At 42.2% G+C, this 112488-nt stretch overlaps 3 protein-coding genes across 5 annotated transcripts in view; all 3 read left to right on the forward strand.

Annotated features, from left to right (window-relative positions):
* ncstn (nicastrin) overlaps window positions 1-139 on the forward strand; it is a 73273-nt gene extending 73134 nt beyond the window's left edge. The window contains exon 17 of the mRNA XM_084326915.1: window positions 1-139. This exon is cut by the window's left edge and continues 893 nt beyond it. The gene's annotated coding sequence lies outside the window, so the exon portion shown is untranslated.
* A 47669-nt stretch (window positions 140-47808) lies between these two features.
* On the forward strand, window positions 47809-89458 carry LOC311239156 (vang-like protein 2). 2 transcript variants are annotated; one of them, XM_084327412.1, is made up of 8 exons: window positions 47809-48372; window positions 51576-51699; window positions 52173-52780; window positions 59745-59878; window positions 60535-60673; window positions 82853-83096; window positions 86293-86316; window positions 88475-89458. In XM_084327412.1, exons 1-8 carry the CDS (start codon window positions 48302-48304, stop codon window positions 88733-88735), a joined length of 1605 nt encoding a protein of 534 aa, XP_084183538.1. In that variant the 5' UTR covers window positions 47809-48301; the 3' UTR covers window positions 88736-89458. The 2 variants fall into 2 exon arrangements, with proteins under 2 accessions (XP_084183538.1, XP_084183539.1); XM_084327413.1 differs by lacking the exon at window positions 86293-86316.
* A 1963-nt stretch (window positions 89459-91421) lies between these two features.
* On the forward strand, window positions 91422-104293 carry LOC311239008 (high affinity immunoglobulin epsilon receptor subunit gamma-like). 2 transcript variants are annotated; one of them, XM_084327230.1, is made up of 5 exons: window positions 91422-91573; window positions 92992-93083; window positions 93431-93469; window positions 101603-101632; window positions 103872-104293. In XM_084327230.1, the coding sequence occupies exons 1-5, from the start codon at window positions 91519-91521 to the stop codon at window positions 103935-103937; spliced, it is 282 nt and encodes a 93-aa protein (XP_084183356.1). In that variant the 5' UTR covers window positions 91422-91518; the 3' UTR covers window positions 103938-104293. The 2 variants fall into 2 exon arrangements, with proteins under 2 accessions (XP_084183356.1, XP_084183357.1); XM_084327231.1 differs by having other exon boundaries at window positions 93434-93469.
* Window positions 104294-112488: the final 8195 nt, after the last annotated feature.

Raw genomic sequence — 112488 nt, forward strand, 5'->3', positions numbered from 1 at the left:
AATTTGATGACATCGCACCAGAGGATTTACGTGTCTGTCGACGGATATTAGTTTAATGACGGGGACTTTATGACCAACCGGGGGAACAATTGTGTGTTGATTTAATGCCTTGATAACGAAATAAACACATGGCTTCTTATCCAGTTTTTCTCGTTTTGTGATCAAAGGAAATGCCAAGTTGAACCAGACTTCAAACAAAATGCCGAAATAACCACCAGGTTAACATGTTGGTTCCAAGTATTTTTCTATTTGCAGTTAATTGCTTTGTGCTAAAAATAGTTTTTAATACTGTATAGTATGGAGTGTGAACGGTCTCGTGCCCTTTTGGAAATCCACTCCTCCACAGAGTAGGGTCCAGCTGCAGCGCCGGAGAATCCTCTCACTGGGCAAGCCTGTGGCAGCCACGAATCTGCGCTGTTTTAAGTGAGCGTGTGTTATTGGATTGATTGATTGATTGAAAATGTTATTAATGTCCGCCTTGTTTCGAACTGGTTATGCTTAGGCCCTCTTTCGAAGTCGGTTATGCTTAGAGTTTATCTTTAGAGCAGGGCGATAGACCACCAGCCCTGATTCGGGGCAGCGCGCCTCATGCTGCTTTCACTTTCTGTTTTGCGTAATGTAGTGCTGTCATCATCAGAGAGTGAAAGCCTCGTGTCTGAGGAGTCAAGATGTATAAGTTAACAGATTAAATAGTAAAGGGAGAGGGAGAGCTTTTGATAGTTCCCAATGCGTCTGGGAAAGCTGCATTTTTGGAAACATTTGGATGTAATGTAATTACCGCAGGGAGAAGAACTCGAGGGGAGTAGAACAGTGATGAAGCCATCAGGTGGATGATGAACAAATGAACCGGACCGAAGTGGTTTGTTGTTTGAAGTTGGAATATAGCCAGTTGGCGAATGTTTTAATTTGTTCTTGGATGTAGCCGGTTGGCGAAGTTTTGTTAACGTTGTTCAACATGTTGCTGACATCAACAGCGAAGTGTTGAGTCTGATGTATTATTATTTGCTGGTGTGGGGCCGCCGCTGCCCTGTTCTGTTGTGCTTTCATTATATAAATGTTGATCTGCTCGAAATCTGATTTCTGTTTTCAGTTTGTATAGTGACTGAGTAGGCTATTGTGTCGTGTGTGTGTCAAAGAAGATTCGATATAGCCTTCAATACGTTTTACGAGACTGCCGTGTGAGTCAGTAACGTGAGCGCTGGAAATAGACGTCATTCTAATAAGAAAGCGAAACAGGCTATATAAAGCTTCTTAGTTTTCAGCGTTATTTAGGTAGACCTATTGGACATTTTCGTTTTTGTTTATTTATTAAGTTAATATGTAAACAGTGTTTTGAATATCTAAAACAAAAATTTATATTCGGCTAAAATGCTTCGTTAGTTTTCAGCGCGATATGCGCCTATTTGTTATTTAGGTAGACCTATTGGACATTTTCGTTTTTGTTTATTTATTAAGTTCATATAAAACCGTGTTTCGAATATTTAAAACAAATACAAATAAAAAATTTATTTTAAGTCTAAAAAAAAAAAATCCGGGTTTTCATTACTGTCGGGCTTATTGTCGGGCAGGGCCTGAACGTCATGGGCTCGGGCTGGGCACAGGCTTAATTTCAAGGCCCTTGCAGACCACTAGTTCGTACTAGGTTCGTGGCTGCAGTGCCACAGGCTTGCCCAGTGAGAGGATTATCCGGCGCTGCAGCTGGACCCTACTCTGCGGCTCTGCAGATTTATGCTATTGCTTCGGTGGGGGGGGGGGGGGGGGGGAGGGGCCATGATGAATCGGGGGCGGCGCGCCTCCTGCTGCTACTACGGTTGAGGAGTAGGACGGAAAGTGAGAGAAAATACCCTGAATGGATATTCTGGAATAAGTAAGTAGTCTTTTTGATGTGGGAATTTGTACAGGAATGTCTATATTATTAGGGTTAGTCTGACCACATTTTGCCCCCTGAAATAATAACCCCCAAAAAGGAAACGGGGAATTCAGGCGCGAGCGGGGGGGGGGGGGGGGGGTTCGCCGTGTTTCTTCCAAACAATAGTCGGGAAGACGCTGCTATGGTCGCGTTGTTCGAATTCGAAACCGCAGCAGCAGCAGGGAAGTTTGGGACCTCGCCGCCGGCCCCATTGTTGTTTCCACCGGGGCCACGTAGCTCTCTCTCTTGAAGCGGGTTTGAACGTCGTGGGCTAACGAAGAGTATTTTATAAGTGAGTACTTAACCGTCGGTAGTGTGATAGTAAAGGGTTAACCTTTCTGTAGTGTGGCAGTGAAAGGTAAAGGGTTAACCTTATGTAGTGTGATAGTAAATGGTTAACCTTCTGTAGTGTGATAAAGGGTTAACCTTCTGTAGTGTGATGGTAAAGGGTTAACCGTCTGTAGTGTGATAGTAAAGGGTTAACCTTCTGTAGTGTGATAATAAAGGGTTAACCTTCTGTAGTGTGATAGTAAAGGGTTAACCTTCTGTAGTGTGATAGTAAAGGGTTAACCTTCTGTAGTGTGATAATAAAGGGTTAACCTTCTGTAGTGTGATAGTAAAGGGTTAACCTTCTGTAGTGTGGCAGTGAAGGGGTTAAATGTGAACAGTGAGAAAGGTGCGTCGAGAGAGGAATCATTGTTGTCTTGGGGACAAACTGGATGCATGCTCCGGGCTCCGGGGCTGCTGCTGGGTGAGATTAGAAGAATTGCAGTTCCATCCATTCATTACTTCCAGGGCAGGCAGTCCCACTTGGGGGATGGGAGGGAGAGACGGGGGGGGGGGGAGACAATCGTTTGGATAATAATTCTGCATCTCTCTGCCACACACCGTGGTGGACCGTGGGCCTCGTGAGACACTACTATCCAGTTTGAAGTTATCTTTCGTTTCCAGGTAGCAGCTCTCTGTATTCGCAGAGTAATAAGACTACACACAGTAGTAAGTCGTCCTCTCTTATCGAGACCTCTGGGGTTCTGGTGGTTGGTCAATTATCGGTGCCCTATTCTTGAACCCTGCGTCCCCCCCGGATATAAAGTACAAACATTTCATACGAATTGGCTGTTAATATATTGTTGTCGATTTGAATTGTAACTTAACAGGCCTAGATCACTTGAGATGCTGTGAGACCTTGTGTTTTACACACTTGCTTGTTGTTTTGTTTGTTTGTTTTTTCAGGTTAATTTGATTAAGAAATTGAAAGCCCAGTTGCTGTTATGATCCCCAAGATATGCTCTGAGCTAATGATTACAATAATTATTTAGCATGTCGTGCCTGGCCTGAAAACCGAGTACCCAAATTCTTGCCGGTAGATTTTTAAATAGATTTTCGACCTGCAATTTATACAACCCCCCCCCCCCCCCCCTCCCTATGTTAGCTTGTATAGATCTGGGACACCTAAACAGCTTGTTCTACAGTAGTTCCCAGGCTATTGGGGCCAGACAATGCCGTGGCTCTCAACATAAACCGAGGTCTACTTGAGGCCCACGTCTGAGACAGTGACAGTCCCAATTGTCCCAATTACAACCCATTGTAATACTTTCTGTGTGCATATGGTCACACGGCTGTGTGTCCATTTAAATCACAACACTGAACAGGGGACATGCCTGTTGACTCAACCACACCCTGAGATATTACACTACACACACCTGCTCCATGTTGCTGTCCACATGGACACTGGGGTTGACAGGAGCAGTTGTCTTGCTTTTCAGTGGCTGTGCTGATGTCATTGTGGGTGGTGGTCAGTTGTGTGCGTGTGTGGCCCACATGCACTAACTGCCCTTTTCCCTACTGGAGCTGGGGCGTGCCGTGCACGCTTATTTTTACAGTTGGTATTCAAGGATGAGATGAAGTTATAGCCAGTCATTTCACATAGCTGTTCCACCATCAGATGAAGTTATAGCCAGTCATTTCACATAGCTGTTCCACCATGAGATGAAGTTATAGCCAATCATTTCACATAGCTGTTCCACTATGAGATGGAGTTAGTTAGGTCTAGACTATAGCCAGTCATTTCACATAGCTGTTCCGCTATGAGATGGAGATAGCTTAGTTAGGCCTATAGCTAATCACGTCAGATAGCTGTTCCACTATAAGATAGAGCTAGCCAGTCACGTACGTCGGATAGCTGTTCCACTATGAGATGGAGCTGGCTAGTCACGTCACATAGCTGTTCCACTATGAGATGGAGCTGGCTAGTCACGTCGGATAGCTGTTCCACTATGAGATGGAGCTGGCTAGTCACGTCACATAGCTGTTCCACTATGAGATGGAGCTAGCAGTGTTTCCCACAGGATTTTCAGAGACTATGGGGGGTGAACCTCCGACCCTCTATGGGGGTCCGGGGGCATGCCCCCCCGGATTTTTCTTGGTGTTGTTGTACATTTTAAAGTTAAATGCATCAATCTGGTGCACTTTGAGAGCAAAATAAAGAGGCTAGATCTATGATGAACTTTGTGCTCAAAACACAATCAACTAGACTAGTGCTTCCCAATCCTCTCCTCGAAGCACCCCAGCCGTTCAATGTATTTGTTAAATTCCACCACAAGCACACCTTATTCAACTTAACGAGCCCTTTATTAGTTGAATCAGGTGTGCTGGTGGTGGAATTTAACAAATGCATGGAACGGCTGGGCCGCATGAATACTTTCGGCAACCCACTTGTCCTCCCGCATTGCTCTGATTGGCCGATGTCCTTCCGCATTGCTCTGATTGGCCGAGCGTGCGCATGAGCCGCGCCGGGCTCCTCAGCCAGGCAGGAATACTAAACTCCGCTTAAGCTCCAGGAGGCCTGAATGCCTTCTACAACAGAACTGCATTTCCGCGTCTCTGATTGGCCAGGTCATTTCTGGTCATGTGACATGTACGCCCAGGGACCGAAACTAAAGCCTGCCGCCCGCCAGGGGCGGTCTGTTTTTACCTTTGGCGCATGACACTTAGAGGGCTGCCCGCCGTGTGGCGTGTAGACGTGTAGTTCATAAGCAGGCCCCTAAAAATATTTGTATGCGAACGGTAAAAATCAATTACGCGCACGCTGTGCGAATACAGATTATAGCCTCTCTCGTCTTTTTTTTCCTCCGCTGCGAGATCGTTAAAAAACGACAAGTCCCACATTGCACTCAAGCCAACGGTCCAATCACAGTAGAGTGAAGTGACTGGTTTCATGGGAAATAAAGCAAATGACCAATCGGAAGCTCTCATTTTTCTTGTTTACTTCCTGAAACTCCGCGATCAGGGCTCTCGTTTTCCGAGACACCAACTTATTATAGTCTCTCTTACCAATAGCAATAGATTTTAGAACACCTAGATTTATCGATAGCAATAGTAATATAACGTTAATGCAACAAAACGAATGCCTTGCTTTGTTAATCATAACTTTGATGCAGTAGCGTATGTCGGTGTGTTGGCTGTAACGGACATGACAATAACATAACGTGTACACATTAAAATTGCGATAATCTATTCTAACATTTTCAAATCGATGCAGTTGAATTTCCCCCTTAGGATCGATGCATTGTTACACCCCTACACCAAAGTCACTGGCCCACTGTGTATCTGTGTGTATAATAACTTGGCTAGCGTTATCAACAGCAGAGGTGGGCAATGGGTCCAGCTGCAGCACCGGAGTGCAAGCGATGTGATGTAATTGGCAGACTCGACTGTCAATCAATGGTCTACCTGACACGCAAACTCAAACAATGTTTCTGTACTGGAGGTGTGATTGATTGATTGATTGATTGATTGATTGAAAACTTTATTAACAGATTGCAGAATGGGTACAATACAGTACAGCTCAATACACACAATTGTTAAGGGGATGCAGACCAGAGAAAGACTTTCGTCTTGTTTACATCAGGGTCCCCCATTTCAATTAATCAGGAAAGTGTACAGTAGGAAAGTGTACAGTATTTCAATAGGCAACCCTGAAAGGATTATTTTTCTAGAAGAGCAACACAGCCAAAACAGACAGTGGAGCTGTTTGCAGATAGCAAGCATTTTGACTTATTGCGTGGTGGCGATGTCTCGCAGATAATACAACTACAAGTATGATTATATAATATATATTTTATTTAAAGAAAAATTGTATATATAAAATATATATTGGCAGGTAAGAAATATGCTTGGCGGGTAGACTCTTCCCATCTACCCGCCACTGGCCGGTGAGTCAAAAAGTTAATTTCGCTCCCTGTGTACGCCCAATCGTGGGACCGCAAGTTTCTACCCTGGTTAAGCTTAGGCGCTCGTTCGAAGTTGGTTAAGGTTAGAGTTTGTCTTAGAGCATGGCGATAGAACGCCTGCCACAGGGTTCGAAATTAACGGGGGCTTGGGGCAAAATGCCCTCGAAAATTTACCAAATGCTATCGAAAATCAGTTAAGGGGGGCAAGAAAAGCCCCCGACAGTTTACTAATTATATATATAATTATATATATGCTCTACAGTGCGAGCATTTCCCTCGTATTTGCCCCTAATAATATGTGTGTGTGTGAACCGGAAAAACATTTACTTGCAGTGTGCGAGACAGATGAGTGAAGATTACAAAACAGCTCCGCTGTTAATAGTTCAGATTGAAACTGGACTGAAATTCAGTTTTTGGGTGGAATGTTTGTTCCAAGGAGGGAGGGAGGCGGGGCCCGCTGCGTGTTACAGGCACTTGAGAGGATGCGAACACAGACAGAGCGCTCTGCTTTCATCAAGCATTACACTGCTATCTTAACGTTAGCAAGCTAAGCATCTGCATAGCGCGACCTGTGTAACGTTAAGTAACTTGTGTTCGGCGGGGAAAGACCGTTCCATTTGTAACACAACTCCAAAGAATAACATCCAAATCCGATCCCGATGCGCATTTCCTTCATTCCACAGCGCTGAGCGCGCAACGTATTTCATTCATCGATCTGGCCAGAGCCTATACTCACAAACGTTGCATGTGTGGGGTTTTTCATGTATCAATTTGAAACAAGCCTCTTGACTGTTGGAATTAGGGATGTTAAAAATAAAATGGCTAATAATATCATTCAATATTAGACATTCATTGATCCAGAGGCAACCGGTTATTCGTAGATATATCAAGACCACAACACAACTTGCCCTCAGGGACAATAATATTTAATCTATTTAGATAGAGTATGTATGTATTATTTACAGATAATTGAAGGTACCTCAAAACATGAAACCAAGCCATGATGTCACACATCGTGTGTGTGCGTGTGTGTGTGTGTTACTTGAACAATTGTCACTGTGCTCCTAAATTTCTGTGTGCTCCTAAATTTGTATTTAGATTTTATTTATTAACATTTTATTTAGGAGCACATGTGCTCCTTGGTAAAAAGGTTAGCGTAGAGCCCTATATATGGAGACCAGGGCTGTACGCTAAGCTTTTTCACTAGGGGCACACTTGCCCCTAAATGAGAAATTTAGGGGCAAAGAATATTTTTTAGGGGCACATTTTTAAATAACTATTTTACCATTATAGTAGGGCTGGGCGATATGGCCTCTAAATGATATCGCGATATTTTTTGGCCATATCACGATACACGATATATATTGCAATATTTTGACATTTCCTCTAAAGCACTTAAAAATGCTTGATTTAACCCTTTGATGTAGGGCTGGGCGATATGGCCTAAATATGATATCACGATATTTTCTGACCTTTCGGCGATACACGATACACATCACGATGTTTTTCTTTTTTACCCCAAACAATTCATTATGAGGCTTACCAAGACAGTATTTGAGTTTGCAAGCTAACATTAAAGACAAAATAAAATACCCATGCATTTAGCATTTTTATATTAGATTTAGATTATTAGATTATATATTGCATATGAGATATTATATGATTTAGATATGAAATATGATGAATTGAAAATGGGGGACCCTGATGTAAACAAGACTAAAGTCTTTCTCTGGTCTGCATCCCCTTAACAATTGTATGTATTGAGCTGTACTGTACCCATTCTGCAATATGTTAAAGTTTTAAATCAATCAATCAATAAATAGCATTTTAGCATTTTTATGAAACTACTGTATATATGTATGTCTCTAAATGTTTTGATGAATTGAAAATGGAGGACCCTTATGTAAAAAAGCCGAAAGTCTTTTTCTGGTTTTCATCCTCCTGTACTGTATTGTACCCATTCTGCAACCTTTTAATACAGTTTTCATTCATTCATTCTGACGGAAACATAATCATTTTGATTGACAGTCGAGTCTGCCAATGACGTCACACCGCTTGCACCCGCCCTGCTGTTCTTAGCACCAATCGGCAAGCGCTGTTCGTTTTTGACTTCCTGAATGTCCTGTGTGCTGAACAACAACAAAGCTACTAACGTTAGCTCCCCGCGGCCGTCGAGTAGGAGACTAGTGCTTCACAGGATGACTAAATGAGGCATAATGATTTTACTACAACGAATGTTATAATAAAAGCCTTTCCATACATCTGTCTGATTGAAAACTTTATTAACAGACCGCGGAATGGGCATATCTCAGCACAGGCTGAGATATGAACGAGTAACGTGTGGACAGATTGACGCGACACAATCCTCTTGGGCAAAACATCACGATATCCACGATACGTTGAAAAAGTGTATTGTTAATGAACTGTACCCGATATTTATATAATATCGTCATATCGCCCAGCCCTACTTTGATGCATACTATAACTGAGGGGTACAATTCCCTGACTGTATTGAATAAGTATGGTATCATTAAACCACTACTGAGTTATGTACATTACTACTGGCCATACAGTACACATGTATATGAGATGAACACCCACACAATAACACGGCTTAACAAGAAAGTACTGTTTATAATAATATTTATTAGAAGAGCACCAAGATTATCTTACATTTATTAAGATTGAGAGTTGCGCTTGTAAGGCGAAGAATGTGCATGAATAGGTCAAGAGCGTAAGTCCATGAGCATATTACGAAGGGGATAATTAATACCACCTGTAGCATAAGAATTATATATGGTACACTAGTAGGTCAGCTGGAGATACTAAGGGGGTTCCCTCCGGTTGTAAGCCAGCAGGGGAGAGGATTTGTCGGTAGCAAAAGTCTGGATCAACGAGGAATAAGGAGACTCCAGGTACAGGAGACAGTGCAATAATCCCTTGATCCGTAGACAAAGCAACAGCTATTCTCCGGTGTGCAGTGCCGCATGGAGGAAAGCTAGCCAGCCTCAGAGTCCTAGAGGCGGGCTCGACGGTGCTCCTCACAGGGTAAATCCCACACGGTAGTGGGGGTAGACGATTCTCTGCTCCAACAGCCACAGGACCAAAGCATTATAATCCAGCCGAAAAGGGCTCTGTAGTCGTCGGTGTAGGTTATCCAGTGTACATATCCACACGGTTCTCGTCTAGGGCTCCTCGGATGACGGCACAAGGTTAGGCCGCCCAGCCTGGATAAGCACACTAGCTCGGTACGATGAAACGTTGGTAATGCTGGTCACTGTAGAACGGTAGCCGCACGATACACTATACATAATAGACTATTACTTAATAATAGAATAGGTCGAACTCGACGATACAGCGTTAAACTCTGACACTTCAGCTATCAATTCGCACGCGGTCTCAAGGCTCTATTTCGGGGCAAAACGGGCCCACTTCACAGCACGTTGTATCGTGGTGTTAGGCTTCAACTTGTTACGGTAACACGTTTCGGGTAACTAACTGCTGTATCCACCTGCAACGTATTTATACGTAAGGTGAACAATCTAGTACCAGCCTTATTTCTGTCTCATATTACTGCGCAGAACCGGGCATGTTCAGGCATGTCTTAGCGGTGACTTTGAACTAGACATTGGGGGTATGGCCGTGGCGCCTAGGGGATCGCTGTCCAATAGGAGAACGAATATTATGGTCTGGCCTGTACTAGGTAAAGGGATATTCCGTGTATATGTACAAAGAATATACAAGGGATATCAGACGATATACAAATACTAGGGATGCCCCGATCACGTTTTTTGCCACCGATACCGATCACCGATCGTTGTGAGCCATATCGGCCGATACCGATCCGATACCGATCGTTTTTGATTAAAAAAGAAATTAATTTTTTTTTTATATAAATATTTTTTTAATAAAATATATATATTATATAATTAGACTTGTACTTGTATTATCTGCGAGACATCGCCACCACGCAACAAGCTCCACTGTCTGTGTGTACTCTAGTAGCCTCCAGCTACGGCCAGGATTCTCCGGAGCTGCAGCTAGACCCAATACTCGAGTAGCCTGCAGCTACGGCCAGGATTCTCCGGAGGTGCAGCTGGACCCTATTGATCAAATTCAACAAAATGCCCTCAGCTCGAATACGCATCGAATGAGTGTTATAAAACATTGATATCAGGAGCTATCTGTGGCTACTGCTGGCCGGCTATATTATAACGTTGATACAGCGCCTCTGTGAACTATTTAGTTCAGTGGGACATTTCGTTTTGAACAGTGAGCTGGCGTCAGCTAACATGAGCTAGCTGAGGTATCATACACGTCTCTATACTAGACTTGCTGGAGCGTTTGTTGATGTCAGGAGCTATCGGTAGCTGGCCGGCTAGATACCGTTCGGTTAGACAATGCCTCATCATGTATTGGACTGGAAGTGAATGGTTGACTGGGTCATTTTGTAACGGTAGCTAACGTTAGCTAAGGGAGACGCCGTCCTCCCGTCACACTAGACTAGACTACTAGACCCGTGTTTACATGCGCGCGGGAGGGGCTGGAGGGAGGAGCAGACGCCGCACAGCTCCCGGTGTCTGAGACAGAACTCAGCGAGACGAGCGAGTGAGATCGGTTTTGACGCTCGGCGAAAATAAAGCATTATCACTGATCACCGATCGCATATTTATACTGATTATCGGCCGATAACGATCGTGGCCGATCGATCGGGGCATCCCTAACAAATACTATACAATATATCTCAAGTAATAAATATATATATTCGGTTTAATCTGACCCTTTGTAACACATACAGTCACGCCAATATGATGATTATAATAAGTCCCTGCAACATATGTTTGCATTATTAAACCATGAAGATGCTTTAAAAAATAATTTAATGAAAATGTACTAAGAGTAGTCTACTGACACACTAATAAAAAATTTATTTACATCTAAGACCATTTATATAAAAACTTTTGGGTGCCTTTTTTTTGCACGGTACTGTGTTTTCTATCCACTTTAGCCAAACACACACACACACACACATATATATATATATACACACACACTACTGTGAGAAAATAATAATCACACACACAAAGGGATAATGGCAGACTTAATGATTTTAGAATATTTCAGATAATGAAATTAAATGTTTATATCATCAACTATCCAGTTAGTATTTATACTGTCTGTAACGTTTGGCTACTTTAAATCATTGAATGTAGAGAGAGCTGTACTGTATTGTACCCATTCTGCAATCTGTTAATAAAGTTTTCAATCAATCAGAGCGAGAGAGAGAGAGAGAGAGAGAGAGAGGGGGCGAGAACGAATGAGAGAGCCAGCCCCCCCCCCCCCCCCCCCGGGTTTTGTTCTAGCTTCGCGTTTTGATCGTCTAAGCTGCCGTAGGTGATGACGTCACACTCGAATGTAAACAGGAAGCGTTTAACAGACGGAGATGGAAAGTGGATGATATACAGTAACAGAAACGAATAACCAATAAATATGAAGTTATGTTTAAACTTCTGTTGTCAAGCGTTGTCAATATAACACACCCCCTTTCCTCCCGAATGGAACTAGTGTTGTGGAGTCCGCTTTGACTGGTGTCCAGGGTTAGCAGTAGCTAACGCTAGTTAGCTTAGCATAATCCTAATGGATACCGCGGATAGCAGCTAACGTTAGCCCATTGCTCGTGTCAATCAAATTGCATGTTATTAAAGGTCCGCGCTGGTCTGTCTAATGAAATTACAACCGCAACATTATGTCCTGGTTGTAGGCTAATGTTTTATCCAATTTGTATGGATTAATTTAGGAGTGAAATGCGAATGAAGGGTTGCAATCACTACTCGCAAGCTTGCCCCCAGATGATATTTTCCACTCGCACCGGCCAGATTAGGGGGCAATTTGCGACGAGATGCTCGCAGTGTACAGCCCTGGAGACATTAACATTACGTTATCAAACATAGGGACGAAGACTGTAAAAAAAATTGTCAACAATGTTTTATAATCTTTATGTTAATTTTCATTATAAAAATGTTGTGCCCCCGAAATACAAAAAGCCCTTGATTTTTTTTTTCTTTCTAACCCTGCGTCACGCAAACCCACGATAATGTTGCCGTCTCTCTCTGCCAAATTTCCCAGTTCTTCGCTTGATATAATTAATACAAATGTCCAATATAACGGAATTCGTTATAAAAATGTGATTATAACAGACTGCTGTTTATTAATGTCGTGCGACTGCCCACAGACACCTATTTGATTTAAAGTTGGCAGCAGCACGGAGTCTCGGGACTTATTTTATTTGGAATATAATGACTATATACGCAAAAGTAGCCTAGTTTTAAGTAAAAATATTATAAATCTACATGCCTTGATGATGTCATTCTTTTGTTTTGTTGTCATTCTTTTGCCCATCAATTGTTTTTAAGCTCAATAAACTCTGACCGGAATTTCTCTCATTTGACCGGTAGATTGAAATCTACTGGACACTGAGGCCGGCAACAATTTTTTCTAACGGAAACCCTGACACACACACACACACACAGGGAAGGGGAGAGTGCCCCCCCATTTCCCTTTCCTCAGTGCTGTTCACTATGGCTCTGTTAGAGCCATATGGAATCCGCGATCACGGAATCGCGGACGGAATCGCGGAATTGAGCAATAAAAATGGAATCCACTATAAAAAAAATTTTACTTTTTTTTTTTTTTTTACTTTTTTTTTTTTTATGTTGTGGGACTTGTACAGCACTTTGTTCAACTTTGTCAGTGCTGTAAAGTTTAAACCTTTTAAAATCTTAGACAAACAAAACACTTTGCTTTCATGAAATATTGTAAGCCGTCATTTGAGGCTTTATAAAAGCAGCACAATGAACACAAATCTGTCAGTGCCGAGTCCGACCTCATCTTAAATAACAAACAGCATTGCTTTTTGTAGTTAACACTTTGACTGCCATGAAACGTCTTTTCACGTCATTGCTGGCCATGCTCAAGTTGCCGGGGGACGCTGTACAGCGTCCTTATATCAATATTTCAAAAATCTGCGATCGGATTCATAATGTCCCCTCCGCTGGCCTGAGATCCACCAGCAGGACCCACTGAGCTCTCTGGCGGTTCAGGAGCGCCATCTGGTGGCCGATCGGCGCAATCGCCAAACAGGATGTTGAATAGAGGTTGTCCTAGACGACCGTAGTACTTCCGGCGCTCGCTATAGGTCCCGCGACTCTGGCTCGTCACACTACACAGTAGGCCTGCCACGATAACAAATTTTGCTGGGCGGTTAATTGCCCCTGAAAATATCGCGATAAGCGATATTATTGCGACCGGTTAAAAAAAATTTGAGATTTATTTCCCAAAACTTTTATTTTGAAGCCCACCGCTCCGTCTTTTCCGGTTTAAGACTTTTATTTTGAAGCCCACCGACCGGACCGGAAGTATTGTTGCGATTATCCTAGCCGACAACTTGTCTCGTCTGGTTGTGTTTTTTAGTTTTAACGTTAGCTACTAACGTTAGATGCAGCTACTACAGGCAATCAACGATGAGGAGGACGCGTCAAAGCCGTATATAATAGAATAGCTGTGGTGCGTAGGCACTGCAGCACGACTCGAAAACGACCCGTTATAATAAATTAATTCATGTTTAACTTGTCCCCGTCTCCAGTGCTTTGACTAGCCCCACCCGTTCATTGTAAACAATGATGCATGTAATTGTATTAACGTTATTCTGTGTTATTCTAACGTTACACTACAAATAACGCTACTTGGTTAAAAGGAGCAACACTATTGAGAAATGTAGGTAAGCTAAATATGTGGCGTTGCTACTGCCCCACGGAGCTCCCGTGCTGTGCTCTGTAGTAACGCCAGCGGCCAACCCACACGGAGAGTGACTGACAAGGGGCACTGGTTCCGCCTCATTAAAACAAACGCGCAAATAGCAATTAATCGCGCCCGTCAAAATCATTGCATTCATTTTAATTATCGCGGCAATTAATCGATTTATTGCTTATCGCGGCAGGCCTACTACACAGTGATCGATTGCCAATAACTCGATAAACAACATGATTTGGACGTATATACCATTATACAAGCTGGAGATGGACCGGGTAAATTTACATCCCATAATGATAAGATTTCAACTCGACGATGATCGCCCCACGGCGCGCGGAGACTGGGGTGAGTTTCAGCGTGTAACGTTACCGTCTTCGATACTAACTGCTATTATCAACATTTGACCCACATTAGATGATTGGTATAACGCTGCCCACGGAATTATAAACGCCCCCTAGCCCATCCGGTCAACATCAGATGACGTGTAGTAACTTCTAGAAGTACGTCTAGTTGGAATTTTTTAAATCGCGCTGATTGCCATAAAACTGTATTGCATCATCAATATAATGCATTTGGGGCTATAGATCACGTTCTGGAGAAAGCTGCAGAAAGAGATGAAAACATACTTATACATTAAGACCATACTTTACTATGAATATGTGAATGAAAAAGTTTAACGTTGCTACACAATGAACAATACATATAGGACTTTGAATGGGCCCTAATAATGGCAATGTAGCAATATAATTTAAAAAGTTATAGCCATGCAAAGAAGGGGTACTTCTCCATAGACAAATAGAGCCGGCAACCTATGGTATATCATTAATTTAACCCAAGGCAACCAAAGTGTTAACAAAGAGAGGCAGAGTTGATTTTGCAAAAATATATATAATTTTTTTTTTTTTTTAATAATCAAATTTTATTTTCATATTCGAATCCCATGCCCATCGAACGAAGCTTCAAAGTATTTAAGACAGCCCTATTAAATGGACTGTTATATCTTATTAAATTGTGGACATTTATTCATTCCCACTTATTAGACACTATTTCTGATGGTAAAATGAGCGTACAAAGCAAAATACAGAATTCTGAAATATTAAAACGGAAAAAACGGAATTTGGAAAAAAATATAATGGAATTTGGAAAAAAATAAAACGGATTTCATATGGCTCTAGGCTCTGTCTTGTCTGATCATCAGGATTAGCTTGTTAGCTTACGTTAACGTTGTAGTGATTGGTACATAAACGTTAATTTCGGGCGATGTGAGCATAAAGGAATGGCGACGGTGCAAAGCATGTAGCTGCATTGGACTCGTTGTGAGAAGAAAAAAAACATCAGACTTATTTCGCGTCTGTAGGCGCACTGCTGTGTTAACGCTGCTGTGTTTAACGCTGCTGCTCTGTTTTCAAGAAACAACACGGAGTGGGCGGATATCAAAGGGTTTTTCAAAATAAGAGTATCATATGAACCTGAACGTTGCTAGCTGCCGGAGCCCAGATATTATGACTGGAGCTGCGCTTGGGGCGGCAATGAGACCCGCACAGGATTTTCAAAATAAGAGTATCGATATAAACTACCCGCCAGCTGGCGGGCAGACTATTTTTAGACGCCAGACGGTAAATCTACACGCATTTGGCGAATGGCGTCTAGTTATTTTGTTCCCTGTTCATAACGCTAGCCAAGTTAGCTGTACACGCATACACAGTGGGCCGGCAGTTACTTTGGTGTAGGGGTGTAACAATGCATCGATCCTAAGGGGAAAATTCAACTGCATCGATTTGAAAATGTTAGAATCGATTATCGCAATTTGAATGTGTACACAGTGTTATGTTGTTATCATGTCCGTTACAGTCAACACAACGACATACGCTACTGCATCAACGCTATGATTAACAAAGCAAGGCATTCGTTTTTGTTGCATTAACCAGGGCTGTACGTTAACTTTTTTTGCACATAGCACTGGTGCTACAGAGGTTGATAGTTTTGTAGCACTGGCCAAAATCTTGTAGCACAAGTATAAAACGTGTTATATTTGTAACAGTCACAAATGTGCCTATTGTATTTGTGTTATTTAGTTGCAGTCAGGGAACAAACTTAACCTTTTGACTTACCAGCCATTTGGCTGGTAGATTTAAAAAAGGCAGATTTTTTACCAGCCAAAAATTATAAATTGCTTTTTAGTATATCGCCATGTGTTATTATTACTATAATACTCTCATATGCTATTTTCAATTAATATCATAAACAACAAGGAATATTAGCATAATTTTGAGTGGACTGAAGGAATGAGTCAGCGTTAATAGTTTTAAATGCAAATAATTTATTGAAACATAGAAATGGGGTCGGTTGGGACACACACACACACAATGGGGGACCCTGATGTAAACAAGACGAAAGTCTTTCTATGGTCTGCATCCCCTTAACAATTGTGTGTATTGAGCCGTACTGTATTGTACCCATTCTGCAATCTGTTAAATAAAGTTTTCATTCATTCACACTGTTTCAACTCACCACCACCCCCGCATCATCTAGTCTGTCTTCAAACTTCCGCTCCTCTCACACACACCCTTTCCCCAGTCCACACTGTCTCTATGGCTCTGCCTCTGATCAGGATTAGCTTGTTAGCTTATGCTAATGTAACGTTCATTTCGGGCGATGTGGGCATAAAGGAATGGCGATGATGCAAAGCGTGTTAGATGCATTTGACCCGTTGTGAGAAAAAAAAAACACCACAGACTTATTTCGGATCGCAAAATAGCCGCACTGCTGTGCAGCCCCGCTCGGCTGAGAGCAGAAGGCAGAAGCACGGTCTGGGTAACGTTCATTTCAGACTTTATGACGCGAGGATTGCAAAGCATGTTATATGCATTTGACCCGTTGCCGAATAAAACAGCAGGGATTTGTTTTGGGTCGCGACAACACTATCTACTAGCTCTGTTTCAATGTCCGCGTTCCAAACGCTGCTGAGACGAGTCCTGCAGTCACCTGCTGTGTTGTGAGCTGAGCCGAGCGGATAAGAGTCACTGCTCGCAACTCGCAGGGATATTGTTCGCTAGGGATTATGGGATTTGGTGTTTGATATATGGAGTTTTACGCAGAAGGGACATTGTATTTAATCGCACAAGACTACAAGTACCAAGTGGATAGCTGGCCATCGCGGGCCATCGCACCAGTGCTATTGAAGTCAATCCTTTCATCGCACAGACTGACGTCAGTGTCGCACGTGCAACATATATATCGCACTGTACTGCCCTGCATTAACGTTATATTACTATTGCTATCGCTAAATCTAGGTGTTCTAAAATATATTGCTATTGGTAAGACTAGAAGTTACATGTCTCGGGAAACTCTCATATCGCAATGGTATCGCAAGGCAGGAAGTAAACAAGCCTAATGAGAGCTTCCGATTGGTCATTTGCTTTCTTTCTCATGAAACCAGTCACGTCACTCTACTGTGATTGGACCGTTGGCTTGAGTGCAATGTGGGACTTGTAGTTTTTAACGATTGTTGCGGCGGAAGAAAAAAAAGACGAGAGGCTGTAATCTGTACTCGCACAGCGTGCGCGTAATTGCTTTTTACGGTTCGCACACACATTTTTAGGGGCATATGCGAGCAATTTGGTCGCACTGTAGAGCCCTGGGCGCGACTAATTAGACTGGCGGGCCGCCACAGTCTAGGACTAGGTCATTAATGGGAAACCCTGAGCTAGCCAATCACGTCAGATAGCTGTTCCACTATGAGATGGAGCTAGCCAGTCACGTCAGATAGCTGCTCCACTATGAGATGGAGCTAGCCAGTCACGTCAGATAGCTGCTCCACTATGAGGCCATGTCCAGACTAAAACGATTTTGGTCGTTTTAGGCAAAGTATTTGATCGTTTACTTTGCACCGTTCTGCCACACGGAGCCTGAAGACGATACTTTCTGATACCAGCTCCCAGAGTGCGCAATTCTGAAGACACCCCCCCTTGCGTCACCATCTTTACAAGCGATACGCGTCTTCTCCTGAACCGATGGCGCGATAGCCCTCTCCCTTACCCCGCGTGTGAAAACATCACAACAATGGCATGTACAGCTATTGAGCTTGATTGGGCTTTTACAGCTTTACATATGCTGTGCTCTCTCAATCTGTCTGAAGCGGAGCGGGGTTCTGCTGTGCTTACACAATCCCGACCGAGGCGCACACAACTACAAGCGCTGTGCTCTCTCTATCTGTCTGAAGCGAGCGGGGCTCTGCTGTACACACACCTGCTCACACGCATCTCCCTTAATCCGCATGCAAACCCAGACAAAAAATAAACATGATACATATATGTCTTATATGTCCTGGCTAGAAGTGTAAATAAAGCTGTAGCCAGCCAGCTAGCATTGATGCTATTCAAAATGCTATCCACATTAGCTAAATAGCTAACCAACTAAATACAATAGACAGTGGTATCCTGATGTAAGGTTATGACAACGTTTGCTAGTCGAAATGACTGGACACACACAGGGACAAGTTAAACATCAATCAATTAATTTATTCCAACAGGTAGTTTTAGCTGCATGTGAGCCGAGTTCTTGCTCTCCTCTCCGTTGGAGACTAATGTTACGTTAGCTCGAAAAAGCACAGAACCGTCCGTCAAGCTGCTAGCAACATACACTAACACTTCCGGTCAGGGGTTTTCAAAATAAAAGAAACGAGAAAGACATTTATTTTGTAAATTTGTGGCATGCACTTATTATTATTTTTTTGATCCACCTTTTCTCCCATTTTTATATTTTTCTCCCATCCCAATAGGGCTGGGCGATATGACGATATTATATAAATATCGGGTACAGTTCATTAACGATACACTTTTTAAACGTATCGTGGATATCGTGATGTTTTGCCCAAGAGGCTTGTGTCGCGTCAATCTGGTCCACACGTTGACACTTTTGAACAGCGCCGCCCCACACACACACTACTAGGGGTGGGAATCACCAGTTTCATCACGATACGATACGATATCGATTCTTTGGACAACGATACGATATTTTCCGATATCACAAAGTCTGCCACGATACGATTCGATTCAGGTGCCTGCGATCGATATGAGACGATATTATATGCCCATTTAACACAATCAGTAACATTTAAATCAACAACAAAAAAAAACAATGGAAATATCATGACATTTTTATTGTTGATCTCTTCCAGACATTTAAATGAAAAACAATCTATTGTTTTTAATACAAATAGACCTCCTGTTCACTGTTTTTGGTTTGTTTTTAGTTTTTTTCCGATATTAATATCCTATCACAGCACTGCATTTTGGCTGGAAAAGGCATATTGGGAGTCAGGATCGAGGTGCAGTACCGGCCAGATCCTGTTAGTGGGGCTATCTCCTTCCCAGTCCCTAGTGGACATCTGCTGCTCTCTCTATCAGCTTAGCTTAGTTAGCTCACGCTAACGCAAAGTTAATTTCGGTATTTAACGCGACGTGGGCATAAAGGAATGTCGAGGATGGAAAGCATGTTAGATGCATTTGACCCCTTGTGGGGGAAAAAAACAACAGGCACTTATTTCGGGCAAAATAGGCAGACTCTGAAGCAATGTTGTCTAACGTCTACACACGGAGCTGCACTGAGCTACTGTTGTTGTTCCGGCCGGGCGGATATGCTCACGAGGGGATTTTCAAAATAAGAGTATCGCAATATGAATCGATCTTTTTACGCTGCATCGATCCTATTTGATAATTGATAATAGATCGATATATCGATCTGGATCAATGTATTGTCCCACCCCTACACACTACTGCATCAAAAGTTACTACTTATGATAACAAAGGCATTCGTTTTGTGGCATTAACGTTATATAGTTACACTTTCAATAACATCAGCGTATTTACATAGCAACGGCCGAGGTCGACCTAGATATAGCAAGCATTAGTCGTTCATATCTCAGCCCGTGCTGACTCAGTTGTGCCCATTCTGCGGTCTGTTAATAACGTTTTCAATCAGACGGATGTATGGAAAGGCTTTTATTATAACATCCGTTGCAGTAAAATCATTATGCCTCCAGTCGTTTAGTCATTCTGCGTAGCTAAAAGCTAAACGTCGGCCGCGGCGAGCTACCGCTGCCATTGTTGTTGTCATTGAGCTCTCCAATGGCGGAAGTAAAAAATGAATACGCGCTTGCCGATTGGTGCTAAGAACAGCAGGGCGGGTGCAAGCGATGTGACGTAATTGGCAGACGCGACTGTCAATCAAAATGATTCTGTTTGCCGACTGAATGAATGAAAACGTTATTAACAGATTGCAGCATGGGTACAATACAGTACAGCTCAATACAACAACAGTCAACAGTGGACTGGAGGACGCAGACCAGAGAAAGACTTTCGTCTTGTTTACATCAGGGTCCCCCATTTTCAATTCATCATATTTCATATCTAAATCATATAATATCTCATTGCTAAATATATGCAATATATAATCTAATAATCCAATAATCTAAATCTAATATATAATATAAAAATGCTAAATGCATGGGTATTTTATTTTGTCTTTAATGTTAGCTTGCAAACTCAAATACTGTCTTGGTAAGCCTCATAATGAATTGTTTGGGGAAAAAAAGAAAAACATCGTGATGCGTATCGTGTATCGCCGAAAGGTCAGAAAATATCGTGATATCATATTTAGGCCATATCGCCCAGCCCTACATCCCAATTTCGTATAGTCCAATTCAACCCTCCCCTGTCTCAAACGCTGTTTCATGCCTCCCACAAGCCGGCTGTAATGTGGACGTGTAAGCCATACATTGCACGAGTCCCCTCCGGTACTTGAGGTAGCAGCCGTCGCATCTTTTCACCTGCACAGCGCAATCTTTCAGCGTCGGGGGTCTGCGCTTTGGAGGGACGCCGCCCCCGTCGCTTCCTGATTCTACTGCGCAGGCACACCAACCGACCTGTAGGAGTCGCTGTCCACAACGTCCGATCCCCACCCATCAGTTTCCCACCCCCTAATACTGCCAAATGTATTAGTACGAACGACCAGCCAAACTGAAAGCAATGTGGAGAGCTGGGCTCGAACCCAGCGTCTCCAGCATTGGAGGTGAGCGCCTTGCCCACTGCATCACCTAGCCGCCCATGCACTTATTATTAGGGGTGCACGATATTGATTTTTTGACACCGATAACTTTATGCTCCTCAAGGCCGATACCGATAACCGATATTTATTGTATTATAATTTTGTTTAAATGTATATATATATATATATATATATATTTTTATCAAATTTATTTTTTCTTTTTTTTCAACATGAAACAAAACATATCACAATACAATAATAATAATACATAAAAAGACTTCCCAGGACAATAACTTAACCCTTTAATGGCCAAGGATGCCTTAACACTTCATTCCCCACCATACTAATTCTGCCAATGATGCCGTAACACGTCATTGAGATCAATATTTCAAAAAATTGTGATCGCAATCATATTTCTCCCGCGGAGACTTGAGATCTACTGTTGATCCCCTCTCAACTCTCCAACGGTTCAAGAGCGCCATCTGGTGGCCAATCGGCGGATCGCCCAAACCGGAAACGGTAACTGGTGCTCATCCAAAATCGGTCCGACCACTCGCTATAGGTCCCGGGACTCGAGCGCGACACAATGGATAGCGATCAGTTACCAATAACTCGATAAACAACATGATTTGGACGTATATACTATTATACAACCTGGAGATGGATCGCATATTTCAACATCCCATAATAGGAATCTTTTTACTCCACGCTCACCGCCCAACGGCCCGAGGAGACTGGGGTAAGTTTCAGCGTTTTTTTTTTTAACCTGTTCGATACAAACTGCTCTAATGATCATATCACCCACACTAGATGAATCATCTAACGTTGGCCACGGAATTATAAACGACCCCCCCCACATCCGGTCAACATCAGATGATAAGTAGTAACTTCTAGAAGCACGTCCATTTGACATTTTTTATCTCGCGCCGATCGCTATCAAACTGTATTTGATCATCAATATAATGCATTTAGGGCTATAAATCACGTTCTGCAGAATGCTGCAGAAAACGATAAAAACATATTTATACTTTAGACCGTATTTTAGTATGAATATGTGAATGAAAAAGTATAACGTTCCTACATCCTGAACGATAGATAATTGACGTTGATGTTAATGTCAATTTAGCAATACAATTTAAAAAGTTATAGCCCTGCAAAGAAGGGGAACTTCTCCATAGACAAATAGAGCTGGCAGAGGATGGTATAAGGATGTACATAAGCGTGGCAGTGAAAGGGTTAACACCAACTTAAATGTATATTCCTGTAGTTTTGACCTAACTAGACAACAGAAACAAAAGCCAAGACAACAGTTTTGACTGATAAAAGTGATCATATTTATTTTTCCAAATGAAAATTCACAATCCGTCAACAACTTATAATACATCCAACCTATGACGCTCGAAGCTTTTTTTTCTTCTTTTTTCAAAGCAGTCCCCCTTGAAAGAAAGGCTTTGAGTGGACACACAGCCACGCTAGCAGGTCGCCTGCGGCATCACCATCGCTGCGATGGTGTTAGAAGCCTACGACGACGGCGCGAGCACGCTTGTACCTATTGACGAGTCGTTTGCTAAATTAAAGAAGTCTGACAGAAATTACCCAAGGGCTCAAGCCGCTAGCTTTTAAGCAGTCCTTGGTGGTGCAAATTAACCTGGCTACTACGGAGCAATAAGTGACTGCGTATTCAACCAAGGGTTGCATTACAGCCATGAAAGGGGCTAGCTTTGCTTAGCTCCCCGCGCGTCGTCGCATGCTTTTAAGTTAACACAATAACCAGTGTTGTGCTAGTTACTGAAAAATAGTAACTCAGTTACTTTACTAGTTACTTCATTTCAAAGTAACTTCGTTACTGTACTAGTTACTTACACCCAAAAGTAATGAGTTACTGTGAAAAGTAACTATTTAGTTATTTAAAAAAATTTAAAAAAAAAAAAAATTGCTCCCGAGTCCCATGCCCCAGATAGTATTCAAAATCGGTTGATCAACTTGACAGTTTCCATTCACATCACCGAACTCTGCTAAGCAATGTGGTCTAGATACAAACACAAATCTGACACAAACAAATGTTGTCCCGAGTCGATATAATAAGAAGTGCGGCGGTTGAAGGAACAGCCTTGATGTCGCCGGAGCGTTTCATTATAACCATTATAATTCAAGGGTACTTGAACTGTACTGCTGTACTGTACTGTACCCATTCTGCAATCTGTTAATAAAGTTTTCATTCATTCATTCATTCATACTACGACTATGCTTGCACCTCATGGTACCAAAGCACCTCAAAGGCGCTTAAAACAAAATTACAAACATCACAAAACAAACTGGTCAGACTACTACTTGACCTGAACCCACCTCACCCCTGCCCACTTTGACAACCTAGGATGGCTTAGAGTAGACGACAGAGTACAGCAACTTGCAATGGGCCTGGTCTACAAGATACACTATACGACCGGGGTACCCATGTACATGTCAAAATACTTCCCAAAGGTCAGTGAATACCACAACCACTACACCAGAGGGAGCTCCACAAATCATGTAAAACCCAGATTCGGCTCAAACAAGGGACTAAACACGTTTCGCAATTATGCCACAACAATGTGGAACGCCCTACCCAAAGCTAGGGGTAACAGTACTGTATATTTGAATACCGTTTATGTCACAAATGTATCAGTACTAAATACCTATATGTCCCTATGCCATAAATGTCATGTATGTTGTGTATGTCATAAATGTCTATATGAATTGAAAATGGGGGACCCTGATGGAAACAAGACAAACGTCTTTCTCAGGTCTGCATCCCCTTAACAATTGTATGTATTGAGCCGTACTGTATTGTACCCATTCTGCAATCTGTTAAATAAAGTTTTCATTCATTCATTCATTCATTCACCATCTTGCAAGTTGCAACGTTGTTTAAGATATCAATCAAAGCATTGCAACGTTAGAATAGTTAGGATATCAATTGTGCATGAAAGGACTATATTTATATTGTTTGATTAGTATTATGAGATTCCCTGGCAGATTTCGTACAGTCAAAATCCGTTGATCAACTTGAGTTTCAGTTGCACTCACCAAAGTCTGCGGTGGTCGAGATGTAGTAACGTTACGTTAGTCGACTCCAGCAGCGCCTCAAACATGTTCTTTATCTCGTTTCCATGTTGTATATTAATTATCTCTCCAAGTAGTTGCTAAATGGTTTGTTAGTTTGTTACTGCGTTCTTTTTATGTGGATTCATAGCGAGCGTTTGTTTTGTTTACAATAGAGAGGGTCTATTTCTTTTCGTAGCCGCATCTGGTTTGCGCACTTCTGATTGGCCAGTGGCCAGACTCGCCTCGTATCATTCTACGCGGGTGGGGATGAGGATAATAATAATAATAATAATCACTACCGCTCGCTATCAATCTACGCCGTATATAACGCAAATAACGCAGTGACGAACCATTCAGTAACGTAAGTAGCGTTACTGAATTTCAAAAGTAATGCGTTAGAGTACTAGTTGCGGCAAAAAGTAACTTCGTTTCTGTAACGCGTTACTTTGTAACGCGTTAGTCCCAACACTGACAATAACACACCATCGCAGCGGTGCCATGCCGCAGGTGACCTGCTAGGTTGGATGTATCACAAGCCGCTGCTCTTTTCCCTCCTCGTGGAACTTCTGCATTGCATTTATTACAAATAGCAAGCAAACTTTTTCCCTCTGAAACAATCCCCACTAGCGTCGCCATCTTTGTTGATATCCGCGCTGCTTCAAGAAACTTACGTGGCTACGTCACAGCCAAGAAAAGGAGCGCTGGATTTGTGTAAAACGCCCTGTTCCTAAACCACACGCCATCAGTCGTACCACAGTACTGGCAAAACGGGAGGAGCCCACAGTCGAAACAAACGCACTTAATCCAAATTTACCCACACCGCATTTCTTTTACCAAAAAATGTATTATATTATCGGAGCTATTAATAACTTTATCGGGATGACGTCATAATTGCTGATATCGGCCCGATAATTATCGTGCATCCCTACTTATTATCTTGAGACGTTTTCGTATTTACGGAAACCTTAAAACGAAACGAAAACTAAACGGATCAAAATCGTTTAGTCTGGACAAGGCCTGAGATAGAGCTAGCCAGTCACGTCAGATAGCTGTTCCACTATGAGATGGAGTAGGGCTGGGCGATATGGAAAAAAATCATATCGCGATAACGATATGATAATTTTATTTTATTTCTCGATATCGATAATTATCGAATTGTTATAAGTCTAAATTTTTTTTTTTTTTTTTTTTTTTAACAACAGATGTATGTTTATTTTGCAGCAATTCTTTGTCATTGCCGCCATCTTTAGTGTTACATCCCCTCACACTCCAGTTCTCAGGCTGCAGCTGGTTTAAAAGCTAAAGTAAACCGGCTTCTCTGCTGGCTGTGGCTCCAGAGGAGTTGAACAGTTCTGGCTCTGCTAGTTTATTTTCGATCTTTTGGCGCTTTTTTGGTGGACAAACCACCGCACATGTGCACTGTGACTCGTGACTGGAGTCTAGTTCTGCTAGCACACATAGCCTACTGTGTACAGACGGTTTCAAAATGTATTTTAAATTAGAAAGCAAACTAAATAAATGGACAAGAGAAAAATAAATCTGAATTTGGTCAGTATTGTCATTTGGACAAGCAAAGCCATTACTTTAAGTTGCAGGCAAGAAAGACAAGTCTGTCCACTGTCTCTGGTTTTAAAACTGCCCTGTTGCAGGTAAAAAAAAAAAAAAAAAAAAAAAAAACGATTTTTCGATTTTTTTTTTATTTCGATATTCGATATCGATTATTAAAATATATCGCGATATTTATCGTTATCGTTATATCGCCCAGCCCTAAGATGGAGCTAGCCAGTCACGTCAGATAGCTGTTCCACTATGAGATGGAGCTAGCTAGTCACGTCAGATAGCTGTTCCACTATGACAGGGCTATTCAACTGGCGGCCCGCGGGCCAGATCCGGCCCGTGGGATGATTCTGACCGGCCCGCCAAAGATTACATGATAATAATAATAATTTTTTTTACTTTTTTCTTTTCATGTCAACGTTAACACGCACAATTGAGCCAAAAGTCACTCAATTAATGACAGATTTCATTGATAAATTGAGGGAACACTTTGCAAGTCGATTTGATGAATTTGACATGTCCAGAGAATTGATGCATTTTGTGAGCAACCCATTTGCCAATGTAGCTGCTATTTCCACAAAAGGACAAGAGTTCCTTGCATCACTTCACATTGATGAAGGTCTCCTGCAACTTGAAATAATTGACATGCAAGCATCATCTGCTCTGAAGCAGGCACTTGAGAATGAATCCACCACAACATTTTTGATAAATGTATTCATGTCAAGACATTCCCCAAAATAAAAACGCTGGCAATATCTGTGCTAACAATGTTTGGCTCAACATACACCTGTGAATCCAGTTTCTCTCACATGAATGCCATTAAAACAAGCAACGTGCCTCCTTGACAAATGAGCATTTGCATCACTGTTTGCGGGTAGCCCTCACTTCCTATGAACCCTCTTTCTCTGCCATTGCCCAGTCAAAGAAGTGCAATCGCTCTCATTAGATGTGTGTATGTAGGCTAGGCCTGTCTGCCCCCCACCCCCCTGATGTTTGAGAGTTAAGAGTGGACAATAAGATGCTGTGATTTGCTGTTGTTGCACAGACATGAAGCACTTTTTCATAAGCTCAGCTGCACTATAAATGTGTTTTTTTGTTCAAGTGTTGATGTTAGAATGTTCAGATGCACATCATGCACTTGTTTGTTTTTTATTTTATTTTTATATTGAAATGTTGAAGAGGAGATGTTGCAGTTGTTGCACAGTCATAAATGAAGCACTTTCTGCAGGAGATGTTGCAGATGTGGCACATAAATGAAGCACTTTTTTTGAAAAGTATACTACTTTTGCAATGTAGTTAAATAAAAGTTGTGAAAATGTGGTTGCGTGTTGTGTCAAGTGTACATATATTCATAGCACGGGGAGGCGCCGTGGCAATCCGGCCCCTGGCCCCTTGGGTTTCTGACAATGTGGCCCCCTGAACAATTTAGTTGAATAGCCCTGCACTATGAGATGGAGCTAGCTAGTCAGGTCGGACGGATAGATGTTTCACTATGGCAGCTGTAGTGTTCGCTCAACTCTGGTTCAATCTGTTTGATATTGATATAGCTTGATCTTGGGATAACAAGATCTGAATTTTTAGATGAGACAAAAAATCCTACATCGGTTTGGTATAGGGTTTGATTTCTGGACTATACGTCACTGGATGATGATTTCTATACAAGCGATGTTTTTATATATATATATTAGGGATGGGCACCGAATTCGGTACTTTCGAGGTACCGAACCGAAACATGTCGGTACTACAGAGTATCGAATCAAGTGAGGAACCGATTTTTATTTTTATTTATTTTTTAACTTTTTTCTTTTCATGTCAACGTTCACACGCACAATATATGCTTACCTAGGATTTGACTTGATTCAACAACAAAGCAGTCGGAGCAATGACAAGCCGAAAACTGTCGAAATTGTAGTTATTTGAAGTTTGGTTTTCTTTTACGACTGAGGTAGATAAATTAAATTTCTTGAGACTAAAGTACAGAAAAAAGGTAAAAGGTACCCATCCCTAATATATAGTATTAGGGAAACGTTTATTTTTAGAAAAACTATATATATATATATATATAGTTTTTCTAAAAATAAACGTTTCCCTAATACTGCCTCCCTTCACCTACAAGACAAAGCGCCTTCAAAGTGGCAGGAGAAGGCTTTTATGTACACCGGCTGACCTGCCAGCAGAGGACATTTATCTTTATCACCACTATATCGGGTAATGAGGTGTCGTGTGTATAATGGTTTAAAGCTCCCGCAGCCAAGGTGTGCCTTACGGCCATGGCACTAGTTGGCATGAAGGCGGAGAGTAGACATCATAACGTTTCCGATCTCGGACCACACACAGACCTAGTTACTGAACCGGCCTGTGTTGTGTGTGTGTGTGTGTGTGTATTGTGTTCAATCCATTGCTCCTCACACAGTGGACTAGGGTACTTATTATCTTGCGCGTGAAATCCGTCGGTTTTAAATGTTACATGCGTGGAATAAACAGATGTGAATACTGTAGTCTCATATATTCGATTGAAATACCTTCAGTATTTGTTTTGTCATGCTTTTTTTCTTCCGTTTTTATTTGAACATTGACAATGAAGTCGACGCGAGGCATCCCGGCGCGGCTCATTAACTAGGCCATGGGACGTAGGGGTGAATAGGAAACACTATCTCTCCTCCATCTCTCCACCACGCCCTGCTGTTAGATCGGGTGTTCCCTAACCACTGCTAACAACTTGACTGACAGACAAGACGGACACGTCTCAAGCTCGACTCATGGGTGCTGTGTGGTGGTGGTGACACATGGTAAGCTAGGCTAGGCAAGAGTAGCTATCTGTTCCTTTCCCCTTTTTTTCTAGGCCTTTTGTTTACCTTGAAAAGCATAGAGCTTTAACTTGGGTTACATCTTTTCTTGCTTCAAGGCCCAACACTAATCTATGTGTTGTGGTATCGAGCTTGGAGGCCTCAAGGTGGCTAAGAACAGTGTTTGGAATACAGAACTGGAATGGAAGTGGATATCGGATTTAACATTCAGGAATTGCGAGTTAGCTGGTACCAGTGTTGTTGTAGTCGAGTCATTAGATCTCGAGGTCGATTCTTGAGTCCCCAGTCAGAGTCACCAAAGAAGAGGTTGAGTCCCCATTACCCTAGTCCAAGTCATCAAGGTTGAGTCCACTCCACTCTGGTCAAAGAACTGACGTACAAATAAAAAAACGTCTACATTAAAACATAAATGACACAGCGGTCACTATTTTAAAAGAGTTTATTTACTGTGTGACACAATAGCCAAACAAATGCACTAGCCAATAGCCATCAATATATTATGCCAAATGATTAGGGCCTATTACAACAAAAACAAAAATAAATAACAAATGACAATAAAAATCAATTAACCATTTCAGGGCCAACCACGTATATTTACGTGATTGGGAGCCAGCGCTTGATGGCCAACCACGAAATATGTTTTTTTACTTGGTAGCACTGGTGCTCCCAACTTCAAAAAGTTGGGAGCACCAGCAAAAGTTTAGGAGCACCCACCAAAATGTATGGAGCACCAACAATATATAATGTAATAGAAGTTTTTTTTTAACAATAAAAAAAATATAACGGTTAGAGATGGGTATCGTTAGGGTTTTTATCGATACTACTACTCTTATCGATACTGCTTAACGGTTCGGTACTTTATCGATACTCTTATCGGTTCTTTGATTATTATTATATAAAAAAAATTATACATTTATTATTTGAACGGCTTAAGGCTATATCTGTACTTGATGTTTGTTTGTTGTAGGGATGCCCCGATCACGTTTTTTTATACCGATCGTCTTGAGCCATATCGGCCGATACCGATCCGATACCGATCGTTTTTGATAAAAATAAAAAATAAAAAAATTATTTTATATAAAACATATATATTTTTTTAATAAAATATATATATTATATAATTAGACTTGTACTTGTAGTTGTATTATCTGCGAGACAACGCCACCACGCAACAAGTCAAAATGCTCGCTATCTGCAAACAGCTCCACTGTCTGTGTGTACTCGAGTAGCCTCCAGCTACGGCCAGGATTCTCCGGCGCTGCAGCTGGACCCTATTGGTATAAATCACATTCAGCGTGCCCTCAGCTCGAATACGCATCGAATCAATGTTATAAGACATTGATATCAGGAGCTATCTGTAGCTACTGCTAGCCGGCTCGATAACGTTAAGACAACGCCTCAGTGAACTACGGTATTTAGTTTAGAGCTAACGTGAGCTAACGCTAAAACTGTGAAACAAATGTCCTACTCCCCTAAAGAAAGAAATACATAGCAAACATGACTCAGTTATGCAATAGTGCTGCTGCTTTTTATTTGGTTAAAATCTTTTAGTTAATAAGACTAAAAGACTACAATATGACTACAACGATTTCATGACGGCTTCCTGTCCTCGCACGACGGCTTCCTGTCCATGCAATACACAGAGCATTAACGTAAAATTTTCTACAACAGATTGCTGCTAATTAAACACTTCATGGAAACAGAGTAACATTAACGTTATGCCGAGTTCATACGTGTAGTGTAGTATGAACTCGACATAACGTTAATGTTACTCCGTTTCCATAAAGTGTTTAATTAATTAATTAATAAAAGTCCATCGCATGGTACACTGGTAGCTAGCTAACTTTAGCCACAGCTGCAAAATCGAATTCCAATGATGTTATGAGCTATCAGTAGAGCCTAGCCAGCTAGATCAGTGGTTCCCAAAGTCGGGGTCGCGACCCAAAGGTGGGCCGCGAGCAGCCACGGGTGGGCCGCGAGATGATTTAAAAAAAAAATAAAAAAAAATAAAAAAAAATATTCTTTTTATTTTTTATTTTTTTATTTAAATTTTTTTTGTCAGGCCACTGAACTTAGAAGCAGGCCAGGACAGTGTTTCTAGTTGTATTCTAAAATTCTATTCTATTGTATTCTAAAATGTGACTATATGGTTTTATATTAACTTAATAAATAAACAAAAACGAAAAATCTACTTATTTCAACGAACATTTCAAACTAAATAACAGATTATGCACATAAAACGCTGAAAACAACCGAAGCAACAATAGTATTTTAATGAGGCTATTATTATTATCATTATTATTTTGCAACAAGTTAGCCCTCTCATAAATAGCACATATAAATGAATAACTAACTTGAACTAACTTAATAGGATTGAAGTGATATTTGGCTTAAAAAATCGGTCGCCTGGCAAAAAAAACGTTGAATTATTGAAAATAGGCGTGCACATTGGTTGTAAATAAGTTTGCACGTTGGTTGTAAATAAGCGTGCACGTTGGTGTGAGAGACTCGAGAAAGTCCATTTGTTGTCGCAGCAACGGTGTAATTTGGCTGCACAGTCCAGTGTCCACTTGTGTCCTCGACACGGATACTTTCTAGGTGTCGTCCTCATGCACTGTCTGTCGCATAAGTGGCCTTACATGGAACACTCGGGTAGCCATTTCCGCTGCATTAAAGGGAGATTTACGATGGTATAATATACCAGGTGTTTTCTCTCCAGCCCTTCACGTTCTGTGGTTAGAAATTAGTCGGCCTGATTGACCTCTCTCAAACTCTGCCCCGTTTTCTCATTGCTCCAATCACAGTTGTTGCTTCCCTCAGAGAAACTTTGTTGAAGCAACTTTTGTGGTTGGAGGATCAAGAAAATGGGGCACAGTTTGAAATTGGTCAATTCCGTCTTATCAACATGTGATTGGCTGGCCAGGGTTAGCACATGCTTCAGGGATCCCAGCGTTTTTTTTTTTTTTATACTGGTGGGTACAAAGGCTAGGCACAGTTTATTGGCACTGTGTGTGTGGAGCGCTTCCTCCGACGAGACTCGGTCAACGTACAAAGAGAGACCATAAAGTAAAGATGTGTGCAGGTCGTATATTGTACACAGAATCCCTAAAGAAGTGTGCAAGCCATATAGTGTAGTGTACACAGAATCCCTAAAGTGTGTAGGCCATATAGTGTAGTGTACACAGAATCCCTAAAGTGTCTAGGCCATATAGTGTAGTGTACACAGAATCCCTAAAGAAGTGTGCAAGCCATATAGTGTAGTGTACACAGAATCCCTAAAGTGTGTAGGCCATATAGTGTAGTGTACACAGAATCCCTAAAGTGTCTAGGCCATATAGTGTAGTGTACACAGAATCCCTAAAGAAGTGTGTAGGCCATATAGTGTAGTGTACACAGAATCCCTAAAGAAGTGTGTAGGCCATAAGTGTAGTGTGTACACAGAATCCCTAAAGAAGTGTGTAGGCCATAAGTGTAGTGTACACAGAATCCCTAAAGAAGTGTGTAGGCCATAAGTGTAGTGTACACAGAATCCCTAAAGAAGTGTGTAGGCCATAAGTGTAGTGTACACAGAATCCCTAAAGAAGTGTGCAAACCATATATAGTATATTGTACACAGAATCCCTAAAGAAGTGTGTAGGCCATAAGTGTAGTGTACACAGAATCCCTAAAGAAGTGTGTAGGCCATATAGTGTAGTGTACACAGAATCCCTAAAGAAGTGTGTAGGCCATATAGTGTAGTGTACACAGAATCCCTAAAGAAGTGTGTAGGCCATATAGTGTAGTGTACACAGAATCCCTAAAGAAGTGTGTAGGCCATATAGTGTAGTGTACACAGAATCCCTAAAGAAGTGTGTAGGCCATAAGTGTAGTGTACACAGAATCCCTAAAGAAGTGTGCAAACCATATATAGTATATTGTACACAGAATCCCTAAAGAAGTGTGCAGGCCATTTAGTGTAGTGTACACAGAATCCCTAAAGAAGTGTGTAGGCCATATAGTGTAGTGTGTACACAGAATCCCTAAAGAAGTGTGTAGGCCATATAGTGTAGTGTGTACACAGAATCCCTAAAGAAGCGTGCACGCCATATTTAGTGTAGTGTACACAGAATCCCTAAAGAAGTGTGCAGGCCATTTAGTGCACACAGAATCTCTACAGACAAAGCACGCCAGAGTGAGGTTGATTCTGAACAGAATGGCAGTTTGATGGGCATTAAGTTAATTCTGTGCCCCTATAAAGACAGTGGCGGCGAATGGCATCCCCCTCAATTGCCCAAAATAAATCAAAGTCAGCGTGCCACGCCCACCTTTATCAATTAACTAGCATAATGACATGCCAACATCCCTCATGCCAAACACTTGTATTTTTGGGGTGTTCGCCGGGGGGGGAGGACATTTCTCCCAAGTGGCAAGAGGGTGGCGTAAGGTCATGGTTTCCATGGAAACTGTCAACCTCCAATCCCTCTCCAGCTGAACACCCTCTTTCATCGCCATGGCAGCGGAGAGGCCCTGTTACCCGGGGGACGGGGCGGCGACGGGGAGGGAATGCGAGCCGGCGAAAAGGGAGGGAGAGGGCAAACAAGTTTTGTGAAAACAGGGTAATCCAATATGGCTGCTGTTACGAACTGGCTCAAGCTCGCAACAAGAATAGGGAGACACGGGCACAATTTAAGAAATAACAAAGAATTTATTATCAGTCAGCCAATATATATGAGTATCAGTGTGTCAGCAGTGTGTGGATGAGTGTATGTTGTGAAGGGCCAGATTAAACCGAATATATATATTTATTTATATATATATATTTAATTGTATTTGTATATTCTCTAATATTCCCTGATATCCCTTGTATATTCCTTGTACAATATGCATTGAATATCCATTCTAGCCTACTGAACATCCCATAATAGTCTCCATTCTACTATTGGTCGAGACCTTGGTGCCAGGCTGCCATACCCCTCAGACCCAGTTCAAACGTACCGCTCCACATGTACGAACAAGTCCTAGTTCCGCGTAGGAATTTGGCTACCGCACCACTAATGGGACTATTTGTTCATAGTGCGTATATATACTGCGCTACTAAAGTAGGACTTTCCTTTTCAGTCCAGTTTCTTACCCTCCAATAGAGTCACAGACGTAAAGCCTCCCCGCGATGCCACGTGTGGGAGTAAGGCCAAGTTCGCCTACCATCGGTATTGAGACATCGTGTATATTAATATTTGAATAGTCATATTTGGCACTATATCGTCGAGTTGGACGTAGTCTATTAAGCTAATAATAGTCTGTTAATATATAGTGCTTCGTGCGGTGAGAATACTACCGTAGTCAGTACCCCATCGTTTCGGGCAGAGAACTGGCTGCTTACCCAGGGTGGTTGACCCTATGTGAAGCTGCACCCGAGGAGCCCCAGAGCCGACGAGCGAGTGGACCTGTATACCGGATTATTCTACCGACGACAGCCCGCCTTCCCAGGCACGGATTATGCTTTGGATACTTTGATTATTCTATGGATAAAGACCCCCGACACTACCGTGTGTTGGAACCCCCCCCCCTGGAGAGGACACAAGGTGAGGAGACGCTCTGCAAGACGAGGTCTCTCCACATCTCTCCCCCGTGGACCGGAGAGAGCCGGCCCACAAAGAGTCCACCTGCTTTCATCTGTGGTCCAAGGATCGCCGGCGCATTGAACGGCACTACAGTGGGTTCTCCTGGGATACCCTTGGCCGGACGAGGCAGCTGGATTCTACCCCCCCCCCCCCCCCCCCCCTCCTACTCCTGTCGGCTTACAATCGACCGGATTAACCCCCTCTAGTGTATCCAGCCTATAATCATTAAAGTATCATTGCTGTTATTCCTTAACTATTCCAGGTCGTATATTTACCACCTGCGCCTTCAGAGATTGGACATTATCTATTGATATACCGACGAATACTCCTTGCCATAAAAGTGCATACTATTTCAATTCATAAATGTAATTAAGTGATTAAGTGTTTAGTCTACACACCATCGCTGTGTAGGCAATAAAGACTTGTTTCTAATTCGTACATTTGTGTTGGATCCGTTTCATCTACGTGAGAGTGTTCATGATAATATATTTATGCCGTGTACTGGGTGGCCGAATATTAAGTACAAAGGTAGTGGTAGTAAGTATCATATCTAGTAATACAGTCAGGGAATTGTACCCCTCAGTTACAGTGTATGTGCAGCATGAATGTGTAGGTGTAAAAGCAAAGAAAAGCAACCAAAACAAATGAACCAAAAGTAACAGCCAAATGACCAAAGAACCAAATAAACAACAGACAGCAACCAGACAAACAAAGAACCAAAAACAACTGGGGAGTTTGCCAGAGATCAGAGGCAGCCTCTCTCTGATATCCTGCTGGGACACACCGGCCCAGGTGTGCACCAATTAGCTGACGAGCCTTCCCCAGCTCTGCTCTGCCAGCCAGAGCAGAGGAAGGCTACACAGTGTGGGGGAGGGTCGTCACACCTCCCCCCATAAGACAGGGACCCTAGGGTCACTGTTTTCAACCCAGACACCGTATTACACTCTAATAAAAATTACATGTCCTCCAAAAAAGTGACAGCTGAACATGGGTCGCATAGACATGCCCGCCAACTCCCCATCCAGCCACACCACCCCAGCCTCAGCAACTCCGGTGCGCCAGAGAAGCCTTTTAAGAGAAAAGGGTTAGTAACCGGAATGGGCAGACATAGAGCTGCCGCGGTATTGATATTTTCCTTACCGCACGAATTTGCGCAATATTTCCTACCGCCGCGGTAATTACCGCACAGTGCGCAAAAAAAAAAAAAAAAGTTTGAATGCATTTTTTTTTTTTTAGTAGTCTACTCTTATAGCCTGCCTCTAGTCTAATGACGCTTTTCCACTGCATATTACCTACTCGACTCGACCCGCTTTAGGCACCTGGTACTTCGTTCCTTTTCCACTGCAGCCAGGTACTACTCCGTTTGGGGAATGGGGATGCAGGCGGGGCCGCCGCCGCTCGCTTGTGTACACTGAAAGCTCCGTGGGCATAGATGTCCGAGGGCTTGCAGCAAGCCAGAGTTTAACACAGTTTCAATCAATCAATCAATAACAACATTAACCAGACTCTCGTTGCGTCTATTCTGCCAAAGCTAACGTTACCTCTCATTGTGTATTCTACCAAGCAAACCCGGGTTTAACGTTACCTCTCGTGTATATCGGATAACAACAACAAACTTAACACATCAGCGATCTTGTTGTGACACTAAACTCTCCGCTCGGTGGTAAATTGGGTTGATGTCGGTTTTGTTTCATCAATAAATAAGGCAGAATACACAGTGAATCCATTCTTTTTTGTTTATTGCACTTGGTTCTGTCGCAAACAAATCCTGAATGAAATGCATCCTTAGCGAGGCAGTAAAGATGGCGGCGTTCTGTTTTCGTTCAGAGGCGTCGAGTAGGGGGTATCTGCAGAGCCGCAGAGCCAGGCTGGACCAATAGGGTCGCTTGGAACCGAGTAGGGTATATCTGCAGAGCCGCAAGCCAACTTTATTATTATGATAAAAAACAGCGGTGACGCGGTATTCAGCCTAACTCTGCGGTGAGCGTGATGCAACAGCGATACCGCGGTAATGCGGTTATCGCGGCAGCTCTAGGCAGACAGACATATTTAAACACATGGGTGAAAATTTGGATTTTTATATATGTTTTCCTCTTCCTCTCCCCCCATATTCACTCCATTCTCCCCTTTTCCCTCAGTCATCTGTTGTCTGAGCTGCTCCTCTCTGCCACCTCCTGCCTGAGCCTGGTCAACAACAGCTTGCTGCTGCTGGAGACGATCAATCTCCGTTTTCACATCCTTCTGCAGGTTAACCAGCTGTCCTTGCAGCTCAGTCAGCTTGCCCTCTGATTGGCTGAGGGAGGTCTTGAGGGCGGATACTTCCTGGTTGTGGCTGAGGGAAACAGACAACGGGACAGCGGGCACAGGAAAAGTAACATTCTCTCGTGGTACTGCACAGGCTGGCAACACGTCTGGGTTACACTCATTCATATGTGGCTCTCCCACCAGCTGTGCCGAAGTACCTACTAATGAAGGTGGCACGTCACGCTTACCAACCAAGTCATTACCTAAAATCACTGCCACTCCTTCAACAGGCAACGAGGGCCGAACTCCCATGGACACCACCCCCTGTACCAGATCTGAGGAGAACATGAGGTTATGAAGGGGAGCAGACACCACTTGTAACCCCATCCCACAAACCCGTACATCACGACCTGTATATGATCTGGGTGAAAAAGGCAATGCCGATCCCACAATAAATGAATCCAACGCACCGGTATCTCGCAGGATTTTAACCGGTACAAAGGAATCACTTCCCACCAATGAAACATGACCCTCCGTAATATAAGGAGAATAACCGCTTTCAATGTCTGATATTGTAGCTGTTACTGTCGCAGGTCTTGTATGCCACCTAACTGCATCAATGGCATCAGCCTTGCTACCAATACGAGCAGGTGCAGCCAACGCGACAGGTCTCACCTGGCCATTTTCATTTGAGAATTCCGCCTCTGCTCTGCGACTAGGGCACTCATTCTTCCAATGCCCTTCACGCCGACAGTAATGACAATTGGTACTATCGTCACTCTCCTTCCCAGAACCATTATTAGGCCTAGAATAAGCCGATTCCACGTTTGACCCAAAACGTCTGTCTGTGCGTGGAGAAAATCTATTCTGCTGCACACTACTACCTGCTTCGGCAAATGTACGTTTATGAATTAGACTAAATTCATCAGCCAACATTGCTGCTTCTTGCGGAGTTTTAACTTTTCGTTCGTTTAAGTAAGTAGCAATACTATATGGCACACGGTTTTTTATTTGCTCTAGTACTACTAAATCTGACAGTTCCTGAAAAGTTCCAACATCTGACGCAGAACACCATCGAGTAAACTGTACTACCAGATCACGGACAAAATCAACATGAGTCTGGTGCTCCCTTTTTTCCCAATTTCTAAAACGTTGCCGATATGCTTCGGGGACCAACTCATATGCACGCAACACTATAGCTTTAACTGTCGCATAGATCTTACTGTCTGCTACAGTCAAAGAAGCATAGGCCGCTTGTGCTTTTCCTGTAAGGACACACTGCAACAACAAAGTGCACTCCTCATCAGACCACTTTCGTGCACTTGCCACCCGCTCAAACAAAGAAAAAAACAGGTCCGGATCCTTTTCTGTGAACTGGGGAAGCAGTTGCCGGTTAGATCCCACATTAAATGTACTTTCCTCCTGACCAGTGACCCCGGGGGACATTTTCCCCTCAATTATCTGCTTCAATTTAATGGTTTCCATCTCTAATTGTGATTGGAAAGAATCCGCTTTAATTCTTTCCATTCTTTCCTCATGTTCCATACTCCTTCCCTCATGTTCCAATTTAAGAGTTAACAACTCCTTTTGCTGTTCAAAGGTCAAAGCTACAGGGGTCACTGTAGGTGAAATGACAGGTTTATCTATATCAATCAAAATCTCCCTCCCCACCAATGTGTCTCTCAACAATACTCTCACATCTTCCTTCAAACGTTTATCAGTCACCTCAATCTCAAAGTGCTCAGCAATTTTTTGCAGGTGTTCCCTTGTACACTGGTTCAATAACTCGATTGAAGGAGTGTGTATAAAGTCTTTTACAATGGACGCCATATCTAAAGCACTAATCACTACTTATATAGAAAACAAACAGAAAACATGGTGAGCAAGACTTTCCGAGTGCCAATCCCTAACCATATACAATGATATTTGTATTTTTGAGCAACCCTGGTTCCCTACCAATATCACTAATCTAAACCTAACCGTCTTCTTTCTTTACCCTCGACAGAGACCGAAGTCTCCACCTTACAGACAACAGTTCAAAACAAAAAAGGAAAAATAATAAATTTAGTGCATTCGGCGCCTACCTAACCAGGGCTACTCACTACCACTTTTAAACAGATTAAATAGCACTCAAAAAGTCATACTCACCACACGCTGCATGTCCACAGAGGAGAGGATTCACCACACTGCCAGCCATCACAAAACTGCAAAACTAAAGGTCAATTTGAAGAAAATAACCAAATTAACATTCAACATTTCCAATTTGCACCTGAATCTCCCCCAATCCAAGACATATTCAATTAATTTCAGCAAACAAATAGTTTCCAGGTTACTCACCACACTGGCAACCAGTCCACCCTAGATCACTCCCACTAGGGCCCAATGTAGGGAGTGAAAAATATGAACATGCCGAAAAAAAAAATTCTTACAAACAATTCTAGGGTCCAAATTGTTTTTCTTTTATAATCCCGGATGAGCCCCCACTTGTTACGAACTGGCTCAAGCTCGCAACAAGAATAGGGAGACACAGGCACAATTTAAGAAATAACAAAGAATTTATTATCAGTCAGCCAATATATATGAGTATCAGTCAGCAGTGTGTGGATGAGTGTATGTGCAGCATGAATGTGTAGGTGTAAAAGCAAAGAAAAGCAACCAAAACGAATGAACCAAAAGTAACAGCCAAATTACCAAAGAACCAAATAAACAACAGACAGCAACCAGACAAACAAAGAACCAAAAACAACTGGGGAGTTCGCCAGAGATCAGAGGCAGCCTCTCTCTGATATCCTGCTGGGACACACCGGCCCAGGTGTGCACCAATTAGCTGACGAGCCTTCCCCAGCTTTGCTCTGCCAGCCAGAGCAGAGGAAGGCTACACAGTGTGGGGGAGGGTCGTCACACTGCCATTGTGTGCACGGTTCGTCGGGTGGCTGAGCTCACTTGTTCTCGGTCCGTGGAGGAGATACAGTCGTGCGATGATTAACCTCGGCTGCGACCTGGAAGCCCCTCTAGTAGCGCACAGCGCTGGCACCAGACCCCCCCTCTTAACGTGGGCAGTGTGTTCTGGTTGAGATGCCGAGGTTTAGGGCCTTTAAACAGTTGGTTTACACCGGCGCCGTAACATCCGGTTGTACAATGGACGTGGCCGGGGGAAGAAGCCGTCCGAGGGGCCTCTTAGATGTGGCCTGCGGGGGTTTTCACTAGGGGTGCACCGATGTATCGGTCGGGTATCGGTATCGGCCGATAAGTGCCTTGGTGACTGCAATCGGCCTATCGGTCGATAAGCTCAAATGTGCCGATGGCAGTAGCCGATAAATTCAGTCGCGTCCTGCACAACGGCGCCGCCCCCAGTCCCCCACACACACACACAAGCTACTGCATCAAAGTTACTACTAAATATTGTTAGATCCTGATCAAACTGGCCAGTATCACGTCTTCGTCTGTTTGGCCCTCCATCCAATTCCTCTGCGTTGTGTCATTTTAATGGTCCTGACGTCTCTATACTGGCTGATAAGATCCTTATCTCTCCCCGTTAGTACAATCCGCAAACCATAATAATTCTCCACCTCCGTAAGAATTCGACACCGTGAAATACCTTATGAGGAAAAGCGTTTTATTGCTATAAACAGAACCTCATAATCAGATGTTATCAGATGTTATCAAATTGTATCGTCCTTGAAGAGTCTATTCTAATGATCTTTCGGTGTGTTCGTCTATCGTCCTTTTGTTATTCAGTCCAATAGTGTTCAGGCGTGGTCTTTAGCCTAACCCTCCTCGCGTTAGCCGAAGCTAATGATGATGTGGCATTCTTCCCCCCCCCCCCTCTCAATGAGAGGAGAGAGTGTCTTCTGTGTGATCTCAGTCCTACTCGCTCTTGGTCAGATTCTAGTCTGCCCTACACCCGGAAACACCGTTCGACTTATAGATGTTCGTCGTCGCAACGACGGCCCTGCCTTCTGGTTGTCATGCGACGTGTTGTCATGACAACTGCGTTAATAACCTTTACACACATTTCACGTTTCATTAAGATGAACCTCTCTCCCTCCTGCTCTGGGAGACACTCGCTCTTATCTCAGATGTTCTTACAAGGAATGTCAACAAACATTCGGCTGGCTGCTAAACATTCTGCTGGCTACTGCCTCTGAACCGCTTCTTCTATCACCGTCTTCCATGCACATTTCGATCCCACCGTTTTAGCTGTGGTCCCCCCAATCTATACATCACATACATTGAAAAAGCACCCCAAATCCTTCAATATTCAACATTCTCTTTTGAGACTCCGCTTCAGACTCTTATCATTTGGCACTAAAAGCTAAACATTGTCACCGATATGGCTGTCCGCAACATGTCATTAATTGTGTACGCGAGGTCGTCGCTCAGTGACTACGTTAACATGAGCTAGGTTAGCTAGCATGAGCTACCGGGAGATGGAAGACTAACGTTACTGGTGAAAATGTGATTTACGTTGGAATACTTCTTTGCCAACTTGCTGTACTTTGCTTGCAGGTCTGCAGCCATTATTGCTGGATTATGAATAGCCCCAACTTTAGCCAAGGTAACGTTATGGCTAAACCTTTAACGTTAGTTAACGCTAGCTTTCGGTTAGCTGTTCAATGCTATTAATAACACAACCAAGCGAACCCATCACAGCTCCCCGTCAACACCCCTCTCTCGGGAAGATGGCATTTAAGAAAGTATCTGCTGTTAAAATGACACAAACATTCGTTTTGTGGCATTAACGTTATATAGTTAGTGTTACACGTTCAATAACATCAGCATATTATTTACCAGAAGATGGCAAGTAAGCAAGGCATTACTCCGTTCATAGCTCAGTTCCATTCCGGCCGTTGCTCATTCCGTACCCAACTACCCATTCTGCAATCTGTTAATAAAGTTTTCAACCAGACAAATGTATAGAAAGGCTTTGTTTTATTATAACATTTGTTGCAGTAAAATCATTGTGTCTCGTTTGGTCATCTTGTGGAGCACTGGTCGGCGGGCAGCTAACGTATTAGCTAGGGATGCACCGATCGTTATCGGCCGATAATCAGTATAAATATGCGATCGGGAATTCCGATAATTAGTCATATTCGCCGATCGCGGAAACTGATCAAGTGGATATCTCACTCGCTTGTCTCAGACGCACAGGACCTGCAAACTGCTCCTCCTCCCTAGCCCCGCCCGTACCCAGTCAACTATTCACTTTTAGTAGGCATTGTCTAACGGTATTTAGCCGGCTAGCTACTGATAGCTCCGGATATCAACAAATGCCCCAGGAAGTCTAGTAGCCCATGTTGATATCTCCGTTAGCTTGCGTTAGCTGACGTTAGTTCACGGTTCAAAACGAAATGTCCGATTGAACTAAATAGTTGTCTTAACGTCATCTAGCCGGCTAGCAGTAGCTACAGATAGCTCCTGATATCAATGTCTTATAACATTGATTGAATGCGTATTCGAGCTGAGGGCTTGCTGAATGTGAAATGACCAAAGCATAACGTTACCAATAGGGTCCCGCTGCAGCGCCGGAGAATCCTTTTTGGAGCTAGGGCTACTAGAGTACACACAAGACAGTGGAGCTGTTTGCAGATAGCGAGCATTTTGACTTGTTGCGTGGTGGCGATGTCTCGCAGATAATACAAGTACAAGTCTAATTATATAATATATATATTTTATAAAAAAAAAAAAAAAACTTATATAAAATAATTTTTAATTTATTTTTAATCAAAAACGATCGGTATCGGATCGGTATCGGCCGATATGGCTCACGACGATCGGTGATCGGTATCGGTGGCAAAAAACGTGATCGGGGCATCCCTAGTATTAGCTTGTTGTGGTTCTCGCAAGCAGATCAATGGCGGCATGCCCGGAAGTAGAAAATGAATAAACGCTTGCCGATTGGTGGTAAGAACAGCAGGAGGTGGGTGCTAGCGGTGTGACGTAATTGGCCGAATCGACTGTCAATCAAAATGGTTCTATTGCATTGGTTGAGAGCGCTGGTTAGGGATGGGAATTGATAGGATTTTATCAATACGATTCCATTATCGATTCTGCTTATCGATTCGATTCTTTATCGATACCCTTATCGATACCTGATCAATTTATAATTTACATAAATAAATTGGAAATGCATACATTTACATTTAGTCATTTAGCTGACGCTTTTATCCAAAGCGACTTACAAGTTCTGTACGACAAGCCATCAGGAAGGGCACAACTCTATCAGCTGAGCAACAATGTTCATCAAAGTGTTGAGTGCTACAGTGTAGGTTAGTTTATTAGGACAAGTGCATGACAGTACGGTTAGTTAGGGTTAGATATATTTTTTTTTATTCAGATAATGGTTGAAGAAGTGCGTCTTTAGTCGACGGCGAAAGATTGGACGTGATTCGGCTGTCCTAACTGGGGTGGGTAGTTCATTCCACCATTGTGGGGCAAGGACTGAGAATAGGCGACTTCTCTTTGATGACCCTCCCGGAGCTTAGATAGGAGTAGGTCTGAGGCGGCCAGAAGATGCAGAGCGTAGGGGTCTAAGCTGGGGCCTAACAAAATTAATAGTTGGTTTCAGGTTGCCGACCGACCCTGCCGATTTAGGTGCGACCCAATATATTTTATGAGTTTTTTAAAAAAAATATAAAAAAAATTACTTTTTTTTTTTTTTTTTTTTTTTTTAGAATAAAGTTTCATATAAATCTTAGTCAAACATTTAGTATTATGGATATTAAACATGCTGGCAGAGTACATGCATCCATGTTGTTGTGAACATTTTAATTAAATAAAGAAATTCCCTATCCATAGTCGCCGTGGGAAAGAATAAAATAAAATAAATTCCCTACCTACCCATGGCCAAACTGACAACCAACCTGAAACCAACTATTAATTTTGTTAGGCCTGGTTAGAATAACAACATGCAACTTGACATTTCTGATTGTCATTTATTGTTGAGCCCCCATGTCAGAAAAATACAAAAACTGTAAAAAATTAAACATTAACTATAGCCTACACTTAAATAAAATAATGTATTTGAGATTCTCTTAAAATGTATTTTTTTTTTATTCTTAAACTAATTTAATCTATTGAATAACAGGTCGTTATTCCTCTGACTAGGCTTGGGCGGTATGACGGTATTAAGGTATACCAGGGTATTTAGAAATACCTACGGTATTGATTTTCAATACCGTCCGTCACCGTCAAAATCACAGATGCGCTTCAGTTTCTATAACAGTGAAACGGAGTTTTGAGTGTAGTGCACACACTGAGTGTAGTGCACACACTCGCCAGCAGAGGGCGAGACCGCTCTAGTGGAGCGAGTGGGTCACAACGGTGTAATGTTGCGACAGTGCTGTGAAAATACCGTAAAGCGTTGTGACGAGAGCAGTGTTGTTGTGGTCCTTGTGGAGCAATCAGTCTCTTATTATATGTGAACTAAAGAGTACAAGGTTTACACAACAGCCCCCACCCGCCTTTTTATTGTATTTGTACCGTCCTGTACTATCCGCTGTCAGCTGTTTATCTCTCTCTGTGAGCTACTGAGCTTGAATAAATAGCGTTAGCTCACGTTAGTAGCGTTAGCTCTGCGGCTAATCTTGGATTACCCTGAACTAAATCAATGGCTAGGTTATAAAGCATTCGAGTAGTTTTTACTGCACATAGAAGTAGCCAAACAACGGGAGCATTTCGGGAGCATATGACCAAAACCCAGGCAATTTCTAGCCCTTAAGGAATCAAATAGTCTGCCATGGCTATAGGCTAGATGCTAACGCTAAAACGGTGCGGGCTTCTACCGGTGCGGGACGGGACTATCATTCTGAGAGCTGGCGATGATTTGTTTACTTGGTAACACGTAACACCCCCCCCCCCCCCACCCCCCCGCTGATGAAAATGAAAGTCATACCGTCAAATACCGTGCACCGGGGTATTATAACATAAAGGTTTGCCGGTTTGAAAATAAGGATACCGCCCAAGCCTACCTCTGACTTCTGTTTCACACACACACACACACGCAGGGTTAGAAATTAACATTTTTTTTCAAGGGCTTTTTTTGCCCCCCTTAATTGATTTTCGGGGGCTTTTTTTTGTATTTCGGGGGCACTGAATTTTTATGATAAACGGTAGGGGTGGGACGGTTCACAAAATGGACGGTTTGGTTCGTATCACGATTTTGGGGTCACGGTTTTCAGTTCGATATACGTTAATCTTTATTAAAAAAAAATTAACACTCAAATCTAAACATGCTTCTCATTTATTAAAAATAAAAGGTTTACAGTGTTTACAGCCTTAAATAATGTTTGGCACACAAAGACCGAACCGACTGAAAAATATAGGCTACATTTGTCAAAGTATTAACTTAGTGCAAACAAACAATATGCTCAGCCAGCACTAGACTTTCCTTTCTTTAATTAATATAAACACACAAAAACAATGTCAACCATGTTTAAATTCCCTGATTGTCAGTTCTTAATGGAAAGATTCATTTTCTGCTTGAAATTATTATGTTTCTGTCTACATTTATTTAGACTAACATTATTTAAATATTGAGTGCATCTGTGGTGGATTACGCAATTCGGTGAGTTGGAACTATCTATGGGTTGGCGCCGGGTCCCCACGGACATTTTAGTGTCACGCACCTTCAGCAATGTTATTATCAGCTCCGGTAACGTTAGGAGGTGATGGCATGCAGTGGGAAAGCGGCAATAGTCCCGGTTGGAGTTAATAAAACACAGTTGTATGTTAGCCTTCTTGGATGTTGAATAAACGCCTATCATTGTCTTTAAACACCCCGCCTCTCAGACTCCCATTTCCTCCTCTGCTACAGTAGCTACGGTGACATTTCATTGACTGTACAGTATTAGCTTGCGGGCTGCGTCGGGCTACCATAGTTAAAACGTGCGTTGTGTTTACGAACTGCTATGGCAAGATGTGTGTAGGCCTATGTAATGTTAATGGCTATGTTTTTAAAGTCGTAATGAAGATTGATTTATATTGTGCGTGCCATTTTTACACAAACTGACTAGCACCTGGCTGGCTACAGTGCTGCTGCTGCTGCCTGCAGCCAGTGCAGAACACCGGCTCCGCCAAATGATTTTTTTTATTTGCGCGTCATCTGAACCGTACGATACAGACGCTCCATTACCGGATAAATATATATATAATTAGTAAACTGTCGGGGGCATTAAGTGCCCCCTTTAACTGATTTTCGAGGGCATTTTGTCCATTTTCAAGGGCATTATGCCCCAAGCCCCCGTTAATTTCGAACCCTGCGCACACGCACACACACACAGCTCCCTCCCCGGGCCCCTGTCCTATAAGGTATTGGCTTGTGTTGCTACACGGACACATTTGTATGTTGCACCCAGGGACCGAAACTAAAGCCCGCCGCCCGCCAGGGGCGGGCTCTTTTTACCTTTGGCGCATGACACTTAGAGGGCTGCCCGCCGTGTGGCGTGTAGACGTGTAGTTCATAACTTCATAACGATACTCTTGTGCGAGTACAGATTATAGCCGCTCGTCTTTTTTTTCTCCGCCGCGAGATCGTTAAAAAACTACAAGTCCCACATCGCACTCAAGTCAACGGTCCAATCACAGTAGAGTGATGTAACTGGTTTCATGAGAAAAAAAGCAAATGACCAATCGGAAGCTATCATTTGGCTTGTTTACTTCCATCTGCTCTAGTCTATATCGGACCTCCAAGAGCTAACGTTACTGTTTAAACAATGACCCAGTCAACTATTCACTTTTAGTTTAATACATGACGAGGCATTGTCTAACGGTATCTAGCTGGCTAGCTACTGATAGCTGCTGATATCAACAAATGCTCCAGCAATAGTCTACTCGAGTGCATAATACCTCCGGTCCCTCGTTAGCTAGCTTAGCTAGCTCACGTTGATCCATCTGTCCCAGTAAACTAAATTGTCTTAACGTTATCTACCGGGCTAGCAGTAGCTACAGATAGCTCCTGATATCAATGTCTTATAACATTGATTGAATGCGTATTCTAGCTGAGGGCATGTTGAATGTGATTTGACAAAAGAACGGTAATGTTATAAATGCGTCCAGCTGCATCGCCGGAGAATCCTTGCATGCTGAATGTAGGGTCTAGCTGAATATAGGGTCTAGCTGCAGGGCCGGAGAATCCTTGCTGGAGCTGGAGGCTACTCAAGTATACACACAGACAGTGGAGCTGTCTTGACTTATTGCGTGGTGGCGATGTCTCGCAGATAATACAACTACAAGTATGATTATATAATATATATTTTATTTAAAAAAAAATGTATATAAAATATATATATATATTGTTTTAATCAAAAAAAAATTGGCAGGTAAGAAATATGCTTGGCGGGTAGACTCTTCCCATCTACCCGCCACTGGCCGGTGAGTCAAAAAGTTAATTTCGCTCCCTGGTTGCACCACCTCGGTACTTCCTGGCTTACAGTGTACAGACTTGTAAACAAACACTCCGCCTCTTATTATATGTGAACTAAAGAGTACAAGGTTTACACAACAGCCCCCACCTGCTGTTTTATTGTATTTGTACCTGTACTATCCGCTGTCAGCTGTTTATCTCTCTTTGTGAGCTTGATTAAATAGCGTTAGCTCACGTTACCTAGCGTTAGCTCCGCGGCTAATTTGAGCTCACCCTGAACTAAATCAATGACTAGGTTCTAAAGCAAGTAGTTTTCACTGCACATAGAAGTAGCCAAACAGCGGGAGCATTTCGGGAGCATATTACCAAAACCCAGGCAATTTCAAATAGAGTCTGCCATGGCTACATGCTAACGTTATTGCGCAACTGTAGGAAAAACCTGGCAGCGATAAGGGAATTGAAAGTCACGGGAGCCACACGGTTCCAGGCATCGGCCAATTTGGTTTTCGATTCCCATCCCTAGCGCTGGTTGAGAGAATAGTATCCATCTGCAGGCCGCCAGATGATACTGGGAGAGGGATAGTGCTACATGGCATGGTGGAATTAATACCATAAACATATTTCTTGATGTTTCCTTTTTTTAAGTAAGTAAAGAGGCCTACAAATACAAACATACACATACAAATATACAGTAGTTTCATTAAAAAAAAATTAAATTACAAAAAAAAATAAAAAAAAAAATATTAAAAGAAATTACAAATACGTATTTTTTGCCACAAATATCGGTATCGGCCGATTGTGTTAGTTGAACAATCGGTATCTGTGGCCAATTTTCATATCGGTGCATCCCTAGTTTTCACTGCCATTCTTGTGCAACAATGGATCTGGTTTTGTAGCCTCAGGAATTGAGTTAGCTTTCAAAGCTTGCGGAATTAGTTCTGTGTGCTTGCTTGCTTGATCTCCAAACGGCAACAGTGTGTGATGCACAGCCGATGACACCCAATATATGAATTGATGAATATGAATTAAAAATGGGGTCTTGGGTTTTCACATATCCCACCTTGTTTTTCTCTTTCGTCCAGATCCCGGCTGCCTCAACACCCCCCCCCCCCCCCCCTTCCTACCTCGACACTCCTTCCCACCGTCCTGTTCTCTCCTACCCCTCCACACCCCTGTCCTCTGCTCTCTCTCCTACCCCTCCACACCCCTGTCCTCTGCTCTCTCTCCTACCCCTCCACACCCCTGTCCTCTGCTCTCTCTCCTACCCCTCCACACCCCTGTCCTCTGCTCTCTCTCCTACCCCTCCACACCCCTGTCCTCTGCTCTCTCTCCTACCCCTCCACACCCCTGTCCTCTGCTCTCTCTCCTACCCCTCCACACCCCTGTCCTCTGCTCTCTCTCCTACCCCTCCACATCCCTCTCCTCTCCACAGCTTTCCCCTTCTCTCCTGACTTTCCTCTCCTGCTCCCTGCTTGTCCGCCTCCAAGATAGATTCCCTCAGGAGTAAGGTTGACCTGCTGAAGCTGCCACTGGCCCTGACCGCCAAGTCCATCTCCGAGCGCAAGATCCTGCTGAGTGGCGTCGGTGAGCAGCGCTGCGTGGGGGGAGGAGGAGGGGCCCGCAAAGCCCGCTCACCGCCGACCCGAGACATGGATACAGAATCGCAGTACTCCGGCTACTCCTACAAGTCCTCGCACTCCCGCAGCTCCCGCAAGCACAGGTAGGACGGTAGCAGACACAGGACGGTAGCATCACAGGACGGTAGCATCACAGGACGGTAGCATCACAGGACGGTAGCATCACAGGACAGTAGCATCACAGGACAGTAGCATCACAGGACGGTAGCATCACAGGACGGTAGCATCACAGGACGGTAGCATCACAGGACGGTAGCATCACAGGACAGTAGCATCACAGGACAGTAGCATCACAGGACGGTAGCATCACAGGACGGTAGCATCACAGGACAGTAGCATCAGGACAGTAGCATCACAGGACGGTAGCATCACAGGACAGTAGCATCACAGGACAGTAGCATCACAGGACAGTAGCATCACAGGACAGTAGCATCAGGACAGTAGCATCACAGGACAGTAGCATCAGGACAGTAGCATCACAGGACGGTAGCATCACAGGACAGTAGCATCACAGGACAGTAGCATCAGGACAGTAGCATCACAGGACAGTAGCATCACAGGACAGTAGCATCACAGGACGGTAGCATCACAGGACAGTAGCATCACAGGACGGTAGCATCACAGGACGGTAGCATCACAGGACAGTAGCATCACAGGACAGTAGCATCACAGGACAGTAGCATCACAGGACAGTAGCATCACAGGACAGTAGCATCACAGGACAGTAGCATCACAGGACAGTAGCATCACAGGACAGTAGCATCACAGGACAGTAGCATCACAGGACAGTAGCATCACAGGACAGTAGCATACACACAGGTAGGACAGTAGTGAACACATGGTGAACCATATTGTACATGAGCGCTGTGTCTGTGCGGACAGATAAATTGATTGGTGCACAGACATGCCTACAGACATATGCTGAGGTCCACTATTGCATAATGTTAGTCCGTGGCCGTGCAGAGTCCGGTCTGTGTGTGTCATCTAGACTGTCACTGAGCCTTACGGGAGGTGTTGTGAAGGCTTGAACCACCCCATTGGTGCTTAAGGGAAAAAAGGCAGCGAAAACAAAGAAAGAAGACGCACAAAAAACTGTCTTGACAAAGTATGCTACTATTTTCACCCCTACCTGAGGAGACAGTGGCTCAGGGGGTAGAGAGGTCCCGTGGTAGTCGGAAGGTTCCGAGTTCTAAGTGACCTTGAGCAAGACACTTGACCCCTAACTGCTCCCAATGAGCTGGGGGGCATGTTCTCTAGATCTGGTGAAGGGGTAAACCCTGGTGAACATATTGTGGGGCAGCAAGCCCCTCCTGTGTTTAAAACACTATGTGCTGAAATAGGGTTGGGCATCGTTTGGATTTGAACGATTCCGATTCTCTATTTCGATTCCTGTTCTAAACGATTCTCAATTCCCATTCTTTGAGGTGCAGGTCAAAACAGGTCACAGCTTATTTCGCAGGAGAAAAAATTTATTTGAAAAATCCTTTATTTTTTTCATACTATTCACATTGTCAGTTGACTTGATACAGTTTAATTTGGTTGCTGTACTGTAACTAGGGTATTAATTAACAAATTAATAAAAAAAAATTAAAAATCTTCTTAACACATTAGCTGCCACGGAGTTTGATCATCTTATGCCATTCTCTGCGAGCACTGTAAGTCTATGGAGATGTTCACCTTCTTTACAGGGCTATAACTTTTTAAATTGTATTGCTAAATTGACATTACTATGGCCCATTCAACATCGATTATCTATCGTTCAGGATGTAGGAACGTTTTACTTTTTCATTCACACATTCATACGAAAATACCGTCTAGAATATAAATATGTTTTTATCGTTTTCTGCAGTAATTCCTAGAACGTGAGATATAGGCATAAATGCATATATAGATTATCAAATGCAGTTTGTTGACGATCCACGCTATATTAACACTTTAATCGCCAATGACGCCTTAACTCGTCATTCCCCGCCATGCTAATTCTGCCAATGACGCCGTAACGCGTCATTGAGATCAATATTTAAAAAAATCTGTGATCGCAATCATATTTCTCCCCCGGAGACTTGAGATCTACTGTTGATCCCCTCTCAACTCTCCAACGGTTCAAGATCGCCATCTGGTGGCCGATCGGCGGATCGCCCAAACCGGAAACCGGAAACGGAAACTGGTGCTCATCCAAATTCGGTCCGATCACTCGCTATAGGTCCCGGGACTCGAGCGCAACACAATGGATAGCGATCCGTTACCAATAACTCGATAAACAACATGATTTGGACGTATATACTATTATACAACCTGGAGATGGATCGCATATTTCAACATCCCATAATAGGAATATTTTTGCTCCACGCTCGTCGCCCAACGGCCCGAGGAGACTGGGGTGAGTTTCAGCGTTTTTATTTTTTTACCGTGTTCGATACAAACTGCTCTAATGATCATATCACCCACACTAGATGAATCATCTAACGTTGGCCACGGAATTATAAACGACCCCCCCCCCCCCTATCCGGTCAACATCAGATGATAAGTAGTAACTTCTAGAAGCACGTCCATTTGAAATTTTTTATCTCGCGCTGATCGCTATCAAACTGTATTTGATCATCAATATAATGCATTTAGGGCTATAAATTCCGTGATCGTCGTTAAATGCTTTATGTAGTATGGGTGATATATAGATCAGAGCAGTTTGCATGGATAATAATAAACAATCAGGCTGAAAGTAACGTCAGCCTCCTCTTACCGTTGGGCGATGACACTGGAGCAAAAAGATCCCAGTTATTTGATGGGGATCGAGTAGATCCATTTCCAGTTTGTATAATAACAATACACGCCCAAATCATGTCGATTATTGAGTTATGGCAGCGATCCATATCCACGGTGTGTGGCTAGAGTCCTGCAACGATATGAGAGTGGCCGGACGTATTTAGGAGACACACCGATATCCAAACGGGCATTTCCGGTTTGGAAACTCGCCGATCATCCACCAGGGGGCAGTATTGAAGCGTTGCAGAGTTGTGCCGGCTCACACAGCATCAGACCAGGCTCCGTAAGGGAAATATGAATACCATGGTGAAAATATGAAATATGATCTCAATAACGTCGTACGCCGTGTATTGGCAGAATTCGCATGAACTTGAAACCCGTCGTACGACGTTTATGGCGCAGGATGTGTTAACGGTTCTCGGTGCCCAACCCTGCTGATGATGGTACGCTATTCAGCCCCAACAGCAGTTGTTCAATGCTTACAAATAATCCTTTTTCCCCCTGACCTGACCGTGTCTTCCAGGGACAAGAGGGACCGGCACCGCTCGAAGAGCCGAGACGGCAGCGGCCGCGCGGACAAGTCGGTCACCATCCAGGCTCCAGGAGAGCCACTGCTGGACGCCGAGTCCACCCGCGGGGAGGACCGGGTCAGTACCTCTTGGCGTGTTCCTTTTAACCCTTTCACGGCCACACTACAGAAGGGTTAACCTTCTGTAGTGTGGCCGTGAAAGGGTTAACCTGCTGTTGTGTGGCAGTTAACATTCTGTGTATTGTCGCAGTGAAAGGGTTAACCGTTTGGTAGTGCGGCAGTGAAAGGGTACACGTATCCCTTCTTTTCCATTTCCCCTCTTAACTTGGGACCATGTTGGAAACAAGTCGACAGACTTTCACATGTTATCCTTGTACCCTTTGTTTTTATACTTTTGTATAAATTGTATGTACTAAATAAAAAATCAATCAATCAACTTCTCTTCAGATCTAATTCCATCTCGTTTACAGTGACGCCAAGTTAATCTAATCTCTGACCAGCATCCGGGTGTTGAGATAGGGATCGATTCCTTTTCCCACACACACCCCTCCTAACATCCTCCCCCACCTCCGCCTCCTCCTCTTCTTCCAGGATGACAACTGGGGCGAGACCACCACGGTGGTGACCGGCACCTCGGACCACAGCGTCTCCAACGAGGACCTGACGCGTCTCTCCAAGGAGCTGGAGGAGTCGTCTCCCCTGGAGTGCAAGCGCTTCGTGGGCCCGGTGCTGGGCGGCCTCCTGAGCTTCTTCGCCCTCGTCACCCCGCTGGCCTTCCTGGTCCTCCCCCAGGCGCTGTGGCGGGACGCCCTGGACCCGTGCGGCACGCCGTGCGAGGGCCTCTACGTCTCCCTGGCCTTCAAGCTCCTGGTGCTCCTCATCTCCTCCTGGGCGCTGTTCCTCCGGCCGCCCCGCGCCACCCTCCCCCGCTTCTTCGTCTTCCGCTGCCTGCTGATGGTGCTGGTGTTCCTGTTCGTGGCGTCCTACTGGCTGTTCTACGGCGTGCGCGTGCTGGAGCCCCGTGAGAGGGACTACCGGGGGATCGTGGAGTATGCCGCGTCGCTGGTGGACGCCCTGCTGTTCATCCAGTACCTGGCGCTGGTGCTGCTGGAGGTCCGGCACCTGCAGCCGGCCTTCTGCCTCAAGGTGGTCCGCAGCACGGACGGGGCCAGCAAGTTCTACAACGTGGGGCATCTCAGGTGTGTGGTACTGGGGAGGGGGCAGAGAGAGAGAGAGGGCATCTCAGGTGTGTGGTACTGGGGAGGGGGCAGAGAGAGAGAGAGGGCATCTCAGGTGTGTGGTACTGGGGAGGGGGCAGAGAGAGAGAGAGGGCATCTCAGGTGTGTGGTACTGGGGAGGGGGCAGAGAGAGAGAGCATCTCAGGTGTGTGGTACTGGGGAGGGGGCAGAGAGAGAGAGAGGGCATCTCAGGTGTGTGGTACTGGGGAGGGGGCAGAGAGAGAGGGAGGGCATCTCAGGTGTGTGGTACTGGGGAGGGGGCAGAGAGAGAGAGAGGGCATCTCAGGTGTGTGGTACTGGGGAGGGGGGAGTGGGGGAGTACAGAGAGAGAGTGAGAGCATCTCAGGTGTGTGGTACTGGGGAGGGGAGAGTGAGAGAGAGCACGCTTTTTTGTGCATTTGGCATTTACATGGAGGTCAGGCACCTCAGAAGAAGTCTGTTTAAAAAAAAAAAGAAAAAACATCTATCCGCAAAAACATAAAACGTAAGCTATCTGGCTGCAAGCTAGCCTAGCTTAGCACAAATGAATGGAAGCGGACACGGACCAACTAGTCTAGCTAGCAAAAACAACACCTATCCTGGAGTTTTAAGCTAGTTTTTGACAGTAAGGGCTGTCAAAATATCAACTCAATATTAATGATGTGGCTTGGGTTAGCTGCCTAATTCTGTGTCGAATAGAAAACCCTGATTATGAAGTCACGTTTTCAAATCCTTTTACATTTTAGCATAGCCTTAGTGTGTAGACTAGAGCCTGGTGAAATGTTTTTGCAGTGTCAACATTTGGCCTAAAGCTGGCCTTGTTTCTGTAAGCTCATCTCATCACTTTCCACCAGAGCTAAATGTATGTTGTTTCCTAGAGCAGTGGTTCTCAAACTGTGGTAAGTGTACCACTAGTGGTACTTGGTGGTACTGCTGGTGGTACTTGAAAACATTTACAAAAAAGCAAAAAAAAATATATATATTTTGCAGTCAGGCCACTGAACTTAGAAGCAGGCCAAAGCCGCGTGAATATTAAAGGCAACCAACTTGTGTTCAGCGTTTCTCTGATTGGCCACGTGACCGCCCTAGCACATGCCCTTATCCGCGCTGAGAGACGCGGCAGAGAGTGGCCGCGCATGCGCATGAGGCTCCCCCAGGTGCTCTGAGAGGTGCTCGTTGGTTAATGCCTCGTTGTGTTTGCGTTGTTGGTTAATGCCCGTTGTTGTTGGTTAATGCCATATCGCTATCGCCGCATCACTTAACGCCATAACTAACTGCCTAACTAACTAACTAACTCGGGGTTCTAAAATTTAAATAGTTATATAAATATTTAGGGTTAGGGTTTTCTATATTATATCCACAATCATTCATCTAAAAAATTGTATGGGCGTAAATACATGTTAAGATATTCAAAATCGTCACAGCAGTATAGTTTGTTTATACTTCAGAAGTGATGTACAGTGACGAGTGAATCTGGTAGTTGGTTGTTAAAAACGCGAAATAACATAATAACGTTACAGCGTACAGTTTCTAGTTCAGTCAGCAGCCTCCACTGATGTTATGACGTTACGAAATAACATTATACATTATGCTCCGCGCTTCAATTATACATTATGCTCCGCGCTTCATTCATTCATTTCATAATCAGTCAGCAGCCTGCGTCCTCCACTGATGTTATGACGTTACAAACGCCGCGAAATAACATTATACATTATGCTCCGTGCTTCATTCATTCATTTCATAATAAGTCAGCAGCCTGCGTCCTCCACTGATGCAGCCTCCACTGATGGATTTCATTTGGGACCGCTGCCGCTTCCTCCACTGATGGATTTCATTTGGGACCGCTGCCGCTTGCCTGCCGCGTTCGCGGCAAAAGGGGGCGGGGGGTCGTGGCCAATCAGAGAAAAGCTGAACACAAGTTGGTTGCCTTTAATATTCACGCGGCCAGGCCAGTGTTTCTGGTTGCGGCGGCGCGATAGTTAGATAACCTAAGTGGGTAACAACCAGGAGATCACTGTGACAGAGAGTAATGCAGTCTAAACAGTCATAAATCTTTCATTCAACTTCAGCCCTGATCATAACCATTTATTTTTAGATTTTTTGTAATGTCAGATAAAAAATGAAATACTCCCACTTTTCTGAAAAGAGTTGGTGTTAAATCTGACATTACAAAAAATCCATCAAAATCTGTGTTGCTGCTAATCATTGACACATGCCTAGCCTGTAATAATCCCCCCCAGAAAAATGTACTTTGCATTTGATATATTGAAAATATTTTCTAACAATAATTTCTTTGTGATGCCCATCACAAACCTTTAAAGGGTAAAATTTGCAGGAAATTAAGTTTTTGTAACAAAAGTGTGTGTGTGTGTGTGTGTGTGTGTGAGAGAGAATGACGGACAATTGCTTGCTGTGTGAGAGAGCGAGATAGAGAGAGAATTAAGTACATTTGCTGAAATACTTGCTTTTCGGACTCACTGAACACATGATGAAAACTCTGTGAATATCTTTTTCAAAGAATAACATGTTTACTATCACTTTGTAGGGAAGGCTTTGAGGTACCCAAAAAGCACATTCATGAAAACCTGGCATTTCCTTTCAAGGAATGAATCACAAAAAAGTGCCGTTATGTTACATTTTTGCGTTATGGATGTTACACGTCTGAAATAGACAAAAAACACTATCAAAAATAGGGCTTTACCCACATGTGTTTGACTTCGGTGGACCATTTTGAGGGTCAAACCAGTCTGGATTCATGTTGTAGTCTGAAAAAATGCCAGGAAATGCTGAGAGAATTGTTGAATATATATATAGAACACAAATGTTCTACAATGTTCGATTATGACATCATACTGTGACATCACAAATGTTCTAGAATGTTTGATTATGACATCATACTGTGACATCACAAATGTTCTAGAATGTACTATTATGACATCATACTGTGACATCACAAATGTTCTAGAATGTTCTATTATGACATCATACTGTGACATCAAAAGAATCACAAAACTAAATAATCTTCATTTTTTTGGGTCTTAAATAGTTTCAAAATATCAGTCACTGAAAATAAATTACAACGTTTTTGGAAGATAGCTTTTTTTTTTTTTTTTTTTTTTTTTACTTTCGCCATTTCCCTGGCTCTTCTTCTTCTTCTTATTTGAATTTCCGGCAGAGTAGACGCATCGAGGCGTATTACTGCCCTCCGCAATTCTTTTTATGGGCTCTTCTTCTTCTCCTTCTTATCCTTCTTCACCTTCTTTTCTTCTTCTACTGGACCCCGTCATCAACTACATTGTCCATTGGAGTGCAGCTACTGCTGCTACTTCCTGTCTGAGCCCCCCTCCGCGGGACCCTCCTTGCCCCCTGCTATCTTATCCTGGGCCGCTTTGTCCCTCGCAGCCTTGTCCCTCGCAGCCCCCTCAGCCAACTCTTCACACACCTCCCTCCAGTCCAGACCTTCCAATCCCAGATGTTGAACCGCTATCCTAACAATCATCTTCACCATCTCTGTTCTACCCGTAACCTCTGCCATACCAGTAACTACCCCTGCCACGAAGGCCACAATACCTAATTTCTCCTCCCTTCCCCTGTCTCTTTCCACCTGCTCTACCCTCACTGCCAAATGCCCTCCTTCAACCCCCTGCACCCTTTCTTGGCTCCCCTGTCCTGCCCTGCTAACCGCCCCAGCATACGTCAACTTACCCTCCCTTCTCTCTCTCCGATCCGCGACCTGCTTCATCATCACCTCGCACCCCCGAAACGCTACACTGTGCTCCCCACCACAACTACAGCACCTCGGCTTCACTCCCTCTCCACATTTCCCATATTCATGTTCCCCGCCACACCTAGCGCACCTCATCCCCTTCATACACGTGGTAGCTTTATCGCATTTATACTTGGTCAAGTTCGACCGACAGAAGCAGGCTGAAAGGGTTCAGATGGGGGGGGGGAAGACACTCTGGGAAAGGCACGGCTGCAGTCCGGGATTCGAACTCGCTCAGCCCCAGATCCGCGCGAGCGCGGTTGTCCACGGCGCTGAAATAGCACTCGCGGTACGTGGTGAGCTACTGGAGCTCCCCTGGAAGATAGCTCTTTATTTGATTAACATAAAAGTGTTTTCTATACAGAGAACAGCAATATTAATATTGGTTAAATCAGAAAATGAGTTTTGGAGCAATTCCATGAAAATGTCAACCTCACCATGAAAAAGAAAGTTGTAAAACCTGAGAAGTCCAATTTCACTCTGCCTGGACTGGTTCAGAGAAATGGTATCTCCCTCTGTTATCCATGTGAGGATTGAGGTGTTCACGAATCTGATCAAAACTGACCCAGGACTTGTCCTCTTTGGTTGGAAGTGCAGTGGTAAGCCTCCATAAGGGACATGGACATGTGGCGTTTCTGAACCCTCTGCTTGACTCCTTCTCTTATGGTCACTGCATCCTTCATTCCTGGGGCCCATCTTGAAATGTCGTCCCTGGAATAATACTCATTTACTTTCTGTTTGGTTTCATTTGGGGTTTCTGTGTTTTTTGCGGTGGGTTTCTTGTCACGATACTCGGCAAAACAATAACAAATGCACATGTAGGCTGAGCAGACGCGAGGGGGAGATGGCCGACAGCAGCCGATTAGCAGTAGGCTAACGTGGACACTGCTCTGCCTAGACCAACAATGTGTGAAAAAGTTGTGTCTGGAACAAGGAGTCATAAAATACTTCTGATTTAAATCAAACAAAGGGGTCATAATCGGACTTAACACACATTTTTGATAGTGTTTTTTGTCTATTTCAGACGTGTAACATCCATAACGCAAAAATTTAACATCCATAACGGCACTTTTTTGTGATTGATTCCTTGAGAGGAAATGCCAGGTTTTCCTGAATGTGCTTTTTGGGTACCTCAAACCCTTCCCTACAAAGTGATAGTATACATGTTATTCTTTGAAAAAGATATTCACAGAGTTTTCATCATGTGTTCAGTGAGTCCGTAAAGCTTGTCAATTTCCATAACATCCATAACGCTGTGTATTTTGTCACCTATCTCAAAATCCAAAAGGTCAAAACATTTCTTATTGCAGGCAAGTGTAACTAAAATGTGTAAATTATACTTCAAACAAAGGGGTCATAATCGGACTTAACAACACACATTCGCAATGTAACATCCGTCACTTGCAATGTAACATCCATAACGGTAACATCCATAACACTTGTTGTAAAGAATACCACAAATAAGACCAGAATGACTAATTGTTGCTAATATGTCATCTTTATAAAAGTTAGCTTTGCTTAGGAAGTTTGGTTGACATTGCATTCCAGATGCATGTTTTATGACAACTTTTCCTGGAAAACGTTATGGATGTTACATTCGCTGTCCCATAAAGGGGCATTAACAGCATGCTTCACCTGCCAATGGAAAGACACAAAGTACATAATTGATTCACATATTGATACAACAGCCCTTCATGACCAAAGGTGAGGTTAGAAAAATATCTGTTGAATTTTTTTTGCCATTCTGGCCATTCAGAAAGTCATACAATTAAGTTAATAGAAAAATAAATGTTTACATCATTGTGTCTCCTCCTGTAGTGTGAAAAAACATGCATTCTCATAAATATTACAATCAAATCTATTTTGTACTTCAAAATATAGACCTTGATGATACATTTGAAATTGGTTTGGTTATGATCATGTTATTTTAATTTTTTCATGGTGAGGTTGACATTTGCATGGAATTGCCCAGTTGTTCTTAATTTTCTCACTTGCTATGTGAGAATGTTAGTTATTATGTTCTCAATGCCCCTTGCATTGTATGAGTTGTGTGGAAGCGTTTGCTAGTTCTAGTGCTATCCCTTTGTACATTGTGGCTGTGTCTGACAAAAGTTAACAATAAATAATGGTATTAGGAATACATTTGCCTCCTGTATTTTAACGCCGGTCATATGGTGGTACTTGGAGAGCCAGCTACGTTCTCAGGTGGTACTTGGTGTAAAAAGTTTGAGAACCACTGTCCTAGAGGTTAGAAAACACTGGGGTAGTAGGTTGACCGGTTGGTTAGGGAGGCTGCCTAGCAGTCAAAGTGTTGCTGGTTCAATACTGCCTAGCACCATGTACAAACCTTGTCCTATGACGAGTGTAGACCTGGGGAGTCATGTGATGGTTTTAAAGGAACACGCCAACATTTTGGGAAATTAGCTAAGCTAATTAGAAATTATGTAAGCTAATTTCCCAAAATGTTGGCATGTTCCTTTAAAACAAACTGTTTTGCCGATGGTCTTTTACCGCAGGTTTATATGGTTCCACTTATTCAATCGGTCTGGTGTTTGACAGGAGCAGAGTTGAGCATAATTACATGAGATCTATGTTTTTACATTTTGAGGAAAAACAAGGACAAAGTCACGGGTACAAGACTACGTCTTTCCAGGAAAGGGTTAATTAGATTAGAACGCTGAGAGGACGACGTTAGGAAACCAAAACGGTCAAAACAACAGACGGAATACACCGTTGGAATGATATACTCATGATGACATGACTTGTTTGTTTTCCATGCAGTCATTTTCATGTTTTCAATGTTTTATTGATGGCAAAAGGAAAACAAAGATGGCGGCTACTGTAGTAGTTACCGTTGAAAGATTACGATATAAAACACATTTTTTAAAACATTTACCTTTTATTGATTGTAACAGTATAATTATTAAATATTCTATACCGCTATCAGATTATGAACCTACACAACAGTTTGGCTGTGATACTTTATAATATTATGTTTTGACTTTCAATGGGTGGCTACAATGAGGGGAAATGATTCCCTCTTTATCATTAGCTATGGCTAAATGATAGAACACAACATTAGCTAAATTATAGAATACAACATGTCCTGATTTGATGTAAAAACTAAATCCTACATACATGTATAGTGTTTTAATAATGATTGTTGCCTTTATTTTGTAGTATCCAGCGGGCGGCTGTGTGGGTGCTGGACAGATACTACAGTGATTTTCCCATTTACAACCCCGCCCTGCTCAACCTGCCCAAGTCCATCCTCTCTAAGAAGATGACTGGCTTCAAGGTGTACTCCCTGGATGGTAACTATATTTGATTATTCCTGTCAACAACATTATTCCAGACCAGACTTATGTCCGTTCTCTTACATTGTTATTCTGCATCGTCCAGCTTTGGGCCCGGTCATGTTCAGGCAAATCAAGTCAACATGTAAGATTATATCAGTTTCACCATTTTTTAAATGTTACGACTTTTTAAGCAAATCCATTCCCTATGGAAACTATTTTGACTGCACTTTTTTTACTCTGTCTATTTTTATCCTTGTTATTACTGCCTATTTTAAAACTGAATCAAACCGTAATCAGAGAGGCCTATTGGGATGTTGGATCCTAATATGAAAAACTGTGATTTGCCTTACCTTGCTATCTTTTTATGCTTGTTTTATGTCATTTTATGCTATAGAATCAAACCATAAACAAGGTGGCCTATTGGGATGCTAGATCCTAATGTGAAAAACTGTGATTTTATATGTCTGCACTTTATGCGCAAATTTTGTGCTGTGAAGCACTTTGAGCTGCAATTCTTGTATGAAAGGTGCTATACAAAATAAAGTTATTATTATTATTGATTGACAGTGAACTCCCCCCCCCCCCCCCCCCCTGACAATGTTGTCCACTCGTTCCCCCTCCCGCCACCACACACACAGGACTGACTCGCTGTATGTGTTCCCCTCCTGCAGAGAACAGCACCAATAACTCTACGGGGGGGCAGTCCCGGGCCATGATCGCAACCGCAGCACGGCGGAGGGACAACTCTCACAACGAGTTCTACTACGAGGAGGCCGAGATGGACCGCAGGGTCCGCAAGCGCAAGGCCAGGTAGGAGAACCGCTGGAGCTTTTCCTCTTTTCAAATGTAGTTTTTTTTTTTTAAAGGAACACGCCAACATTTTGGGAAATTAGCTTACCGTCTTCTCCAGAGAGAGACAAGAAGATGGATACCAGTTTCCTCTCTGTGTGTTCAGTAGAAAGCTATCTGGCTACACGTTAGCCTAGCTTAGCACAATGAATGGAAGCGGACAGTCAGGGCTGTACGCTAAGCTTTTTCACTAGGGGCACACTTGCCCCTAAATGATCAATTTAGGGGCAAAGAATATTTTTTAGGGGCACATTTTTAAATAACAATTTTACCATTATTAAAAAAATATGTTCCTCCTGCCTCATTACTGTGGTCCTTTTATTTAACATTTAAGTGCGTTTGTTTTCAGGTTTGTATCTTTTATAATGAACCAACTGAGAAAGTGTGTAAATCACTAATAGACAAAAACAACAAACTGTGTGTGTGTGTGCGCGCACGCTTGTGTAGTGCTCCTTGAATGAGATCACCACAACACACACACCATTGCATTAATAAGGCGGACAAGAAACTCTGCATACATTTGTTTCACAATGAAAAGTGCTTTAGAAATCAAATGAATTATTATTATTGTAAATAACCCCATGAAAGGTTTATTATTTTTATCGGTAATTACCTGCTTCATATTTGTGATGTTACTGGTTTCAGTGTGTGCCTAAAGTGATCAATGTGTTGGGCCGTTTATAGAGATCTATGCCAATTAATGTTTATGACTTTTTTTTTTTTGTATTTAATTTTTTTATTATTTTTTAAACACACATATAAACAAACATGACAACACACGATAAGATACACAAGCATTAATACACAGTGTATATCCAACGAAATTACCATTTATACCAATGTCTTATACAGGATATACCCCTAATACCTGTTATCTAAAAACCTACACACATATGCTCCAGCTCGAACCCCCCCCCTCCCGGACCCCTCTTTGGATAGTACCTCCATTATCCCTCGCTCCTAACCAGACACTACCATTATAAGCTAGCTTTTATTCTCTCCACCACTTCTAACCACATTGTCATTTTGGATTCATTGAGACCCAGAATTCTTGCTGTAGATATTTCTTGATAAATCACATCGAGATATGTAAGAAACCAAACTTTCCGGCAAATTTTTTCCGGTTGAAACCAGCGTGATGCGATCAGCTTTTTAGCTACTGTGATACCCGATAAAACCAATCTCTTTAGCTGTGGATGTACTGCAAACTCAAAAACATCATTCAATAGTAATACAGAGGGGTGTACAGGTATATTCCAAGATAAGAGTTTTGATAATTGTTGGGTCACATCTTTCCAGAATATCTTAACTGGTGGGCAGTCCCAGTACATGTGCATAAATGTCCCTTCATCCCCATTTGTACATTGGGAGCATTTGGAGTCTTGTTTAAGACCCATTCTGTTCAGTCTTATAGGAGTCAAGTATGTCCTGTGAATATAGTTAAGATTGATTTGTTGATGGTCCGGGTTCCTTGATGTAAGTCGGACATTTGCTCAGGCTCCTTGCCAATCAAAGTCACTTTCCAGGTCTGGTATATCCCTCCTCCAGACAGAGTCTAGTTGGAGGGTTTCATACGAGGACGTTAGTAATTGATGATAAAAATCTGAAACAAAACCTCTCGATGTCTCTCTTTCATAGAAGAATTTGTGGTATCTGTGGTGTTCAATTGGTATGTCTAATGGAACACCGTGAGACTTCAAACATAGCCGTAACTGTATGTAAAAAAGCCATGTGGACTTGGTGAGATTAAATTTTTTGCATATTTCTCCATAACTACAAAACCCTGTTTGTTAAAGACATCCCCTAATGAGTGTATGCCTTGCTCTTCCCATATAGGGAATCTTATAGGTCGTTTTTCAATTAAGAGTGCATTGTTATTGAATAAGGGAGTATGATTGTGCCATTTATGTGGGTTAGGATATTTTTTTTGTGTTTCACGCCATATCCGGATCGCATGAGTAATTATGGGGCCAAATTTCCGTTCACAATGCTTGATTGGTAGTTTAGTGTATGCTATGTCCTTCAGTCTATGTGGGGCTACTATGTTTTCTTCTAATTTTCTCCAGGATACTAATGCTTGGGGATCAAACCATGTTGTCAATGGTCTTAATGTGTACGCCTTAAAATAGTGGAAAAATCTGGAAATGCCATGCCACCGTCTGCTTTATTTCTCTGTGCGGTGGATCTTTTTATACGTGGTGGTTTGTTATTCCAAATAAATTTGTATGTGGAGGAGTGTAATCTTTTCCAGTAACCCTCTGGAGGGGGTAACGGTAGCATTGAACTGAAGAAGTTGATTCTAGGTAGTACGTCCATCTTAACTATTGATATCCGTGCCTGTACTGAGTTTTTAAGTTTTGCCCACCTATCAAGGTCGTCTTTGATTTTGTTTTGGATTTTTGTGTAATTGTGCTTCACCGTTTGTCTTATGGTGGGGAATATTTCCACTCCCAAGCATCTAAAATGTTTTACCATAGGTATCTCTCCTGGGAGGGTTATATCTTTTTTTGCAGGGGTGTTAAGTGGAAGGAAAGCCGACTTCGGCCAATTTATCTTGAATCCCGATAAATCACCAAAGTTCTCAATCAACTTGAGCAGATGAGGCAGTGTGGTGTTGGGGTTTTGCATGAACAGTATTACGTCGTCCGCATATAAACTAATTTTATGTTGTGTGCCCTTGATTACGATTGGTTGTATGGATTGGGATTGTCTTATATATTGTGCTAAAGGTTCTAATGATAGATTGAATAGTCCGGGACTAAGAGGGCAACCCTGTCTAGCTGAGCGTGATACCGGAAATATTCCGGAGGTGATTATACCTGTAGTAATCATGGCCGATGGGTCTTTGTATACTACTTTAATCATATCAATGAAACCTTTACCTAACCCCATCTTCTCTAATACTGCCCATAGATACGACCATTCCAGCCTGTCAAAAGCTTTCATTGCATCCAGGGACAGCATCGCCTTAGGTATGGTGTCGTCCTTGTCGGCATCTAGTACGTGCAGTATTCGTCTTATGTTATCAGTGATCAGGCGGCCTCTTATGAAGCCAGTTTGGTCCGGATGAACTAAAGACGTCATATGCTTTTGTAATCTGATGGCTAATACCTTAGAGTACAGTTTGATATCGGTTCCGAGGAGGCTTAAGGGTCTGTAACTACCGCACTTGGTGGGGTCTTTGTCTTTTTTGAGAAGGACTGTTATGAGTGCAATATTGTCGTTCTTATGGAAGTTCCCCTCCTTGACTGAGTATAAGATCATATTTAGTAATAAGGGTCCAATTATGTCCCAACAAGAAAGGTACATTTCTGGTGGGATACCGTCTCTTCCAGGAGCCTTACCACTTTGCATTTCGGATATGGCCTTCTTGAGTTCCTCTAGTGTGATCGGTGTTTCTAACTGTTTAGCGTCATCCTCTGAAAGTTTAGGGAGAATAATTTGATTAAGATATGTGTCCATTTTGTTTTGATCGAAGGTCGTTTCTGATTTATATAAGTCTGAGTAGAATTCTTTGAATGTATCGTTTATTTTTTCAGTGTCTGTTTCAAGTACTTGTTGTGCTCTAATGGTAGTTATATCTGCAAATTTTGCATTAATTCTTAATCGCATGGCTAATAGGTGACTAGGTTTAGAACCTTGGGAGTACTGCTGTTGTCTTGTGCTACGTATTTGTATTTCCGATTGTTGTCTGTATATGGCATTGATCTCTTTTTTTAGTACATTAACTTGATTTTCTAGTCGAGTTGAGTTGTTGTATTTTAAAGAATTAAATAACGTTGAGTAAAGCGTTTCCAGTTCAGACAGTTTTGTGCATTGATTCTTGCGCATTTTGGAGGAAAAGCTATCAGTGAAATCCTTGATCATTCCCTTTCAAGTTCAAGTTCAAGTTTCTTTAATAGTTGTCATACAGAAGTACAGAATACTTTTGTACAAAATGCTTCTTACTGTTGCGCTCCAGAGACTGTGCATGACAAGATAAGTATGAAATAAAAACATAGTAAAAATTAGAAGTAAAAAAAGAGGTCACAGTGTTCAGTTTAGACATATGTACAATGTTCGTAGACGTAGTTACCATACAATATACAATACTGTGCAGTGTACTAATATACAATACTATATAGTGCAAGGCATAAATGGACGAGGTGCAGTTTAGGTACAATTCACAGTAGGTGTACGAGTTGTAGTGCAAATCCTTTATCAATAAATATAATTTTACCGACGTCCATATTATTCTGGGGTCTTGCACCGAGTTTGCATTCTCCCGTAGGAATACTATAAGAGCTTCTTTGAGTTGTGTAATGAATTCCTTGTTATTAAGCAGCATCGAGTTAAATGCTAACGGCGTTTAACGTTACTACTTCAAAGTGACAGCAGCCAGCTGACAGGTGACCTAATATACGTCACCAAATACCCACACCGTTCCCAGAATCCCCAGGCTTAAAGGAGCATTCCTCTGCTCCTCAAGTCCAGTGAATGTCTGCACCAATTGTGCGTGATAAGTGTCACCACAGTATACCAAATGTTCCTTTTAGGAGTAAATAACAGTGATCTGATAGTGCATTGGGTATCATTTCCACTTCATAGTTATCAAATAGTCTCGGGGATGCAAAGACATAATCTATTCTGGATAATGTGTTATGTCTCGCAGATCGACAAGAGTACTTTCGGGTCGTGGGATTAAGTGATCGCCATAAGTCATTTACACCTGTAATCTTCGACCAATCCTTTAATGCATTAGATGAATTCTTTTGTTCGCTGGAAAAGGCGAGGTAAGATTTGTCCATCCTTGGATTCCAAATGGCATTAAAATCCGCACCTATTATAAATGAGTAATCGGGAAGGTCTAACATTGCATTGGTTAGTGTAGAGAAGAAACCCTGTTCGTACAAATTTGGGGCATATACCGCTGCCAACGCTATTTTCCTGTTATTGTGTACAATCATAGCTATAGTTATACGACCATCTGCATCAGACCATACTCCCTTTAATTCAATATTTAACTTACGTCTAACGACTATGGCTACACCTCGAGGTCTCGTACCAAAAGAAGAGTGACTAATATTATGATATGTGTTGTCCGCTAACGTATCTGTCTTTCTCTAAAATGTGCATTTCGCTTAGTAGAGCCACGTCCACATGTTCTTTTTTCATCAGTGTGAGCACGCTTTTGCGTTTGTGTTGTTTATTTATCCCACCAGTGTTCCATATCATTATATTCAAACTAGCCATAATCTATACATGTTGTTGTGTAGTTTTTGGTAATGCTTCTGGAGTGCGAAGCTACAATAGATGTACATCCGTCCCGTTGAGAGCCGAGCTTAAAAACATATTATATACAAATAAAAATCCCCTTTTTCCCCCTCCCCCAGAGAGTCGTACAGGCCTGTGTTCCATAGACGCATCCTCCGCGTATGACTCCCTCCCTTAGGCCACCGGATTGCCCAAACTGAGCTTTGTAATCCTACTCTTCCTATGCTAATTGCCATAGGATCTAACACTTTCATTCTAATTCAATAGAATGTCGCTTTTGGTCTTGCACCTTCCCTTAATGTACTAACAATATTATGAAAAATGAAAAAAAGAATACCTTCATTGATATATTCATTTGAACCTTCTACTAACTTATGTAGGAAACATCAGAAAAAGGAAAAGATTGGAGACAAACACTAACACCTTAAAATGAAGAAAAATAGAAAAGAACAATGAAAGATAAAAAAGGGAGTGAGAGCTAAAATAAAACTCAACGTGGAGAAACCACTAAAATAAAATTGAATACAGAGATAAAAGAGAAAAACAGAGACTTTTAGAGCTACATTGTGCCAATCTCTAAATCAGTGGAGTGATTATTTAAAATATTAGAATAACCTTGTTGTGCTCATACATTTAGATGTGGCTGATTTTTTTTAAGGCCTGATTAAACTTCAGTCAATTGATCATATGCTTATACACACCGGATGTTAATGTTAAAGTTGCAGGCCTTCGTTGTAATGGTGCATTCTATTCTAGAAGGTTGTAGAATACTGCTGTTGTGTTCCAGAATGATCTTCCTACCCAGGGTTCATGACTACTAGTATTTTCGGGATATTCCTTTGTGTCCCAGAGCAGTCGAGCGATGAGCCCAGAATATTCCAGATTGTTCCCAATGTCAATGATAGATTCTTGTCTCCACGGAGACCAGAAGTAAGATGGTCATTACGAACCATATTATACACCTTGTGCCTTGGTGTTGCCGGCATGCATATCATCTGCTACTTTTGTTGAGTCGTGGTAAAGTCATTCTAATAAAATTACTGAAATACAAAGAGAAAGAGAGAGATGAGTAGGCTTATCTGGTGCGGGACAGTGTTGCGTTCTGCCCTGGGGGACCTGCTCCATGTAGCTTCAAGTATTCCTCTGCGTCTTTAGGCGTGCGTATTCCTTCCCTCCGGCCGTCTTTTCCCACGATCGATAATAGTGCCGGGTATATTAGCCTTGGCCTGAGGCCACTCTTGAACAATCTCTGCATCACCTCCTTGTAGGGGAAACGCTGAGCGATGGCCTCTTTGCATAGATATTCGTAGATAAATATTGAATTTTCACCATATTTCAGTTTCCCCCTTTGGTTGCGTGCACCTCTGATGATGTCATCTCTTATTATTGTCTTGCGCAGAGTAACAATGATGACTCTTGGACCGTTGCCTCTTTGTTCTCGAGTACCGATTCTGTAACATTGGTCCACTATCGGCTCTGTGGTTAGAATGTTGTTACCCAAAATCTCTGCTAACACTGTTGGAAACTTGTCGTCTGTGCAATTGACTGATTCATCAAGTCCCACTATGCGGATATTATTTCGCCTGTAGTAACGTTGGGTCTCGAGCAGCCTCTCCATCGCTTCATCTTTGACTTGTATTTTCCTCCGACATGCTTCTTCCACCTTTTTTATCTCATTCGTTAACTCTATCAATCCATCATTGGCGTTCTTCTCGTTCTCTTTGACTACCCGTGTAATTTCTGTCACCGTATTCTCCACTGTCGTGATTCGCACAGACTGTACAGCGACCGCTTTCATAACCTCTTCGAATTTAGCATCGATGTGTGCGACGTGTAATTTGAAAGCAACCATCTGTTCCTTAATCAGGATAGTCAGAGAGTTGAAGTCGGGTTGTGTAATTGCACTGCCTGTGTCAGTTGATATTGTAGGTGCAGTGAGGGGACCGATGGATTTGTTGGCGATTATCTTCTCAAAATCCTCTGCTTTATCCTTCACGGTACTTTTTCCTGTCGTTCCCGTTATGTTGTCATCTATTGTCTCCCTCTCGGAGCCAGTCGCCGTTGGTCCCGGTATATTCTCCATTATATTCCCCCCATCGGGGCTTGTCAACAACGGGTCCGCCGCAGCATCGCTTGTTATTTTCTTTGAACGTGTCTCAATCGGCGCCGTTGGAATTCCTGCTTTGTGTTTCTTTCCACCCTTTTTCTTATCCTTACCATCCATGTTGAGTCTTTTTTTTTTTATCCACTTTTTCTCCCATTTTTCTATATTTTCTCCCATCCCAATTTCGTATCATCCAATTCAACCCTCCCCTGTCACGAACGCTGTTTCTTGCCTCCCACAAGCCGGCTGCAATGTGGACTAAGTCATACATAGCACAAGTCCCCTCCGGTACTTGAGGTAACAGCAGTCGCATCTTTTCACCTGCGCAGCTCGATCTCTCAGTGGCGAGGAGTAACGCGTGGGAGGCTCACGCTGCCCCCGACACTTCCTGATTCTACTGCGCAGGCGCACCAACCGACTTGTAGGAGTCGCTTGTTCACAACGCCCGATCCCCACCCTTCAGTTTCCCTCCCCGTAATACGGCCAATGTGTATTACTGCGGACGACCAGCTAAACTGAAAACAATGTGGAGAGCTGGATTCGAACACGCGAATCCTAGCGTCTCCACACTGGTGGCGAGTGCCTTGCCCACTACACCACCTAGCCGCCACCATCCATGTTGAGTCTTTATGTCTTTTGATATAGTTAGTAGAAGTTCCTATTAATACATACGATGTGGTTTAATCTCATTGGTATTTGTTAAAATAATGTTTTTGAACGAAATTAACGGTGACAGGAGCGGAGCTGTTACCAAACGCGTGCACTACATATTGTAGTCAAACCGGAAGTAGAATTTAAAGAGTTGAGAGGTATTTGTATATGTGACCTCTATTTTGAAAACAGTGTTGCGACGCAACCTTATTTACATTTGCGCTTTTGACAGTGAAATGTCCAGTCCAACTTAGCTCGAAGGAAAGACTAATCAAAAAGGTTTAATTGACCCGTATGAGGCTCTTACGGTAGATTGTTTATAGAAGTGGAATGTAATACTATGCAAAACGAGAAATAAACAGTGATTTTACCAGCAGTATAGTTGCAAGCCACTTTCATTTCATATACGGGGAACCGTGACAATTATTAGTATTATCTTATTTGCATATTGTTTCATTATTAGATAGATAGATAGATAGGTTGATACTTTATTGATCCCCGGAGGGACATTTAAGTAGACAGTATTTCACGTCCTAATAGTGGGCTACTACTACTCACCTAATGCATGGCTGAACCTGAAGGTTAGAAGTGTCCGTGTCCCCGTCAATCAATCATCACATCATCACGTCAATCATCATCATCTTATCATCTCTCCACATCGGACGTGGTTGTCATAAGATGGACTGATATCCACTCCGTTCTTCTTGCAGAGCAAAATTAGCGGCTTAAACTTATTGAAAGGAAGTTCACATTCAGTTTCGTTTAGATTGTTCGCTAGGAATTATGGGATTTGGTGTTGGATGTATAGACTCTACGCAGACAGGGACATGGTCTTTAATCGCACGATAGACTACAACTACCAAGTGGCCCAGATTCACTCCACACGCAAATATTTTTTCCACACAGGCTATCGCTGTTGCCGACAGATTCTTTCATAGCACCACGACATTGTGTCGCACTGTACAGCCCTGGTTGTGGGCTAATGTTTTACAATTTCTTTTTATCCAATTTGTATGGATTAATTAAATTAATTAAAAATAATAAACCTTGCATGGGGTTATTTAAAATAATAAAAATTCATTTGATTTCTAAAGCCCTTTTCATTGTGAAACAAATGTATGCAGAGTTTCTTGTCCTCCTGATTAATGCAATGATGTGTGTGTTGTGGTGATCTCATTCAAGGAGCACTAAACAAGCGCGCGCGCACACACACACACACACAGTTTGTTGTTTTTGTTCTATTAGTGATTTACACACTTTCTCAGTTGGTTCATTATAAAAGATACAAACCTGAAAACAAACGCACTTAAATGTTAAATAAAAGGACCACAGTAATGAGGCAGGAGGAACATATTTTTTTAATAATGGTAAAATTGTTATTTAAAAATGTGCCCCTAAAAAATATGTGTGCCCCTAGTGAAAAAGCTTAGCGTACAGCCCTGACTGTCCGCTTCCATTCATTGTGCTAAGCTAGGCTAACGTGCAGCCAGATAGCTTTCTACTGAACCACAGAGAGGAAACTGGTATCTATCTATCTTCTTGTCTCTCTCTGGAGAAGACGGTAAGCTTTCCCAAAATGTTGGCGTGTTCCTTTTATTCATATTCAGACAACTTTATTGATCCCGCGTGGGGCAATTCATATTGTAGCTTCACGAGTAACAAAAACAACAAACGGCAAAAACAAAAACATCTCAACGACAGCACGGCAACAACAACATTCCATGCAACCACACAATCCAGTAAAAGTGAAAAACAGACAACTAAGTGTAAAAGGCTACTTAAAATTACTACTATCTGTGTTTAAAAGTCTGATAGCCGAGGGGACAAAAGATTTGGCGTAACGGTTGGTCCTACTTAAAGGAACGCCATAACGGCGGCTAGAAGGCAACAGCGAAAAACGCTGAGACAGAGCGTGGAGGGGTTGGTTTGTGATGCTCGTCCCCTTCTTGACCACCTGCTCCGTCCAGAGAGAACATAGGTCTCTCTGTTTTACTCCAATTATTTTGGAGCACACTTTCACAATATTATGTAGGCTGTTCCGTTTGTAAGATTCAACAATCTGGACATCCAGGGCGGCTAAGTGGCGCAGTGGGCAAGGCGCTCGCCACTAACGCAGGAGATGCTGGGTTCGAGCCCAGCTCTCTGTGTTGCTACCAGCTTGGCTGGCCGTCATACTAACACAATTGGCAGTGTTAGGGGTGGGAAAGCTGGTGGGTGGGGATTGGACGTTGTGGACAGCGACTCCTACAGGTCGGTTGGTGCGCCTGTACAGCAGAATTCGGGAAGTAACGGGGGCAGCGTGAGCCTCCCACGCGTTACTCCTCGCCGCTGAGAAATTGCGCTGTTCAGGTGAAAAGATGCGACAGCTGCCTCCTCGTGTACCGGAGGGGACACGTGATGCAAGGCTTCGTCCACATTGCAGCCGACCAGTGGGAGGCATAGTCTAGCAACGTTCGAGACATGGGAGGGGAGAATTGAAGGGAGAATTGGCGAGGTGAAATTGGGATGGGAGAAAAATAGGAAAATAAGGAGAAAAGGTGGATAAAAAAAAAAAAATCTGGACATCCTCGTCTGGAATTACACTAGCTACACTGGCTTGATTATCGGAGTTGTGTCTTAAGTCAATTATCATGCTATTATTAAGCTTCATATCGTCTCCTGCCACTGGTTTGCTGAATCATAGAATACGTTTCCTGGTGACGGAACATCTATCTAAGTCGTCCTCGGACGGGCCCTCCATCGGTGCTTCCAGTCATCCCGATCCTCCATGCATCTGGCTAGCTCGCCGGTGCTTTCTGTTCCCGCATCTCTCCTGAGTACGTCCACGTAGGTTAATGTGGGACGTCCTCGTGATCGATGCCCATGTGTTGGTTCCCACAGCACAAGTTTGCTGGTTGGCAGCTCATGGTGTCTCTGGCAGTGACCTGCCAGCCTCATTCTCCTGACTGCCACTTTATCGCTCACCTTTAGCACCCCATCATACAAGTTTGCATTAGTGACATGCTCATCCCTGTTGATGTTGAGCACCACACGCATCATTCTGGTGTAGCACCTATCCAAGGACTTCTGCAGGGTGGGCTTCAAGGTCCAGCATTCACTGCCATACAAAAGGACAGACTCAACTGTTGCATGAAAGAAGTTGAGTTTGATTTGACGGGGGAGGTTGGATTACCACACACTGGTCATGCCGTTCAGAGCCCTCCACGCAAGCGCCTTCCTCCCTTTAAGGTCTTGCTCGGACGAGTTGACCCACGAGCCCAGGTATTTGAAATCACCGACTTCCTTTAGAGCAGAGCCTCCTGTTGTCCTTAGAGGTGGATGATCCGGGAGGATGTTATCCATTATGACCTCGGTTTTCTTGGCATTTAGCCTAAGGCCAACCTTGGTGCACTCCGTCTCCACTCTGCACAGGAGTTCCTGTGCCTGCTCCACGTCGTCAGAGAGCAGGCTGATGTCGTCCCCGTAGTCAAGGTCTGTTAGGACTATGGCGGGGTGTCGTCTCGATCTCCTTGGGGTTATTGTGAGACCAAGTTCCTGCTCCCGTCCATTGATGGCCTTCCTGAGCGCATAGTCGAGGACTATGACGAAAAGGAAGGGGGCAAGGGTAGGGCTGGGCGATATGGCCTAAATATGATATCACGATATTTTCTGACCTTTCGGCGATACACGATACGCATCACGATGTTTTTCTTTTTTTCCCCAAACAATTCATTATGAGGCTTACCAAGACAGTATTTGAGTTTGCAAGCTAACATTAAAGACAAAATAAAATACCCATGCATTTAGCATTTTTATATTATATATTAGATTTAGATTATTGGATTATTAGATTATATATTGCATATATTTAGCAATGAGATATTATATGATTTAGATATGAAATATGATGAATTGAAAATGGGGGACCCTGATGTAAACAAGACGAAAGTCTTTCTCTGGTCTGCGTCCTCCAGTCCACTGTTGACTGTTGTTGTATTGAGCTGTACTGTATTGTACCCATGCTGCAATCTGTTAATAACGTTTTCATTCATTCAGTCGGCAAACAGAATCATTTTGATTGACAGTCGCGTCTGCCAATTACGTCACATCGCTTGCACCCGCCCTGCTGTTCTTAGCACCAATCGGCAAGCGCGTATTCATTTTTTACTTCCGCCATTGGAGAGCTCAATGACAACAACAATGGCAGCGGTAGCTCGCCGCGGCCGACGTTTAGCTTTTAGCTACGCAGAATGACTAAACGACTGGAGGCATAATGATTTTACTGCAACGGATGTTATAATAAAAGCCTTTCCATACATCCGTCTGATTGAAAACGTTATTAACAGACCGCAGAATGGGCACAACTGAGTCAGCACGGGCTGAGATATGAACGACTAATGCTTGCTATATCTAGGTCGACCTCGGCCGTTGCTATGTAAATACGCTGATGTTATTGAAAGTGTAACTATATAACGTTAATGCCACAAAACGAATGCCTTTGTTATCATAAGTAGTAACTTTTGATGCAGTAGTGTGTGTGTGGGGCGGCGCTGTTCAAAAGTGTCAACGTGTGGACCAGATTGACGCGACACAAGCCTCTTGGGCAAAACATCACGATATCCACGATACGTTTAAAAAGTGTATCGTTAATGAACTGTACCCGATATTTATATAATATCGTCATATCGCCCAGCCCTAGGCAAGGGTGTCCCCTTGCATCACTCCAGCCAGTATGTCAAATTCTTCACTGTTGCCGTCTGGGGTTACCACCTTGGCCCTTGTACCCGTGTGCATGGTCCCTATGGCCCGGAGTAGATTGGGAGGGACTCCGTAGGCCTCGAGTATCCTCATCATCACGGCTCTGTGTATCGAGTCAAAAGCCTTTTTGAAGTCGATAAAGCACAGTACCGCTGTCAGGTTGTTCTTCTTCAGCTTTTTGTTTTTCTTCCAACGAAACAGATTTGAATACAAGAAGCAGAAAATTCTTCTGCGTTTCAAGTTGTTTTATTTGTCACGTATAAAGTACATGTACATTACAGTGAAATGCTTGGTTCTGTATGAGCCCCTGAGAATGTGCTTCATACAGTAATAAAGTAAAAGACGAATAAGTCCCAATACTATACAAATATACAATCTACAAACTAAAGTACAACCTAAGTACAATGAAGTAAAATGCAGACAATGAGGTACAAAAACATTAAAAGGCTAAATGCAAAAAAATGTATGCATGTAGTGCAAATCTCTAAATAGATCAAATATGGTGTAGTGTTAAAGTGAGTGTTAAGGTGAGCGTTTGTTTAAAGTGTGGATGGATGGGTTGATGTTACATAGTCATTGAGCATCCTGACTGCCTGGGGATAGAAGCTCCTTCCGAGTCTTAGAACTGGCCATGAGACTACGGAAGTCCTTATGGGTTAATGTCCTTATGGGTTAATTTTTTAATAACGTTTAACAAACGTTGATAGAAATGCTACACTATCCAGTGTACCAGCTAGGTCAAGAAGGGGACATATAATGGTCACAGCTAAGCTTGGCTCCAGAAATCAGCTGGTTTGGTTAAGTAAGACACTGAATCTCATAATTTACAGGTCAGGTGCTATAGATAAACATTTTATGTAGAGTAAACTTTATTTTTATTTTATGGTTTTAGAACAATACATCCACAGAGCTTTTAGAAGAGGTGCGGAATAAAGTTATTGCCCCCCCCCCCCCCCCCCCCCCAAGAAAATGATTGATTAATTAATTTATCATTTAAGTAATGTTTGCGGGTCCAAAATACATGTTGTTTACATGTATCCCCTCCCCACTTCCAGTTTCCCTGTGAGGAATGCACCTGATTCCATAATGATTGGATGCTGGTGCTCTAGTGTGACATCTAGTGGCTGAATGTTATCTACAGCAGGGGTTCCCAAACTTTTCAGGCCGCGACCCAAAAATATCAGTGTCAGAGAGCCGCGACCCCCACTATTATAGGAGGTAAAAAAAAAATAAGAATTTAATTAATAATAATTATTATTATAATTTTCTTTAATAAATGGAAATGTATGGTTGAAACATGCACACGTTCAAACGCGCACACACACTAATAAGCATTGGAGGCTTTTAACCAGGGCCGGACTGGGGAAATCATTCAGGCCAGGAAATATAGCCCCAGTTAGGCCACTTTTTAAGCAGGGGGTCTGGGTCCCCCACCAGGACATTTCTTGTTACAAAGACTTAATTTCCTGCATTCTGGTGCAGGCATTTTTTTATTTGTACCCTTTAAATGCCAGTGTTTGTGATGGCATCACAAATTATTGTTAAAAAACAGGCTAGCATTATGTATGATTAGCAACAACAATGATTTTGATGGATTTTCAGTTTTTTTGTAATGTCAGATTGAAAATAATACAATCTTTTATTCAACTTCAGCCCTGATCATAACACCACATATTAATTGTATTTATATAACCCTTTAAATGCCAGTGTGTGTGATGGCATATGTGTCACCTCACAGCGCTTTGTGCCAGATATCTACATTTCAATTTTTCAGATTATTCCAGATTGCTAAAGTACAGAATCTAAGCTTTCAAATGATGTGTCATATGTTGAAATCTGAGAATGTTTTGAACACAATGTGCTCAATTATAACTTCTAAAACTGGCTGTGTTCTAGAATACTTAAGGGGGTGAAAAGGCTTCTCAAAGGAAGGTCACTTTTCACACTTCAGACCGTTTCAACTGGGCGTCAACAAAACCCCCTCCAGCAACGCCCCTCACCTGAATAACATTAACATAATTAAGTGCTGCCATCAGAGTTCTCTCTCCTCAGGACCCCTGTCTCTCCAGGACCCCCTATCTGGACTGTATAGGACTGTGAAGCTATGTACCCCCCCCCCCATGCTGCTTTGACACCAGAATGATTGTTAAATCTATGTCACAACGAGAAAAAGCAACAAAGTCCTCACTCAGTGGCATGGGCCTAATGTTATGTAGCTCTGCAAGCTGCTTACACACACACTTACCTGATATGCTAAGAGTTAAAAAAAGAAGAAGAGAGTATTTGATGAAGAAACTGTACATTGTATGAGGTGGGGTGGGGGGTAGTTATGTCACATACACACATCAAGCTGCAAGCAGAATTATTGTTAAATCTATGTCACAACGAGAAAAAGCAACAAAGTCCTCACTCAGTGGCATGGGCCATTCTCTGATGCATAAATAATAAAATAATGTATGATTGAAGACATACACACTGTCCTCATATCCCTCCTAGTGACACATACACACTGTCCTCATATCCCTAGGGGTGCACCGATATATCGGTCGGGTATCGGTATCGGCCGATAAGTGCCTTGTTGACTGCTATCGGCCGATGCTCAAATGTGCCGATAGCAGTCGCCGATAAATACCCATCAATTTGTGTAGCGTCAAAAGGCAAAAAAAAAAAAGTTCACTCGCGACCTACCTGCACAACGCCCGCCGTCCCACACACACACACAAGCTACTGCATCAAAGTAACTAGTACTTATGATTAACAAGGCATTCGTTTTGTGGCATTAGCGTTATATAGTTAGTGTTACACGGACAATAACATCAGCATATTATTATTACCCATAGCAGCAAGGCATTACTCCGAGTCCGTTCATTAGCTACCGGGAGATGCAAGACTAACGTTACTGGTGAAAATGTGATTTGCGTTGGAATACTCCTTTGTCAACTTGCTGTACTTTGCTTGCAGGTCTGCAGCCAGCATTATGAATAGCCCCAACATTAGCCAAGGTAACGTTATGGCTAAACCTTTAACAATAGTTAACGCTAGCTTTCGGTTAGCTGTTCAATGCTATTAATAACACAACTCCCCGTCAACACCCTCTCTCGGGAAGATGGCATTTAAGAAAGTATCTGCTGTTAAAATGAAGTGTTACACGTTCAATAACAAGCATATTATTTACCCGAAGATAGCAGTAAACAAGGCATTACTCCGTTAGTCCGTTCATAGCTCTGTTCCATTCCGTTGCTCATTCCGTACCCAACTACACATTCTGCAATCTGTTAATGAAGTTTTCAACCAGACAAATGTATAGAAAGGCTTTGTTTTATTATAACATTTGTTGCAGTAAAATCATTATGTCTCATTTGGTCATGCGTGGAGCGCCGGTCGGCGGGCGCCGGGCCGGGCAGCTAACGTAGCTACGTTAAGTGTGTTCTTCTGCTCTCGCAAACAGAACAATGGCGGCATGCCCGGAAGTAGAAAAATTTATAAACGCTTGCCGATTGGTGGTAAGGACAGCAGGAGGTGGGTGCTAGCGGTGTGGCGTAATTGGCCGAATCGACTGTCAATCAAAATGGTTCCATTGCATTGGTTGAAAGCTCTGGTTGAGAGAATAGTATCCCGCTGCAGGCCGCAAGAATGGTTCCATTGCATTGGTTGAAAGCTCTGGTTGAGAAAATAGTATCCCTCTGCAGGCCGCAAGACGATACTGGGAGATAGTGATACCATAAACATATTTCTTGATGTTTCCTTTTTTTAAGTAAGTAAAGAGGCCTACAAATACAAACATACACATACAAATATACAGTAGTTTCATTAAAAAAAAAAAAAAAAAAAAAAAAAAAAAAATTTACAAATACTTATATACAAATATCGGTATCGGCCGATAGTGTTAGTTGAACAATCGGTATCGGCGGCCAATTTTCATATCGGTGCATCCCTACTAGTTACACATACACACAGTCCTCATATCCCTCCTAGTTACACATACACACTGTCCTCATATCCCTCCTAGTTACACATACACACTAGTGGTCTGCAAGGGCCTTGAAATAAAGCCTGAGCCCTGCCCGAGCCCTTGAACTTCAGGCCCTGCCCGAAAATAAGCCCGACTGTAAATAATATTTTAAGCCCTAGCCCGCTGAAAACCCGAAAAAAAGTATTATTATTATTATTATTAAAATATAATTTTTTTTGTATTTGTTTTAAATATTCGAAACACGGTTTTATATGAACGTAATAAATAAACAAAACTAAGAAGCATTTACATAGCCTGTTTCGCAATGCCGTCTCTCCCAGTGCTCTCTTATATCTCTGACTCACACATCAGCCTCGTAAAACGTATTGAAGGCTATAGAATCTTCTTTGACACACACACGCACACACGACACACAATAGCCTACTCAGTCAAACAAACAAACAGAAAACAGAAATCAGATTTCGAGCAGAGCAACGTAATGAAAATCACAACAAAACAGGTAGCGAGTCGAGACCCAGCAAATAATAACATCACTCACCAGACGTCAGCAACGCGTTGAACACCGTTAACAAAACCGGCTACATACATCCCAAGAACAAATTAAAACGTTCGCCAACTGGCTATATTCCAACACAACCAATCGAGTTGAACTTGTCCCCTAGCTGAGTTCTCCCTGCGCGCTGCAGTAATTACATCCAAATGTTTCTCTGGCGCAAAAGAGAAAGCGAATCTTAAAACGAAGGTTATCCTATAACCCTAGTTATATGAAAAAAAAAAAAAACGCAATAAAAAAATTTAAAAAAAAAAAACGGCGGTGCCCGGGCCCGGCCGAGCCAGAATTATTTATTTAAAAAAAAGCCCTACCCAGCCCGAACCCGCCGGGCCCCCTCGGGCCTGGGCAAGGTTGCAGTGCACTAATACACACATCAAGCTGCAAGCAGAATTATTGTTAAATCTATGTCACAACGAGAAAAAGCAACAAAGTCCTCACTCAGTGGCATGGGCCATTCTCTGATGCATAAATAATAAAATAATTTATGATTGAAGACATACACACTGTCCTCATATCCCTCCTAGTGACACATACACACAGTCCTCATATCCCTCCTAGTTACACATACACACTGTCCTCATATCCCTCCTAGTTACACATACACACTGTGCTCATATCCCTCCTAGTTACACATACACACTGTCCTCATATCCCTCTTAGTTACACATACACACTGTGCTCATATCCCTCCTAGTTACACATACACACTGTGCTCATATCCCTCCTAGTTACACATACACACTGTGCATGTTATGTAGCTCTCCACCTTGCTATCTGAAACAATAGCTATCAATATAACGTTAGCAACTTTAACTTACATGGCTGTGTGGCTAGCTAGCTAGCTAACGCTAACGTTAATGTAGCATGAGCTCGTCGTAATAACACAATAAACATGACATGGTTGGTGTAACTGAGGGGTACAATTCCCTGACTGTATTGAGAGTATGGTATCATTAAACCACTACTGAGTTATGTACTTTAATTACTGGCCATACAGTACACAGGTATATATGATGAACACCCACACAATAACACGGCTTAACAAAGAAAGTCCTGTTTGGAATATTTATTAGAAGAGCAGCAATATTATATTACAGTATTGAGAATTAGGGTCGCGCTTGTATGGCGAAGAATGTGCATGAATAGGTCAAGAGCGTAAGTCCATGAGCATATTACGATGGGGATAATTAATACCACCTGTAGCATAAGAATTATATAAGGTACACTCGTAGTCGGCTGGAGATACTAAGGGGGTTCCCTCCGGTTGTAAGCCAGCAGGGGAGAGGAATGTTCGGGAGCAAAAGTCTGGATCAACAAGGAATCAATAAGCTCCAGCTACGGGAGTCGGTACATATACTCCCCTCGATCGGCAGACAAAAGCAGCAGCTATAATCCAAGTATGCGTGACAGCATGGAGGAAAGCCAGCCAGCCTCTTCCTAGAGACGGGCTCGAGTGATGCTCCTCACGGGTAGATCCCACACAGCAGCAGGTAGACGGTTCTCTGCTCCAGCAGCCACGGTACCAAAGCAATAATAATCCAGCCGGAAAAGGCTCTGCATTCACCGGTGTAGATTCTCCTGTGCACGGTACTTCACATTAACTAGGTCGAACTTGACGTTATTTCACTAAGCTCTGACACTTTTACTATCCTATTCGCACGCGGTTCTAAGTGCTCTATTTAGACGCAAGGTTGCTCACTTCACTTGGTCGTTGACTCGTGGTGAAGGCTTTACTAGTAATGAACGGACTGCTGCTGTTTCCACCTGCGCCGTATTTATACGTAAGGTGAATAATCTAGTGCCAACCTCAGTTCTGTCTCGTATTACTGCGCAAACCTGGGCATGTTGAGACATGTCTTAGCGGTGGCTTTGAACTAGACATTGGGGGTATGGCCGTGGCGCCTAGAGGGTCGCTGTCCAATAGGAGAACGAATATTATGGTCTGGCCTGTACCTAGGTAAAGGGATATTCCGTGTATATGTACAAAGAATATACAAGGGATATCAGACGATATACAAATATTATACAATATATCTCAAGTAATAAATATATATATTCGGTTTAATCTGACCCTTTGTAACAGTTAGACTTGTGGTCGGCAGAAAAACTTGGTGTAGTTTTATCAAAGATGCGGAATTGTAAACATGCTACTGTAAACATAAACAAACATTCTTAAACTTACCCATGCAGACGCATCTCGACCGATCTCATAGTTAATTCCGTTGAATAGCGCGGTGTTTTCACCGGTGAGCAGAGACTGAATCAACTGGTTTAACAAAGTTCCTGTACTCGTTCATTAGATCCAATGCATTCATCTCTTTCTGATCCAGAGTGCAGCTGCAACCTGATGATAATCCCATTGAAAGTGTAAACAGACAGCCAGTGCGTCGCTCTAACACTCCCCCAATGTAAATCTCTGCGGGCTTGATTCACATGCAAATACAGTAATTACGCCCCCGTTTCATTGAAATAAAGTCCGTGAACAACCTAAATTTAAACACAGGATTGACACTATTTTAGATATTCTAACTGTTCGTTTTTATAGTAAACAAGTACTTATACATTCAATTTATAATATGAAGAAAAGAAAAAAACACACAAAAAAACACACAAAAAAAAAACTCTACAACGTCTAGCCGAGAAGGGGGCGGGCCGAGTTGTGGTCACTAGCGCTGCGAGGTGACACATATATGCAATATATCAAATGCAAAGTAGATTTTTCTGGGGGGATTATTACAGGCTAGCATGTGTCAATGATTAGCAACAACAGTTTTTTGTAAGGGTCCCGCCTCCACCAATCACATGCGGCTCCTTTTGTGTGTGTGTGTGAGAGCAAGAGAGAGAGAGAGAGAGAGAGAGAGTTCTCCAACTTGTGTGAGTTGCAGTGATCTCCTGGTTGTTCTCCACTTAGGTTATCTAACTATTGCGCTGCTGCAACTAGAAACACTGTCCTGGCCTGCTTCTAAGTTCAGTGGCCTGACTGCAAGAAAAAACTGTCGCCAGATGATTTTTTTTAAATCATCTGGCGACCCCCCCGCGTGAATACTTTCGGCAACCAACATGTCCTTCCGCGTTGCTCTGATTGGCCAGCGTTGGCCAGCGCTCTCCTTCGTGAATACCAGCGCTCTACGCTCGTTCCCTACGCCGCGCATGCGCATGAGGCTCCCCCCAGGTGCTCGTTTACACGATATGCCGCGCATGAGGCTCCCCCAGGTTAATACTCGACACGATAATCTCCCTGGTTAATTACCTTTTAAATATCTGTTATGTGGTTAGGGTATGTATGTTTTTTTAATAGATGCCCAGTCTTGTAAATAATAATAACAATAATTGCGTTGTGAAACCTGTGGTGCTCAAGTGCAACATCCCATGGGACACGTGAGCCTTCAGAGCTGCTCTTATTTGTAAATAGAAGAAAAAGGAGTTTTTCATTGTTCAAGAGTGGATATATGTTGCAGAACATGCCTGTTAATTACCTTTTAAATATCTGTTATGTGGTTAGGGTATGTATGTTTTTTAAATAAATGCCCAGTCTTGTAAATAATAACAATAATTGCGTTGTGAAACCTGTGGTGCTCAAGTGCAACATCCCTATATACTATATACTCGTGTACCATGTTCTACAGTAAGTGGGGAGTGTAAACATTTATAGTTAAAGACAGTAGAGCTTGAGTACTTTCGATAGGGCTTTGATTCAAACCGGTGCATGAGATGAGGTTCTATGTAGAACATGGTACAGTAAGTGGGGAGTGTAAACATTTATAGTTAAAGACAGTAGAGCTTGAGTACTTTCGATAGGGCTTTGATTCAAACCGGTGCATGAGATGAGGTTCTATATGTAGAACATGGTACAGTAAGTGGGGAGTGTAAACATTTATAGTTAAAGACAGTAGAGCTTGAGTACTTTCGATAGGGCTTTGATTCACACCGGTGCATGAGATGAGGTTCTATATGTAGAACATGGTACAGTAAGTGGGGAGTGTAAACAGTGATTCAAACCCCCTCAATGTACAGTGATTCAAACCCCCTCAATGTACAGTTTCTGACAGCTGGGCTGTGTTGTCACGCGAAATAACGTTATGAATAAAACGCGAAATAACATTATATACCGTTATGTTATATAACGTTACAATGTACAGTTTCTGACAGCTGGGCTGTGTTGTCACGCGAAATAACGTTATGAGTGAATCTGGTAGTTGTTTTGATAAATATGTATTCTACGGATTCGAACATAACATTACATTTCCGCGATTAGCCTCGCTTGGTGTGTGAGTGCCGTCAAAAAGAAAATGCGCATGCGCACGTTACCGGCGTAGGGGGGAAACGAGCGTAGAGGGCTGGCCGATCGCTGGCCAATCAGAGCAACGCGGAAGGACATGTTGGTTGCCGAAAGTATTCACGCGACCCCCCCCCCGCGGCGGCTCGCGACCCTCCTGTGGGTCGCGACCCCGACTTTGGGAACCCCTGATCTACAGCACCTTTTTTAACGTTCAGGAATTTGCACTTAAAAGCGTAGGAAAATAAATATGTCTACTCCCAATGTATATAATGAATACATATCAATATTTGATAGTGTGTTGTTGTTGTAGACGACTAGACAGTCATTCTACGTGTTGCTGTGAAGAATAATCTTTATTCTTTGGCTATATAGAGTGATAAGATAAGATAAGATATTCCTTTATTGATCCCCTTGGGGAAATTCACCTTGCCAGCAAAATATATACTAAACGCCAACCAAAATATACAAATCTAGTTAAAAACATTCAGGTCTGGGATTTTGTCTTCTAAAAAATACGTAAGAAACCCTGCCACATAAATGACCAACGATAAATGTAACGTCAACCGTGATTCTACACCTCGCGCTCCCAGGTTGGTGGTGGCGGTCGAGGAGGCCTTCACGCACATCAAGCGTCTCCACGAGGACGAGGTGCTGTCCACCCCCAAGCACCCCCGGGAGGTGATGGACCCACGGGAGGCGGCCCAGGCCATCTTCGCCCCCATGGCGCGCGCCATGCAGAAGTACCTGAGGACCACGCGGCAGCAGCCCTACCACAGCATGGAGAGCATCCTCACCCACCTGCAGTTCTGCATCACGCACAACATGACCCCCAAGGTGAGGAGCCCGACCCCTGATACCTCATTATTCATATTAGAACCACTGAGTGATTCAACCCTGATACTAGGGCTGGGCGATATGGAAAAAAATCATATCGCGATAACGATATGATAATTTTATTTTATTTCTCGATATCGATAATTATCGAATTGTTATAAGTATAAAAAAAAAAAAAAAAAAAAATTTAACAACAGATGTATGTTTATTTTGCAGCAATTCTTTGTCATTGCCGCCATCTTTAGTGTTACATCCCCTCACACTCCAGTTCTCAGGCTCCATCTTTAGTGTTACATCCCCTCACACTCCAGTTCTCAGGCTCCATCTTTAGTGTTACATCCCCTCACACTCCAGTTCTCAGGCTGCAGCTGGTTTAAAAGCTAAAGTAAACCGGCTTCTCTGCTGGCTGTGGCTCCAGAGGAGTTGAACAGTTCTGGCTCTGCTAGTTTATTTTTGATCTTTTGGCGCTTTTTTGGTGGACAAACCACTGCACATGTGCACTGTGACTCGTGACTGGAGTCTAGTTCTGCTAGCACACATAGCCTACTGTGTACAGACGGTTTCAAAATGTATTTTAAATTAGAAAGCAAACAAAATAAATGGACAAGAGAAAAAGAAATCTGAATTTGGTCAGTATTGTCATTTGGACAAGCAAAGCCATTACTTTAAGTTGCAGGCAAGAAAGACAAGTCTGTCCACTGTCTCTGGTTTTAAAACTGCCCTGTTGCAGGTAAAAAAAAAAAAAACGATTTTTCGATTTTTTTTTTATTTCGATATTCGATATCGATTATTAAAATATATCGCGATATTTATCGTTATCGTTATATCGCCCAGCCCTACCTGATACCTCATTATTCTTATTAGAACCACTGAGTGATTCAACCCTGATACCTCATTATTCTTATTAGAACCACTGAGTGATTCAACCTGATACCTAATTATTCATATTATAACCACTGAGTGATTCAATCCTGATACCTAATTATTCATATTAGAACCACTGAGTGATTCAACCCTGATACCTAATTATTCATATTAGAACCACTGTGTGATTCAACCCTGATACCTAATTATTCATATTATAACCACTGAGTGATTCAAGTTTCAAGTTTGTTTATTTGTCACAACAAAATACAGAATACTTTATGATGAAATGCTTGTTTCTGTATGAGCCCCTGAGAGTGTGCTACATACAGTAAAATAAATTAAGTTAAAAAATAAAAGTAATTAAGAAGTAAAGTCAATATACATATACAATACAGAGTAAACCAACCATGATACCTCATTATTCATATTAGAACCACTGAGACTTTGAGTTGTATTATATTGGGTATATTTGTAAAGCTCAGAGCTGTGATTAGCCCCCCCCAGAGGACACAATAGGTAATGTTATACAGTCACAGTGAAGTTATTGAAAAGGCTAATATTGTTGTGACTTTAATTTGATGAAACTGATGTTTATTTGGTGATGGTTGTTGTGTTGTTGGTGATGGTTGTGTTGTTGTTGTTGTAAGTTGTTAAAAAACAGTTAATGTGGGAAATAGAGTTAAAAGAAGACATTTCATTTGATTTATGTGATTTGTGGTGAAGTAATAAGTACATAAGATAATTTACAGGTAAAAAAATACCTTCAAAAAGGGACTTGGATAGATGGATACTTTATTACCATTTCAACACATGGTTGATTGGTATTTGTCTCGGTGCAATGCTAATGTCAGCATAAAACGGTGGAAAAAACATACAGTAGAAAAAACGTACAAGATTGCATACAATGCAATCTCTGAAGTAGAAGAAATATTTCACAAACATTTGATATGACCTGTGAGTTCCTAAAAATGCAACGGTGCATAAAAGAGCTCAGTGCTCCTTTAAAGTGCATATTGCCTGTGGGCTAGTGCTAGCCCTTCTACTACAGAGTGCATTAGGGCGCATCCTCACACATGGAGGCTATTGGGCTCTTTGGAGCCACAAGAATCTCAGCATTACACGATACCCAATTTATACAACTCAGTTTGTTTATTGATTGATTGAAGTTTATTTCAAATATGCAACAACAACAACAAACGAACAACAAGTACAGATATAGCCTTAACACTTTCAATGCCAACGACGAGATATCCCGTTTGTTCATGCCGACCGTTCATTGCCAACGACGATAGATCTAGTTAATTAATTAGCGATTTGAATTCATATTTCATCCATCTAGTCTCACGTTAGTGCTGCAAACTCTCTCTGAGCTCCATTGGGAAAATACCGCCCCCTATCATCTCCCTGTGGTACTGCACCCCTTTAGAATGGATTGAACTAAACACATGGGGGGGGGGGGGGGGGGAATCCAGCTTTCTCATTTTACTTCTCGGGCAAGTCACCCGAGAGGATCAGATTCATTGCCGAGCCCCAAAACAGCGTGGAATTTTAAAATATTAAAGAAACTTGAATACATATTTCCAGTACCCAGCGTTGGATCAATAAACGCGATCGATATTTGTAATGACGATCAGGAATTGGAATAATTTTTTTGGAGAACATCTGATCTGGGAAGGAATCTATTTTACCAGTCTTAGGATAATCAGATATTTTTTCACAGAGATATCAACGTGTGCTCTGTGTGTGTGTGTGTGCTGATCAGGAAATGAGAGAATCGATTTTTCAGCTCGCTTCTATAGTGTGCATAAGTACACATATACTATCGATAATCTAGCGTTTATTTGAAAACGATTCATAAAAAGGCCGAAGAATTACAACGTTTTGTGTATTCCAGTAAAGGGTGATTATCACAGAATCTTCATATTTTCCTGAAACTTAAAAAAACAAGCGTTTTTCAAAATGGTATAAAACGGAAATGAACCGATTAAAAAAAACAATCCGTTTCGACAATGTTGACTGCAAACAAGTCATTGATAAGCGACGGCCAGATTAGACACATAGCCATAATTTAAGACATAGTTTATGCGTTTGCAAATATGAGAGCTCTATCATTGAAGTGGGTGGTGGCAAGGAAGCACTAAATCGTGCACCGAGCTCCGGCATTGAAAGTGTTAAGCCATTCAATTATATAAATGTATATATATATATATAAATAAAAAAAGTCATTACATATTTTTGTCATTACATATTTGAAAAGGAGTGAAGTATACACTTATTTAATCCCACCCCTTTTTACTCTTTGCTTTGACCCTAAACTGCACGGGACTAGCATACATCTGATATGAGTGTAAAGGTGAGCCTCTTGTGGTCCAGTTTCATTCAGATATGAGTGTAAAGGTGAGTCTCTTGTGGTCCAGTTTCATTCTGATATTTCGAGGCGAGAGGTCAAGGGTCACCGACGTTGTAGATGGCCATACAGAATTGTCCTTGTAAAATGTCTGTTTAACTTTGGAGAATATTTAGATATTTTTCCCAGTAAGTTACGAAATGACTGGTGTCTATAGATTCCCCAAGGTCTCTTGTTTCAGGTGATGCCTCTAATCTTCACTATTGAACTAGCAAAAGAACACAAGGTGCAATAAACGGGGACTAAGTTACTTTATCTTGAATCGTTATCGTACAGCAATATATTCATATGGACCCTACTAACAATTTGGCAGCAAAAGGATTTGCCATCTTAGCTGGTACTGATATCTGGTCTAGCCCATTGACTAATGTAATTAGAATCAGATTGTTGGATTGAATCAGTACTAGGGCTGTCTTAAATACTTCAAAGCTTCGAAGCTTCGTTCGATGGCACAAGCTTCGAACATTAAAAAAAAATCGAAGTTTAAAAAAAAAAATCTTTTCAAAACTTTTTTTTCAATTTTTTTTTTTTACTTCGATTTGTGTGTGTGAGTGTGAGAACTACCCATCCCAGTTAGGACAGCCGAATCCCGTCCAATCTTTCGCCGTCGACTAAAGACTCACTTCTTCAACCATTATCTGAAATGATTAAAAAAAAAAAAAAAAAAAAAAAAAAATCTAACCGTGACTAACCTTACTGTCATGCACTTTTCCTAATAAACTAACCTACACTGTAACACGCAACACTTTGATAAACATTGTTACTCAGCTGATAGAGTTGTACCCTTCTTGCGGTCTTGTCGTACAGAACTTGTAAGTCGTTTTGGATAAAAGCGTCAGCTAAATGACTAAATGTGTGTGTGTGTGTGTGTGTGTGTGTGTGTGCGCATATGGGGCCATTGGGTGGGGCCGGGGGACAAATACACTGGAGGAAAGTAACCCAGCTCAGCACTGCCCAAATTATATCATGACTATTGCCTGTTTGAAGGATATCATCCTCAAATACATATACACCTACATGCCTTGTAGAATTCCACACATAAGAAAGAAAGATACTGGGATGAATAAACAAAATAGGAAATAAAATTTAGATAAGGTGCTACTGAGATGTTTTGGTGAGTTCTTTGTTTTTTTGTGGAAGTTGCCCTTCTTAAAAATGCATGAACATTCACTGATAATTGGTCTGTAGTGGAGTCTACAGGGCCTACATTGCCGGACCATGTAGAATCCGGACCTTGTAGACTGACATAATTCTGTGCATAGTTTAGTCTACATAGGCCATATTTCAAATAATCAAAATCTTACTTCATTCATCTTAAACATTCTTGATTTGGGGGATTGGTAGTTCCCATGAAATCTGAAGTTGTTCAAACGACAACAGCGATCCACCTTGAATTAAATCACACAGCCGAGTGAAACCTTGTTGGCTCAGTCACGAAAGGGGCTACTTAATTAATTAATCCAACCCACTTTATTTATAGAGCACATTTAAAAACAACAGTTTATGAAAGTGCTGTACAAGTCCCACAACGTAAGATTAAAAAAAAAAATTATCTTTTTTCGAAGCTTCGAATTAAAATCGAAGCTCGGCCCCGAAGCTTCGATTGCCAAAAAAAGCTTCGAAGGTCAGCCCTAATCAGTACACACCTAATTCACATTTACTCTAATGAGATATTTGTTTGTATCCTCAGTATTTGCAGTAATCCTCTGCCCTCTTGACAACACTATACACGGGAACACTAGGTGCACTCTGTGCTAAACTCTTTCATTCTTCAACGAACAAATGACAAACACACACTGGCTGACGTTTTGGCAGAGAATGCCTTCCTCGGAGCCTAACGTCAGGCTGAATATCTGTCGCTGTTCTTTGAAGAATAAAAGAACCAAGCAGAAAAATAACCATATTTACTTCTGTGGAATTGGTAGTCCCATTTCAGAAGTGTTCCTAGAAGCTGTTGTTGTATTTACAGTTCCCATTTTTGTTCCCATTTAAAAGAAAAAGTATAATAATAATATTTAAATAAATTCTTATCAAGTCGGAGCACGTTTGGGTACAAAAACACTTCTAATTAATAATGACATTCCCTCGTTGGCCTCCTTCCCAGGCTTTCCTGGAGCGCTACCTCACCCCGGGCCCCACCGTGCAGTACCAGCGGGAGAGCGACAGGGGGCGCCAGTGGACCCTGGTCAGCGAGGAGCCTGTGACCTCGGCGTTGCGACGGGGCCAGGTCTTCTCCCTCCGACGCCTCGACTTCTCCCTGGTCGTCACAGTGACGCCCCTCCCCTTCCTGCGCCTCGGGGAGGAGTTTGTCGACCCCAAGAGCCACAAGTTTGTCATGAGACTGCAGTCGGAGACGTCTGTCTAAAAGTGTGGACCCTAAACCCTTTCAAGTGCACACTTTGTGTCATGAGGCTGCAGTCGGAGACGTCTGTCTAAAAGTGTGGACCCTAAACCCTTTCATGTGCACACTTTGTGTCATGAGGCTGCAGTCGGAGACGTCTGTCTAAAAGTGTGGACCCTAAACCCTTTCATGTGCACACTTTGTGTCATGAGGCTGCAGTCGGAGACGTCTGTCTAAAAGTGTGGACCCTAAACCCTTTCATGTGCACACTTTGTGTCATGAGGCTGCAGTCCGAGACGTCTGTCTAAAAGTGTGGACCCTAAACCCTTTCATGTGCATACTTCCCTCCTGACCCGTGTGGAAGAAGCGATATCATGCATTACACGTTCACCACTTCCGGTTACTGTTCACGGGGAGCGAAGCCATTTCAGAGCATCGAGACACCCCGCTCGGATCACACCCTCCTGGGGGACCAGAAGAACCACTGACCCGTCGGCTTCAGCGCCACCGTGGAGCTCTTATTGGACTATGATGATGAGCTATACGATTGTCCAAACCCCCTAAAATGGATGCCTTGAGCGTTTTTCTTTGGTGTTGTCTTTACACCATGCTGTAAAAAAGAAAAAGAAATCCTTTGTTTTCTAAACGAGGACTGTCTTTTTAAGAAAGAATTCTTCCTGTAACCACTGGACTACACAGCTGTGTTGTTGACTCATACCATTTGAACCACTAGAGGGGGGGGGGGGGGGGGGGCTGTGTGACATCACAAACTTCACACTGATGTCTTACAAAATGGACCAATCGGAGCACGCCTCTGGCTGCAGAGTTGGTATAGAACCACTCCTATTGGTTACTTTATTGTACCCACCCAGTGCATTATTATGCTTAAAATAATTAGGATTGTTTTTCTTATGAGGGGTTATGACCTTTTTTAATTACAGAATGTAGCATTAAATTAACAAGTTGCTTTTTGTGGCCCTTGGCCTGACTTGTGTCTTCATCCATCTGTTAAAACAGGATGTACATTCCTAAGTCATTGCTATCGCAGGGTGAGAGTATGTTGTAATAATTCATCATTGTCTATATAATATATCTGTTATTTCTCTACACTGGCCTTGTTACTCAAAGACGACCTCACAGTTTTAATAGGAACATGACAAGGAGCTCCATCCAAACCAATTATCTTTTATTTTAAGATTTTTTTTAATCAATGTGTATCATAGATTGGTCCAGTGGAGCTTCGACAAAAGCTTTTAATTTTATTTTTATTTTAACACTAAAACAGGACTGGACAAGTGATTGTATCTCCTTACCGCAGTCGTAGCGTATCTCACCACATCGTGCCACGTTTTGGAACATAGCACAGTTACAAAATGCTGCCTCCATCCTCCAGCCTTACTAGCCCTGTGTATGAAACACTATGAACGCACTCTGACCACTGAAGAGAACCACTGCTCTGACCACTCGAGTGCCCCAGTGTCTAACGTCGAATATAGGCCTTCAAACGTACCGACGGTTAGCCTGACTTTGAGACTTGAACTGGTCAGAATTTTGTATCTACCTTTTTTTTTTTTTTTTTTTTTTTTTTTTGAGTCACAACGTGACTTGACTGTTGGTTGTTTTTGTTTAAAAAAAATAAAAAGAGAGGGAAAAAATAAATATATTTACCATTTCCACAAGGATTACACGACCAATGAACAACCGCGCCTGGTTCGATATGTGTGATTTCTACATCTGAATGATAAGAAAATGCAAATGATTGTCTTTCTTAATTTTTTTATGCATGCTAGAATACTTTGGGGTTCAAGTAAAACAATTTTTATATGATATTGTTTGTTTTCTATTATTTTAAGGTGCCTAAGTTATGATGATGCAATTTTCCGAATGTTTTCTGTTTTGAATAAGAGATGCTTGTACAAAAGAATGTAGATTTGCCTTTGTATTCTCTTCCTTTTTGATAACTGTAGCTTGTAGTGTAGTGTGTTCGAAATTTCTTTGCATTATTAAACCATTTACTTACGTGCAATTGCTAGTTTTATGTCGCTAATTACGAAGCAAGGATTCAAGCGTTAAAAAGAATAACATGTAGGCGGCTTGGTGAAGCGCGCTCTCTTTGACCCAGAGGTGAAGCGGCGATGGTGTAGTAAATGGTAAATGGCTGCATTTCTATAGCAGCTTTTATCCAAAGCGCTTTACAATTTGTTCCTCACATTCACCCATTCACTCACACATTCACACACCGATGGCGGAGGCGACTGTGCAAGGTGCCAACCTGCTCATCGGGAGCAATTGGGGGTTAGGTGTCTTGCTCAAGGACACTTTGACACGCTGCCCGGGAGGAGTGTGAATCGAGCTGGGAACCTCTGGATTACCAGACTGCTCTACCTCCCTGTGTAGTATTTAGTACCGTGTAGTATATACAGTATATTTACTCTACGGAAGTATGGTATGGAATTTGGGAATGAGCGGAGGATAATCTAACAAAATGTACATTGTCATTTTTGTTTGGTTTGCAAGCAATTGGTACCTTATAAAGTAAAAAGAAAAAAAACGTATCTTAGTTCTCAGTCTTCTCATAAGTCTTTGAGGTGCAGGGGACTTTTCGGAGGGGGGAGGGTAGTAGGCTTGTGGTTTGACAGGGAGGGAGGGAGGGAGGGAGGGTATTAGGCGTGTGGTTTGACAGCACTGCCATCAGAACGGACAGCGAGCCTAGAACTTCCTGCTAGCTGCTTTCGGTTCTGAGGTGTTAGAAACTCACAACCCGTCGGCCAAGAGAAGGAAGCGACTCCATCCTCCCACCTGGCAAGATGGTCCCCGGGTCTCTTATTGCCGTCTTTCTGTTGATGAACTTCAGCTGTGCAGGTGAGAGAAACCTTATGTTGTTTCCTACCATGCCTTCCACATGGGCGGTGGTTGTGGGGAGTATGTAGCACATGATGGGCGATGGAATAGTAGCTGGATATAGATGGTAAATGTCCATAGGCAGTGGCTGTGATGAGGATGGTGATTATGAACGCCCTAATAGAATATTACTGAAAGACCTGCATTAAAAAATTTGCTCCAGTAAAAGTATAGCATGTGTTAATAAGTCAAAGTCAACTTTATTGTACATTTTCTATTTGTGCAAGACATCGATTTTTTTTTTTTTTCGTTCCCCCATTCCCATGGTGTGTATATATATATATATATATATGATCTAGACAATGTAAACATATAGGACACAATATACAACACACAATATACAGAACTGTGAGATATGTACAATATAAACGGTCATTAAAATGAGCTAAAGTGAGCTTAGTAATGACTACAAACTAATAACATTAGTAAAGTGAAAATGTAAAGTTTTGATGTTTCAGTGCTTAAACCCCCCAAATGTTATGTTTACAGTCAAAAGGATTGTGATCCTCGTATCACTTCCTCTTACATTTGGTTGGCTTGAATGTTCATATTGTAAACCTTTGTAAGCAAAACATTGTGTAAATTAATGTCTAATGGGTCAGATGTTTCCACTGAGATGTAGTAAAGGTGAAATGTCCCCATATCGAATTACTCAAGGACAAATGCCTACACATTTACTTACCATAACTTAAAGGAACATGCCAACTTTTTGGGATATTAGCTTATTTACCTATATATCTACCCTGGAGTTAGACAAGCAGATACATACCCTTTTCTTCTCTGTGCATGCATTAGGCTTAGGGAACAGCTGCACCGTTAGCCCAGCTTAGCGCCATTCACTGGAAGTAGGTGTGCCAGTGTAGCCTAGTTCCCAACAGTCACAAAATACACTCCAAATACAACTCCAAAACCTTTGTTTTCTAAGCAAGATATATACTCTGAATTTTTTTTTGCAGAACCACTGCTGCCTGGGTGCAGTGATTTCATCACCTCAAAAGCCCAGTTTTTCAAAAAACAGGGCTTTTGAGGTGATGAAACCTTTTCCCCAAAAAGTTGCCGTGTTCCTTGAGGTGCAATCTGTAAACAAATTGACAGATACCAGGGTAGACTGTACGTACCAACTAAACCGCAGTCTGTAATGCATTTCCATGGTGTAATAGTTTTGTTTACGCCATAAAACATTGGCTAACAAAATATCAGTATTTAAAATTATGAGTTATGAAAGTTAAAAAGAAAAAAATGCTTATATTCCATTCGCAAAAATCGTCAAGAATCTATGTCCGTACAGTGGAAATGTATAGTTTATGGGCAAATAAATGACAGATCAAGGCTTTAAGTAAAAGTAATGCCAGATTATGATTATGACGTTATGTTTTCAGAGGCTTTGGGAGAAGGGCAGATCTGTTATGTCCTGGATGGGATTCTGTTTGTCTACGGGCTGATTCTCACAGTCCTGTACTGCAGACTGAGGGTAAGGGAAGCCACAGCAGATCACCATCAATAGTCTATATCTGTGATATCTGCTGTAAAATGTTGGTATATGTAAATAATATGCTTTGATTTTGTTCCTACCTCTTATCTATTCATTACATTATATCTATATGCATATTTATTTTGTAAATATTATATTCAACCATTGCCATGTAGTGCCTCCCCTGTGGAATACTGGATATGAACACTACGAGAATATAGCCTATTGTAGGATCTTCTAACAATCATAATATCCCATTAAACATCTGGATTTTAAACCTACAAAGTCCCTGGACGTCAACAATACATTCATGTGAACTTTCTGACTTATTTTTCCATTTTTGACAGAAGAAACCGGTGTACTTGCAGCACGCCGTTTACTCCGAGGTAAATGAACATGTGTGTTTGTTTGTGTGTCTGTATGCAGGCTTGCACGTACCTGTGAAGCGGAGTGGGAAATCAGTGGGAGGTTAGGCTTTGAGCCAAAAGTTCATATACTGGCTCAAATATTAGCATTAGAAGCAGAGACGGAAAGTGTACACAATACCTTAACTTAAAGTGGTAATCCTTACTTTTGTTTATTTTGGTGATAAGTGGTAGTTTTGCACTGTGTTGACTTACCTTCCATCTTGAAAATGCATGCTAACTACTGAGTCAGTCTTCTATTCATTCATGTTAACTACTGAGTCAGTCTTCTATTAATTCATGTTAACTACTGAGTTAGTCTTCTATTCATTCATGTTAACTACTGAGTTAGTCTTCTATTCATTCATGTTAACTACTGAGTCAGTCTTCTATTAATTCATGTTAACTACTGAGTCAGTCTTCTATTAATTCATGTTAACTACTGATTTAGTCTTCTATTCATTCATGTTAACTACTGAGTTAGTCTTCTATTAATTCATGTTAACTACTGAGTTAGTCTTCTATTAATTCATGTTAACTACTGAGTTAGTCTTCTATTAATTCATGTTAACTACTGAGTTAGTCTTCTATTAATTCATGTTAACTACTGAGTTAGTCTTCTATTAATTCATGTTAACTACTGAGTCAGTCTTCTATTCCTTCCAAACAGACTGCTGTTGCTACTGATTATGTAAAACGCGTCACTTCCTGTGTGATGTGGAAGTGATGTCCTACTTGATGTAAAAACATTCATGAACTGGTTGTAGGTAGAATATCAGTTAGTGAAAATCCATAATATAATACGTAAAGAAAAAGGTATCGAGGTATGTGACATTTAATGTAGGCCTACTTAAAGGCACTAATAGTAGCCTGATGGCTACTGGCACAAGTCTGTCCCTTTCTGTATAGCCTCTCTGTTGTCCTGCTCTGTCCCTTTCTGTAGAGCCTCTGTGTTGTCCTGCTCTGTCCCTTTCTGTATAGCCTCTCTGTTGTCCTGCTCTGTCCCTTTCTGTAGAGCCTCTCTGTTGTCCTGCTCTGTCCCTTCCTGTAGAGCCTCTGTCCCTTTCTGTAGAGCCTCTGTGTTGTCCTGCTCTGTCCCTTCCTGTAGAGCCTCTGTGTTGTCCTGCTCTGTCCCTTTCTGTAGAGCCTCTGTGTTGTCCTGCTCTGTCCCTTTCTGTAGAGCCTCTCTGTTGTCCTGCTCTGTCTCTTCCTGTAGAGGGCCTCTGTGTTGTCCTGCTCTGTCCCTTTCTCTAGAGCATCTGTGTTGTCCTGCTCTGTCTTCCTGTAGAGCCTCTGTCCCTTTCTGTAGAGCCTCTGTGTTGTCCTGCTCTGTCCCTTCCTGTAGAGCAGTGGTGCCCAACCAGTCGATCGCGATCGACAGGTAGATTGCGGGCTGATTTCAAGTAGATCTCGATTAATAAAATTTAGATTATTAAATTTTTTTATTTTTTATTTTTTATTTTTTTTGCAAAATCAACTCTGCCTCTCCTTGTTAACTACAACAAGCAATGCTGTTTGTTATTTAAGGTGAGGTCGGATTCGGCACTGACAGATTTGTGTTCATTATGCTGCTTTTATAAAGCCTCAAATGACTGCTTACAATATACAATTTTGGCTGGTAGCTCTCGGCTAGGTGGTAAATTAAAAAGTAGATCTTGGTTCAAAAAAGGTTGGGGACCCCTGCTGTAGAGCCTCTGTGTTGTCCTGCTCTGTCCTTTCCTGTAGAGCCTCTGTGTTGTCCTGGGCCCCGTTCCCCGTACCTGGTTCAACTAAGTCGATCAAGATGTCATTATCCAGATTCAGTTAACCCGATGTTTGAAGCCGGGATTTTCCTGTTCCTCGAAGGTGGATTCAGTCTCGTTAACTCAAGCCAGACTTGAGACCCAGGATAAGTGCGCGTGCCCGCCTCAGCCGAGAAGGCAGCAAGTGTCGAGAGCAGAGATCCTGATTCTCTAGCGGCATTGATTGATTAATTGATTTAAAACTTTAGTAACATATTGCAGTACGGCTCAATCGCCTCGCAGACAAGTTAAATGCGTTATCTATAGGCTATTTTTAAGTCCCTCATTACCTCAATCAATCAGATTATATTTCTTTAAACTTGCCTGCTGGATTGAATAATCAAATGAGATCTTGCTAGCGAAAATAATTAGTTAAACTGTTATACAAAATAACGATACGGCTCTCTTCCCATTGATTGATGTATAGTCGATCTTTTACTTATCTCCACTGTGGTGTAACGGGTTCTTCTTTTGACTTTCACGCAGACGACCGGGGTTCGAAACCTAGTCTTCCCCTTCTTTTTGCGATGTAGGAATAATTCAATTTGGTGCACGTTGAGAGCTATATAAATAATGACATCCTCAATGCATGTAGATTTATAATATTTTAACTTGAAACTAGGCTACTTTGGCGTATAATCATTAATATTATATTCCAAAAAATTATATTGGGAACATGGGGTTTCGAACACCGGTTGCTGGGTTGCCAGGATTGAGCACTACCGCTGAGCCACTGTGCCAGATGGGATAAATTCATTGTTTATACATTAATGAACGAGACAAGATCCACAATCCACGCATAGACACTTCAATTTTATGCTTGAATGAAACACAATCCAGGCGCTCCATTAAACATCCACAGCGGAGAATATGAAAGGAATCAGAGCCAAACGAGCGATAGGTTTCAATCATTAAAAATATCCCCGCGGGATTCACATTTGCAATGCTGCGCGTTGTTAGAATAACCACATAATGTGTACATCACACCGAGCGAGCGCCACGGTATATATAACGTGCATTATTTAGGACAAAGTGAATTTAGTATCAGCATTTTGGGTCTATTTTACATTTCAAAAGCCCCCTCTGGAAGAATGGAGCACAAAAACGTAATTCAGAATGGTATAAAGCAGATCCTAGACTGTGGGAATAATTTCAGGAAACGCGCTGTCACTTTCTTTGCGGGGGCGTGGCTGTGCTTCATCCGGCTAACTTGAACTTAAACCCTGCTTTCGACCAGGCTCAAACTTTTGGATCTGTTGTCATGGTGATTTGGACAATCCAGGTACGGGGAGCCGGAAAGTCCGGCTTAAGTCAGACTTAACCGAAAGTTATCCGGCTAACTCAGTTATCCAGGTATGGGGAACGGGGCCCTGCTCTGTCTTCCTGTAGAGCCTCTGTGTTGTCCTGCTCTGTCTTCCTGTAGAGCCTCTGTGTTGTCCTGCTCTGTCCCTTCCTGTAGAGCCTCTGTGTTGTCCTGCTCTGTCTTCCTGTAGAGCAGGGGTAGGCAACCCTAGGCACGCGTGCCTGCATAGGCACGCGGGGGCATTTGCATAGGCACAGGGGGCAGCACTAAATTAAAAAAAAAAAATTAAAAAAAAAATATATATATATATTTTTTTTGAAATATTATAGTGAAATATTTTGCACTGTTGTCGCATTTATCTTGTTGAAATCCTCCCACAGGTTCTTTTTACTACCACATATTTAATTGAGACCCTTTATTTGTTTATTATTTCAATTTAGCTGGAAATACATTGCTACATCATTCAGTAACATTTGCAGAGCCTTATAACAAAAACATTATTACGGTCACCATTGTGACCAGTGGGATTAATCAACACATTTTATTATTTATTTTTCTATTTCATTGAACATTGCACATGTTAAAAGCCATTTTTTTACTCAAAATGTGAGTATTACCAAGTCAACTTGTGTTCTTAAAACAATGACAATAAACATAGTTTTATTAGGTTGAAATAATGTGGTTGTGTACTTATTTTTCTGTTAATTTATTATGGATTGAAAACTGAAAACCTTAATGCACAGTAACTGAACTCAATATTTTTAAGTTCTGGTAACTAATACATTTTTTTTTACAGTGTAGTCTTGCGATCAATCAAAACTTATTTACACGATATACCTCACATTCACCCTCCATTCACATCCTGGTGTTCTCCTGGTGTTCTCCATTAGGCCTGTAGGTGGAGCTATGACAGCACACGTACAGTACACACACCGATGGTGTGTGATGTGTCCAAAAATGAATGGGCAAATGTGAGTGAAATGGTCGCACTGTATGCAGCTGTTTGTCTGCATTGCATTCCCCCCCCCCCCCCCAACTCAGATTTAGGGTTGATATAACCATCATAATAATATTGTTAATAATAACAATAACAATAATGATGTAATAATGTAAAAATTATCATTAAAAAGACCTGATTATGAGAAAAAATTATTACGATGCATGGAATATTGTTGAGGCACACTAGTTACAACTATATTTCAAACAGGCACTCCATGTCAAAAAGGTTGCTGACCCCTGCTGTAGAGCCTCTGTTGTCCTGCTCTGTCCAGTTTATTGTTCAAGTGTACTCCCAGGAACTTGTATGTCTCCACCATCTGCACATCATCCTCTATAGTGATGTGACTCCGGGGGCCTCATCCTCTCATATAGTGATGTGACTCTGGGGGCCTCATCCTCTCATATAGTGATGTGACTCTGGGGCCTCATCCTCTCATATAGTGATGTGACTCTGGGGCCTCATCCTCTCATATAGTGATGTGACTCTGGGGCCTCATCCTCTCATATAGTGATGTGACTCTGGGGGCCTCATCCCCTCATATAGTGATGTGACTCTGGGGCCTCATCCTCTCATATAGTGATGTGACTCTGGGGCCTCATCCTCTCATATAGTGATGTGACTCTGGGGGCCTCATCCTCTCATATAGTGATGTGACTCTGGGGCCTCATCCTCTCATATAGTGATGTGACTCCGGGGGGCCTCATCCTCTCATATAGTGATGTGACTCTGGGGGCCTCATCCTCTCATATAGTGATGTGACTCTGGGGCCTCATCCCCTCATATAGTGATGTGACTCTGGGGCCTCATCCTCTCATATAGTGATGTGACTCCGGGGCCTCATCCTCTCATATAGTGATGTGACTCTGGGGCCTCATCCTCTCATATAGTGATGTGACTCCGGGGGGCCTCATCCTCTCATATAGTGATGTGACTCTGGGGGCCTCATCCTCTCATATAGTGATGTGACTCTGGGGCCTCATCCTCTCATATAGTGATGTGACTCTGGGGCCTCATCCTCTCATATAGTGATGTGACTCTGGGGCCTCATCCTCTCATATAGTGATGTGACTCTGGGGCCTCATCCTCTCATATAGTGATGTGACTCTGGGGCCTCATCCTCTCATATAGTGATGTGACTCTGGGGGCCTCATCCTCTCATATAGTGATGTGACTCGGGGGGCCTCATCCTCTCATATAGTGATGTGACTCTGGAGCCTCATCCTCTCATATAGTGATGTGACTCTGGGGCCTCATCCTCTCATATAGTGATGTGACTCCGGGGCCTCATCCTCTCATATAGTGATGTGACTCCGGGGGCCTCATCCTCTCATATAGTGATGTGACTCTGGGGCCTCATCCTCTCATATAGTGATGTGACTCTGGGGGCCTCATCCTCTCATATAGTGATGTGACTCCGGGGGGCCTCATCCCCTCATATAGTGATGTGACTCTGGGGCCTCATCCTCTCATATAGTGATGTGACTCTGGGGCCTCATCCTCTCATATAGTGATGTGACTCTGGGGCCTCATCCTCTCATATAGTGATGTGACTCCGGGGCCTCATCCTCTCATATAGTGATGTGACTCTGGGGCCTCATCCTCTCATATAGTGATGTGACTCTGGGGCCTCATCCTCTCATATAGTGATGTGACTCCGGGGGCCTCATCCTCTCATATAGTGATGTGACTCTGGGGCCTCATCCTCTCATATAGTGATGTGACTCTGGGGGCCTCATCCTCTCATATAGTGATGTGACTCCGGGGGCCTCATCCTCTCATATAGTGATGTGACTCTGGGGGCCTCATCCTCTCATATAGTGATGTGACTCTGGGGCCTCATCCTCTCATATAGTGATGTGACTCTGGGGGCCTCATCCCCTCATATAGTGATGTGACTCTGGGGCCTCATCCTCTCATATAGTGATGTGACTCTGGGGCCTCATCCTCTCATATAGTGATGTGACTCTGGGGGCCTCATCCTCTCATATAGTGATGTGACTCCGGGGGCCTCATCCTCTCATATAGTGATGTGACTCCGGGGCCTCTTCTTGCTTCACCAGTAGCTCCTGGGTCTTGCTGACGTTGAGTTGCAGTTTTGGGGAAATGGGATTTACTGTGTAATTCTTTTAATTATTCCATCTATGATTTTGAGGCAAACGTAAGCCTAGAAGATATTCATTTGAATAGTAAATATGTTTGTAAACAATTGCAGCAACAACAACAACAACAACAACAACAAGAATAATCACCTTTCATGTAGCTTTCTAGTTTCAGTTGTTTTATATTTGTCAGTCCACAAACACGTCTCCATTCTCTAGCGGCCACAGGCAGGTTTCGTCCCGGGAGGCTGACGTTTGGATAGTTTTTGTTTTGTTTGCAGATCCACGCTTGTTTTCACTTCTCCGAGGTTCGAATGTCTCTCCCAAAACGATGCCTCTTTTTTTGTTTGCTGGAGGGTTCCTTTAAAGATGCTACATTGATTGTATCATAGAAGAAGATAAGAAAGGGTCTCTCTTTTGAGAGAATGTTTTATGAAGCATGAAGCAGCTTTAAACAGTGTAGACCTGCAGGTTAGGTGCCATTTAATCCTTTCACTGCCACACTACAGAAGGTTAACCCTTTACTATCACACTACCGACGACTGTTGTGTGGCAGTGAAAGGGTTAACTGTTTGGTAGTGCGGCAGTGAAAGGGTTAACGTTGTGTGGTTAGTGTCGAACACCCACAAGCTGTTATGTTCATAGATACAGAACTGAATTTGTGCTTCCTCTTAAAGTTTCCTCTTAAAGTTTTGTGTGAACTTTACATGTTCTATAAAATGCATTTCTTCAAAATAACTACAACGGCAGGGTTCAGGAAAAAAGGTAGGATATTTCCTTTGAAATATAATGGAGTAAAAGTATAACGTTTTAGCAGAAACAAGTTTTCTAATAGAATTGTCACAGAAATGTTGAAAATGCTCCCTAGAATTACTTGACAGGGTACCAAAAAAAGCACTGTATAGCTAAATTGTATTCCCTACCCTGCAGACTGTATGGACCCCCCCCCCATGGTTTCTGGGTAAATGGCCTCAGACCATAGTTCCGCATTTAAAGGCAACCTCAGCTCAAACTGCAGCTCATTTCCTGTTCCTGGAGCTGACCACCAAGCCACCATGTTTATATGTAACTACTGTCACAGTTTCCATTAGCTCTCACACAAACTGAGCCTCAGGGGTCAGCGACGACACCAATGCAGTGGTGGAAGAAGTACACAGTTCCTTTACTTTAAGTAAAAGTAGAAATACTCCGATAAATGAGTACTCTGGTCAAAGTAAAAGTCTTCCATTCAAATTCTACTTGAGTAAATGTAGAGAGGTATTTGCTATTGAATGTACTTGAGTAGCTAAAGTAAAAGTACACATTCTACATGACGTTTGTGTATCCATTGACCTCTATAGGTGATGTTATTAAAGTGGTATGTGGTCCAGTTATGCTGCTCTGATTATAGGTCATGTTAAACTGGACTTTTACTTTTAATTTACTCGACACTGTACAATTCCACACTTTTTTACTGTACACTTACTGTATATTTCTGTATATTTTTACTGTATATTTTATTTTAGAATGTATATACACAACATAAATGTATTTCCCGGACCGTATTTTATTCGTAGTCTTATTTTTATTCTTATTCGTGACTTTTGTTTTTGGCTACCTAAATGTTTACTGTGTAGTGCTGAATTTCCCTCTGGATGAATAAAGTATTTCTATTCTATTCAGTAAATAACCACCCCTTTCACTCTCAAATTCCCATTTTCTACCTGCTTACCTCTAATTCTGTCGGTTCGATCATAATTCCTCATTCATTTGTCATTAGTTCCTCAAATGTCTTTCTTTTCCGAGAAGACTCAGGCTGACTACTACTCAACAAGAAGAAGGCCTGCGCTGCCGTTCTGGCCCTGACTCGTAGTTAAAGAGACCACGCTGTAAAATATAATGACTGTCAAAATGCACCTGTTTATACCCTTTTCATTTGTTTCCGTTCAACAGAAGCAAGCCCAGGTTGGAGGGATCTACGCAGTAAGTCGTTCTACTGTTCAACAAAACCCTTAAGATAGATGGAAAAACAAGTGTTTGCAACACAATTGATCATAAAAGGAATTATCTTGACAACACACACAGCTTCCACACGCATAATAATGCCATTGGAAATTCACCAAAACAAAGACGGGGTGATAAAATAGAATAGAATAGAAGTACTTTATTGATCCCGAGGGAAATTCAGCACCACAGACCGCTCACCACCATACACATTTAGGTAGTAAAAAATCACAAATAGGAATAAAAATAGTCTGGGATATACATTCTAAAATATACAGCCAATAATATACAGTAATACATGTAGAAAAGAGAAAAAAAAATATATATATATATATATATATATATATATATATATATATTACAGTACCACACAAGAAAGGGCAAGATAAAAGGGTTCCCAAAAAGGCAAGAGTCCAAAATGTAAATAAAATGTAGGGGGAAAAAAGCCACCGTTTAATGCAAATATGCACCCTTTACCATGTTTTATAGGCTTTCAAACACACACAGGCTTGACACCATATGCAGACCACTATGCCACACGTTTCTAGTGTCAACTCAGGAAGCAGTGATGTGTGACGTGTCTATAAACACTGTAAAGGGTGCATATTCGAAGGTGCAGTGTGCTACTACTGTATATACCACTATTATAACAGCCCAATCTCGCTTAAAATATGTAAATAAAGTACTTATCGACCACAGGGAAAAGGTACATATTGTATGTTATTTAAGTACATATATTACAAATTGTTTAACTTTTGACATTTTCACTAAACGTTCGCGTTCCTCTGTTGGGAAGCAAACCCGAGGTGCTTGCATGGGAGACGAGTGCCTTTACTGATCTCACTTAACCCTATTAACCACACTGTTACCTTAACTATAATAGCCGCCCCTTAACCCTATAACCATAACTCTAAACTTTCTATCTTAACCATAACCCTTAAACGTTTGAAACAAACCATCATCATAATCATCATGATTCGTTTTGGACTTTTGCCGATACGAAACGTAATTACTTATACAATATTATGGCTAATGTACCTTTTTTCCTGTGGTCGATTCGTACTTCATTAACGTACTTCATAACAAGACTGATTATTATTATTGATAGAATATACTGCCATTCTACTATTATTTACTATTAACACTTTGATCGCCGGGGTTAAATTCATAATTTACCATCCCTCGCCAGCCCTATTTAACATGGAGAAGTTCCCCTTCTTTGCAGGGATATAATTTTTTTTTTAGGCCCATTCAACGTCCTATATCTATTGTTCAGGGTGTAGCAACGTTATACTTTTTCATTCACATATTCATACTAAAATACGGTCTAAAGTATAAGTATGTTATCATTTTCTGCAGCTTTCTCCAGAACTTGATTTATAGCCCTAAATGCATTATATTGATGATCAAATACAGTTTGATAGGAATCTGTGCGAGATATAAAAAAAATATTCAACTGGACGTGCTTCTAGGAGTTACTACTTATCATCTGATGTTGACCGGATGGGCGGGGGGTCGTTTATAATTCCGTGGGCAACGTTATATCATTCATCTAGTGTGGGTGATATGATCATTAGAGCAGTTAGAAAAGAACACGTTGAAAAATAACGCTGGATCTTACCGTATCTTCCTCGCGCCGTTGGACGATGAGTGTGGAACTGAAATATTCCTATTATGGGATGTAGAAATACCCGATCCATTTCCAGGTTGTATAATAGTATATACGTCCAAATCATGTTGTTTATCGAGTTATTTGCAACCGATCGACATCGAGTGTGTCAAGATGGAGTCCTGCTAGCGATAGCGAGTGCCCGGACGAAATATGGGTGAGCACCACTTCATCCGCATCACTTCCTGTTTTGGGCGATCGGCCACCAGATGGCGCTCTTGAACCGTTGGAGAGTTGAGAGGGGCTCACCAGTACATATAATGTCTCCGGGGGAGAAATATGATTCACAGATTTTTGAAATATTGATATCAAAGACGCTGTCCAGCGTCTTCGGCAGAATAAGCATGGCGGGGAAAGACGCTGCACAGCGTCTTCGGCGATTAAAGTGTTAATTATTATTATTACTATTTCTATTTGTTTTCCTTTCTGTACCCCCCCCCCCCTCCCATGCTGCTATGACACATTATACTGTAGCTTCCCTTTTCATACAATATTACCCCCAGGAAAGGCAGATGTACCTTTTAAAGTTTGTTTCTTTGTCTTGTACAGGGTCTGTCGCCTTGTAGCAAAGACGTATACGACACCATCAAAGTGGAGAAGGAGCCTATCGTATGATGAGAGAAGATATGTATTCACGGAGGACGTTAACGAGAGTAAATTAGTTTGAATGTGGCAAGTGATGTCATCTGTGTTGTATTAATTACAGCTCCATGAAATGATGTAGATAAAAGAAAATAGGAATATCTTGTCTCATAGGGACTGCTATCTTATCATTTTATGGAGCTGGATGTGGATGAGATTATGTGCAAAATAAATCAGCATTGTTTTTGGTGAAGTGTCCCTTTAACACCAAACCATGGCCCCTTCAAATGCCAACATGTCTATGAGTATGCCCTGAAGAAGGCCGAAACATGTTGGCGTTTTTTAATTGTTCTAATAGGAACTAAGCGACTAATTAAAGCTTTTTTATACATGAAGAGTGCCTGGAACTTCTTTGTTTTTTCAACTGGCTCCATATCCAAAGAGCACCTTCTAAAACACTGGATTCACACTACAAAGACGATGCAGCCCTCCTTCTTGTTCAAACAAATGTCTGAGTAGCCTATCTGTCTGTTACACCCGCTAAGTTCCTAGCTTTAAGAAAGACACAAGAGTGTAGGTTAATTTAACCATAATATTTATTACATAAAAAGGAGTGGACAACATTACTATAAGCCCACTTCAACCTCATGCTCAGGAACCCCAATCAGTCTTGACCGGGCAGGGTTTTATTCACAGCAACCTGGTGACACTTCACACAATGAAGGAGAGTAATATCAATTGTCAATAAATAGCATGTCATACGATCAATTGTCAATAAATAGCACTTCATACGATATCGATTGTTAATAAATAGCACTTCACACAATGAAGGAAACTTTATCACACATCAATAAATACCACGTCAAGAACTGTATAAAAAGGGATGTCAAACTTCTCACAATGAAGTAAACAGACATCCTACCACTCTGTGATTCAACTTGTGCAAACTGTGCATAACCACGGCATCCATATGATAATGGCACACTAAGCCTGCCCGTGTTCACGTCTGAGAGAGGTACCTTGTACATGGGTTGGTGTTATGGTGGGGGGGAAACGGACACACAAATAAACATACATGTAAAGAAAACTAATCCGGCCCAAGGGCAAGACCCAATTATTTTTGCCCGTCTACCGGCCCATTGGCCCGGGCGGATTAGACATTATATTAAACTACCAAACAATATACTAAAAGTGTTTCACGACAAGAGCAGCTGGACCACTGGTGCTCTGCCGGGAAACAAACACAACAGTATTAAAACACTTTATTATTAAAACAATAACACGCATAATTATTAAACAACATTACATGCTAAAACAAAGTACTACATTTAAAATACCTGGTTCGTCGGTGGTCCTATAATCCTACGACTACTTTCAATCCCGCTGGGAACCAGGCAAGTGATCTGGAACAAACACTCCATGTCACACATATTGCCGAGCACCTTAAAACCTGCTATTCCTATACCATAATACTACCACTGCCTACCTTAGCGTGTAATGCTTGTTCCTGCATTCCGGAGTGAGGTGTGCACCTACCTCACTGCACCGGCCGCAACAAACAATTCCAACTAACGTTCCTCCCGCAGGTATCCCCCTATAACGGAACCTGGCTCATTGAGGCCCCTCCTCCTTTCTCATTAATGCCACCCGTCACATGTCCATGGTCCAACATGTCTGAGTAGCCTATCTATCTATGGTCCAACATGTCTGAGTAGCCTACAGTATCTGTCCATGGTCCAACATGTCTATGAGTAGCCTATATGTCCATGGTCCAACATGTCTATGAGTAGCCTATATGTCCATGGTCCAACATGTCTATGAGTAGCCTATATGTCCATGGTCCAACATGTCTATGAGTAGCCTATATGTCCATGGTCCAACATGTCTGAGTAGCCTATCTATCTATGGTCCAACATGTCTGAGTAGCCTACAGTATCTGTCCATGGTCCAACATGTCTATGAGTAGCCTATATGTCCATGGTCCAACATGTCTATGAGTAGCCTATATGTCCATGGTCCAACATGTGTATGAGTAGCCTATATGTCCATGGTCCAACATGTCTATGAGTAGCCTATTATGTCCATGGTCCAACATGAGAGCACCACAATCCGTCGAGGCTTTTAAAAGGGGCCTAAAAACATTTCTTTACAAGGCTTTTGCCTGAATTTTCTTTTACTTTTATTTTTACTTCTATTCATTTTATTATTATTTTTATTTTATTTTACTCTTAGGTTCTTCCATTTCACTGGTTGTTAGTCTTTTTAATTGTTTTTATTCATTTTAAATTGTTTTATTCATTTAACTTTTGTCTATATCTCCTGTAGCACTCTGAGATTCTCACGAATATAAAGTGCGGTACAAATTGAATCCATTATTATTATTATTTATTATTATTATTATTATTATTATTATTATTATTATTATTATTATTATTATTATTATGTCTATGAGTAGCCTATATGTCCATGGTCCAGCATGTCTATGAGTAGCCTATCTATCTATGGTCCAACATGTCTGAGTAGCCTACAGTATCGGTCCATGGTCCAACATGTGTATGAGTAGCCCATCTGTCCATGGTCCAACATGTCTATGAATAGCCTATACAGTATCTGTCCATGGTCCAACATGTCTGAGTAGCATATCTGTCCTGTTCTGAAATTGTATTTACTGTATTTATCTAATCGTCACTCTTTTGCGATTAGATACAATTTCAACTGAAATATGTCGTTAACAGAATTTGGCTATAGGGCGACAATAATGTGGTCAAGAGGCATGGTTTCTATCTTGAGCCTTTAATCGGCGTGGTTTATTATTCACATGGCAGAGCAGTTACTATACAGGTCTTCTCTCACTGAGAGACTAGGGGGAAGAGAAAGAAGTGGGAGGAGACATAGCTACTTATACTCGCCACCTGGTAGTACTCCTGAGTGTCTCCGCCTAGGGCGCCCTCTAGTGGAAACAGTTATATATGCAGGTATTCCTCTGGGATACCTCCACACAATTTTCAGTATTTTAAACATGGTAACTCATCCACCTCTGTACTTAAACATGGGACTCATTTCTGTATTTAAACGTGGAATTAAACATAGGATTAATTTCAGTATTCAAACGTGGTCTCTAGTCAGACATTCAAACCTGGATTCTACTCCTCCCGTATTTAAACCTGGAGTATCCTCCTTCAGCATTTAAGAAATGTTCTACGAACCATACTTTGTATTTGCCGTGGCCTTCAATACCCTCCTGGATTGAATACACCCATTTCCCTCCCACTGTATGTCTGCCCTCTTCGGGGGACTGTGGCCTCTTTAAAGGTCGGGTTTACCCCACTGACTACCCTGTAGTAGTACTCAACGGGGGTAGGTGTACTGTCCTCCTCGTCACTCCCTTTCCTGGCATAGTCTGTCAGATATTTTGGGGGTTTGTGTTCCCTTGAGGGATACCTCCCACTGCTTGGGGCACTTGACGTCACCCTCGGGTGCTCCTCGTCATCGCCCTCTGGCGGTTGCTGACTGTCTGTCTGCACGACTGTACTAAGTACACTGGGTTGATGTGTCTCTGTTTCTACACACCTTACTCTGGAGTCCAGCTCTGGCTCCTCTGTCTGTGTCTCGCTCTCACATGTTGCCTTCGTGACAAACTTGACTAGCATGTGTTTCTGCACTCTCTCATTACCGGGATGATAAACTAGGAAAGCAGGGCTTCCTTTGTCGTGTCCTACGAAAAATCCTTTTACACCTTGGGCTTTTCCCTGTCCTGCAGGTACGCATAACACACTGATCCAAATCGGTGCATTCTGGCCAGATTACACCTCTTTCCTGTCAGCGCTGTATACAGGGTGGTGCCTGAGTGCTTATTAAAACACCTGTTTCTGATGTAAGCGGCTTCTTGCACCGCATAATGCCATAGGCTCTTAGGTAAGTTACTATCTGCTAGCCTAGCCATTTCGAAAAAGGTGTGCCATTCCCTCTCTGCCACCCCATTCTGGTGTGGGGGATATGGACGTGACGTCTCGTGTCTTATCTTATACCTTCTCAACAGTGATTGGAACTCTCTGTTTGTGAACTCGGTTTCGTTGTCGGATCTCAGACATCTTACTGTACCATAAGGGGCTTTGTCCGCAACTGAAATATGTCGTTGTTAACAGAATTCGGCTATAGGGCGACAATAATGTGGTCAAGAGGCATGGTTTCTATCTTGAGCCTTTAATCGGCGTGGTTTATTATTCACATGGCAGAGCAGTTACTATACAGGTCCTCTCTCACTGAGAGACTAGGGGGAAGAGAAAGAAGTGGGAGGAGACATAGCTACTTATACTCACCACCTGGTAGTACTCCTGAGTGTCTCCGCCTAGGGCGCCCTCTAGTGTAAATAGTTATATATGCAGTTAGACAGTTACTAACAATCCTACACAGAACCTCTGCCTTCAACAGTTGTCTCTTACACATTTTAACTATTTAAAGGAACACACCAACATTATGGCAAATTAGCTTACAGTTTTCTCCAGAGTCAGACGAGAATATACATACCAGTTTCCTCTCTGTGTGTTCAGCAGAAAGCTAACTGGCTGCAAGCTAGCCAGCTTAGCACAAATTAAGTGGCTACCCTGGGCATTGGCCAAAAACACCTCTCTGAATTTGAAGCTAGGTTAAATCGTATCCGCTTCCATTCATTGTGCTAAGCTAGGCTATTTTGCACGCCGTATAGCTTTCTACTGAACGCACAGAGAGGAAATTGATATCCATGTTCTTGTCTGACTCTGGAGAAGACAGTAAGCACGTCGTTTTCCATAATGTTCCTTTAAGCAGTAGTGTTGTTCAGTGTGAGACAGAGGTAACTCAACCTAAAGAAAAACAAACTAACATACATAATGTTCCTTTAAGCAGTAGTGTTGTTCAGCGTGAGAGAGGTAACTCAACCTAAAGAAAAACAAACTAACATACATAATGTTCCTTTAAGCAGTAGTGTTGTTCAGCGTGAGAGAGAGGTAACTCAACCTGAAGAAAAACAAACCAACATACATAATGTTCCTTTAAGCAGTAGTGTTGTTCAGCGTGAGAGAGAGGTAACTCAACCTAAAGAAAAACAAACTAACATACATAATGTTGCTTTAAGCCAGGGGTCTCAAACTCAATTTACCTGGGGGCCGCTGGAGGTAGAGTCTGGGTGAGGCTGGGCCGCATAAAATATTATATATATGATTTTTTTTTTTTTTTGCAAAATCAACTCTGCCTCTCTTAACTACAACAAGCAATGCTGTTTGTTATTTAAGATGAGGTCGGACTCGGCACTGACAGATTTGTGTTCATTGTGCTGCTTTTATAAAGCCTTAAATGACGGCTTACAATATTTCATGAAAGCAAAGTGTTTTGTTTGTCTAAGATTTAAAAAGGTTTAAACTTTACAGCACTGACAAAGTTGAACAAAGTGCTGTACTGTACAAATCCCACATTAAAAAAATATATATTGAATTATTATTATTTTTTTTTTTACTTTGATGTCAAGTAGGGGGCCGCAAAATATCATCCAGCGGGCCGCAATTGGCCCGCGGGCCGCGAGTTTGAGACCCCTGCTTTAAGCAGTAGTGTTGTTCAGCATGAGAGAGGTAACTCAACCTAAAGAAAAACAAACTAACATACATAATGTTCCTTTAAGCAGTAGTGTTGTTCAGCGTGAGAGAGAGGTAACTCAACCTAAAGAAAAACAAACTAACATACATAATGTTCCTTTAAGCAGTAGTGTTGTTCAGTGTGAGACAGAGGTAACTCAACCTAAAGAAAAACAAACTAACATACATAATGTTCCTTTAAGCAGTAGTGTTGTTCAGCGTGAGAGAGAGGTAACTCAACCTAAAGAAAAACAAACTAACATACATAATGTTCCTTTAAGCAGTAGTGTTGTTCAGCGTGAGACAGAGGTAACTCAACCTAAAGAAAAACAAACTAACATACATAATGTTCCTTTAAGCAGTAGTGTTGTTCAGCGTGAGAGAGAGGTAACTCAACCTAAAGAAAAACAAACTAACATACATAATGTTCCTTTAAGCAGTAGTGTTGTTCAGCGTGAGAGAGAGGTAACTCAACCTAAAGAAAAACAAACTAACATACATAATGTTCCTTTAAGCAGTAGTGTTGTTCAGCGTGAGAGAGAGGTAACTCAACCTAAAGAAAAACAAACCAACATACATAATGTTCCTTTAAGCAGTAGTGTTGTTCAGCGTGAGAGAGAGGTAACTCAACCGAAAGAAAAACAAACTAACATACATAATGTTCCTTTAAGCCAGGGGTCTCAAACTCAATTTACCTGGGGGCCGCTGGAGGTAGAGTCTGGGTGAGGCTGGGCCGCATCAAATATTATATATATGATTTTTTTTATTTTTTTTGCTAAATCAACTCTGCCTCTCTTTGGTTAACTACAACAAGCAATGCTGTTTGTTATTTAAGATGAGGTCGGACTCGGCACTGACAGATTTGTGTTCATTGTGCTGCTTTTATAAAGCCTTAAATGACGGCTTACAATATTTCATGAAAGCAAAGTGTTTTGTTTGTCTAAGATTTAAAAAGGTTTAAACTTTACAGCACTGACAAAGTTGAACAAAGTGCTGTACTGTACAAGTCCCACATTAAAAAAATATATATTGAATTATTATTTTATTTTTTTACTTTGATGTCAAGTAGGGGGCCGCAAAATATCATCCAGCGGGCCGCAATTGGCCCGCGGGCCGCGAGTTTGAGACCCCTGCTTTAAGCAGTAGTGTTGTTCAGCGTGAGAGAGGTAACTCAACCTAAAGAAAAACAAACTAACATACATAATGTTCCTTTAAGCAGTAGTGTTGTTCAGCGTGAGAGAGAGGTAACTCAACCTAAAGAAAAACAAACTAACATACATAATGTTCCTTTAAGCAGTAGTGTTGTTCAGCGTGAGAGAGAGGTAACTCAACCTAAAGAAAAACAAACTAACATACATAATGTTCCTTTAAGCAGTAGTGTTGTTCAGCGTGAGAGAGAGGTAACTCAACCTAAAGAAAAACAAACTAACATACATAATGTTCCTTTAAGCAGTAGTGTTGTTCAGCGTGAGAGAGAGGTAACTCAACCTAAAGAAAAACAAACTAACATACATAATGTTCCTTTAAGCAGTAGTGTTGTTCAGCGTGAGAGGGGTAACTCTCAACCTAAAGAAAAACAAACTAACATTGATTGATTGAAAACGTTAACGGATTGCAGAATGGGTACAATACAGTATGGCTCAATACACACTTGTTAAGAGGATGCAGACCAGAAAAAGACTTTTGTCTTGTTTACATCGGGGTCCCCCATTTTCAATTCATCATAACATTTATGACATACAGATATACAGAACTGTGTAGTAAAAAGAGATCATAAAAATATATATACATCCGAAAGGGAAGAAACTGTACATTGATGGGGGGAGCATTTACAGGGGCCAGTTTCTAATTGCAGCCACCCGTAGGTGCTCTTTGAGAGCGGTTTAGAAGGTGGGTAGGGATTCACATTATTTTACGGCTGTGGGTGGGCGTTGTGGCATAATTGCTAAACGTGTCTAGTCCCTTGTTTGAGCCGAATCTGGGTTGAACATGATTTGTGGAGCTCCCTCTGGTGTTGTGGTCGTGGAATTCACTGACCTTTGGGAAGTATTTCGACATGTACATGGGTACCTTAGTGGTGTAGTGTATCTTGTAGACCAGGCCCATTGCAAGTTGCTGTACTCTGTTGTCTACTCTAAGCCATCCTAGGTTGTCAAAGTGGGCAGGGGTGAGGTGGGTTTTATGAGTAAGGCCCAGCAGTAGTCTGACCAGTTTGTTTTGTGATGTTTGTAATCTTGTTTTTAGGGCCTTTGAGGTGCTTTGGTACCATGAGGTGCAAGCATAGTCGTAGTAATGCAGTAAGTATGTTGTTCAGCCGCAGCGTGAGAGAGGTAACTCAACCTAAAGAAAAACAAACTAACATACATGATGTTCCTTTAAGGCTTAAAGTTTAAGCAGTAGTTCAGCGTGAGAGAGAGGTAACTCAACCTAAAGAAAAACAAACTAATAATAATAAAGAAAAACAAACAAACATGCATCGTTGCTCCAATAATTTACAGTTTCTTGTGAAAAACAAAGAGAGACCCAGAGTGGAATCTCCCTTTAACACTGGTATACGTATATATACTTGTTTTGAAAAAGAGCGATGTGGACCAGAGCCACGAGTATATACGTGACGAGTTGTTATATGTTGGTTTTATTCCATATTTATAGCGCTTCTTAGGTACCCGATCCACTACCAGCATCTTTTCAGATATTTGATTTTCGAAACATGCAGTACCGGCCAAACCCGCTTAGGGGCGCCATCGCTCTACTGCAGTATCATTGAGAATTACATTTTTTTTTTTAAAGTACAATTCTGTGGGCGGATCATAGTTCCTTGATCCCAGCAGAACATCCTCCATCTTGGATTAGTTTGGCGAGTGTTTTTTTCAGCGTGGAATAATGGGATTTATGATTAGCCAATGTGCATATCGATCTACCAGAATCCGATGAGTGGTGAGGAAATGCTGCCGGCGATCACATGGCCTGACGGTAGG

Source organism: Notolepis coatsorum (assembly GCF_963971535.1).
Source record: "Notolepis coatsorum genome assembly, chromosome: 13".
NCBI classification, from domain to species: domain Eukaryota; kingdom Metazoa; phylum Chordata; class Actinopteri; order Aulopiformes; family Paralepididae; genus Notolepis; species Notolepis coatsorum.

Bases quoted from the DNA above. Each gene is read 5' to 3' on its own strand.
- LOC311239156 (XM_084327412.1), top strand. From the start codon at position 48,302: ATGGATACAGAATCGCAGTACTCCGGCTACTCCTACAAGTCCTCGCAC. The intron at 48,373-51,575 runs GTAGGACGGTAG...CGTGTCTTCCAG, and splicing joins CGCAGCTCCCGCAAGCACAG to GGACAAGAGGGACCGGCACC. The intron at 59,879-60,534 runs GTAACTATATTT...CCCCTCCTGCAG, and splicing joins CAAGGTGTACTCCCTGGATG to AGAACAGCACCAATAACTCT.
- LOC311239008 (XM_084327230.1), top strand. From the start codon at position 91,519: ATGGTCCCCGGGTCTCTTATTGCCGTCTTTCTGTTGATGAACTTCAGC. The intron at 91,574-92,991 runs GTGAGAGAAACC...TTATGTTTTCAG, and splicing joins GATGAACTTCAGCTGTGCAG to AGGCTTTGGGAGAAGGGCAG. The intron at 101,633-103,871 runs GTAAGTCGTTCT...TGTCTTGTACAG, and splicing joins AGGTTGGAGGGATCTACGCA to GGTCTGTCGCCTTGTAGCAA.